At 41.6% G+C, this 122,336-nt stretch overlaps 3 protein-coding genes across 3 annotated transcripts; 1 reads left to right on the top strand and 2 right to left on the bottom strand.

Annotated features, from left to right (window-relative positions):
- Window positions 1-824: 824 nt before the first annotated feature.
- SSR1 (signal sequence receptor subunit 1) lies at window positions 825-19,690 on the bottom strand. The gene is made up of 8 exons (XM_068557091.1): window positions 19,511-19,690; window positions 16,928-17,040; window positions 13,385-13,472; window positions 11,822-12,084; window positions 9,799-9,875; window positions 8,952-9,030; window positions 6,996-7,089; window positions 825-1,217 (listed from the first exon to the last, which is right to left on the bottom strand). The coding sequence occupies exons 1-8, from the start codon at window positions 19,587-19,589 to the stop codon at window positions 1,150-1,152; spliced, it is 861 nt and encodes a 286-aa protein (XP_068413192.1). The 5' UTR covers window positions 19,590-19,690; the 3' UTR covers window positions 825-1,149.
- Window positions 19,691-29,118: 9,428 nt separating this feature from the next.
- CAGE1 (cancer antigen 1) lies at window positions 29,119-78,669 on the bottom strand. Its single transcript, XM_068559450.1, has 10 exons — window positions 77,507-78,669; window positions 70,248-70,691; window positions 58,841-59,889; window positions 56,370-56,519; window positions 54,386-54,496; window positions 52,073-52,180; window positions 34,426-34,496; window positions 33,441-33,509; window positions 30,641-30,670; window positions 29,119-29,161 (listed from the first exon to the last, which is right to left on the bottom strand). The coding sequence occupies exons 1-10, from the start codon at window positions 77,568-77,570 to the stop codon at window positions 29,119-29,121; spliced, it is 2,139 nt and encodes a 712-aa protein (XP_068415551.1). The 5' UTR covers window positions 77,571-78,669.
- On the top strand, window positions 78,512-109,000 carry RIOK1 (RIO kinase 1). The gene is made up of 17 exons (XM_068559449.1): window positions 78,512-78,809; window positions 81,853-82,057; window positions 84,329-84,419; window positions 85,312-85,381; window positions 87,876-87,918; window positions 91,153-91,245; window positions 92,578-92,690; window positions 92,803-92,883; window positions 93,960-94,046; window positions 94,461-94,598; window positions 95,014-95,117; window positions 95,335-95,441; window positions 97,808-97,873; window positions 98,664-98,783; window positions 99,617-99,670; window positions 101,572-101,739; window positions 102,810-109,000. The coding sequence occupies exons 1-17, from the start codon at window positions 78,739-78,741 to the stop codon at window positions 102,918-102,920; spliced, it is 1,722 nt and encodes a 573-aa protein (XP_068415550.1). The 5' UTR covers window positions 78,512-78,738; the 3' UTR covers window positions 102,921-109,000.
- The last annotated feature ends 13,336 nt before the right edge of the window (window positions 109,001-122,336 follow it).

Genomic DNA, 122,336 nt, shown 5'->3' with positions numbered 1-122,336 from the left:
TGTTCATACTGTTTTACTCTGCTGCTTATCCAGCCTGACAATAACGCCAAACTTAATTTACTACCTAGGGCAAGGGCAACTAAGAGGGATTTTATGAAGCCCAATTAATTTTGGTTCTGATACCTTAAGTGCTTAAAATTTTGGAGTTCTTCAGATTAACTTGGAAAAAAAAAAATCAACAACCAAAATACCCCAAAGAAAGATTAGATAAAAAACAATTGGTTAACCATTAAAAATTATCTAACAACTCTTTAACAGGTTAGGATTAGTTGGAATTTTGCTTAGTCTGTAGACCAAGGCAACTTTTTCTTAAGCAAGATGCTTCTATTAAGGAGAGGAAAATGCTCTCTTAAAAAAACAAAACAGAGAGTGGTCTAAAAATCATCCCAGAGCTATCTCTTGGGTCAGAAATAGAACAGTGGACAACTCAGTTTCCACATATGTACCTTTTTTCTTTTAAAAAAAGAGAGTGAAGTTGGTTTTATGTATCAAAACCAGAATTTTCATGTTTCACAATTTTGGTGCTAGAGATCCCCAAATTCCTTGAACTTATTTGGGAAGGTTTCGGAAGGTGCGCATTATAGTAAACAGCAGCAAAATACCAAAACAGTTCTACTGCTAAAAAGCAGCTACGCCTGCTCGTGCCTTTAGAATACTAGTTGTAAAACAGCAACAACGTGTACAAATTTGTGCCATCAAGCGGGATTTGCGCTATTCTAAAGAAGAAACGTTGTTTTCTTTAAGAACAGTCCAAGGCAGGACATCTACAGTCATACCGGGCAAATGCTGAGTTTTGGGGGAAAATGTCAGAAAATGTCCAAAAGGAAGAGACAATAGCATTGTATTTAGTATTCTAAAGGCATGCTTCAGATAGTTCAACAATGATTCCGGTAAGACCAACTGCTCACATACATACACACACACACTCACATAGATTTTAATGGTTTTAAAAAAACCAAATTTGTTACTTTAGAAAAATAAATGCAGTGCATTTTCAGCAATGTTATCGCCACAGACTCTGATTGCTCAGTCCACACATTAAGTAGTAGTTGCCTTCTATGGTGATATGGCTTCTCTGCACTAATTCCCATCAGGCCGAAAAACATTAGGGCGGGTTAAGTAAAGACCGAATTGTTGCACAAAGAACATTTACTCATCAGATCCCACCGATCTCTTCTGTGCCCGTTTCCTGGGCAACCTTCTTGGTGAAGCTTTATCTGGAAGAAAAGAGAAAGTTCTGACTTGCCTGGCTATCGTGTATGTGTTCAATTCAAAAGCATTTTCCTTCAACTTTACCATTAAGTTAAGAAAACGACACACATGCAAGAAGACCATCTAATAATACCTCTTATCTAGCATAGGTTTTTTAACCTTTAAAATAATCCTTCAAGAGGTAACTCAAAATGAAACTCTACATACTTGTAAGTTGCTAAGTAAATCTTAAGAGTTCTCATCACACACAAAAAAATTTTTTTGGTAACTTTGTATGGTGACAGATGATGACTTACCGTGGTGACCACTTTCCAATGTGTACAAGTTATCATTATGTTGTATACCTGGAACTAATATGTCATTCATTATATGTCAATTAAATCTTTTTGCAATTAGGGTGGGAAAAGATCTAATCTTGATCACTGTAATGTTGAAGCTACCATACAAAATCTTGAATTCTACAGCTCAGCATGTTTATACATGATACATGCATAAGTAAACTCTACAAATAGCATAAAAATTTTATATTGGTTACAAATTAAAGACTTAATATTTATAAATGCAGCGCCATGCAGTTTGCATAATTTTTGGTAATTTCATAAATTTACCTGAAATGAGCAGCAGGTTACAGGAAATTATACAGCACATCAATACTAAAAGCATCCTACACACATAAACAGTATCTTTTTACTTTTTTCTCTTATGTTAGAGTCTTAGTGTGGTCTGTTAAGCAAAAAATAAACTGGTGGTGAGTATCTTCCACTTCTATCCAGTAAGGAGTCATCTAGAAGTTTCTTTAAAAAGTGAAAGACTGTCTTCTCTCTGACCATTGTCTTTTTCATATTTTCTAGGAGCACCTAACCTATTAGGAACGTAGTTCTTTGCGGAGTAAGTTACACATTACAATTATTTTTCCAGTTTAAAAAAATATACAGTAAATGTTTACAAAGAGTACTTAGAAGCTAAAAATTCTTTTCAAAAAACTGCTTAAGAATTAATGACTGAAATATCACGTGAGAGCTGGCCTCAGTGCTTTATTGAGTAGGTTGGTAATGATGTGTTTCGGGGGCTCCAGTGCCTAAAGCTGAGCACAGAAACACTTTTCTGACAAAGAAAGCCTACAACTTTCATCAAATTTTCAGAAAGCTTAGACTACGAATTACTGCGTCTTCTACTCCTAAATAATTTTTAAATGTAAGCAGCAGCTGAATAATCTTTTTTTTTTTTCCAAAAAATGCTTCAGAATCTAACAGCCACCTGTGTGGACACAGCTGTTACTATGGATTAAAATGGTCCTTACTGACTCCCAACAATGTCAACCCCCTGCAGCAGGGTTTTAAATGCAGGAATACACAAAAAAGAGCCTCGGAGAACCTGCAAAGCCTGTTCGTCCAACACACATGAATTTCACTCCATCAGTAAGACAGCCGATCCAACTTACCTTAACAGTGAGTCTAAAACCTTCCCCTCCCACATGTCTAGCTCATCAGAATTAAGCAGCAGACAAATGAGACACACACAGAGCAGCCTGGAGGCATCCAGCTTTGGGGAAAATGGCTCCAAATGCCTCAACAGCCTAGAAAGTGGCATTTCATTTCAGCAAAGAACAATGAAATGTGTATAATGGTGCTTCTCAGTCATCAAAGGAAACCACCTCCTTCTTACCCCCCCCAAAACCCTAAAAAACTTTAAAAAAAGAAAACAGAAAACCTTAAACATGATGTCTCATATTGAATAAATGGGGCAGATCCAAAAATGCCTCTCCTGCCCATTTAAAAAAAGACTAAATTGTAGTAAGATGGTAACTCACTCCAACTTTTTTCATTTTAGAAAAGAGAAAGGCAAGATGTTAGCAGAAAGTTAAAATGGTCCCTTTCCTCTTTCTGGGACTGCATAATCTAATTTCCTACCTCACCTGTGGGGAAATACTATATAAATAACTTTCAGATGGATTTTTTTTTTTTATTAATGAGATACATGTCACAGTTTTCTAACAGATCCCTGAGTTAAAGTCACATTACACAGAAGACTTCATAGTTACAGCTTCTGATAAAGGTTTCCCTATGTACACATATGAAATTGCATTTAGCGAAGATCCTATAATTTTTCTATTAAAATCAGCTAACCTGTCACTTACAGTTAAAAGACCTCAGGGAAGTTGAAGCACCCTACTCTGAAATGCAAAACATACAAGAAAAAACTTCTTAGTAATGGGATCAAATTGTTTCAAACCACCCTTCTTCCTTTACAGTCTGAACGAGACTCATCACCTGAGACACGTGATTATTCTCTCCTTCAACAAGACTTCCTTTGACTCTAACTATGATCCCCCTTTCCTAACTTTTAAGTTGTCTACATTATTCATTCTAGCACATAATCACATATTATTTCATATATGTGCTTTATTTTCCTCAAGCAAAAATGTAAACTCCTGAAAAACTGTAATACGTATAATTCTTACCTTCTTTTTAACATACCACTCAGAACCTAGCATATCATAGTGTTATGGCACCGCAGATAATACTTACTGAATGAAAATACAGTTATACGTGATTGGAATTTTGCTCTGTAATTGTAATAATTCTCAGCTTTTAAGTTCATGAATAACAAGTCAGGGAGAAAGATACTATGAAACCAATCTCCCAGTCTACATAAGCAATCCTGCTGCACTACAGAGGCCATGGTCTACACTTCCACCCAATTCCACTTCCTGCTACACTGAATGCCGGATGACATGGGAAATCTGTCCTTAAAGAGACCCTCAGCTGTCTCCTAGGCTCCATGTCCCAACGTCTCCAAGTCTTGATTCGCCTGAGCTCTACACACGCTTTCGCACGCTCACCGGAGTTGCACGGGCTCCTCACACTCACAGATCCAACTCAGACCCATCCCTCCTTGTGCACAGACACTCCTCTTCCTAGAGTCCCCTGCTGTTAATGGGACCATCTTCCATCCAGCTGCCCAAACTCAGAGCACCCTGACTCCTCCCTTCCTGAAACTACCAAAAAGTCACTGAAAGCCCGACCGGCTCCACTTCTGAAATATCCTTCTCTTCCCTTTTATTCCCATTCACTACTGCCTTAGCTTAGGCCCTAATGGTTCCTCGTACGCTTTGCTGAAATCACCTAACTGGTATCCCTGGGTCCAGCAGCTCCCACTTCTTAGCCAGCCTCCACAAAACTATCACATAATTTTCTAAAAAAAAACATGAATTTGTTATTTCTCTGCTTTAAAGTATCTGATGGCTGCCATTTGGCTAGAAGGAAAGTCAGAAGGCCATAGCAGAGCACATAAAAAAGACTCCCCCTCACAGAACTCAAGAATCGGCCAATTGTCAACCCCTTCTGTGAATGATCTCCCTACTCTCCTACCTGGAGAAGGCCCCTCCTATGCTCTTACTAAAGCGCCTACCAGACTGCACTTGCGTTTCAACGTAGAAAGACAAGTCAATTTATAAACCTGGAAAGAACCTGAACAGCCAATTCACAGGAAAAGAAATACTAAGTAGCCAATAAATATGCATAAAGAAGCCAAACCTCATTCTTAACTGTAAATGAAAAATGAGATACCATTTTGTAACATACTGGCAGATTAAAACATTTTATTATACTTAACACTTGAGAATGATTAGTAAGAGGGGAGGAGAAACAGGCAATATTATACATTACTGAGAACATAAATTGGCACCACCTTTCAGGAAGGAAATGGAACACTTTCCATAAAAATTAAAATGTGCATAATCTTAGACCTAGCCATTCTACTTTTAAGAAATTATCCTGGGGACTTCCCTGGTGGCGCAGTGGTTAGGAATCCGCCTGCCAGTGCAGGGGACACGGTTTCCAGCCCTGGTCCGGGAAGGTCCCACATGCCACGGAGCAACTAAGCCCATGCACCACAACTACTGAGCCTGTGCTCTAGAGCCCGTGAGCCACAGCTACTGAGCCTGCGTGCCACAACTACTGAAGTCCGCGCGCCTAGAGCCCGTGCTCCGCAACAAGAGAAGCCACCGCAGTGAGAAGCCCATGCACTGCAACGAAGAGAAGTCCCCGCTCGCCACAACTAGAGAAAGCCCGCGCGCAGCAACGAAGACCCAACGCAGCCAAAAATTAATTAATTAATTAATTAAAAAAAAATTATCCCGGGTAGGAGAGTGGGCAAAATAGGAGTAGGGGGTCAAAAGGTACAAACTTCTAGTTATAAGTCACAAATATTTAATATACAACATGGTGATTATAGTTAACAACACTGTAGTGTATATCTGAAAGTTGCTAAGAGAATAGATCTTAAGAGCTCTCATCGCAAGAAAAATAAAATTTGTAACTGTGTGGGATGGTGTTGACTAGATGATGTGGCGATCATTTCACATTTTATACAAATATCAAATCATTATGTTGTACATGCAAAACTAATGTTATATGTCAATTACATCTTAATTTTTTAAATTATCCCATAATTTTATATATTAAGAATATTCAGTAGAGTATTAATTTTAAGAGCAAAAAACTGGAAATAACAAACATCCTTCAATATAGAACAGGCTTAATTCTGACACATTTATATAAAAGAATTGTAAAAGAATACTATGTAGTTATTAAAAAGAATAAGGTAAATATGTAAGTAATTATCAAAAAAAGACATCCAAGGCACAAGAACTCAGGTTGTAGAACTGTGTGCCACATGATGCCATCTGTGTAAACACACACACAGACACAGCAGACATATAAGCTGGTACACGTGTAGAAAACACTTAGAGTAACACATGAGTACCAATTATTTATGGAAAATGGAACTAGGGGAGCCAGGAGGTTATCTCTGAACTTTTTTTCTTTTCCACCCCCCAAAAAAAGGGCAGGACCTCCTGGTGGCGCAGTGGTTAAGAATGCACCTGCCAATGCAGGGGACATGGGTTCGAGCCCCGATCGGGAAGATCCCACATGCCGCGGAGCAACTATGCCCCTGGGGCAGAACTACTGAGCCCGTGTGCCTAGAGCCCATGCTCCACAACAAGAGAAGCCAACGCAATGAGAAGGCCAAGCACCGCAGCGAAGAGTAGCCCCCGCTCGCCGCAACTAGAGAAAGCCCGCACGCAGCAACAAAGACCCAACGCAGCCAAAAATAAATAGATAAATAAATAAATTTTTAAAAATTGTTATAAAAAAAAAGGCAATGAAGCCATACTGCTTTTATGGCAAATGTTTTTAAAAAGTCCAATTACAATTGGAGAAAAAAAATCTATATTCTTCTATAAAGATTAATATTTAACTAACTGCATATATAATAGAAACTGAAATATACGTTAGGTAGACTATCAGGCAGTACTGTAGGTTTATTCTTTCAAAAATAGCGGGTAGTTGGCAGTTCTTCTAATAAATATGGTGATAGAAAACTGTTCCCTTATTCAGTACACTTACTGTAAAGTATTCACAAACTATACAACAGCTCCCAACACCACATCAAACACCATTAAAAAGATGAATTGCCTCACCTCTCCTACTCTGCACTGAAGCCACAGGAAAGAAGAGAGACAGGAAAAAGGTTAGGAATATAGAGAATTCACACATTTGTATACAAACTGCAGATGTGGAAGCATTTCTAAATTAAAGCATAAAAATAGTGCACAGAGTAAAAATGTGATGCATTCATTGCTCATCATATTAGATTCGTACAAGCCATGAAAAGATGAGTGTTAAGGAGCACTGACCAAGCATTTTTTTGCCAAATCTAAGATACTTAATTTCCATTTAACAGAAAAGTTTCCCAGGCGAGTTTGTAGGAGTACTTACTGATCTGATTCAAAGTTTCCTGAGGAATCCAGCTCATGTCAACATCACTCTGACTCGAGGTACCCGTCTCTACCTTCTGTATGGGTCTCTTGCGCTAAAAGAACATAAAAACATTATTGTAAAGGAGTTCCATTATATTATTTACTATAATTTTAAAACCGCCCATCAAGCTACCCACTTAAATATAATAGATAAACATGTTCTCTTCTAGTCCTAAAACATATTCCTCAAATATTTTTTTAACGAGGCGGGAACATCATGTCTACACCAATATAAAGAATAAGGAATAAATCTGCACAATTACTTATTTTCAGTCTTTAACGACTTTTCCTCTGCTGTAAAGCTTCATATGTTATTACACAATTGGTAGACCAAGTAAGAACTTCTATTTTTACAATGATTTTCTTTCATTTTGGGAATCAAATCTTAAAGAATAAACTTATTTCCACATTAAACAAAAGTTGGGATAATTACTGAAATGTTGCATGCAGGCAGATCCCTGCATTATTAGCTAAATACACTTAAACAGCTGGCATAAATAAAACAAAACAAAAACATATAATCCCATTTAAGCTAACAACCTCAAACTTTGTTCCTTGAGTATTTGCAGCAAAACTGCTAGAAAGTAAGAAAGTGATTCAATTCCACTCTTTGGTCCTATTCTTTAAAAAAAAAAAACAAAAAAAAAAAACCCACCTATTTACATAAGAAACAGAATATTAATTTTACAGTCCAAAAATTGGACTCTGAACACACAGAGATAACTGAAAAACTGGCTTATACCTAATACATAAACTTATAGCAAAAATGCTGACTATTATGAAAACAAGGTAAAGAAAGTTATGAAAATTAACATTCAAGCACTAAGTATTTTTCTTTTAAAAAGTAAGGATTTATTAATAACATTTACTGCTAATTTTACATAGGTTTGATTGCCTGACTTACTGCTTAATAAAGATTAACCAAAATGTCTAGCAATTGTTTAGGGTCTAGTTCATATCAGTGTATTTGACACAAATCATGTTATATACTGAGAGGAACAGTATGGGTTATTTTGTTTTGGGGTTGGTTTTTTTTTTTTGGCAGGGTGAGGGAGAAGAGGGACATGAGGATACAGTGGCAGAATTAGCTACCATGTTCAGAGACAGGAAACCATGATTACACCAGGTGCTTCAATGCTGCCACTCTACTATTCTAACTCGAAACACAATTCTGACTTAAATACAGCCAAATTCATTCGTTCTTTTTCAAATGAAGACTCATTTAATTGCTAATCAGAAGTCAGCCCTATAGTCAAGAGTATTAAAGCAAATATATGAAAGCTGCATTACTTATAGATAAAATACATATCCATGAAAGAGTATGATAAACAGAAGAATGAAATCTTATGTCTGAGTTTTAGGAATACAAATTCTAGCATAATACAGAGTTACGTAACAGTGAGAAGGTAAATATCATCCTGGAGAATGCAGACAAAGGACACCAACTGCACGTGGCAGTAGAGTCTAAACAAATCCAAATCATACACCCAAGGTCTCCTCTTCAGGCTTTATTTTATTTATTTTTATTGTTATCATTATTTTTTTTAAATAGGTCTTCACTGGAGTGCAACCGCTTCACAATAGCGTGCTTGTTTCTGCTGCACAACAAAGAGAATCAGCCACATGCACACACAGCCCTGACCCCCCGGGCCCCCCACCCCCCAGGTCATCGCAAAGCATGGAGCCCATCTCCCTGGGCTATGCTGACGTCCCCCACCAGCCAACCACCCTGCGCTCGGTAGTGTATATATGTCCGTGCTACTCTCACTTCGTTCAGGCTTTATTTTAAAAAGGCACAACAAACCTGTAATCTACAAACCCACAGTGAGAGCAAGAAGCCACAAATAACTAGACTGTACTTAGTACTGTAACGACTTTTGAAGTATGGCTGTAAGAGCTGTTTATCTATATTTACCTTTCTAGATTCTAGGAGTTGATGAAGGCCAACCACCACCAAAAGCCCAAGACCAGCAAGGAACATATACATAAAGATTCTGATATAAAAGGAGAAAATATAAACTGGCTTTAGTTCATAAGAAATACCACAGCTAATTAAAACTATAATTGTGCTTTAACTCCTAAGAGGTATGAGTTAATTACAACAATAATTCTAACAAAATATAATTTTTCCAAATAATTTGTGGGGAAAAGGAACAAAATATTTTAAATTCAACGTAGATCCAGGTAACAGTTTTATAAATTTACCTTTAACAACAGTCAGTCCCCACCCCCCAAAAAAGGCATATGATCTACAATGAATTACTTCATAATTTGTTATAGTCAAAGCTCAGTTAAAACAGCTGCATTAGGTGTTGTCTTCCTCAAATATTAGACTTTGCACAATTTTATTTAAAAGTTACTTTTAGTGAATTATATAAGTACACAGTGAAAAATGATTCATCATTCGCAAAGGACACATTTTTCAAGATAAAATCTTCTGGTTTATGTTTTCAATAGTAATTTTGGAGGCATGAAACTTAAATGAGGCTGATGACCAACTTAAGAGGACGGGGTGGAAAACAATTTAAAGACGGGAAGAACAAAAAGCAAACTATCTTTCTAAAACAGTTTTTTGTTAGCTTTAACTATCTTTCCTAACTTGGTATTAACAGTTCTAAGAATCATCTAAAGTATGAATTTAAGTAGTCAGGATTTCACCCAATCTACACCTAATCTTTCACCATTAAAAATACAGTGACGGAAGCAAGCCTCCCAGTCCTACCTTCTGAGGTCAAGACCTACGCACTGCGACTTTCACTTACGTTTCTCCATCTAGCCCATCTTCTCTCTCAATAATTGTAACTGTTTGATTGAAGACAGCATCTTGGAAAACATTGCCCTGTTAAAAAAAATAAATCACAAAAATCTGAAATGTGTTGAAAGAATGAAAGCTTACAAGATTTCTTCAAACTTACCCTACAGATACCCTACCGATACCCTACCGCTTTCTCATCGCTTAGAAGGTCAGTAAGACTCAACAGAGTCGTACGTAAGTGCACCAATTCAATGTCAGGGACTCAACGTTATGATGTTACTTTCTCCTCAAAAATAAAAAAGGCCTCCAACTTTGCTAAAGTTGTCCCCACTTTCTTTGGCGGGGATGGGAGAAGATGTGAGAAACCAGGGAAGTAAAGTAAAAAACAGGATAACGTGCAGAAAGAAACAGAGCCCACAGAACACTCTTCAGCCAGAAGCCCTGGCTTCTGTTGTAGGTAATCCTCCAAACGAGAAAGGAAGAGCATGAACATGTACAGCAGGAGCTCCAGAAGAACATCATTTTAAGAACTAGCCTTGAACAAAAGTCAAATTCATGTTCTAAATTGACAATGGATTGGAAATCAGTTTATATTAAATGGGTTAATGACTTTCAGTATCAAAATCTTTTTCTGTGGTGGTCTCCAAATAATTCTGTCAGCTCAACACAATTTCCGTTTTCAAATACATGAGAATCACTGGGACAACACACAGCTGTGTTCAGTGTTTTGTGTGAAGCATCGAGGTAGTACTTTTTCAAAACGGTCACTGCTTATTGCTGAACTGTAACGATTTAAGTCTTATCCAAGATCGTCCTATTAGCATTCCTCTAGTGACAATTCCAAGATGAAACAAACATTCAAAATGGAACTGAAGCTACATATATGCTTGTTGGATTAAGTTTAATTCTGGTTGAAAACTTGATGAAATACACAGTCCTTCAAGCTACTAAACTATAAAGTTGAGGAAGCTTAATACATTGTTTTGAAAATAAGGATGGGGAATTCCCTGGTGGTCCAGTGGTTAGGACTCAGCGCTCTCACTGCAGGGGCCTGGGTTCAACCCCTGGTCGGGGAACTAAGATCCCGTAAGCAGTGCAGTATGGCCCCCCACCCCCACCCCCCAAAAAAAGAAAAAAGATGAAAACTCTTTCCCACTTTCCACTAAGTAGTTTTAAAAAAAGACACAAAAGGAAAACTTAACTGCAGCATGAGAAATTTAACTCAGATGTAAATATGTTGACACTAGGGTGATGAAAAGGTTGAATAAGCTTCCAAGAGAGGATGAAATTTCCTTCTCAGAAAACTTTTTCGAAAGGGAATGGTTTAGATGTGCTTTCTATCTGAAGGAGGACGTGACAGTTGTCATCTAGAGGTCAACTCCCAGCAGTAAAATTCTAGTGGGCTTCTCTCATTCATTCATTGGATATATGTATACTATAGAAAGATAGTAAAATATCCTAAGAAAGACAACAGAGCTTATATTAGGCTATTTGGTTCTCATAAACCATAAGCCTTACTAACATCCTAAAAATATTTGGTTACATTTTCTCTATGAGTGTACAAAATGACAGAAAAATAGTCACAGAAAGTCCTTAAAACTTACCAACAGAAGCAGTAAAATGGGCAAAATGCAAGCAACGAAAGGAAGTACAAAAATTACTTAATATATGTTAACATCTCAAGAAGTAGCAGATTCCACTGTGTGGCTTACTGTTCCTTTTCCTTTTAAGATTCAGCTGGAGTCACTTTCACTTTCCTACCCCTACACTTACTTGTCTCTAGTATGTATCACTTTATCATGCTGTGATGTTGTCTGTCTACAACCATCTGCCCCATTGGATTATAGACTTGAAGACAGAGATGTACAATTTATCTTTGCCTCCCTGCTGCCTGTCAGTTTCAACCACAAAATAGGCACCTGAATGAATAAATACAAGAATATTCATTAAACAATGTCAACTGTCCTCATCCATTCTTAACTTAAAAAAAAAAAAAGAAAAGAAGAAGAAGAAGGTTTAGAGGGCCTTACGTTCAAATCTTTGTAGTTCAGATTGATGACTAGACCAAAGGGCCGTCCACCCATGGGCTCTGCAGGAATGAAGGAGTACTCAAAAGTTGCCTGTCTCTGGGGTGGCACTACAGTATTCAGAGGAAGAGCTGTGAAATTCTGGATATAAAACTGGTAGTCCTGAGGATAACGGAATGAGGCGTCTAGAGATTCAACAATAAAATCTTCTGTACCCTTGTTTGTAAAGCCTACCAGGAACTTCACAATGTTATTTGCTGGAAAATCTAAGAAACAAAAAAAGAGACAGGAAGATTAGAAAACATTCAAAGGGTACAAAATAAGTAGACATTACAAATGGATTCTGGCACCCTTTCCTGCTATGTATGGATTTGGTTTCAGAACCCTTTTCAGTAGAGCACTCCAGCCATCCACTAACTAGCAACTTGGAGTTCGTGTGTAAGCTGAAACCCTTGTCTGCGTGGCAGCATTCCAACTTAAGAGTTGAACTGAGCACCTCAATTTAAGACCAGATCACTTCCAAGTTGTATGTCTAAGAAGGAGTTGTATACTTTCAGCAGTAAGATTATCTTGCAGTGGGGCTACATGTCTTGGTGAAGTCACCTTCATCTCCAACTCAGTATCTGCGCTCTGTGCAGATAATGGAGAGAAAAATGACAGAAAGGTAAAGTCTAAGAGGTTCACCTGAAAACTGTAATATCTATTAAAACATAAAAAAAAAAAAATCAATCAGGCAATCCTTATTTGCAGTTAGTCAAAATGCAAACAAATGTGACCCAAGGAGGCAGCTACAAAAATAAATGGGAAAAACCAACAACAACAATAAAAACCCCTCAAATTATACTTTCTGTAGGCACAGAGGTAGAATGTACGTGGGAATAAAACAGAAAGCTTGAGAAGACCAAGAAGATGAATAACCTCAAATAAAAAGTCTTCGATAATTATCCTGTGGTCTACAGAGCTGCTTCATCCATAAAGCACAGGTTCTGGGGTCAGACAGATCTGGGTCTGAATCCTGTCTTCAGAATCTATTTACTAAGTGAGTAACCCTGTTCAAGTCGTAACCTCTCTAAACCTCAGTTCAACAATAACTCTCCTCTTAGGGTTCCTATTAGAATTGAATAACACAGGCAAAATACTGAAAACAGTGCCTGCCACATAGTTCTCAATAAATATAAGCCATTAGTTAATTTTCTTCTAATGCAACATAGGCTCTAGTCAAGGCCTAACTGTAAAGATTTAATATTTCACTAATGTTTACACTCAAAATATGAATGTTATTTTACTGTGGCAGTTTGAAAAAAGTTTAAAAACAGTATCTTTCAAAGGGACATTTGATTTCTAGTTAAAATGGATAGTATTTATTTTTTCCCCGTAGTTTAAATGCCAGAAACGCTACCTTACAGATATGGGTATTCATACATGCAAGTGGGTTTTTCCCCAAAATGTGTCTACACTATACTTGTAAAATAAAGACCTTAATCATTATTAATGCTTCCCCAAAAAGTGAGCTAGCCATTTAAAAAAATTCCTGTATTTGAATTACAACCAACATTCCCCTCTCACCTTCTCCTTTCACAAACAAGATGGTTGTATCTGCACTTGGTGAAGCTTCAGGTTCACCAGATACATCTTCTTCCTCTTTATCTTCAGCCTAAGAAAAATGTTAAAAGCAGATTACTATGGGGGAAAAACAACATCATTTAAGAATAATGACTTCACTAGATTTGGGACAATATATACATTGCTTCTCCAAGGCTGTGTTGGGATTAGTAGTGGAATGAATTTCATTGTAACTTTTCGGTGAAAATAAAACTTCAAGAGCAGCGCATCTCAAACAGTAATGTGCATGCTGATCCCCTGGGGATTCTGCAGCTATGACTCAGGTCAGGGTGAAGCCTGAGATTCTGTATGTATTTCTAACAAGCACCCAGGAAATGCCCATGAAGCTGGTACTTGGATCACACTTTGAACTGCGAGGTTCTAGAGTGTGGGTTGGTAAATCTTCTGTAAAGTTTGAAAGAAGTTTAAAAACAGTATTTTTCAAAGGAACATTTAGTTTCTAGTTAAAACGGGTAGTACTTACTTTTCCCCTTAGTTTAAATGCCAGGAATACTACCTTCCGGGAAAAGAAGAAGTGTCATACACACTCTTCGTGCCACCCCTCCCCCACAAAGGGCGAAGGGAAAGAGACTCCAAAGGAGGCGCTGGCCTGAGGACTCAGGTAGAAAGTGTCTTCCGCTTCGGGGACCACGAGGTCCCTGCTGCAACTATGCAACTGCGGGGGCAGCACGAAAGCAGGCAGGGACAACACGGGGCTGGGCAGAGCTGGCTCTGTCCCGCATTCGCATTCTGCCGACCCGTGCTAGGGCCTGGTTATTGGTCTTTCCATCCCAATTAAGAATTTCCCTGTAAGAAGTCATCACAAAACTTGGAAGAAATGGTTTTTTAAAAAAATGTGACCAGGGAAATACTGGGGTGGAGATGTCCTGAAACTCAAACTTGTACGACTTGGTACATTTACTATTAACCATTGAACTGTATGCTTTAAATGAGCAAGTATCATGATATGTAAATTACATTCCAATAAAATTGTTTAAAAATGTCAACAAATTTTAACTAAAAATTTTAAACCCCAGTGCAGCATTTCTCCAGGCATCAATGAGAATTACAGATACTCATATATTTGAAGTGTCCAGGCCCTTAATAAATCGAGATGCTTAAGGGCACCACTGTTTACTGGCATTTAACTTTTCATTTATGTAAATACTCTCTCTCTCCCAATACAGACCTCTCAAGAGCAAAGCCTGTCTTACATTTTAAAAATTCTCCACACCCACCTCATATGCTTAAGGCACTCAAAACATTTCTTCAATGACTGTTGTACAACTCGTTCAATTGTATTGTAAGTTATATTTTAAGTATCTTTAATGATACCTTCATTTACTAAGACTTAGTGAATTTCTACTTTTGGGAAAAGAGACCCACAAGTAAGAAAAGAGACCAGAAACAGCTGTCAAATAAGGAGAAAAGGATATACTTGAGAAACAAGAGAAATCATCCCTAAGATTTGATTAACAGGTTGTGGAATAAAAAGAAATGAAAGCAACAAGGTAAAAGCTTGAAGCACTGGAACCTTATCAAAACAGAATTAATTTATGGAAGTAAGATGGATGGTAAATGCTGAATTCCATTTTGGACAGATAAAATTTGAGGTACTTATGGAACATCCAGATGTGCTATCCCACAAAGAGCTGGAAACAGAGGAATGGAGCTCGGTAAGGCAGGCGGCTAGAAACGAGATCTGGAAGTCATCCACGTAAGGCAGTGGTCGCTAAAACCACAGGTGTCATCAACATTAAGGGAGTGAGCAGAGGGAGAGAAGGCGGAAGAGACCAGGGAGCAGCCGCTGAACAGAGAAAACCGATGGGGGTGCCACAGAGGTCAACGAGGGAACTCAAGGAAGGGGTGCTCAGGAAATGCTAAAGAGGCCACACAGGGGAGGAACGGAAAACAGGCCAGGAATTTGGCAGTTAGGTCACTGGTGACTTAGCAAGAACAGTTTTACTAGATACATGGGACCAGACCAACCACTGTTAGAGAACAAATGTGAAATGAGCAGAAAAGAAAACGGTACAATTTCCTCTTTCAAGAACTGTGCTGGGGCTTCCCTGGTGGCGCAGTGGTTGAGAATCTGCCTGCCAATGCAGGGGACACGGGTTTGAGCCCTGGTCTGGGAAGATCCCACATGCCGCGGAGCAACTAGGCCCCTGAGCCACAACTACTGAGCCTGCGCGTCTGGAGCCTGTGCTCCGCAACAAGAGAGGCCGCGATAGTGAGAGGCCCGCGCACCGTGATGAAGAGTGGCCCCCGCCTGCCGCAACTAGAGAAAGCCCTCGCACAGAAACGAAGACCGAACACAGCCAAAAATAAATAGATAAATAAATAAATTTATAAAAAAAAAAAAAAAAAAAGAAAGAAAAAAAAAGAACTGTGCTGGTAAAAAGAAAAGAAAACGTGTAAACTTCAGGTGGAGGAACACAAAGCGGAGGATGTGAGCACATCTGTAGCTTAACAGAACTAAGTCACGGAGAAGGATCAATGCGTAAAGTTACAGAAAGAAAGAGGATAATAAACAAGATCTCACAAGACCAGATGGGGAGAAGGTGGTAGGGCCGGCCTTAGAAAAGAGTAAAGACAACTCACTGTTAAAGGAGAGATGTAGAAAACATGAGTGAATAATATATTCAGAAGTAGAATGTAGAAAATTTGACAGAGTCCACACTTGATGGCCTTCACCTTCTAACATCAAAGACAATATTGTTGCTAAGATTTCACAGAGGACTGATTTTGGAGTTCAAAAGTGGTTAAAAACCAGTTCTATGTAGGAGAAATTACAGTAGTCAAAGAGAGAAAATAAAACTAGCTAGAAGCATGCCACAATGATCTTGATTCTAGCCCAATATTCTTACTGTCATACTATAATTTTATAGTAGAAGTTTCAACGTTAGACACCTTCTAAGAGATCTTCTCTAAGCCCTCCTTCTAAGCGGAATCTTCACAGAACATATTTTATATATTGTTTACTGTCTGCTCCTCACCCCCTGCCACCAAAATGCATACACACTGTCCCAAGAACATAAACTCCATGAGAGCAGAGAGAATCTCTGGTCTCTTCACCAGGGGAATCCAAAACAGTGCCTGGCACACAGTCGGAACTCAATAAATACTTGCTTATTGAGTGAAGGAAAGAAAGCAGAAGGAGGAAACTGACCCAGAAAGGTAAGTTGCCCAAGACCAGAAAGCTAAGTAGTATGTATCCCAAACCCAACAACAAATGGTCCAGTGGGCCTACTATAACGTTACCCTCATAGACTCAAGTTCATATCACCTTGAACTGTGCTTTGTTCCACGTCTCCTTCCTTGTGCCAGAAAATACTTACAGATCATCCTCAATGACTGGCCCCATTCTCCCAAATTCAATCCACTTTGATCCCAGTAACGAACCTCTAAAAGCAAGAATTTTAATACCAAATTTGTCTGTATAAGGGCTAAATACATGTATATAGATACACTATATATATGTATTAAATCAAATACAGCACTAACCAAATCTGTGGGTTCATCTTCTTCCACTTCTGCTTCATCATCTTCATCTTCAATTACAGAATCTTCCACCGTTTCTTCATCTTCTGTAAGATCTTGAGCCGCTGCCAATGAGCCTAACAATAAAATAAAGAACAAGCAATTAACCTTTACCCTGGAATACCAATGTTTCCAAATCTCAGGTATATAGGCAATGAAAACTTTCCCTCGGAATAACTCAATCTCCCAGTTCACTCTAGTGATGCCAAATGACGACGCTGTCTAATATTCATATGATTTTATCTTACTGTTAGTCTTACCAACTGCACATTAATTTTAGTGGGAAATGCTGTTTAATTCTAAAAAGCAGCTGGAAAAATGAGCTGCTAAAACTAAAGATGCCTTAAAGCCCAAATAAAGAAATTCAAGCAACTCTGTTAAGCATATTAAAGGAAGTAAGTTTGTTTTAGAAGTAAGAAACTCCAGAATTTAATCTATCATTAACCACATAAAACAAACCCAAAAAATCCAGGTCTAAAGGAAAATAGCAATCTAAATATCTAGGCAAGAAATCCTGTTATTAGAGTTGACTACAGCTCAAAACTCTTAGTACTCGATAGCATGTTAATTCCATGGAACAAGTATCTGTATGACATCCATAGTAAAAACTAGCTCTCATGAAACACATTTGGTTTAGTAAAAACTATATTGGTAATTTCAAGTTTGAGAGCTGAGAAAGAATGCATTTATTTTTGCATACAACTTCAAACATGTTTTAAGATACTTTTTATTTCTCCTACACTTAACATCATAGTGAAAGCAAGCATAACTATAACGCCAAGAAACTATACATCATAACTTTACAGGCAAAAGTACATGTCACATTAAATCTATTTCAGGCAAGACTCTCAAAAGAAATTTCAAAGTTCTAGTGACTCTTCCAACATTTCTCAGAAAGAATGATGATGTGGCAATTAAGTAGAGGGGAAAAAAATATGGGAAAGGAAGCATGTGCACATGCTGTAATACCCAGGAGAAACAGTATATACTAAGAGGACCGCATTTTAAGTCTTTCCCACTTCCTTGAGTTCTTACTGCCCGTTAAGACTTATGCCAAATATTAAAGAACACTGAACCACACTTTATGAACTGAAAATCAGCTTCTACTGCTTGCTGAATAGACTAAACAGTGCATTCATAATTTACAAGTCATTTTGTAAAACCGGTAAGAATACCTACATCTGACATAATTAAGTGGTACTCAAATTTCAAGACTTCTCAATATATACAATGGCTTTCACCCTACATTTATAAAACAATGTTTTAATGCTAACCAGTAACAATTTTGTGCCTAAAAAAAAAACTAACACTTTTACATTGGAAAAATTAAGAGAAAACATCTTTTGAAAGACAGGCCACTCTGCACAAAAAGTGTTCAAAGATACCCAGTTAGATACTGATGTTTCTTAAGAAAAGAAAGCCTGAAAAAATATACTTTAGATTCTAGACAAGTACGATTACCAAATTTTCTTAAAGAAAATGAAAACATCGACCAGCAAGCAACTCCTAAAGGAAAAGCATTCCTATTTAAACCTGCAAATGAATTAACGGTTTTGGTTAATTCTCCCACTTGGTTTTCTATCCGTTAAATAGAAGCCAGTCAGTTCACTTTTCTTTGCAAAAGAACTCGTGGATACCTGTCATTATCGTTCACTTTGCCACACAGCTTGCTTAAAGTTACAGAATAAAAGGAACTCTAGCGATCATTTAGTCAGACTGAATTCCACAGAGGAGAAAATGGAAGTTCACGATAGAACCAGAGTTAAGAAGCCAAGTTTCCACATTTCTGACGTCCTGCTACCTATTCTCACACCAGGTTAACTGCTGGAACAAACCTAGATAAAACACGTACAGCTCGAAGGAGACTACATTTTTTTCAGGACAATGCGATGCTTCCACAAAACAAAACGGGAAAAATAATTACAAAAAAAGGAGAGCAAAAGGAGGGCTCAAGTCCCGGACATGCCCAGGGATCCTTCAGCCCGCCTGGGAGCAGGGCTGGACAGGCGGGTGAGGATGGGGAGTTCTGGGGAAATCAAGACACCTGGGAGCACAGAGGGATGTGCTGATAATCGGGGAGAGGACCAGCAGCACGGCTCAGAGTTCAGGCTAGCAGAAAACAAGGCTTTCAGCAAATGAATGGAGAACTCCTGGCGTGGACGCTAAAGACACGTCAGCCCAGCGCCGAGGGGCGGGGACGGGGTGGAGCGGCGGCCGCTGGAGCGCCAGGGGCCGCCGCGCGCTCGGGCACAGCCTGCCCGCCGCCCCTCGTCCCTCGCTCCGGCCGAGGCCGCGGCTGCAGGCGCGAGCCCGAGCCGCCCGCCGCCCCCGAGCAAGCTCGCCGGCAGCGCCCAGCCCTCGCGTGCAGGAGGCGGGGGTCAGGCAGGCTCTGGCGCACGGGGGGCCGCCCTGCGAGCCGGGGGTCGGGGGCCGCGGAGAGGCCGGTGAGGGGGCCGCCGGACCCAGGAGGAGCCGCCGCCGCCTCCAGCTTCAAACCTGCGGTCGCGGCGTCTCCCACCCACCCGCCACCCACTCCCCTCGCCTCACCTCCAGGGCGGCCTCGGAGCAAGAGAGTGGCGGGGAACACCAGCAGGAGAAGCAGCAGCAGGCGGGGGAGAGACTTCATGGCGCGGCCACTCCGGCGTCCGGTCTCCGTCCGCAAGGGCTCTCGGCGACTCCGGCGGTAATGGCGTTACTCTTCATCCGGGCTCCGGGCGGGGAGGGGCGGGGCACGTACCACGCACGGCCTTCGCCACGCCCACTCCCCTGGCCGAGAAGCGCCGCCAGCGTGGCTGCTGGGCTCGGAGCCTGGGGGAGCGCGGGCGGCCCCGGGAGTCACGTGGCCGGTTGCTAGGGCCTCTGAGATTCCCGCGAGAGTCCGCCTCCCGTTATAGTCGCGGGCTAGTGACCTGCGGTTTGCCGCTCGCCCCGCCCCCCATCACTCCCTTCCAATTAATTAGCGTCATTAGTGGTTATTTTATTTGAATGACGATCCGCCGGGTGACCGGCGCAATAAAGTCTTTGTGTAATTTTAAATAGTGGTCTTATAAGGAGCATGAACTGCCAGCGTGTGGCACTGAAAAGCAAGCATATGTTTTGGAATATATATTATATAACAGTTAAAGAAAAAAAACCCCAAAGCATAAAAAATATACAGTGGAAACTCTTGTCCCCCCTCTGCAGAAACCCTCACCCACAGTTAAACAGTGACAGTTCTTAACTTCTTACCTGACATTCCAGAGCTATAAGTCACCCAGATCAGGGCCTGGAATAGAGTAAGCATTTAGGAAACACATAATGGGGGCGGCAATGGCTGGACACTTTCCTTCTCATCTAGTGTGCACTTAAGGTTGCTGCCAGTAATCTGGTATGTCATGCAATTAAACAATGTGAATTCCAGGTACTGTTGCGCTAGACCAGCGTGAGCTGTCATACGGATGATAAAACAAATAAGCTAACACATGGTGTGCTTACTATTGCCAATTCCTGTCATTTGATCTCTGAAAATCCTTATGAGCTGGGTATTATTTACTGGGAAGAAAACTGAGACACAGAAAGTTTTGTAACTTCCCCAAGGCTTAAAAGCTGGTTAATGGGGGCTTCCCTGGTGGCGCAGTGGTTGATAATCTGCCTGCCAATGCAGGGGACACGGGTTCGAGCCCTGGTCTGGGAGGATCCCACATGCTGCGGAGCAACTAGGCCCGTGAGCCACAGCTACTGAGCCTGCGCGTCTGGAGCCTGTGCTCCGCAACAAGAGAGGCCGCGATAGTGAGAGGCCCGCGCACCGCGATGAAAAGTGGCCCCCCGCTCGCCGCAACTAGAGAAAGCCCTCGCACAGAAACGAAGACCCAACACAGCCATAAATTAAAAAAAAAAAAAAAAAAAAAAGTTAGTCAATGACAGATGCAAGATTTGAACCTGGCAGTCTGATTCCAGACTGCGTGCTCCACTGGCCTAGGACCTCTGCTGCTCTACTCCTGCACTGGCTCTGCTCAAGGCCTCCTTGCCCTGGGGCCCCTGGAAAGGCAGCTTGTGGCTGCTGCAGGCACCATCTAATTCTGTCTGCTAAACCTGACAGCGCTGGGCTGAACCAACTCAGCTCCACTCCATCAGGGCCGCCACCGCTGCTGCTCCTAAGGCACCTGGCAGAAGGGGAGGGGCTCCCTGAGAAGGCTCCTCCCACTTAGCTGCTGCCTCCACGCTTGCGCACGGCTACCAAAGCTGCCACTCTGTGCGAAAGACATCCCGACTGCGACTGCGCACGCCAGTTTGATGTGACTGAACCTTGCTGAGCTCTCTACTGGCGTCGAAGACTCTCCCTCCCCAACTTTGAGGCACTTTCTTTTCCATGAGTTTCAAATCAGACCTGCTCTGAGCTCCTGATGCCTGACAGGTTTTTTTGAAAAACACGTCCTACTATTTAACTTGCTGCTGTCTCCCAGCACCGGGAAGAATCTGCTGTGGACTGCAGTAGGAGATATATACATGTAATCATGCTGTATACTCAGAATCACCTCTTCTCTCTTTCACTGGACCAGGGCTGTCTCCCTGACTCTCTTTTCCCTTCAGAGGGCTGGTTTCTGGCAGAGAAGATTCTCATTCCTTATGTTAAAGAGATTCCTAGTAGGCCTGTCTCTTCAGTTCTCAGAACATGTTTAGATAGAGCCTGAACATATAAGGATAATCCAGTTTAGGCTTAAACTGGGACTTCCACTCCAGTTTTATTATTAAATGATTACTAATAGATTTTATTTGGGACTTGAATTTTAGACAGCCAGCCCCTAAAGGGGCAACAGGGACAAAGTGTGCCTGCTCAGGACGGGACTGATGTGAAAATGAAAACGTACAAACAGAAAACAGAGAGAGACCTGTGTGACTGTCCAATTAGTACAAAAATCAAAAGCAGTAGCCCAGGGAAGTAAAATCCTTGCCCTGATCTTGGTGCCCACAAACTCTGCACTACTGTGATCTCCATTCTCCCTGCAATGAGCAGCGTTCCCTGGGTGCCCATCCAGAGCTCTCCCCTTTGCTGGGTGCCCCTCTCCATGTTTTTTCTTTCTCACCTCTGCACTTATCTCCTTGAAGATCTGTGTTTTCCAGAAATATACTACATCCTGGTTATTCTCATTCTTACAGCTCAGGCAAACCCACACTTGACTCTCCACTTCTGTCATTTTACTTCCTTGGAATTTGTAAGAGCAGAGCTTTCTTTTCCTTTAATTTCTTAAGATTTCCCTCAGCATCATTAGCAAATGTGTCTGCTAAGCCCCAGTTTTTGTTCTGGGTGTTCCCCCAGGTAACCCAGTAGCTAAGGAACTTCCTCATGTCCTTAAACCTTTGCTCAACAGTCACCCCCTCAATGAGGCTCTCCCTCACTCCCGGTTTAAAATTACAATCCCCAGCCCCTCCCTTGTACTCTCAATTTCTTCTCTCTATTCTCTTTTTTTTAATAGCACTTTTTATCTTCTAACACAATATATAGTTTATTACGTCTCCTGTCTGTCACACTTGAGGGATCTTTGTGCCTTTAGTCAATGTTATAGAACAGCGCCTGACACCAGTGGTAACTCAGAAAATATCTGTTGAATTTGTTATATTATAAGTGACATCTTTCCCCACAAATTTGCAATCTAACTTCATTTGTAGACCTAATAAGAAATGAAAAACTGTCAAGCAAAAAAAAAAAGTTGTGTTTATTATATGCCAGCAAAGACTTCTGTGTTCTTTCACCTAGCAAGGGCTAAAAAAAAGTTATGGTTTTTGTACTTTACTTCTGAAAGAAAAACATTCTTTTGTGATCTTTATGTAAAAGGAATACTATGGGGGGGGGGGGAGACTGTCCCCAACCTGGTCCTCTTCCTTCACAACTCACAGACTCCCCTGCCCACGCTTGCTTAGCTCGTATTTCCTGGAAAAGAACAGACAAAATCACATTCACCGCTTTCCTCCAACTGTACACTCATGCTCTGCCCTCCTTTCTGTTCCAAGAAAAAACTTCTATGGGCCTGTCAAAGGTCGGCCATCATTTGTGGATTGGATCTCATCTCCTGCTCAAAACCGTGCGATTTTGAAAATAGCCATCTCTCCTCTACCTCATAATAAATTTCTACTTCTCCAATTCATCGCTCCCATCCACATACAAATATACTATAATATTGCCCATCTTAAAAAACAAAATTCTGGGACTTCCCTGGCGGTCCAACGGTTAAGACTCAGCGCTCCCACTGCAGGGGGCGTGGGTTCAATTTCTGGTTGGGGAACTAAGATCCCACATGCTTCGCGGTGTGGCCAAAAAGTAAAAAAAAAAAAATTCTCCCGTGGCCGCTGGTACCCTCAGCAAGAGCCTCGCTTCTCTGCCTCAGACACAGTAAAACTTCCCTATCTCACCTCTCGATTTTCTTCTCCATTTATTCCACTGGGCTGTTATTTTCACCACTGCACTAACATATCTCATCTTGCTGAATCCGAAAGTCCTCATCTGAGCCCCCCTCGCCGCTTTTAAAAGTTTTGTTTTTTCTTTAATTTTTATTTATTTATTTTGGCTGCATTGGGTCTTAGCTGCAGCATGCAGGATCTTAGTTGCGGTGTGCATGCGGGATCGATCTTAGTTGAGGTATGCGTGCGGGATCTAATTCCCCGACCAGGGATCGAACCTGGGCCCCCTGAAATGGGAGCGCGGAGTCTTACCCCCTGGACCACCAGGGAAGTCCCTCCACCCCCTTTTTTAACACCTGTTTCTCGAGGCTGGAGGATAACATACTCTCCTGGTTTTCCTTCCACCTCACTGCTTGGCTTTGAATTTTCATCCCCACCCTCCATTCTCCAGAGAGGGTAGAGAGGCTGGAAATGAAGTTAATGCTTAATCATGATGATGTCAGGAAGCCTCCGTAGAAATTCTCAAAGTACAGAATTCAGGGAGCTTCTAGGTTGGTGAACAGATCCAAGTACTAGAAGGGGGACACACCCCAACTCCAGGGGGACAGAAGATCCTGTCCTCAGGACCCTCCCAGACCTCGCCTTATGTCTCTCTTTATCTGGCTGTTCATCTGTATCCTTTAATAAACTGTTAAATGTCTGTGTTTCCCTGAGCTCTGTGAGCTGCTCTAGCAAATTAATGGACTCGGAGGAAGGGGTCATGGGAACTTCTGACTTACAGCTGATCTATTAGAGGCACAGGCGACAACTAGGACTTGCCATCAGCATCTGAAGTGGGCGGGAGCAGTCTTGTGGGATCTGATGCTACCTTCAGGTAGTGTCCGGATTGAGTTAAATTGTGGGACCCCCAGCTGGTGTCGCAGAGAATAGCTTGTGGGGGAAAACCCAGCACGCACCCGCGTCAGAGGTGTTGTGAATGTGGTCAGGGAGTGAGAGTAGGGAGGAACACAGGAGGGAGAAAATGGAGTTTCCCGAAACACTATTCTTCCAGCGCCAATTTCTTCAATTAGGGATGTTCAATTCCTCTAGTCCAAACCAAACTGGAACCCATCAGTGGGGTAGCTGTGCTGTGAAATCTTGAAAATTCTCTTCTCGTAACATATTTGACCTTGGCCCTATAGGAATCCCCAACTGTGCTACAGAACGGTCGACTTTTCACCATAGGGTGCTGACTAGGATGTCTTACACGTGTATTCTAGTTGCTGCTGCAAGCTTGGGCTTCTGAAATACGGGACGATCCCTGACCAGTTTCACAGCTTACCTCCCACTCACTCGTCCCAGGAGTTATATTTACACAGGCAAATGTTACAGTCTTTTAACTACAGACATAATGTACAAAATACTGACATTTTGACATTGATTTTTGGCTGCGTTGGGTCTTCGTTGCTGCGCGCGGGCTTTCTCTAGTTGCGGCGAGCGGGGGCTACTCTTCATTGTGGTGCGCAGGCTTCTCATTGCAGTGGCTTCTGTTGCAGAGCACGGGCTCTAGGCGCACGGGCTTCAGTAGTTGTGGCACGTGGGCTTCAGTAGTTGTAGCACGCGGGCTCTAGAGCGCAGGCTCAGTTGTTGTGGTGCATAGGCCCAGTCGCTCCAAGGCATGTGGGATCTTCCCGGACCAGGGCTCACACCCACGTCCCCTGCATTGGCAGGTGGACTCAACCACTGAACCACCAGAGAAGCCCTGGAACCTAAGTCTTATGATTCCATGTCGAGTGCTCTTTGTGCTGCAGCCTGATATCACCCACGAGCTATAATTTAGGGAAGAACGTGCTAAGAACCCTTAGAAAGTCATAGATAGAAGAGATACGTATTACTTTCAGATAAGGAGGAAGGTGACATTTCGATTAAGCCTTGAAAGATGCACATGTTTCAAATATGAGGAGCTGGGTGGTGGAGGTGGAGAAGAGAGTTTACTTAGGGCAGGAAAGGGCATTCTAGGACAAGGAAACCACGTGGGCAAAGGCACACGCACGTAATTTGGGGCCAGAGCATGTAAGGCAGTGAGTTCTGGACTACCAGTAAGAACTGGAAACCCTGTCCACAAACTATAATTCAATAAGTTATTTCAATTATATATAATGAAATATCATGCAGCCTTTAAAAATGAGAGCAGCATGTTGAGACCAGCAATATGGAAAAATATTTATCAGAAACACTATGAATCACAGGACTTCCCTGGCGGTCCAGGGGTTGGGACTCATCTTCCAATGCAGTGGGTGCCGGTTGGATCGCTGGTCGGGGAGCTAAGATCCCACAAGACTCTGGGCCAAAAAACCAAAACTTAAAACAGAAGCGATATTGTAACAAATTCAATAAAGACTTGGTTAAGATAAGACGTGATAGCTTTAGAGGAAAAGAGGGTTGCAGGAAGGATTTTTTTAAGGCTAGGGTAAGAATTCAATAAAGAATTGTAAATTAAAGGTGTGAGAGAGTAAGAATGATCGATGGAGCAAGTCCTCAAGAAGATGCGATAGGTCACAGTCAGGGAAACAAGGAACAAGGGAGGAGGAGAAGAAAGTAGATAAAAATAGAGGAACGGTGAGGTGGAGAGGAAACTGCACCTCCTCCTAGTACCCCGTGGCGAGAGCCCGCGCTCTGCTCCCTGAGAGCAGGGGCTGCGGCTATTTCAGACCCTCGCCTCTCCCGCCAGCTTCCTCCTGCAGGAAGAGGGCCAAGCTTTCCGCCAGGGTCTCCAACACCATGCACAGCTCAGAGTTGCCTTCCTAACCTCCAGTCTCAGAGGGAGGGGTGTCTGAACCTACGCTGTTCTGGGGACCCGAGGCCCTCTTTCCGCCTCTGAGACCTCGGTCGTCAATGACCCTTCTCTCCTCGTTGTCTTCAGAACCTCCTTGACCACTGGATCCTTCTCAGCATATATTTAACTGCTTATTAAATATGTCCCGGGTGTTTCACAGCAACCTCGCCCTCATCCTATCTTTCCCGCAAACTAGTGGTCCCTCCTGTGTTCTCTACCTCTGTGGAGACGACCACCCAGACCTGTGCCAGGCTTCCTAGACCCCTCCCCCTTCACTCCCAGACTCCTCGCCCTTCACTCCCATAGCTAACAATTACCTATCCTTTTCACTTTGCCTTTGAAATCACTTTGCATCCGTAACTTCCTCATTATTTCCTCTGTCACTCTTTGAGTTTCTGGCCTCGGTTTTTCTTGCACGGAGCACTACAGCAGTATCTTATCTGGTACTTTTGATTCTAGCATCACCCACCATCAACCTACCCTTTATATCACTATTAGGGTGATCTTTCAAGACGCATAAATTTTTTTTAAATTTATTTATTTATTTATTTTTGGCTGCATTGAGTCTTCGTTGCTGCACGCAGGCTTTCTCTAGTTGGGGCGAGCGGGGGCTACTCTTCATTGCAGTGCATGGGCTTCTCATCGTGGTGGCTTCTCGTTGTGGAGCACGGGCTCTAGCTGCGCGGGCTTCAGTAGTTGTGGCACGCAGGCTCAGTAGTTGTGGCGCACGGGCTTAATTGCTCCACGGCACGTGGGATCTTCCTGGACCAGGGCTTGAACCCGTGTCCCCTGCATTGGCAGGAAGATTCTCAACCACTGCGCCACCAGGGAAGTCCCATAATTCTTTTTTTTTTTGGCCACGCAGCTTGCAGGATCTCAGTTCTCTGACCAGGGATGGAACCCAGGCCCCCGGCAGTGAAAGCTTGGAATCCTAACCACTGGACTGCCAGGGAATTCCCTCAAAATGCATAATGGACCCCATCATTCCTCCACTTAAAGCCTTCAGAGCTTCTCAGGACAAAGTTCGCGCTTCTTCACAAAGCACATGAGACAATTCACGATCACCTTCCTCTCCTGCCATATGAAGGACATGGGTTTTAGATTTTACTTGTGGTTCAGAGAGTATCACAGGATACCTCAGGCCTCTGTGCTGTGTGGGAAGAGCTTCCTCTTCTATCTACCTGGTGAATACCTAGTCAGTGATGAAGATCTGGCTCAGGTGTCATTATTTCTGTAAAATCTGCCCTGAGGTTTTCTCACCTAGTCCAGGGCCATTTCATCTATGCTTCTAGAGCACCCCTGACAGTTAGACCCATGCACCAATCTAAGAAAGAGTCATTTATCTATCTCCCCCACTAGATTACATGGTCCTTGGTGATCTCTGCCTGGTTTTTCGTTGTACCTTTGGCTTCTAACACAGAGGCTGTCACGTGGTTTATTGCACGTCACTAAATGTTTATTGCAAGAAGCACTGGCTTAGATGCTGCATCCTTGAGCCGTGCGCCAAAGGAGGTACGTTCACTGTGACACAACCTTTTGGTAAAAGGTCATAAATGTCTAATAGCGCACATGGCAAACGTAGCACTTATGCACACAGCCCTGCTGCAGACAAACTGTGTTAATCCTTCCAGTCCAACGATTTCACCATGTTCCACATTCCACACGCTGCACTATCCATCTTTTTGTTTGTTTGTTTTTGGCGGGGGGGCTGTGTCAGGTCTTAGATGCGGCACGCAGGATCTTCACTGAGGTACGTGGGATCCTTCGTTGCGGTGCACGGGCTCTTTGTTGTGGTACGCAGGCTTCTCTCTAGTTGTGGCGCGTAGGCTTAGTTGCCCCGCGGCATGTGGGATCTTAGTTCCCCAACCAGGGATCGAACCCGCGTCCCCTGCATTGGACGGTGGATTTTTAACAACTGGAACACCAGGGAATTCCCCCCGCATTAGCCATCTTAATGTTTGTCTTCCTCCTATCATATCTTAACTTTCCCTAGAGAATTCCATGAAACTAATAATAATGTCTCTTTTTAAAACCTGAATCACTTCCAAAGCTTTCAGGGCTTAATTTTTCAAATGAAACACTAATATAGCTGCAACTTACTGTGCATTTCTCATGGTTTGTCTTAAACCGTATCACAACTTTTTGAATTTGAGAAATTAACAAATTTTGCTTCAAAATTCATAATAAAATGTATCTTATAGAATTCCTCAACAAAAATAACATCAATAGTAATAGCTTTTATTTATTCAGCACTTCCTTTGGGGCCAGCTATAGATTCTCCAATACTTCCCTCTTGCACTTACCTGACTAATTTAAGTGCAAAACTAATTTCAGTGAGATAAAATAATTTCTTCCATTCAAGGTATATCTTGATTCAATAATTATACTTTCATCCTGGCGCTGGGATTTATCAAAAGGATAATATGTTATGTACATTCATTTTTCTGATACATCTTACAAAATTAGCTATCTCTGGTTTCTTTGTTTAAACTCAGAACTAATTCCTCAAAACTATGTTAAGGTGGAAGTTATAAGGGTGAAACCTCCTTTCACCTGGGTTTTAATTCCAAGCGATTTCAGTGTTAGTGTCTTTTTAAATTTGGTTGATAGTAGGAAGAACCTGCCTGCCCAGAGAGGAAAAAAAATTTGGGGTGAGACACAGGAAATTTTCATATGTTACTAAAGGCCTGGCAATACAGGAGTGGTGTTCTGTGAGAATGAAAATTGACAGATATTTGGAAAAGAAGCCACTGTATTCAATTGTTTATGTTATATTAGAATACGTTTGATTGTTCACGGAAGAAATTAGAAGAATAGTAATCACATTTTTTGGAATGTAAAATTTCACCACTTATACAGATTTTAATGTATCACTTGTATCTATGGATCTGGGTGCTATACTTAGTAATGACTCTCCTCCTGGTGTGGTTAACAAAAATGATTAATTGTTAATCTTCAGTCCTGTTTAATCTAAATCATTTCTATTTCCTTCTAAGATATCTGGCATATAAAAATGAAAGGAAAAAATTGTTTCTTCAGTTTTCAGGATAGACATTCAGGGACAGAAGAGCTGACTCTTGATTACATATGGAATTCCTATTCCATAAGCAGCGAGTTCTCGATTACATATGGAAAAGGGGCACAAGGAAAACCTACAGATAGATAAACACCACAGATAATACTAATACTATATTTTAATCCATATTTTTGTTTGTTTCAACCTTTTTCCTATTAAGGAATATGACAAGGAGCAAGGTTGGTTGAGTTTCATCTTCCTTGGTTTGGTTGCCAGCTGGCAGAATGAAGAAAAAGGAACAGAAGCAAGGATCTGAACAATTCATGAAGTGACTCACCAGCAGAGCATAACTAAGAATTGGTAGTATTAAGGTGTCCTCATAACTCAACTATTACAGCAGCTGCGTCTCAGTGGGACAGATAGAGACAGGCCCTTTGACTGTACCCCCTCTTCTGCAAAGCTGTGTCACAAATGGGCCATGGTATTCATGAACCCATACCCATGGCCTGACATGGGACAGGGCGGCAGCAGGTGTATCTTCTACTAGGAATTACTCCAGCAAGTATAGCATTGGGCCTCGGTCCCGAGTCTGTCTAATATTTGACTCCTATTTAGTACCTATTATGGGATAGGTGCTTGGGGCATGCCAAAATGAATATGAGAATTCCTGCACTAGAAGAGCTCTAGTGAGGTCAGGGGATGTGCAAGCAGAGAACTGTAATGACACATCATAGGTGCTATTTTATCAGAGGGTACAATGAGGACACACAGGAGGAAGCAAGTCAGCTCTGCCTTGGGTGGGAAAGGCTTCACGGAGCAGGTGGAGCTCCCGCTGGCAGGTGTCTGTGAGGCGGGAACTGAAGGAACAGGGAGAAAAGGAGTTGGGAGAGAGCATTCCAGGTTGGGGAGCTACCCGGGCAGCAGCCAGAAGGCACAAAGGTAACACGGCATGTGCAAAACATTGCAAGTGTTAGATATGGTTGGGGTGTACGATGAGAAGGAGGAAGCAGTGAACGAGAAGCCTGGATAGGAAGGCGAGGGCTAGACCACAGAGGACCTCTATGCCAGCTAAGGAGCTGGATTTGGTTCTGAATGCACCTGGGAAGCACTGAAGGGTCTCATGTAGGGGAGGAGCATAACCAGGTTTTGCTTCTGCACAGCCACTCTGTCTACTCCGTGGAGGGTGGAGCCAACTGGAGGCAGAGCCACGAGTAAGCAGACGACTGTGACAGGCCAGATGAAAACGATGAGGCCCCAACATGAAGCAGTAGCCGTGGGGATGAAATTAAGGCTTCCAGTTACAGAACCAACTACAATCAGAGGCAAAAGAGGCCCTCATCTGAGGGCAGAGGGGAAAGCTAAGCTGAACATTACTGAAACATAACTTCAGGAACTCATATTTAATTTTGCGTAATTTGACAATTACATGGGAATATAGCATTCTTTATAATTATCATCAGTATGACCTACCACAGTCATGGACTTCGGATGACTTCTCAGTCTGCAGGAAACAGAAAGAGAATAATGTAAAACAAACAAACAAACAAACAAGTGGCGGGTGGTGGTGAGGAGGACTAAAATAGAGAACATAGTGAACAAGGATGCCATTATTGAAAATTTTCTTTTCCTCACTTTTCAAAGAGAAACTGTCATTTGGGATAGAACTATGAGACCCTAAAAGATTAAGATAAAGTTTTTCAGTATGTAACACATGGATCATTCTCAACTGCAATTAAATAAAAATATTGAGCCTCAGTATTGTTATGTTTTAACATTCTCCTAGATTTACTGAGGATAAGATTCTGGCTATGACTTGAAAACCTAATGAATCTCCTTGAAGTGATAAAGAACTAGAGGCCAAAAAAAAGAACTAAAGGCCAAAACAAGACATCTGAGACTATTAAAGTGCTCACTTTTCTCTCCCTATTTCTCACTGTTTCCACTTCTAAAGACAACTGGCAAAAGCAGCACCAGAATTTTGAGACGATGCAGAGGTGGTCTAAAGCGTGTTTGCGTGCTGACTTGACTGAGGGCCATCGGTCAATGGGAGGCTCATGGATGGTGCGTGTTTGCGTGCCGACTTCACTGAGGCCCATCGGTCAAGGGGAGGCTCGTGGATGGTGCGGGGCTGAAGGCTGATGCGAGTCTGAAGTTCTCTAAGAAACAGTCTTCTCAGCTAGAAAGGGCCTGAGAGCTCTTCCACTCCACCTCACACCTTTGCTTCAAGGCCACTCTAAGTCTATATAAATGGGCCTCAAATCTACTGTGAAGATAGGCCAAGTATAAGTACACAAATATCTGAACTAGTGAAATGTGTGAATTTAGAAGCAAATTTTCTTATTGCAAAATAATGCCAGAAAAAAATATTCCACAGTTTCTTTCAGCAACTCAGAGAAGATTCACATTCAGTTCAAACTAGCGATTACTGAGCATCTGTAATATGCCAGGCATCAGATCATATTCTTTCATATTAGGGAGAAAATCATAGTTAAACTATCACTTTGCAAATAATAGTGTAAACCTGCTAAAGGCTTTTGATTTTCAAAACATAGTTGTATTTGCAAATGGTATTCGGAACAAACATGACCCACGATATAATGAAAATGCAACTTTCATGTCTGCTCCCCACTTTAGCCTTTTTTCTATTTTTTGTTTTTTGGGGGTTTTCTTGGCCACACCACATGGCACGTGGGATCCCTGGCATGTGGGATCTTAGTTCCCCAATCAGGGACCAAACCACGTGCCCTGCAGTGGGAGCTCAGAGTCTTAACCTGGACAGCCAGGGAAGTCCCTACTTTAGCCTTTTTTCACTCAGGGGAGCTCTTCCCCGTTGCTGTTGGCTGAATATGCAGCAGGCCCAGTGACTTTTTTTGCTCTAAGGTAACAATCAGCCCTCACTGTGAAGGATTAAGCACAGCTCAGTTCAGTTCGATGCCCAGTGTTAAATATTCATCGGTCCTTTAACCTTCACTCAGGAGAACTTCTCATCCGTCTCCCTCAGCTAAGGTTTGTAGTTGGTGGACACCACCTGCCCCTGAAGGTCAGTCTCTGCGCCCTCCTCACTCCCCACCTCCTCCCTTTGCAGAAGGAGGGTGGACAAGTAAAGCGATAAGACATTTTTACTTGGCTGGGTGGCTTCACAGTCTCTGGGATTGGCTGATTCTTTCTCTTGGAGCTTGCCACTGCCAGGGACCCCTGCCCTACAGTTCCCTGGGCCCAGGCTGAGGCATCTCTCTTCCGGTGGTCACCTGATACTGCTGCACCAGCCCCTAAGAATGTGCTGCTCCCTTTCCACTTCTTGCTGCTGGCATCCCACCAGGCAGCCTTCAGCCGAGCCCAAGATGACTCAGATCTCACCTGCATGGTTCTTAAGAAACTGTCACAGACATTCTTTGTCCTGATGACAAGCTCAGGGAGAACAGGCCACCCAACTCAGCCCCTCTGTCGTGCTGCCTGCCACACCTTGCTTTAATTTTCTCCGTCACTGATCCTCCCTTTCCTAAGTGTGTTTAGGAAACACATTTCAAAGTTCTTTAGGTGATCTCCCAGAGACCCCTCACAAGGCTTTACGTAAAAGAGGTAGAATGACTTGGGGGTGATGGGAGCTCATGACACGACAGAGTCAAAGAAATCTCTTCTGCAATTTTCCCCACACTCCAGACGTTTCATATACTGGATCTGGTCAAGGGATATGAGTCATGAAAAAGGTTCTTTGAAATTTCCCTCAGAACCTCTGCACACCGGGCAAACTCACTCTCGTTTTGGGAATCGGTAAATATTTAATTAGCATCTTAAGAAGTAGGTCAGGAAGAGTCCCATTTTAACATCCTGCTATGGTCTGAATCAACCCCATAGGGTTTGTGCATATACCTTGTAGCATCAAATACTGAGAGTTGAGAGTCTTCTAAAATAATGGATTATAAGATTTCACATTAGTGTAAGAAAATCTGATCATAAGATCTGGTCTGCTATATATTTACATCAGGGTAAGCTGTTTTATTGTAGACAAAATCTTAGCTCATAATCTGTATAGTATTTTTCTTAGAGATAATCATAAGTTCCATGAGAGCAGGTAACCAGGCTTTCCAATTCAGGTCCTACAAAAAACATCTATCAAAGAAACTATTTTGTGCTACGCAAAATACCAAGCACTTTTATATAATTTATATTAAACTGAGATAAGGAAAAGGGTTTTTTTTTAAATGTATAACATTATTATGCATATATTCTAAAGTTAAAGACATTATTATTTAGAAAAAGAAACAACTTACCTTGGTTTTCTGGCTCTCTCTCTGGGCCTTCTAATTAAATCTTCCAAATGTTTATTTCTCTCTTCTAAACTGAAAGAAAAAACAACTGAATATTATGACCAAAATGGACTTTTCTAGGCTAACATTTTGCTAATTTCATTGGAGGATTTGAGTAGATAAATTTCACGGTGGTCTAGTTCTCTATACATCATCCATCCATCTTGCTTTATGGGAATCTGGAATTCTTTCCAAGCAACTCAAATTATTATTATTATTATTATTTTTTTGTCTGCGTTGGGTCTTCGCTGCTGTGCGCGGGCTTTCTCTAGTTGCGGTGAGCGGGGGCTACTCTTCGTTGTGGTGCACGGGCTTCTCATTGCGGTGGCTTTTCTTGTTGCGGAGCATGGGTTCTAGGCGCACGAGCTTCAGTAGTTGCAGCACGCGGGCTCAGTAGCTGTGGCTCACGGGCTCTAGAGCGCAGGCTCAGTAGTTGTGGCACATGGGCTTAGTTGCTCTGTGGCATGTGGGATCTTCCCAGACCAGTGATCGAACCCGTGTCCCCTGCATTGGCAGGCGGATTCTTAACCACTGCGTCACCAGGGCAGTTCCTGAATCTCATTCTAATGAGAAAGTTTATTTGGTACTTGATATGTTTCATTTGGGGTGCGTTCAAAAACTTTTGTGAATAAATTCTAAGCATAGCAATGTTACTTTACTTGAATACCATGGTAATATCCTCTAAAATTCTCGGATGTTTCTCTGTAATTTCTTAACCTCGCTCCCCCGACCCCCAAGTCAAAGGGAGTTCTGAGAAAGGAAGATGAAATTCTGCTTGTTCAAGTAGTCCAGACACTAGGCACACTAAATATATCATTGAAGAACGGTCTTGACTTACAAAACAGCACATTTTCCTCTTTCTAGGAGTCTAAAAAATGAACTTAGCAAGCCAGAGGGCAAAATATCAGCAAACGTTTACAAAATTAAAAATTAAGCTTTTTCAACTTACTGTGCAATCTGGGAGTTCGATATCATGAGCCTTCGGTCAGCACATTCGATAATTTCTTCGTATGATGTAACCTTGAAAAACATTAGCTAAAACAATTATTCTGTGATAAATTCTAGGATATTTATTTAATTTTGCTTTTTAAGAATCTGTACAAGTTGAAGTTCAACTATATGGCTCCCATGAATGAAAGTTTTACAATAGGCAGAACATCTTCCTTACATTTTGAAATCAGGAATATGAATACAAATAGAATTGTAATGTGCCTGTTCATCATCCAGAAAAAGTGAAGTGTCAAAAAGCGGACAACTGTAGCAGCAAGTCAACTGTGATCCCTGCACGTGGTGTGGGTCTCAACCCAGGCTTTCAGTCCACGTGGTTAAAGTTCACGCAGTTTTCAAAAGGTAAACTAGCACGCTATGTTGGCAAGATTTAGAGTGACCCTCAACATGAAGCAGCAATACTAAGACCTGAAAGTGCTGACAGCACAAGGACAGACACACACAATGTTCTTTGCTAGCTTTCAGCTAAAAGGCTAATGGAAGGCCATTATGAAGTGAAAGGAATCAATACAAATGTATTACATCATCCCTCAGATCCTTTTTAGCACCAAAATTCTATTGTTTTAATATTTCACACAGTTTTAAAAAGACAAATATTTATGTAAGAAAATGTGTACCTTATTTATTAAGTTGCCTAAATGTCTTTGATACTTGTCATTTTCTTCAATGAGTCTGTTGCAGTGGTCTTCTTTTAACTCTAGAAGATTTCCCAATTTTGCAATCTATGGAGAAACACCGGTAAAAATACTGACCTGGAAACTTCCATGAAAACCACGTGTGGATGCTAAGAACAAATCAGAACAGTGAGCTATACTTTATTCCAATATTCTCCTAAACTGATTTGTACCGTAGGTGAATCGAGACATGCTATGAACCAGTTCCTAGTTTGATTGCACTTAGAACTGATGAGCAGAAATTAAAACAATATTTCAGCTTTCCTCCAATTTAATACTATGAAACAGCTTTGCAAATAATTAAACACCTGTTAGTGAATACAAATACTTATTAGCCCCAAATCTTCATTACCTTCTTTCCATATATAAACAATGGGTAGACATATTTGATTCTCTCTGAAGTAAAGCACTGATGTTGGGCTTGATGATGCATTTTCAGGTTTGATAAATATTCTCAAATATTCTCAAATATGCATAAATGAGAGTTTTTTTTTTTTAAGGTTCTGCTCAATGTATGTCACATTCTGACTTATGGTCCAATTTTTATTTGCAAAAAAAATTTTAACAATTTAAAAATTGTATTTCTAAAAGTGACATCTAGGATTAATTATCAGGAAAAGGTATTCACAAGTCCCTGAACAAGTTACCTTAATTTTCAAAGCAATTATAGAAAAGGACAGAAATGTTCCCATTAAATAACAATGATAATAATGGCCATCAATATTCTAATGCTTATTTAAATATTCTTATTTACATATGCTTACACGTCTGTAGTGAGATACCCTGGAGGAAGCAATGGCAAAACAAATTTGCTGCAGCCACAGCAGCTTTCTTGTTCTTTCTCTTTACATAAATATATTAATGGAGACAATATCAAATCAGGGGTCCCAGTCCTCTGACTACACACATTATTTAAGGTAGGGAGTATAGATGTCACCTCACTTTAGCAGACCCAAGGTGAAGAGAATTTAAAAGATTTTTTAAAGGACGTGTCTAGAAGTAGAAAAGACTAAAATCTCTACTTATCAACTATTAGCATTGGGCTTTTCCCATTCCATTCCTTTGCATCTCGTCATGGCATCCTGGAGGGTGGGGTTCCTCTCTTAGCCTTACATACCTCATGACAGTTTACTGAAGCAACATGGAATTCCTCCTCACTTCTGTTGTGTTTTTTTGTTTGTTTTTTGTTTGTTTTTTTAATTACAGACTTAATGGCACATCTTGAATTTCTTTACTGGCTTTCAAGATCAAAGTAATAACCCTTTTAAGTCCTCAGATTGATTTTTAAAAATTTGCTAGCCTCAGATTACAGAAAGAAGGGCAAAGGAGTTCTTAAAGATTGTTTATTTTAGCGATAAAAGAATTGCTCTGTAAAAGCCAGTTTTGGGGATTACAGTGAAAGGTAATCCAAAATTTTAAGTTTCTGCTAAAGAGTGTAGGGTTTAACCATTTTAAGAGCATAACTGTCATACAATAAACTGCATATATTTATAAAGTGTACAGTTTGATGTTTTTATCTATGAATACAACTGTGAAACCATCACCGCAATCAACATAATGAACATATCCACCCGCCCCCTGACCAAAGTTTCCTCTTGCTTCTTGATAACCCCTCCCTCCTGTCTGTCCTTCCCTCACTCCCATACTCTATGCCAGCCCGAGGCAAACACCCATCTGCTTTCTGTCATGACTGATTAGTTTGCATTTTCTAGAACTTTATGTAACAGAACCAAGGGGTATTTACTCTTATCTGGCTCCTTTCAGTCAGCATAATTATTTTGAGATCCATCTAGGTTACACGTGTATCAGTAACTCACCCCTTTTTCTTTTTTTTCTTTTTTATTTTTTTATCATTTAAATTTATTTTTTTATACAGCAGGTTCTTATTAGTTGTCTATTTTATACATATTAGTGTATACATGTCAATCCCAATCTCCCAGTTCATCTCTCACCACCACCCCCCCTGCCACTTTTCCCCCTTGCTGTCCCTATGTTTGTTCTCTACATCTGTGTCTCAATTTCTGCCCTGCAAACTGGTTCATCTGTACAATTTTTCTAGGTTCCACATACATGCATTAATATATGATATTTGTTTTTCTCTTTCTGACTTACTTCACTCTGTATGACAGTCTCTAGACTCATCCACGTCTCTACAAATGACCCAATTTCATTCCTTTTTATGGTTGAGTAATATTCCATTCTATATATGTACCACATCTTTATGCATTTGTCTGTTGATGGGCATTTAGGTTGCTTCCATGACCTGGCTATTGTAAACAGTGCTGCAATGAACATTGGGGTGCATGTGTCTTTTTGAATTATGGTTTTCTCTGGGTATATGCCCAGTAGTGGGATTGCTGGGTCATATGGTAATTCTATTTTTAGCTTTTTAACGAACCTCCATTCTGTTCTCCATAGTGGCTGCATCAATTTACATTCCCACCAACAGTGCAAGAGGGTCCCCCTTTTCTCCACACCCTCTCCAGCATTTGTTGTTTGTAGATTTTCTGATGATACCCATTCTAACTGGTGTAAGGTGATACCTCATTGTAGTTTTTTTTTTGTTTTTTTTTTTAATTTATTTTTTGGCTGCACTGTGCAGCAACCAGGGATTGAACCCACACCCCCTGCACTCGGAGCAGAGTCTTTTTTTTTTTTTTTTTTAATTTTATTTATTTATTTATGGCTGTGTTGGGTCTTCGTTTCTGTGCGAGGGCTTTCTCTAGTTGTGGCAAGCGGGGGCCACTCTTCATCGCGGTGCGCGGGCCTCTCACTATCACGGCCTCTCTTGTTGCGGGGCACAGGCTCCAGACGTGCAGGCTCAGTAATTGTGGCTCACGGGCCTAGCTGCTCTGCGGCATGTGGGATCTTCCCAGACCAGGGCTTGAACCTGTGTCCCCTGCATTAGCAGGCAGATTCTCAACCACTGCGCCACCAGGGAAGCCCCTCATTGTAGTTTTGATTTGCATTTCTCTAATAATTAGCGATGTTGAGCAGCTTTTCATGTGCTTCTTGGCCATCTGTACGTTTTCTTTGGAGAAATGTCTATTCAGGTCTTCTGCCCATTTTCTGATTGGGTTTTCTTTTTTTTCTAATATTGAGCTGCATGAGCTGTTTATATATTTTGGAGATTAATCCTTTGTCCATTGATTCATTTGCAAATATTTTCTCCCATTCTGAGGATTGTCTTTTTGTCTTGTTTATAGCTTCCTTTGCTGTGCAAAAGCTTTTAAGTTTCATTAGGTCCCATTTGTTTATTTTTGTTTTTATTTTCATTACTCTGGGAGGTGGATCAAAAAAGATCTTGCTGTGATTTATGTCAAAGAGTGTTCTTCCTATGTTTTCCTCTAAGAGTTTTATAGTGTCCGGTCTTACATTTAGGTCTTTAATCCATTTTGAGTTTATTTTTGTGTATGGTGTTAGGGAGTATTCTAATTTCATTCTTCTACATGTAGCTGTCCAGTTTTCCCAGTACCACTTATTGAAGAGACTGTCTTTTCTCCATTTTATATCCTTGCCTCCTTTATCATAGATTAGTTGACCATAGGTGCGTGGGTTTATCTCTGGGCTTTCTAGCCTGTTCCATTCATCTATATTTCTGTTTTTGTGCCAGTACCATATTGTCTTGATTACTGTAGCTTTGTGGTATAGTCTGAAGTCAGGGTGTCTGATTCCTCCAGTTCCATTTTTTTCCCTGAAGACTGCTTTGGCTATTTGGGGTCTTTTTTGTCTCCATACAAATTTTAAGATTTTTTGTTCTAGTTCTGTAAAAAATGCCACTGGTAATTTGATAGGGATTGCACTGAATCTGTAGATTGCCTTGGGTAGTATAGTCATCTTCACAATATTGATTCTTCCAATCCAAGAACATGGTATATTTCTCCATCTGTTTGTGTCATCTTTGATTTCTTTCATCAGTGTCTTATAGTTTTCTGAGTATAGGTCTTTTACCTCCTTAGGTAGGTTTATTCCTAGGTATTTTATTCTTTTTGTTGCAATGGTGAATGGGATTCTTTCCTTAATTTCTCTTTCTGATCTTTTGTTGTTAGTGTGTAGGAATGAAAGAGATTTCTGAGCATTAATTTTGTATCCTGCTACTTTACCAAATTCATTGATTAGCTCTAGTAGTTTTCTGGTGGCATCTTTAGGATTCTCTATGAATCCTATCATGTCAGCTGCTAACAGTGACAGTTTTACTTCTTCTTTTCTAATTTGTATTCCTTTTATTTCTTTTTCTTCTCTGATTGCCATGGCTAGGACTTCCAAAACTATGCTGAATAAGAGTGGTGAGAGTGGACAACCTTGTCTTGTTCCTGATCTTAGAGGAAATGGTTTCAGTTTTTCACCATTGAGGACGATGTTGCCTGTGGGTTTGTCATATATGGCCTTTATTATGTTGAGGTAAGTTCCCTCTATGCTTACTTTCTGGAGGGTTTTTATCATAAATGAGTGTTAAATTTTCTCGAAAGCTTTTTCTGCATCTACTGAGATGATCATATGGTTTTTCTTCTTCAATTTGTTAATACAGTGTATCACATTGATTGATTTGCATATATTGAAGAATCCTTGCATTCCTGGGATAAACCCCACTTGATCATGGTGTATGATCCTTTTAATGTGTTGTTGAATTTTGTTTGCTAGTATTTTGTTGAGGATTTTTGCATCTATATTCATCAGTGATATTGGTCTGTAATTTTCTTTTTTTGTAGTACCTTTGTCTGGTTTTGGTATCAGGGGGATGGTGGCCTCATAGAATGAGTTTGGGAGTGTTCCTTCCTCTGAAATTTTTTGGAAGAGTTTGAGAAGGATGGGTGTTAGCTCTTCTCTAAATGTTTGATAGAATTCACCTGTGAAGCCATCTGGCCCTGGACTTCTGTTTGTTGGAAGATTTTAATCACAGTTTCAATTTCATTACTTGTGATTGGTCTGTTCATATTTTCTATTTCTTCCTGGTTCAGTCTTGGAATGTTATACCTTTCTAAGAATTTGTCCATTTCTTCCAGGTTGTCCATTTTATTGGCATAGAGTTGCTTGTAGTAGTCTCTTAGGATGCTTTGTATTTCTGCGGTGTCTGTTGTAACTTCTCCTTTTTCATTTCTAATTTTATTGACTTGGGTTCTCTCCCTCTTTTTCTTCATGAGTCTGGATAAAGGTTTATCAGTTTTGTTTATCTTCTCAAAGAATCAGCTTTTAGCTTTATTGATCTTTGCTGTTGTTTTCTTTGTTTCTTTTTCATTTATTTCTGCTCTTTTTATGATTTTTTTCCTTCTACTAACTTTGGGTTTTGTTTGTTCTTCTTTCTCTAGTTCCTTTCTGTGTAAGGTTAGATTCTTTATTTGAGATTTTTCTTGTTTCTTGAGGTAGGCTTGTATTGCTATAAACTTCCCCCTTAGAACTGCTTTTGCTGCATCCCATAGGTTTTGGATAGTCATGTTTTCATTGTAATTTGTCTCTAGGTATTTTTTGATTTCCTCTTTGATTTCTTTTTTTTTTTTTAATTCTCAGGCCCCACCCCAACTTCCTGAATCTGTGTCTCAGAATTGGGTGATTGTGAGGCATGCTCGGGTTTTTTTGTTTGTTTTTGTGGGTTTTTAAAAAATTTTATTTATTTATTTATTTATTTATTTATGGCTGTGTTGGGTCTTCGTTTCTGTGCGAGGGCTTTCTCTAGTTGCGGCAAGTGGGGGCCACTCTTCATCGCGGTGCGCGGGCCTCTCACTATCGCGGCCTCTCTTGTTGCAGACACAGGCTCCAGACGCTCAGGCTCAGTAGTTGTGGCTCACGGGCCTAGTTGCTCCGCGGCATGTGGGATCTTCCCAGACCAGGGCTCGAACCCATGTCTCCTGCATTGGCAGGCAGATTCTCAACCACTGCGCCACCAGGGAAGCCCCTCTTTGATTTCTTCAGTGATATCTTGGTTATTTAGTAATGTATTGTTTACCCTCCACGTGTTTGTGTTTTTTACATTTTTTTCCCTGTAATTGATTTCAAGTCTCATAGCGTCATGGTCGGAAAAGATGCTTGATATGATTTCAATTTTCTTAAGTTTATCAAGGCTTGATTTATGACCCAAGATGTGACCTATCCTGGAGAATGTTCCGTGTGCACTTGAGAAGAAAGTGTAATCTGCTGTTTTTGGATGGAATGTCCTATAAATATCAATTAAATCTATCTGGTCTATTGTGTCATTTAAAGCTTGTGTTTCCTTATTAATTTTCTGTTTGGATGATCTGTCCATTGGTGTAAGTGAGGTGTTAAAGTCCCCCACTATTATTGTGTTACTTTCAACTTCCTCTTTTATAGCTGTTAGCAGTTGCCTTATGTATTAAGGTGCTCCTATGTTGGGTGCATATATACTTCTAACTGTTGTATCTTCTTCTTGGATTGATCCCTTGACCATTATGTAGTGTCCTTCCTTGTCTTTTGTAACATTCTTTATTTTAAAGTCTATTTTATCTGACATGAGTATTGCTACTCCAGCTTTCCTTTGATTTCCATTTGCATGGAATATCTTTTTCCAACCCCTCACTTTCAGTCTGTATCTGTCCCTAGGTCTGAAGTGGGTCTCTTGTAGACAGCATATAGATGGGTCTTGTTTTTGTATCCATTCAGCACACCTGTGTCTTTTGGTTGGAGCATTTAATCCATTCATGTTTAAGGTAATTATTGATATGTATGTTCCTATTACCATTTTCTTAATTGTTATGGGTTTGTTTTTTGTAGGTCTTTTTCTTCTCTTGTGTTTCCCACTTAGAGAAGTTCCTTTAGCATTTGTTGTAGAGCTGGTTTGGTGGTGCTGAATTCTCCTAGCTTTTGCTTGTCTGTAAAGCTTTTGATTTCTCTGTCGAATCTGAATGGGATCCTTGACTGGTAGAGTAATCTTGGTTGTAGGTTCTTCCCTTTCATCACTTTAAATATGTCCTGCCACTTCCTTCTGGCCTGTAGAGTTTCTGCTGAGAAATCAGCTGTTTACCTTATGGGAGTTCCCTTGTATGTGATTTGTCATTTTTCCCTTGTTGCTTTCAGTAATTTTTCTTTGTCTTTAATTTTTGTCAATTTGATTACTATGTGTCTCGGTGTGTCTCTCCTTGGGTTTATCCTGCCTGGGACTCTCTGCACTTCCTGGACTTGGGTGGATATTTCCTTTCCCATGTTAGGGAAGTTTTTGACTATAATCTCTTCAAATATTTTCTTGGGTCCTTTCTATCTCTCCTCTCCTTCTGGGACCCCTATAATGCGAATGTTGTTCTTGTTCATTCTTTTTTCTTTTTTCTGTTTCGCGGCTGTGAATTCCACCATTCTATCTTCCAGGTCACTTATCCGTTCTTCTGCATCAGTTATTCTGCTACTGATTCCTGCTAGTGCATTTTTCATTTCAGTTACTGTATTGTTCATCTCTGTTTGTTCTTTAATTCTTCTAGGTGTTTGTTCTTTAATTCTTCTAGGTCTTTGTTAAACATTTCTTGCATCTCCTCGATCTTTGCCTCCATCTTTTTTCCGGGGTCCTGGATCATCTTCACTATCATTATTTTGAATTCTTTTTCTGGAAGGTTGCCTATCTCCATTTCATTTAGTTGTTTTCCTGGGGTTTTATCTTGTTCCTTCATCTGGTACAAAGTTCTCTGCCTTTTCATTTTGTCTATCTTTCTGTGAATGTGGTTTTTGTTCCACAGGCTGCAGGATTGTAGATCTTCTTGCTTCTGCTGTCTGCCCTCTGGTGGGTGAGGCTATCTAAGAGGCTTGTGCAAGCTTCCTGATGGGAGGGACTGGTGGTGAGTAGAACTGGGTGTTGCTCTGGTGGGCAGAGCTCAGTAAAACTTTAATCTGCTTGTCTGCTGATGGGTGGGGCTGGGTTCCCTCCCTGTTGGTTGTTTGGCCTGAGGTGACCCAGCACTAGAGACTACCCGGCTCTTTGGTGGGGCTAATGGCGGACTCTGGGAGGGCTCATGCCAAGGAGTACTTCCCAGAACTTCTGCTGCCAGTGTCCTTGTCCCCACAGTGAGCCACAGCCACCCCCCGCCTCTGCAGGAGACCCTACAACACTAGCAGGTAGGTCTGGTTCAGTCTCCTATGGGGTCACTGCTCCTTCCCCTGGGTCCTGATGCGTGAACTACTTTTTGTGTGCCCTCCAAGAGTAGAGTCTCTGTTTCCCCCAGTCCTGTCGAAGTCCTGCAATCAAATCCCACTAGCCTTCAAAGTCTGATTCTCTAGGAATTCCTCCTCCTGTTGCTGGACCCCCAGGTTGGGAAGCCTGATGTGGGGCTCAGAACCTTCACTCCAGTGGATGGACTTCTGTGGTATAAGTGTTCTCCAGTTTGTGAGTCATCCACCCAGCAGTTATAGGACTTGATTTTCTTGTGATTGTGCCCCTCCTACCGTCTCATTGCGGCTTCTCCTTTGTCTTTGGATGTCGGTTATCTTTTTTGGTGAGTTCCAGTGTCTTCCTGTCGATGATTGTTCAGCAGTTAGTTGTGATTCCAGTGCTCTCGCAAGAGAGAGTGAGGGCACGTCCTTCTACTCCGCCATCTTGAACCAATCTCCAACTCACCCCTTTTTCATTCCTGAGTAGTATTTCAGTGTATGCATGTACCACAATTTGTTTATCCATTTATCTGTTGATAGAAATTTGAGTTGCCTTCAGCTTTTGGCTATTATAAATAAGACAGCTAGGAACCTTTGTATAAACATAGGCTTTCATTTCTCTTGGGTAAATAAAACACCTAGGAGTAGAATGATGGTAAGTACATGTTTAACTTTTTAAGAAACCACCAAAATGTTTTCCGAAGTGGCTGTACCATTTTACATTCCCACCAGCAGTGGATGAGACCTGTAGTTGCTCTGTATTCTCACCAATACTTGGTATGGCCAGTCTTTTTAACAGACATTCTAACAGGTGTGTAGTGGTATTCACTGTGGTTTTAATTTGCCTCTTAATGATGCTGAGTATCTTTTCATGTGCTCATTTGCCATCCATGTATCTTCTTAGTGAAGTGTCTGTTAAAACCTTTTTGCCCATTTAAAAAATTTGGTTGTTTGTTTTCAAGGATTCTTTATATATTCTACATACAAGTCCTTTATCAGATCTGTGATTTGAAAATATTTTCTCCCAGTCTGTGACTTGTCTTTTCATTAAGAGCTCATTATTTTAAAGTTAAAAAAAAAATTTCAAAATAGAAAAGTTTTGGAAGACAGTCTATTAAAATCAAATCACTGGAAAAGTCTAAAACATTTTTCTGAAAGCCTATCAAAAGGCACTTTTTAATGTAGACATAGAGAATGGACTTGAAGACACGGGGTGGGAGGGGGAAGCTGGGGCAAAGTGAGAGTAGCATTGACATATATACACACTACCGAATGTAAAATAGCTAGTGGGAAGCAGCCGCATAGCACAGTGAGATCAGCTCAGTGCTTTGCGATTGCCTAGAGGGGTGCAATAGGGAGGGTGGGAGGGAGGTTCAAGAGGATATGGGGACATATGTATGCATATGGCTGATTCACTTCGGTGTACAACAGAAACGAACACAGTATTGTGAAGCAATTATACTCCAATAAAGATCTATTAACAAAAAAAGGCACTTTTTAATAAACAAGGTCTAACAAGACCTCCCCTAACCCCGGGGTGCCTGAGGGCTGAGAGCAGGTGTGGCAGCACTCTCTCCCAGCCCCCCTGGTCCCCTTTCCTGAGGGGCCTGCCCGTGAGTGCCAGGGCCGTGGTGCAGATGCAGACCCACAGAAGTTGGGATGGGCCTTGTCAGTCATCTAGGAGAAGCGGGTTCCAAGGGCAGGGTGGAGTTTGGTGGAGGAAGAGCACCGTGCCTGGCCCTGCCCAAAGCAACATGCACTTGACCGTAGTGGAGGAGGAAGTCCTCTTGGAAAGCTGCCCCCCTGCACTGTGAGAACAGCAGGCACTGAGAGGCAGGAGAGCAGTGGCTGCTGGTTTGGGAGGAGGTCCGCTGGGTCCAGGCGGGCTGCTCAGACGTGAATTCCTGTAGAGGAGGAGTTCCTGGGTTGGGTCCCCTCTGTGGTCCCCCGTATTCTAGATTTGTGGACACAGTTCCATGTTGATAATATATGGACTTGCCCCAATATATTATGGGACACTGAAATCCAAAACACTAAAGAAAATGAGGTCAACATATCATGTATTAGTTTCCTGCTGCTGCTATAACAAATGATCACAAACTCAGTGGCTTAAAACAATGCACACTTATTACCTTATAGTTCTGTTGCTTAGAGGTCTGACAGGTGTCTCACTCAGCTAAAGTCAAAGTGTCAGCAGGGCTGGCTCCTTTCTGAGGCTTTAGGGGAGACTTTCCAGCTTCCAAAGGCTGCCCACATTTCCTCAGCTTGGGTCCCTCCCTGTCTTCAAAGCCAGCAATGCTGCGTCTCTGACATCCTTCAGTGGTCACGTCTCTCTACGACATTGCTGGGAAGATTTCTCCACTTTTAAGGATAGTTGTGATTAGACTGGGCACATCCTGATAATCCAGGGTAGTCTATCTTCACACCTAAAGGTCCTTGATTTCATCATGCCTGCAACGTCCCTTTAGCCATAATTGCTAGCTTTCTTGTTTCATTAAGGAATGCAAAGTCCCTTTTGCCATGTTCGCAGAATAGGGCATGGACATCTTGGGAGGCCATCATTGTGCCTATCACACCCCTGAGAGGAGCACTGAGGGCTGCTGTGACCTGAGGTACAACAGCCTGGCCTATACAGTCAGGGTATCTGGCTCTACCTAGTTCATGGTTCCAGGCTTCCTAAGAGGCTTTTGCTTGTCTTACACTCTGCTAGTGTCAACTCACAGAGAAAGTGTGTCAAGGTAGCTAGGGGGAACCTACTGTATAGCACAGGGAGCTCAGCTTGGTGCTCCGTGATGGCCTAGATGGGTGGGATGGGGTGGGGAGGGAAGTCCAAGAGGGAGGGGATATATGTATACATATAGCTGATTCGCTTCACTGTACAGCAGAAACTAACACAACATTGTAAAGCAATTTTACTCTAATTTAAAAAAAAAAAGAAAAGAAAAGAAAGTGTGTCAAGGTAGAAATAATACCATGACAGCGATGCATCAGTCATCATTATGAACAGTCCTGGAGACTGGGATATCTGAAGGCTGGCTGATTGACTGATTCCCCAATTCTTTACACAAAGGTTTTGAGATTGAATATATGCAATAAAATATAAATTAAAAATAAACGATTAGACCAGAATGTACAGAACAGATAGAGAACAACAGGCGGATATGAAGCCAGTTAAGCCCTGAGCTACAGCACCATGCTTTCGGAACTAAACTTCCTGGTAGCCAAAGCAAACAGGAACCTGGTCAGTTACATGATTTTCATTATTCATGCGATGAAAACACACCTGCTTCTAAGAAAAGCTTTTCCTAGTAGGCCTGAAGTCTCAAAGGACGTTCTCATCCAAGTGGCACTAAGGGAAGCAGCAATCTTTTTACAACAAATGGAAAAAGATGTTTCCTAGGATTGTTGAGGGCATAAAACACCAAAACACAACTCAGTAAAAGCAATTCTGTGAGGGCCAAGATAGCGTGTTCCAAGCAGCAACTTTCTGATAACAAACGTGATCCAGGTTGTAACTCAATAAGTATTGAAATGAATATATGAACAACACGCACACAAAAAATGGAATAGAACAGGATAGAATATGAAACTGGTGTTTTTTCTGTGTGTGGGCATATAGGTATCCGATCAAGATGTAAAATGTGTTTTTACTGCGGGTTACTGCTAGAGGAATGATAGGATGGCACACATAACCCTTCAGAGATACAGGAATCCTTACACACGCTCCTCCTAAGAGTTGGTCGGCAGATAGATTGAGGTTATATCCTCTGAAAAGGGTCTGCAGCGCAAATATTGTTTCTTGTGCTGGCTTTAGAATAGGATTTAGGGAAATCAGAACCAGGAAGGTGAGGAATAGGGTCAGAGCATCAGAGGAATGCCCAGGGAGCTTGGGAAAACAAGGAAATAGGTGGTAAGGTTGACATCTTCTCTGGAAAGCGAGGAGCTGGGGTTCCACCTGGTGGCACAGCCCTCCCACCTGTTTGACCTGAATCCTAGTGAACCCAGACCCTTCCTCAGGAGATTGGTCAGTAACACCAATGTAAAGTATACTCAAGGTGATACTGTGCCCAAATGCAGGAGCTGGCAGGTATGGTTCATAGTTCAGAGGGATCATGAGACAAGGGACTACGGTTATTTTCTTTTGGAATACCTAGAAAAATTTTCCTAGAGTAGTAATTTTATGCTTTACATATTTGTTCTTTTCTTATTTTTATGGCTATAGGACATAACATGAAAATAAAAATAACTATATATATATATATGATGCTTCCTTCTGAGTATTTCTTTACAAGTTAACAAACTTCTAATTTTAAAGGCTACCAAAATAATAAATTAGGTAAATGGGTTTTTTGTTTTTTGTTTTTGGCTCTGCTGGGTCTTCGTTGCTGCGTGCGGGCTTTCTCTAGTTGTGGCGAGCAGAGGCTACTCTTTGCTGCGGTGCACAGGCTCTAGGTGCGTGGGCTTCAGTAGTTGTGGCACATGGGCTCAGCAGTTGCAGCTTGTGGGCTACAGAGCACAGGCTCAGTAGTTTTGAGGCACAGGCTTAGTTGCTCTGCGGCATGTGGGATCTTCCCGGACCAGGGCTTGAACCTGTGTCCTTTGCATTGGCAGGTGGATTCTTAACCACTGGACCACCAGGGAAGCCCAAATTAGGTAAATGTTTTATGTAATATATAGAGTGCTAAAGTGAAGTGGTATATTTTAGGACAGTATTTTAGTTTTGTTTTTTTTTTTATATATAAATTTATTTATTTATTTTTGGCTGCATTGGGTCTTCGTTGCTGCGCATGGACTTTCTCTAGTTGCAGTGAGCAGGGGCTACTCTTCATTGCAGTGCGTGGGCTTCTCACTGAGGTGGCTTCTCTTGTCGTGGAGCACGGGCTCTAGGCGCACAGGCTTCAGTAGTTGTGGCTTGCGGGCTCTAGAGTGCAGCCTCAGCAGTTGTGGCACATGGGCTTAGTTGTTCCACGGCATGTGGGATCTTCCCGGACCAGGGCTCGAACCCGTGTCCCCTGCATTGGCAGGCGGATTCTTAACCACTGCACCACCAGGGAAGTCCAGTATTTTAGTTTTTAATCTTCAACTAGTCTACAATAATGGTTAAAGGATATCTTCTATAATACTGGTTAGAGAATATCTTCTTTTTTAAAAATAAATTTATTTATTTATTTATTTGGCTGCGTTGGGTCTTCGTTGCTGTGCGCAGGCTTTCTCTAGTTGTGGCGAGTGGGGGCTTCTCATTGTGGTGGCTTCTCTTGTTGCAGAGCACAGGCTCTAGGTGCACGGGCTCAGTAACTGTGGCACACGGGCTTAGTTGCTCCACAGCACGTGGGATCTTCCCAGGCCAGGGCTTGGACCCGTGTCCCCTGCATTGGCAGGCGGATTCTTAACCACTGGACCACCAAGGAAGTCCAAATTAGGTAAATGTTTTATGTAATATATAGAGTGTTATAGTGAAGTGGTATATTTTAGGATAGTATTTTAGTTTTTAATCTTCAACTATTCTACAATAATGGTTAAAGGATATCTTCTATAATACTGGTTAAAGAATATCTTATTTTTTACATGTATATGTATAACTGAATCACTTTGTTGTTCACCTGAAACTAACACATTGTTAATCAACTATAGTCCAATATAAAATAAAAATTTAAAAAAGAGTATCTTATTTTTATAAAAAGGTTCCTATTTTACAGAAGATGGGATCTAGGAGGAACTTGAGGGGTCAATCTTATTAGCCCCCCTTGAACCCGGAATGTCAGCAGTGTTAACTGGACTCTTGCCTCTTCCCTCTGACCAAATCCCTGACTTTGGTGTACCTTATCAAGGCCTTGTAGGACCAGGAGACAGTTTGCACTTGAAAGTTAAACATCCAGCTGGCTAGAGCCAGCAGGAAGGCAAAGCTGGGGTCCTGTCTCAGGATGGAGGAGGTCAGGAGGCTCCTGGGGCAGCCAATAAGATCAGAATTGTGAAGAAGAACCAAAGGCAAGGGTCAGAAGGACCACAGGAGCAGTACATGAGAAAGCATGAGAGGAGGTGCAAGCCACCAAATTTAACTCTGGCAGACCTAGTCTTCCTGGCCTAGAGTTCCTTGGAGAATGAGGAGTGAGCCTTCTAGAGCACACTTCTGCACTTCAAAACCAAAGAACAAAACTAAAGCCCTTTTCACTTTGGAAAATTCCAAAACATATACAAAAGTAGAGAGAGTAGTATAATGAACCTCCATGTACCCATCACTTAACTTCAACAATTATCAACATTTTTCCAGTATTTTTTCATCTGTCTCCAACTTCCCACCCCCCACTCTCACTCTGCCACCTTTTAAATTTCTTGGAGTATTTTAAAGCAAAGCTAGCCATCATGTTAGTTCACTCATAAACACTTCTCAGTATGTATCACTAACAGACAAGGGCTTTTAAAAACACAATGATACCACTATCACATCTATTAAAATTAACAATAAATTCTCAATAGCATCTAACACCCAGACTGTGTTCGGTTTTCTGCTGCTATCTCACGAATATCTTTGTGAAATGGGTGTGTTCAAGCCAGGATCTACACACGATGCGTTTGCTTGATTTGTCTCAGGTCTCTAATCTCTGAGTCTAGAACAGCTCTTCCTCTCCTCTCCCTCCCCTTCCTTGTGCCAATTGTTTATGGATTAGAATTTCTCACGTTCTGGACTTTTATCATGGTCAACTTAACGTGGTTCTTTATCCTGTCAGCTGGTCATGTGGTCTAGAAGCTTGCTTTCAGAACAGGTGGTTCAGGTGAGAACACCTCATGCACAGTGCCCCGTTCCCTCCTGCATCCCGTCAGGGGCATGTCTCACCTTTTGTGTGGTTGAGGCAGACAAGGGGGCTCTGGTGCTGGTCATTAACAGGTTCCTATGAGCCTTGAACTTAAACATTTTAGCAGCCATTGTAATTGCCTGGATTCCTTATTTCATTCAGGGATGCAAAATGAAATTTTCTGCAGGTGTGTCTTCTCTTGCTTTTAATAGCTTACATTCTTCCATGAAGACCTCTCCCTCATCAATTATTTGGTTTCTCTGAGATACGGTTTGTACAAGAAAGTCTGCAGCACATGTTAAAAGCGACACAGTGTGTCTGAGCACTTCCGTTTGTGTCCTTTTCCTCACTCCAGCTTCCCTCCCGGGGAAGATCAAGGTCCACTCCCATCCTTTTTATGCCTGAAGCACAGAAGCTGGTGATAGAGCCAGAGCTTACCGCGTGCCCTCCTCTCATCCGCCCACTAACAGTCTGGTCACCGTCCTCTGTGCTTCTCCCACCAGGACGCCATCGGTTCCTCCTCTGATCTCCTCTGCCGGATGCTCGTCACTGTATATCTCTTTTTAAAAATGTTCCCTTTAGTCCTCGTAAATAATTATCTATGTATCGCATCTACTTTTCTAGATTCCTTGGAAGCAGGACTCATGTTTTTTTTTTTTTTATAAATTTATTTTATTTATTTTTGGCTGCATTGGGTCTTCTTTGTTGCACGTGGGCTTTCTCCAGTTGCGGCGAGCGGGGGCTACTCTTCATTGAGGTGGCTTCTCTTGTTGCGGAGCACGGGCTCTAGGCGCGTGGGCTTCAGTAGCTGTGGCTCACGGTCTCTAGAGCACAGGCTCAGCAGTTGTGGCGCACGGCATGTGGGATCTTCCCGGACCAGGGCTCGAACCCGTGTCCCCTGCATTGGCAGGTGGATTCCCAACCACTGCGCCACCAGGGAAACCCAGGGCTCATGCTTGATTTATCTTTCTATCTTCATAGCGACTAGCCCTGCTTAACCTTTCGTGGGAAGTGAACAATTACTTATTTAATGAAAAAAATGAACAAATTAGAAAAGAAGAAACCTTTAAGCCCTCACCACGTTGGACTTTTTTTTCTCTCTTAAAGATGAATGGGTGTGTAATGAATTTAGTACAGAATGCCGATTTTAATTAATTTATCATTAATTATTAATTAATTTTAATTAATTAATTATTTAATTTTTTGGCCAGACTGCTCGGCTTGCAGGATTTTAGTTCCCCGACCAGGGATTGAACCCGAGTCCTTGGCAGTGAAAGCACTGAGTCCCAACCACTGGTCTGCCAGGGAATTCCCTGATTTTTAATAAGTTAGAAATATGATGATAGACTTCTCTAGCTATTAAAAAATAAATTATGTTAACCTCTTTTTAATTAAGGTGGGATCCAAATGGGCTGTAACTTTCTAGATACCAAGATATTTTTATGTTCTTCCCATGTATTTTTCCTGTTTTATCTGCCTTTATCTTAAATTTTCCAGCTTTATTGAGATATAATTGATGTAACACTGTGTAAGTGTAAGGTATAAAACGTGTTGATTTGATACACTTATATATTGCAAAATGATTACCACCATAGCTTAGCTAACATCTCCATCCCCTCACATAATTACCATTTCCTTGTGATGCCTTTATCTTTAGATGCCATCTAAAGTATGAGTGCCATTTTCCAAAGTACATCCCTTAATCATGATTGCTGTAGACACCTGTTGCTATAAGAATAGTGGTAGCATATGCAACAATGTGCTCCATCCTCTATGAAAAACTGCACATATTTGAAAATTTCTACATTTTGAAAGAAAAAATCTGATTAAACAGAAATCAGGTGGGACAATATTTAAAATTTCAAAACCTGAAAATGCAAACTTCAATTGTATATTTTTGTGGGTGAATAATGCTGCTACTATGCCAGTGTGTGACCATTTCAATGAGCAAAATTTCTGAAGGTTGATAATTTCCTGAACTTGTTAATAAAATGGTGTTGTATATAAAAATGCTAGCAAAGCAACAAAAGGTGTTTCTTACCAAGAAATCAAGCTCTTCGTTTAGGTTGTGGTACTGATCCAGTTTGGCTCCCAGTAAGACAGGTACGTCTCCGACATTCTTGGCTTCATTTGAATCAAAGTCTGTAACCTGAAATGAAACATATTTGTACTCACTTCCAATATGTTCACACTCCTTGGAACATTTGACAATGAATATGTTATTAGTTTAACCATCAGAGAGATCTCCAGTGGTTTCAATAACAGATGTGTAAAACTTGGAGTCAGAATGATTTCAATGTTAAGTATCTAAAATTGTATTTTTGTATGTTAAAGATAGTACATAGTGAATGTTTAACTCACCTCAGTATCCTGATCTTGAAATGATTTTTCATTAGCAATTAACTCTCTGAAAGCTGTGATTCTGTCTTTATGTTTCAGTAGCTAAGGAAAAAAGCATTTTCTATTTCAGAGGAGAGGAAATAAAACTACATTCCATAACATTTATAATAAAGTCACCAAACTATGCACAGTCCCTGGTCTCCAAAGGTGTCTTGTTTTTAAAGCTCTTGTGTAGCAGAGAGTTCACACAGCAGGCCTGAGACCGCTGTCCTTAGAAAGGCCTGCTCTCCAGACTGCCCTCTGACTGGCATCTAGGAACTTGGATTGTGGGAGGGTTTCCATCATTTCCTGATATGAAGGCTCACTGTGCCTAACCTATTTGTACAAAGAACGTTTATGCTGAATACCCCTTTCCTTCGGGAGGGTCTGGAATTTTGGTACGTGGTAGGCAGAGGGCGCCTACCCAACCAGCCTCCAATCAAAACCCTGGACACTCAGTCTCCAATAAGCATCCCTGGGAACATTTCACGCATGCTGCACAGGTCACTGCTGGCGAAAGGAAGTGCACCCTGTGTGACTCACTGGGAAAGGACTCTTGGAAGCTTGGATCTGGTTTCCTCTGGACTTTGCCCTACGTGCTTCTTCCCTTTACTGATTTTGCTCTGTATCCTCTCACGGTAATAATACATCATAGCTGTGAGAACAACTATGTGCTAAGTCCTGTGAGTCCAGTAAATCATTAAACCTGAGCGTGGGCTTGGGATCTCCAGAGAGCTTATCCTAATATTCAATTGTTTTTACACCCAGGCTATTAAAATTCTTCTTTAAAGAAAAAAAATTAGCCAAATTTTTCTAGATGCAATTTATAGTCCTTTCTCCTTGTTTATTTGTTTGTTCCATGTAATAACAATAAATCTTAACATTCAATATTCTAACTCCTCCAAATATTAGTGAGGGCTGCACAGAATTTTTTTTTTTTTTTACTATGAACACTTTCCAGAAAAGAGGAAAAACTTTAATGAACGCCCAGGTAGCTATTATCCAGTTTCAACTACTAACAGTTAACGGTCAGCCTTGTATCGTTAATACCCCAGCCACTTCCTCTTCCCTGCAACTCCCTTCACTGAATCAAATTACACACATCATATTATTTCATCTGCCAGTATTACAGGAATGACACAGAAATTTACCAAGAGAACATAAATATCTGAAATGGTATTTTTATAACATCCTACTCGAATCCTCAACTGGGCGTATTTCTGAAGACTGGTTTAAGAAGTGGAGGCCAGTAGTTTCTCTGCCTGTCTGTTTATTCCTTAGTCCTTTTCTCTAGAGGTTAGCTAAGAGACAAAGAGATTCCGCAGAATACCTGCAACAAATTTTCTATCCACCTCAGTTCAGAGAAGTCATTTCCTGATAATGCAGCACTGAAATTGAATCCCAGATTTAAATGTTTTTTTTCCTTTAGCCAGATAAATTAGTCACTTCTGTATTCCTTTCAGATTAAAAGCGCACACATTCATGTCCTGTTATCACTTTCTCTATATAACTGACTCTCCTCATTCTCTCTCTCCATCCCTGCACCACTACACCAGGAAAAGAATGATTGAAGAAATTCCAAGAGCCTCTTCCCTTACCCTTGTCCCACTTGAGAAATAAAATTTGTTTTCAATGTATTCATTATTCCAAGTGATAAAGTTTGTAATCACTATAGAAATGTCAAAATACACTCTTCTTCAGGAATCAGTAGTACCATACAAAAGTGAAAAAACAATCATACCAATTTTTTGGTAGATGAATGAGATTTTCTAATACATACTTATGTTATAAAACAAGTCAAATGGACAGTGTATCTCCTTAGTGAGAGCCAAAGTAAAGCTAATCTTGCCCCCCAAAATAATTCTTTAAAAAAATCCAAAATTTTAGGAGCCTCTTTATACTTTTACATGACCTTTTTCTGTCTTTTTTTCACTAAAAATGATACAATTTTTAGAATGAAGAATACATACAGTACCTCTTTATCTAACTTTTTCTTTTTAAGATGAAAACTCTTCAATTTTTGTAGCATGATATCACTAACTTTCTCATTCTCTTTGAAATGTTCGGCATCGGGATTGGTGATGTCCTAAGGGTAACATTTTGAGAAGCTATATTAAAAAGTTTTCAGTAAAGCTAAAAGTAGGAAGGAAAGAACACAAATGAAATAAATCTCCCTTCCAAAATAAGTGGCTAAACCAAAGGAGATAAAATCATATTGAACTCAATTCTTCAATTACTCATCATAAGCCATCTAATAAAGGGTTAATGTGGAAAGAATTCATATAGATTCACACTTGTATATAAATTGTTATTGGGACAAATTAGTATAATCACTGGGAAGTTAATAACTACACATGCTTATATACTCATACATACATCTGCTCTTAGCCTAGTCAGTTTACAAATCCAAATTTTAGACAAATTGTTATACCTGACACCAGAACAATCAGACATCCTCAACAATACTGAAACTCTAGATATTTCAGTGGCACCCACATTCCACAAGAATGAAGATACTTGGACCAATATAACCTAAGGGTCAAAAGTGCATGCATTACAGTCAGACTACTTGGGTTTGTATCTGAGTTCTGTCACTTAACCATCTGAGTTCTGTCACTTAACCACTTGACTTTGGACAAGAAACTCAATGATTCTAAGCCTCAGTTTGTTTTTCCGTGTTAAAAAAAAAAAAGTCTGATAATGTAAAAACTGGTGTAAGAATTGAATGAGATAACCCATGAGAAGCAGGGTCAACTTAAATGCCTCCAAGGACAGGTTGGGAAGTCAGCAAATATTTGTTGAGTGCCTGTTAAGGGCTTACCCTGCATTAGGCAGAGGGCATCTGACATATGGAGTCTCTGATCTTGAAGGCTTAAGCAAACAGATATTTGTTTGGCCTGGGATGAAATCTACTAAGAAGAGGGCTGATGACTCACTCCCTTACTGAGAGGTCTTGTAGAGAAGAAGCAGACAGCAAATAAGACTGAGAAAGAACAGCAGCCTCCAGTGAGACAGGAGAAAGCCAAGCAAATACGGTAAGAAAGCAGACATCTGAAGGGGCGAGGTGGGGTGGAAAAGGTTACAGCAAAGAAGAGTTTGTGCCATATTCAAATTCAAATATTAAAGACCAAACTTCAGGTGGATACAGTCTATGGGCCACCACTTTGTGATCACTGCTAAAAATGCTTAGCTTGGTTTCCAGCATTCAATAAATGCTAGTGTGCAACAAATTTTAGCTAAAAGCAGGAATAAAGGTTGTGTTGGATCCGGAACATTGCAAACTCATGTCCCCAAATTTTGGCTCAGAGGAGTGCACTGAAGCTCAAAGAAATGTACAATGATCAGAGGGAAGAGGAAGAAAGACAGCTTAATAACTGAGAAGCTATCAAGTGTCATGCCCTTAAAATGTTCTCTCATTAAAATGTAGTGTTTGTAACCTCCCAGGGCAGCAGCAAATATCACTTCAGCTAAGGCTGAGAAAGGAAAATTTACTTGGCCAGGTCACACAACAGCAAGGTGGTGGAGCCGTGCCTTGAACTCACCAGACACTAACTTCATTTTTCATTCTACTAATTAATGTACACAGCTCTGCACTGCCCAACCCCTGCCCCAAAGCTGCATTTTAGATCGGGTAAACAGCTCATTTGTGTGAACAATCTCTCATCACAGGCTGCCCTGAAGCACAAGACTATTACTCTGAGGGAGTTTTCCTGAAATGTGGAAAGCACTGAGGGAAGGGTTTTGCCTGAAGTTTTTATTTTTTTAATCTTATTATATTATCTTACTATAGATTTGTGGGAATTAGGTGTTGAAGAAAGAAAGAAGCAGTGGGAAGAAGGAAGGGCTGATTGGTTGGTTTAAGGATCTGTATTTTTACTTCCATTTTTTTCCTTTCACAACTTAATTGTCCAACCTTGATATCTCTTCTCCCAGTAAAAAATATGATTTTTTCTAATTACCTGGCACATGAGAAGTCGTACCATTAGAGCCAGAAGATTGCAAATTTTGGAGGTCAGCTGCGAAGTTCTTTTCATGTCTGGGGGATTCAGGCTCTCTCCTTCACAAGGTGAGTGATTCAGGAACAAATTAGAATGTATCATCTTTGCATCCTACATGTACACAATTCAGATTTGCCACAATAAAGACAAAGAATCCGGATTACTTTTTAGGTAAAATGCTGAATAAAATACCACTCTTAAAAACTCAGAGCAGGGCTTCCCTGGTGGTGCAGTGGTTGAGAATCCGCCTGCCAACGCAGGGGACACGGGTTTGAGCCCTGGTCTGGGAGGATCCCACATGCCGCGGAGCAACTGGGACCGTGAGCCACAACTGCTGGGCCTGCGCGTCTGGAGCCTGTGCTCCGCAACAAGAGAGGCCGCGATAGTGAGAGGTCCGCGCACCGCGATGAAGAGTGGCCCCCACTCGCCGCAACTGGAGAAAGCCCTCGCGCAGAAACAAAGACCCAACACAGCCAAAAATAAATATAAATAAATTAATTAATTAAAAAAAAAAAACAAAACTCAGAGCAGTGGTTCTCAAACTTTTTGATTCTCAGGATGCCTTCACACTCTTAAAAATTATTGAGGATCCCAAAAACTTTTTGTTTATTAGGTTATATCTATCAATATTTATTGTATTGAAATTACAACTGAGAACATTCAAAAATATTTGTTTACTAATTCAAATAACAATAAATCTATTATGTGTCAATGTAAGTAACAATTTAATACAAAGTTAGCACATTTTCCAAAATGAAAAATTAGTGAAAAGAGTGGCAGTGTTTACACTTTTTGCAAATATTTTTAATGCTGGCTTAATAGAAGATAGCTGGATTCTCATAATGTGCTTCCCACATTCCATCAGCCGTGAAAAGCAATTACACCATCACATGTCACATAGATTCCGGAAAACTCCACTGTACACTTGTGAAAGAATGAGAGTGAAAAAGGCAATAATGTCTTCGTATTTATTACCATGAAAATGCTTTTGACCTCAAAGATACTCCCGGAACACACTTTGGGAAAATGGACCTAAAGGTAATGAAAAGCAAAACTAAAAGCAGAGTAAAAAAATTGATTAGTCAAGATAGAACAAGGAACTTCACTGCTTTTTAAAGAAGAAAGCTCAGGAAAAAAATTGTATACTGGATAAACTTCTGCACAGTTACACTAATTTACTCAGTGTTTTCTAATTCAAAACTTGCCATGATTTGGCTACCAGCTAAACTTAAGGTCATCTTTGTTTAGGTCAGTGGTTCTCAAAGTGTGATCCCTGGACCAGAAGCATCAGTGAGATCCAGGATCTTCTTAGAAATGCACATTCTCAGGCCCCACTGCACACCTACTGAATCAGAAAATCTGGGTGGGCCCCAGCAATCTGCATTTTCACAGCTGATGCTGATGAATGCTAAAGTTTGAGAACCACACTGGCTTAGATAGTCCTTCCTTCTTTCTGGAGAAAAGATCACAGAGAGAATTTTTTAATAAGAGAACAATATTTTTCTGAGTCATTAAAAATAATAGAATTATTTACTTGCAAGCAATACTTATACTGATTACAGATTCATGAAAGAGAGTTCTCTAAGGACATCTTCAAGCAACAGATCAGCTCAGCCTAAGTTATTACGACAAATGTAAAAATAAACTCATACATTTTTCTAGATTAGATTAGCCTTCTTTCTAAGTACTCAGAGTTAATAAGATTGTATACTATAAATACTTTAAGGCAGGCCTACAAAACTGAAATAGAACAGATATGCTCTGGCTTGTGAAGATTATCACTACCAGGACATGCTTCCAGGCTGTCTGCCAAAAAAGCCATTTGAACTGCAAATACAAAATTACAGCCTTTCCAAACACATTGATATGAGGCTCTCATGATGTTTTTAATGAATGTTAAGTAGATATATTATGATGATCATTTTGCAATATATACAAATAACAAATCTTTATGTTGTATACCTGAAACTAATACGTTATATGTCAACTACATCTCAATAAAAATGTTTATAACTTTACAAAATTACTATGTGATACAACATAGGTTTGTTTTACCTTGTAGACCAAATATGCAATTGTACTATTTAGTTTGAATAGGCAGATGTGGTATGAAAAGATTGCGATCCCCACTTAGAAAATCTTTTCTCAAAGGATGCTCTGGATGATTGGTCATAGGAACCCACAAAATTCCCACATTAATTTTCACCACTACCAAAATAATCACAAGAGGCCAGGAATGGCTGTTCTTTAACGTGAGTACCCAAGAACCAAAGAAACTTCTCCAAACCTGTGGTGCATTTTCCTTTCTCTCTTTTTTGTTAATGACTCTCTCTGCCAACAAATTTGTGTACGGGCCATGCCCAAATATGCATCAGAAGACTACTAGAAACTCCTGAAATTCTGCATTAGAGATTCTGAATTTGTGATAATACCTTTGCCATATCTGACTCTATTCCTTCCTCTAAGTTCTCCTTGAGTTGAGCTATCTCACATTTAGGGACATAATTTTGCTCCTCACTCCTTGCAACCTGCTGCTGAAGTTTTGAGTTTTCATTTTTTACTTTGTTGATCTGCTGCTGGAGTTCTGTATTCTTAGCCTTTTCATTGTCGGATATGAACTGCAAATTTTGAACTTGAGCGACCAATTTCTCAAGTCTAGATTTCAGTTTCTGTCTTTCACCCAGGTTCTCCTTTTCACGTTTCTGAAATTCCTCCTGTAAAGACAGGAACTCTTGTTCTCGGGTCTCTTTTTCCTTTTTCAACAAGTCCAGAGCAGAAGTGGTGGCCTTTTCCAGTTCTCCTTTGAGTTGCTGCAGCCTCTCTACCTCTTCTTCTTTCTTGCTTAAGGCTCTGTCCATCTCCATGCACTGACTTGCAGCTTTATTTTTTTGTTGCATTTCAGTCATGTATCTTTCCTGTAGACTAACATAATTGCCCTTGATCTTCTTAAACTCTAGCTGTAAGGTTTCCTTTTCATTCCTGGATTCCTGAAGATGTTTTTGGGTGTTAACTAAAATCTCATGCAAATCCTGCAGTGTCTTCTCTGTATCATTCTTCTCTAGCATTACTCTGTATTTGTCTTCAATTAATTCTTCAACATTCTCCTTTAGCTTATTGATGATGTCCACGAACACGTGCTGTTTAGTTGTCTTCATCTGCAGTTCTTCAACCTTCTTCTCTAAATACATGTTACTACGCTGTAGGTCTTGGATCAGAGTTTGCTGTTCTTTGTTAGTACGTTTTAATTTTCGTAGGACTTCGTTTAAAGCCATGTCCTCTTCCAGAGGTTGTGAGCTTTCCAAGCTCTGCTCTGTGTCGGGTGTCATGCAGTCCTCCCGAGCTGCTCCACCACTCCAAGAAATGCCTGTCGGAGACCAAGTTGAGACAATCTCTGGACTCTCCCTCCCCTCCACTGCGACTTCCTTTTGGTGCCTGACTGACATCTCAGGAATATCTGTAGAATTCTGTATTCCTTTTGAAGAACCTGCAATCTGTAAATTACAGTAAATAAAATAAGTATGAAAGAGTAGAAAGATCATGAGCTTTGAGGTCTGGCCTTGAATCCAAGATCCCTAGTTTGGTATTCTCTGTTCTGAAATAACAATGACAACATCTACTTCCAATACTGATGTCTAATTAACAAAAATACTTAAGTATTAATTGCTGAATGTATGTACAGCACCTAATAGCACAGCAGAGCACAAACAGTAGGTATATGATAGAGATATGTATTACACTTACTTTTACAGAGGAAAAATTAAACTTTGATACTCTCACCATTTTCTATGACACAAACTTTTCTGAATACATATAACTTTCTTTGACTTCAAATTAATTAAAACAGATTTGTCCATCACCCTAAGTCTGCAAAGCCTTTTTAAAAAGTTTATTTTCTATTGAGGTAACACTGGTTTATAACATTATGTAAGTTTCATGTGTACAACATTATACTTCTACTTCTGTATACCCTACAGCGTACTCACCACCAAATATTTAGTTTCCATTCATCACCATACAGTTGATCCCCTTTACCCATTTCACTTATTATGTTCATTTGAGTTTTTTCCATGTATGAGGGAAATCATATGATATTTGTCTTTCCCTATCTGACTTATTTCACTTAGCCTAACACCCTCAAGTTCCACCCATCCATGTTGCTGCACATGGCAAGATTTCATCTTGTTTATATAACAGTAGTATTCTATTGTAAACATATAAAACATTCTCTTTATCCATTCATCCATTCACAGGCACTTAGGTTGCTTCCATATCTTGGTTATTGTAAATAATGCTGTGATAAACATAGGGGTGCATATATCTTTTCAAATTAGTGTTTTCGTATTCTTTGGGTAAATACCCAGAAGTGGAATAGCTGGACCATATGGTAGTTTTATTCTTTATTTTTGAGGAATCTTCATGCTGTTTTCCATAGTGGCTGCACAAATTTACATTCCCACCAACAGTATAGGAGGGTTCCCTTTTCTCCACATCCTCTACAGCACTTTTTGAATTTTTGAATTTTATTTATTTTTTTATACAGCAGGTTCTTATTAGTCATCAATTTTATACACATCAGTGTATACATGTCAATCCCAATCTCCCAATTCATCACACCACCACTCCCAACCCCCCGCCGCTTTCCCCCCTTGGTGTCCATGTTTGTTCTCTACATCTGTGTCTCAATTTCTGCCCTGCAAACCAGTTCATCTGTACGATTTTTCTAGGTTCCACATATGTGCATTAATATACGATATTTGTTTTTCTCTTTCTGACTTACTTCACTCCGTATGACAGTCTCTAGATCCATCCACGTCTCTACAAATGACCCAATTTCGTTCCTTTTTATGGCTAATATTCCATTGTATATATGTACCACATCTTCTTTATCCATTCATCTGCCGATGGGCATTTAGGTTGCTTCCATGACCTTGTTATTGTAAATAGTGCTGCAATGACCATTGGGGTGCATGTGTCCTCTTGAATTATGGTTTTCTCTGGGTACATGCCCAGTAGTGGGATTGCTGGGCCATATCTCTCCAGCATTTATTATTTGTAGACTTTCTGATGATGGCCATTCTGACCAGTGTGAGGTGACAACCTCGTTGTGGTTTTGATTTGCATTTCTCTAACAATTAGCAAAGTTGAGCATCTTTTCATGTGCCTGTTGGCCACCTGTACATCTTCTTTGGAAAAATGTCTATTCAGCTTCTCTGCCCATTTTTTAATTGGATTTTGTTGTTGTTGTTGTTGAGTTGTATGAGCTCTGTATATATTTTGCATATTAACCCTTCTTGGATATATGATTTGCAAATATCTTCTCCCATTCGGCAGGTTGTCTTTGTATTTTGTGGATAGTTTCCTTCACTGTGCAAAAGCTTTTTAGTTTCATGAGGTCCCATTTGTTTGTTTTTGCTTTTGTTTCCCTTGCCTGAGGACACATATCCAGAAAGATATTGCTAAGGCCAATGTCAAGGAGTATACAGCCTATGATTTGTTCTACAAGTTTTATGGTTTCAGGTCTAACATTCAAGTCTTTAATCCATTTTGAGTTTTGTGTATGGTGTGACATAGTGTTTTCTTTTTGTTTTTTTTGTTTTTGCATGTGGCTTTTCAGTTTTCCCAACACCATTTATTGAAGAGACTATTGTTTCTCTATTGTATGTTCTTTGCTCCTTTGTTATAAATTAATTGTCCATAAATGTGTGGGATTATTTCTGGGCTCTGGATTCTGTTCCAGTGATCTGTGTAACTGTTTTTCTGCCAATATCATGCTATTTTGATTACTATAGCCTTGTAATATAGTTTGAAATCTGGGTGTGTGATACCTCTACCTTTGTTCTTTTTTCTTAGGATTGCTTTGGTTCTTTGGGGTCTTTTGTGATTCCATATAAATTTTAGAATTGTTTGATCTATTTCCATAAAAATATCCTTGGGATTTAATAGGGACTGAATATTTAATAGGGACTGAATATTTAATAGGGACTGAATAATAGGCATTGAATATGTAGATTGTTCTAGGTAAATGTTAATTTTTCTAACCTATTAGCATGGAGTAGCTTTCCATTTGTGTCTTCTTCAGTCTCTTTCAACAATGTCATAGTTTTCAGTGTACAGATCTTTCACCTCCTTGGTTAAATTTATTACTAGGTAATTAATCTTTTTGTTGCAATTGTAAATGAGATTTTCTTAATTTCCCTTTCTGCTAGCTCATTGTTAGCATATATAGGAACACCACAGATTTTTGTATGTTGATTTTGTACCCTGCAACTGTATTCATTTATTATTTCTGACAGTTTTTTTTTTTGTGAAGTCTTTAGAATTTTCTATCTATAAAATCACGTAATCTGCAAATACTGAGAGTTTTACTTCTTCCTTTTGAATCTGAATGCTTTTTGTTTCTTTTTCTTGCCTAATTGCTCTGGCTAGGATTGCCAATACTATGTTGAATAAGAGTGGCAAGAGTGGGCATTCTTGTCTTGTTCCTGATTTTAGGGGGATAGCTTTCAGGTTTTCAAATTTGAGTATGATGTTAGCTGTGGGTTTATATAGCTTTTGTTATGTTGAGGTATGTTCCTTCTATAGTAATTTTATTGAGGGTTTTTATCATAAATGGGGGTTGAATCTTGTTAAATGCTTTTCTGCATCTATTGAGATGATCATACAGTTTTTATCCTCCATTTTGCTAATATGATGTATCACGTTGATTGATTTGCAGATGTTGAACCATCCTTGCATCCCTGAAATAAATCCCACTTGATCATGGTGTATGATTCTTTTCCTGTATTGTTGTATTTGGTTTGCTAATATTTTGTTGAGGATTTTTGCATCTATGTTCATCAAAAATATTGGCTTGCAATTTCTTTTTCTGTGTTGTCTTTGTCTGACTTTGTTATCAGAGTAATGTTGGCCTCATAGAATGAGTTAGGAAATGTTCTCTCCTCTTCAAGTTTTTGGAAGAGTTTGAGAAGAATAGGTATTAAATCTTCTTTGAATGTTTAATAGAATATACCAGTGAAGCCTCCTGGTCCTGAACTTTTTTTTTTTTGTGAGGTTTTTGATTACTGTTTCAATCTCTTTACTAGTGATTTGTCTATTCAGATTTTCTTTTTCTTTTTTTAAAATTTATTTATTTTTATTATTTTTTGGCTGCATTGGGTCTTCGTTGCTGTGTGCAGGCTTTCTCTAGGGGCGGCGAGCAGGGGCCACTCTTCTCTGCAGTGTGCGGGCCCCACACTGCAGTGGCTTCTCCTGTTGCGAAGCGTGGGCTCTAGGTGTGCAGGCTTCAGTAGTTGTGGCATGCGGGCTCAGCAGTTGTGGCTCACGGGCTCCGGAGTGCAGGCTCAGCACTTGTGGCTCATAGGCTTAGATGCTCCACAGCATGTGGGACCCTCCCAGACCAAGGATCAAACCTGTGTCCCCTGCATTGGCAGGTGGACTCCCAACCACTGCACCACCAGGGAAGTCCTTCTATTTCTTCTTGATTCATCTTCGAAGGTTGTATGATTCTAAGAATTTGTCCATGTCTCCTAGGTTGTTGATGTATAGCTGTTCTTAGTATTCTCTTATAATCATTTGTATTTCTGTGATACCTGCTGTTAATAGTCTCTTTTGTTTCTGATTTTATTTAGCAGAGTGCTCTTTTTTTCTTAGTGAGTCTAGCTAAAGGTTTGTCAATTTTGTTTATCTTTTCAAAGAACCATCTCTTAGTTTCATTGATCTTTTCTAATGTCTTTTTAGTCTATTTCATTTATTTCCACTCTGATCTTTATTATTTTTTTCCTTCTACTGACTTTGGGCTTCGTTTGTTCTTCTTTTTTTGCTCCTTTACGTTTAAGTTTAGATTGTTTGAGGTTTTTTTTTTCTTTTTCTTTTTTTGGCTGCACCGTGCAGCTTGTGGAATCTTAGTTCCCCAACCAGGGATCGAACCCATGCCCTCTGCAGTGAAAGCACAGAGTCCTAACCACTGGACCGCCAGGGAATTCCCTGAGATTTTTCTTTTGTCTTGAGGTAGGCCTGCATTGCTATAAACTTCTTTTAAGAGCTGCATCCCTATATGTAGCATTTTTATCTTCATTTGTCTTCAGGTAACTTTTTATTTCTCCATTGACCCAACAGTTGTTCAGTAGCATGTTGTTCAGTCATGAACATATCTATGGTTTTCCCAGCTTTCTTCTCCTAGTTGATTCCTAGTTTTATACCATTGTGCTCGATATGATTTCAATCTTCTTCCATTTATTGAGACTTTTTTTGTCCCAACATATGGTGTATCCTTGAGAAAATTGCATGTGCACTTGAGAATGTGTACTTTGTTGCATTTGGATAGAATGTTCTGTACAAATTTATCAAATACATCTAGTCTAATGTTTCATTTAAGGCTGATGTTTCTTTGCTGACTTCCTGTCTGATCTATCCATTGGTGTAAGTGGATGTTAAAGTCCCCTACTATTATTGTGTTGCTGTCAATTTCTCCCTTAGGTCCATTAATAATCGCTTTATATATTTTGGTGCTCCTATGTTAGGTGCATACCTATTAATATATGTTACATCTTCTTCATGAATTGTCCCGTTTATTATTTTTATATGTCCATCTTTGTCTCTTATTACCTTTTTTGGCTTGGAGTCTATTTTGTCAGATATGACTATTGATACACTTTCTTTTAGCTCCCATTTGCTTGGAGTATCATCTTCCATCCCTTCATTTTGAGCCTATGTTTATCTTTAAAGCTGAGGTGAGTCTCCTGGAGGGAGTATATAGTTGGGTCTTGTTTTTCATATATATTTTTTTGCAGGGGGAGGGTCTTGTCTTTTAATCCATCCAACCACTCTGTGTCTTTTGATTGGTGAATTAAATCCATTTACTTTTAGGATGATTATTGACAGATGAGGATTTGGTACTGCCATTTTATCTTTTGTTTTCTGATTGCTCTCTATCTCCACTGTTTCTTTTTTCTTGTGTTTCTATTTTTTTTTTTTTTTGGTGGTTTTCTATGATGTTTCTCTTTTTTATGTTTCACGTATTTGCTCTAGATTTATGTTTTGTGGTTACCATGAGGTTTGTGTAAAACATCTCATAGATAAGACAGTCTTTTTTCTGCTGATAGCATCTTATCTTCATTTGCCTATATAGGTTCTGTCCTTTTCCTCTTCCCCTCGTTTTTGTTGTCTCAAATTATCCCTATTTATGTTGTGAGTCTGTCACCAAATTGAAGTAGATATGGTTATTTTTTCTGCTTTTTACTCCCTTGATATTTATGCTGTATTACAGTGTTAACAATCTATTCTGACATAGAGTTGCAATTTTCTGATTCTATTTATCACCTTACTCGAAGTTTTGTGTATTTTGCCTTTCTATTTTTGGCATAAGAGCTCCTTGCAACATCTCTTGTAAGGCATGTCTAGTGTTGATAAACTCCTTCAGCTTTTGTCTGAGAAAGCCTTTATTTCTCCTTTGCTGGATAAAGTATTTTTGGCTGACAGTTTTTAATATTTCAGTATTTTGAGAATGTTATTCCACTCCCTCCTGGCCTATAGAGTTTCAGCTGAAAACTCTGCTGATAGCCTAATGGGGGTTCCTTTGTAGGTAACCATGCTTTTTTCCCTAGTTGCCTTTAAAATTCTTTGCCATTGACTTTTTTTTGCATTTTTAATAAAATTTTTATTAGTTTCCCTTAATGTTAACATCTTATATACCATGGCACATTTGTTAAAATTAAAACAAAACAACACAAATGCACTGCTATTAACTAAACTCTAGATTTTACCATTTTCCCACTAATGTCCTTTTTCTGTTCCAAGATCCAATCCAGGGTATTACATTGTATTTAGTACATCTTTGTCATTGACTTTTGACAGTTTTAATATAATGTGTCTTAGAGAAGATCTTTTTGCAATGAGGTAATTAGATGTTCTCTTGGCTTCATGGATTTGTATATATAGTTCCTTCCTCAGGCTTGGAAAATTCTCAGCTATTATTATTTTTTTAAACCTTAATCTTTTTACATCCCTGATATGCTGTTGGTTTCAGTAATCTTTACTTTTATTTTTTTCTGAAAAAAATCTTTATTCCAACAGGGCTCTTTATAGCAGTTAATTTTAGAATTAAAATGAGCAAAAATTCAAAGAGTCATGTTCCAATTATAAATCTCTGTTGTCATCACAATTCAGTCATGATTAATATTTTGAAAACTGAAAACTCTTTATTTTATCTCCAAGAAAATTAAACCAGGTAAAGAAAATTAACTTGAAGAGTGCTTTGAACTTCCTATTCACTTGAAGACTTCATCTTATTTTTCCACTTCAGTATTTTTGTTTTATTGTGACATATACCTTATATACAGAAGCATGCACAAAACACTGGAGTTTACTTTAAAGAATAGTAATAAAGTAAGTACCTGTGTAGCCACCATCCAGGATAAGAAGTAAAACATTTCTCCCCCTGTGCCTTTTCCCAAAGGGAAAAGGCCCACGGGTATATATATTTTTTTAATTTATTTTTTGACCGCCCTGCACGGTATGTGGGATCTTAGTTCCCTAAGCAGGGATCAAACCCGTGCCCCCTGCAGTGGAAGGTCGGAGTCTTAACCACTGAACCATCAGGGAAGTCCCTCAGCTATTATTTCTTTAGGTAAACCCTCTGCTCCCTTCTTCATCTCTTCTTCTTCTGGGATAACCCATTACCCTACTGTTGTCCCTCCTAAAAGAGTTGTATAGCTCTCATAGAATTTCCTTATTTTTTAAAGACTCACTCTCTTTTTCTATCTGTATCATTTCTAGATTTCTATCCTCAAGCTCGCTAATCCTCTCTTCCATACGGTCTGCTCTACTTCCAAGGCTTTCTAATGCATTCTTCATCTTGTTTATTGAGTCCTTCAGCTCCAGAATTTGTTTGGTTCTTTTTTAGAGTTTCAATATTTTGGTAAAATATTCCTTCTGTTAATTAATTTGATTCCTTAGCTCATTAAACTGCCTGATTTTCTCATAGCTCCCCGAGTTTCTTTATGACAGCTATTTTGAATTCTTTATCAGTTAGATCTCAATATTCCATGACTTTAAGTTTGGTTTCTGGAGAATCATCATTTCCTTTTTGTGATAGTGTTACCGTGGCTCTTCTCTTCCTTGGTGCTTGATGAGTTGTTCCTCTGCCAGTGCATTTGAAGTAGCAAATACCTTTCTTCTTTAGATAAACCTTTTTTCATTTTCCCCTCTCTTGATTCTAATGATTCAATAGGTTAGAAATTAGAGGCCTTTCTTTTGTTTTCCAGCAGGTGGCATACATAGCACAAGTTTTCAGTTTCTCTTACCTGTGCTACCTCTGGTTACATTTGAGAGTTGGCACTTTCCACCCTCCACGGCCTCTGACAGGTGCCCTTGCTATTGCTGCTTGTGCCTGTAGGGTGGTTGGTGCCTTGCTGCTGCTGGCATTGCTGCCTGGGGCACTGGGATGGTGGTGGGCGGTTCTGCCACGTCCAAGATCCCCTGAGTCACAGGCTCTGCCAACACGGGGGGAGGGGAAGAGAGTGGGGATCATGGGCACCCTGTTGTGCCTGGTGGTGTCAGGTTCGTGGGTGCTGCCACTGTGGGCTGGATTGGGGGGGGCAGAGTTATGGGTGCCTCTGCAGGTGGAGAGATGAGGTTGTGGGCCCCACTGCCACTGCTGCCTAGTCACCTATGGTTGGCTACTGCTACTGTGGCCAGGAGGCTTGAGTCACGTGTGCCGCCTCTCCTGCTGCTACTGGGTTCTCTGAGGACGTGGGCTTAGCCGCCATGGCAGGGGGACCAGGATTGCAGGCGCCACCTCCACTGTTCCCCCAGTTCTGCCTCCTCTATGTATTCCAGTGCACCCTCCTTTAGATGTACAGCTGCGTGGAATTCTCCAGCACCCTGGTATGTTCGGCAGATGCACGTTTGTTGAGTTGTGGATGTTTTACTAGTTGTAGATTGAAGGGCTGAGACAGAGAGAGCATCTCAATCCACCATGATGCTAACGACACTCTCGTGAAGCCTCTTTTGAATAAAGACTTTTTTTTCCTCATTAAACCATTACCTCACTATGCTATGATTCCTGTGAACACTGGAAAGTCAGATGAACATACCTCATGATTGACTTTCTGCCCACAATACAGTTTTGGGTGGTTTAAAAAAGGACAGTAAGTTGTAGTAAGAAAACACTAAAATGAATATGACATAACAACCCAGTAAAAGATCTCTGAAGGGGTGGGCTGAATAACTTTCTAGAATTTAGGGATACTGGATTCTTATATTTAGTGCTTTTTTCATTGCTCTGAGATAAAGACAACTATCCTTACTGAGGCCTACAAGGTCCTGATATTGACCTTGATACCTAATCCATGCTACCTTTCCATCCTCATCAGCAACATCCCTCTTCTCCCTCCAACCCAACAACATTAAGCTTCCTTCAGATCCATGAATGAAGGTACCATGCTCCCTGCAGCCACAGGGTTTTTGCACTTGTTGTTACTTCTGCATGGAATGCTCTCCCACCCACTGTTACCTAACTACTCCCACTCATCCTTCAGAGCTGAGCTCAATTACCACTACACTTCAGGGAAGCCTTACTCAAACTCCCCGACCAGGACAGGAAGACTCCCATCTTACTTTTAGTCACAGCACTTATCATAGTTGCAAGTTTATATGTAATTTTATATAACATTATATACAATTTATATGTAACTTTTATTCACAGCACTTACCACAGTTGAAAGTTTACATTTACTTATGTGATTGTTTAAGTCTATCTCCTCTACTAGGGTGTTCTTTTTATGAGGACAAAACCCACATCTTTTTGGTTTTGGTTTTCTTTTTCAGCCATTTTATAACCAACACATAGCACAGGGCCTAGGACATGATAGATGCCTGAAAGTTTTTATTGACTGACTGAATGGCTAGATGCAATGGGAAATAGGAAGGAACAATCTTGAGAAACCCTAATTAAACAACTTTTTAAAATGTTCTTTTCCAGACCTCAAAACAGGTAAATAAAGTTCTCTTGTAAATGCTCCTTCCAAATAAATGAACAAAAAACCTGCTTATACTTGTAAATGGTACATAACAGCCATAGCTTTCTCACCAAACTCACAATGATAAGGCACTATTTATGCTATTCTTGGATTGTTATCTATTTGCCCACACAAATTCTTAAATTTTTTATTTTTTTATTCAGAGAGTACATAGACTTTATACTGTTGGCATCTTCAGTGCTCTTAGGATACTACATACCAAGAATCAACAATTCAAAGGCAAATTAATGTTTTCACTTTGGTAGAAAGATAAACATTTTTTGCTTGTCAGTAGAAATCCCACATGATAGAAAAACCATGAACTTTTCTTGTCAAATAATTAATACCTCTGTACTTCTTCCTCTTCTAACCTTTTCCTTACCATAAACTCTGAGTTCCAATCAATATGATTCACCAAATATAAAAGCTTAGTATATTCAAGGCATCATGCAGATGCCAGGGTGCATAAAAGGATAAGTAAGACAGAGCCCTGACCCTCAAAGAAATTATCATTTGGTAGAACTAATCCCCAAGTATGGACTTGATTTTATTGGAAAAAATTGTTTCTAAATTGAGTAAGATCTCAGAAGGCATTTTCCCCGGAGAAGCAATGTCCCTCATGCTGATCAGACGATTTAGCACTACTTACAAAAGTCTCAGATTACATACAGTGTTTTTTGTTTGTTTTTTAAAAACACATCCTTTAATACCCTACAGGCTGTACTAACCATTAAAAATCTTACCTCCTCTGTTTTATAATTAGCTCTCAGATCAAGCAGGTTAAAGCTATTCTCCTTATAAAGTGGTTGTTCAACATCACTGTGTAAATCTTCCTCACACAAGAAGCCTTGAGGTTGACTAGGGTTGAGGGCAGATTCCATGGCAGTACTATTAGCCAGTGACATTTCCATGAATTTCAGCATCTCTCCACTGCAGTGGATTAGAGGTGGGCTTCTAGGAGGTTGTCTGACACACTCAAGAACAAGTTGATCTTTATTTGTGGAAGTGCTAGTTCCCTTTGGATTTTCTTCCTTAAATGAATCTTCCTGTATATTGGTGTCTTCTGCATAATTATATACATGATGTTGCAATTCTGGCTCCTCTGTATAAGATAAGCCTTCTGTCAGATTTTGAAATGTTATCATTTCATTATTAAATGCTTCTGTCTGATGAAATTTGCAAAGGAGTTCAAATTGTCTGAAGGAAGAAATGCTGGTGTCAACTGGCTGAGTTGGTACATTCTGTGAGTAATTTCCAACGTTGACATCTCATTAGAAAGAGAAAGATGGAAATAAGAATTAGCTGACCTGAAATTTATGACTTAACAGTTACATTTACATTTATGAAATCAACTGTTGGAGGCTTTTATGCATTACATATATTTCAACGTTTTTCATTGAGTGTATTTGTGCTAGCAGACACAACAAAACTTTTTTATGTGGAGGAAAATGTCATCAAGGGACTGCTACAAAAAAGCTTGTTATATATCATTCTTGTCAAATACCATTGCAACAAATTCCAAGACATCTTCAAAATTCTTTCGTTGTACTGTAATTTTAAAATGTTTCAAAACAATACAAACGCACAGCACATAGTGTAATAGCAAACACATATAAACTCATTTAATCTCACAACAATCTCATGAGCTAGGTACTGTTATTATCCCTGTTTTACAGATAAGAAAACTGAAACATAAGAGATGTTAAGTCAGTTGCCTAAGGTCACAGAGCTGGTAGGCAGTGCATCTGGGATTCCAGAATAGTATTTCTAAATGCTATGCTATACTGTTTCTCAATATGACAAATTACTCAGATTTAATACATTTTAAAAAATAAGAAGCAAATAAAAACAAAATGGAAAGAAGTAAAGTGTTACAAAATTAATAAATGACCCTTCCCTTCTACCTAAATTCCCTCCTTTTCCCCTCCCCAGAGAGAACTACTATACTGAAGCTGGTAAGTATTAATTCTTCCCATCCATATTTTTCTAATTTTACTACTCATTTAAGTACCTGAAATAACACATATCAAGTTCCCCGACTTTCTCATTTTGTGACACCTTAAAAGTCTGTAATTTTTTCACAGCACCCCTAGACCAAAAGAAATACTTAACAGTTCCATTTATTAAGTAGTTAAGCTCAAACAACTTAACGATTTTTCCTAACAACTTAGTAGCTGTTTAAAAATACACATAAACAGTAAAAGAAAAATATTTTATTTCATTCTTAAACAACCAAACTTGCCTGCTAGCTGGGTACACGACTGAGCACAGCACAATGTCTCAAACCTTGGAATCAAGCTGGAAGCCAACCCTCACTTCTGACTTCACACTGATTTTCAGGAAGTACTTGCTTTTTATCACAGAAACCTCCAAAAACCCATCTTTGCAAACAAGGCAGCATAGAAAGAATTATAGTATGGTTTTTATACTGAAATAGTGAACTATCTTAAGCTAGTAGTTTGTGGGGTCCAACAGCTGTCCAGTATCACTGTTTTCTTCAAATTTCAAAATATCCTGCAGCACCCTGGGCAAACTGTGGGTACACAGTATTATTTTGTTTTAAATTTTTTATATAAATAACATCATGTTTTATATATATCCATATAAATGTCTATTTCACTTAAATTTTTGCTTTTCAGACTTAGCCATGTAAATACATGTAGATCTAGTTCATTCTAAAGGATTACACTTTATTCCTTTTCTGTTAGATATTTGTTTCTAATTTTGCTATTAAAAACAGCACTGCAGTAAACATCCTTATACACATTTCCTTGTACACTAATTTAATAATTTTGGGGGGCTTCCCTGGTGGCGCAGTGGTTAAGAATCCACCTGCCAATGCAGTAGACACAGGTTCGAGCCCTGGTCCAGAAGATCCCACATGCCGCGGAGCAACTAAGCCCATGCGTCACAACTACTGAGACTGCGCTCTAGAGTCCGCGAGCCACAACTACTGAGCCTGCGTGCCACAACTACTGAAGCCCGCCTGCCTAGAGCCCGTGCTCCGCAACAAGAGAAGCCACCACAATAAGAAAGCCCACGCACAGCAACGAACACCCAATGCAGCCAAAAATAAATTAATTAAATTAAAAAAAAAAATTTTTTTTTGCCTAGGCTCTGCGTATATACCTAGAAGCGGAATTGCTGGATTATAGGAAATATATATCTTCAACTTTACTAGATATTGCAAAGTTACTCTCCAAAATGGTTGTACCAATTTACACTTCTACCTTTGCTTTACATCCCTCCAACCCATGTCAGACTGACACATATGAAATGGTATTTTGTGGTGTTTTTAATGTACATCCTTTCAGGTATTTAATGGTCTTGCAGGTTTCCTTTTCATGATCTGCCTATTAGATACTATGTCTCCCCAAAACTCTTATGTTGAAGGCTTAACCCCCAGTACCTTAGAATGTGATTGTATTCTGAGATAAGGCCTTCAAAGAGGTAATTAAGGTTAAATGAGGTCGTAAGTGTGGGGCCCTGGTGCAATATGACTGGTGTTCTTATCAGAAAAGACACCAGGGAGGCACAGAGAAAATGCCACATGAGGATATAAGAAGACAACTGTCTGAGAAGTCTCAGGAGAAAACTCTGCTGGCACCTTGATCTTGGACTTTCAGCCTCTAGAACTGTGAGAAAATAAATTTCTGTTGAAGGCACCCAGTTTGTGGCATATTTTGTTATGGCAGCTCTACCAAACTAATAATACAATTTGCCTGATTTTCTATTGAGTTATATGCGTCTTTTTCTTATTGGAGTTCTTTATTTTGTATACTAATCCTTTGTGAATTGTATACATTGCACATATTTTCTCTTAGTCTGAGGCTTGTTATCTTACTTTCCTGATTATACTTTGGTCATACAGAATTTTTCTTCATTTTAATGTAGTCAAATGTGTTGATTATGGTTTATATTTCTTGTGTAACTCTCTGAGCCTCACTTTTCTCATCTGTAAAATGAAGGTAAAAACAGCCCTACTTAAAAAGAAAAAAAAAAGCCCGATTTCATAGGATTGTGGATTAAACGTGATAATGTACATAAAGTGCTTAGCACAGTACCTATTATTATAACAGGACATACACACAAAATTTTAGTTTCTCTGTTTGCATATTGCCGACAGAGAGATACTCACCACCTAACAAATTGCCTAGTGTGCTACAGATTTCTTTGGAAAGTGTGAGTTTAGACTCATTTTTCCTTTTTATATACTTTATTTCATTCTGTATGAATAACAAAAAGGCATTAATATTAATACTTCTAACCTCATAAGCTTCTTCTAAAGGTACATTGCTATATAATTTTTCTTTTAGTATTTTTTGTTGCAAGGGTAGAATGTGCTTTCTGGTATCTTTCCCCACTGTATATCTGAACTCCCTTCTAATTAAACCATACTAATAGAGTTACAATATTAAATTGCAATTAAATATCTTGCTATTTCAATATTTCGGGTTTTTCTGGTAAATCAAATCATGTTACTATAAACATTCAAATATATGATAACATATATATCCCTTACTGATAATTCTTTGATGTTTATTAAATCTGGTCTAAACAACTTTAAGGTAGTTTTTATTCGAGTCATTTAACATTGCAGATACACAAAAAAAGGATTCCAGTATAACGTGGAATTTGATTTCACTAAACAGCAGTCCCTAACAATTCATGTAGCTTATTTTCAAAGTTACGTTACTTCTACATAAGATGAAAGGGTTTATTAAGTAAATTAAAAATATAAATAAGATAGTAAGAGAAATATTTTAAACGTTTGAGGAAAACATTGGTTTAATCATGAATAGCGTATCAAGTATGGGGACCTAAATGATGCTCTTAAAAAATTCTTATCTCTTATTAAAGTCAGCTGGTTACAAACCTCTATTCAAAAATGCTTTTTTATAGCATTGTTCTACTTATTGAATGCATTTGAAGTACAAAAAAACCAAAGTATATTTTATAACAATCTGTTTTTTAGACGTGTTGCTGAGACCGTTCCTTCTAATTAGATTTTAAAAGTATCAAGAATAACATACATGAAAAACAAAATATAGCACTATTGACATGTACTGATGTTATATTTATACAAACTTTTTGGAACTCCTACACACTGAATTTTAGAGATCACTTCTAACACTAGTATTCTATGATATTTAACTAAAACATGCCTTTTGTTCCTTTGGTCTATACATTTTCTATAAAGAATAAAATGCTCAGTGAAACCCATGAGGAAGGACCTCCTCATATAATTTAAGACATTCATTCTTTATAATTCAATATATAGTATCTTGGTCCCTGATTAACCCTGTAATACTATGACAAAAATTTTTTTTCAAAATGAAAATAGTTCTTTATAATTATAAAAAATAATTTTGAACGTTGTCTAAAACGAGAAAGTAAAAAACACTCAAAAGCCCACTACCCAGTGAGAAGCAGTGTGACCATTTTTCCATGTCAAGTATATATCTATACTATCAAATTTTAGGTTTACATATCTGCTATACATCTGTACAATAACTAGGCCCCTACTGCTGAAAATTTAGGTTGTTTCCAATGTTTAGTTATTATGGAGAATTCTGCAAATATCTCATTTGTATACTTTCCTAGAGGTAGAATTAAAAGTAAAATGTGCAGTTAAACTCTTCATTTCCTACCACTAAACAGCCCTTTAGAAAGTTATGCCAATTTATGGCCTGAATCACATGAAATTTGTCACTATTTGTCCATTTTCGAACTACAGAAAGGCAATTTCATATGGCACAACCTAACACACTGCTACTATTTCCCTACACTCAAGCTAACAATTATCGAACATTTAGAACATTAATGAAGACCTTGCAATATTACAACCTTTTATTTTGTGAGAAAGGGCACTAGGAATGTTCATATAGATACAAAGGAAGTCATTTACGTGCAGAGCACAGTCAATGTCATTACGAATCATTTGCAAGCTGACATAGTGGAAAATGCTCTAGACCAGATGATGTGATCTGAGTCGTTGTGCCCACGTCCCCTGGCTGCACTCATGGGACTACACCAGGATGCTAGAAAGGATTGGTTTTAACACTCTATTTGTAAGACTCTACCTTTCTTTGTACACTAATGGAACTGGAAAAACCAAGCCCTATATTCCCCTCCTCTACACCTCCACTGGAGATTCTTTTATTATTCCTCATATTTTTTATGAAATTTAATACAGAAGACAATGCGAAGGATGAAGACATTTAAACCTCCCAGAATTTATAAGCAATGCACACCTGAGGCAAGTCTGAAGTGGTACTGCTGGTTTCCATAAAGGGAGAATCTGAGTGAGTTAAGTCTCAAAAAAGGCTGCTGAAATTCATAGCATCTGCTTCTGACATGCTTTCTAATTTTTCATGAGAAGCATCCACTTCAAAAGGTACAGGATCTGAAGGTGATGACCAAACTTTCTGATAGTCCTTGTTCCTGACTGTTGAATGATGAAAGTCCTCTTTAAAAAAACATAATTTTAGGGGCTTCCCTGGTGGTGCAGTGATTAAGAATCCACCTGCCAATTCTGGGGACACAGGTTTGAGCCCTGGTCCGGGAAGATCCCACATGCCGCGGAGCAACTAAGCCCATGTGCCACAACTACTGAGCCTGCGCTCTAGAGCCCACGAGCCACAACTACTGAGCCCATGTGCCACAACTACTGAGCCCGCGCCTAGAGCCCGTGCTCCGCAACAAGAAGCCACCGCAATGAGAAGCCTGCACACCGCAATGAAGAGTAGCCCCTGCTCGCCACAACTAGCGAAAGCCCGCGCACAGCAACAAAGACCCAACGCAGCCAAAAAAACACAAACAAACAAAAACATAATTTTAATGTCTATTAGTATATACAAACAAAAAGCTGTTTTCCGCTTCCCTCCTCACATTAAGAAGGCAGCAAAGTTCACTACCCTAAATTTTAAAATATCATTTGTGAAGTCATTGGAAAAATATAAAATTAGTCTGAGTATGTTACAAAGTCATGGTAACTTTGCATGGTAGTAAATACTAATTTGGACAAAAAGAAGTCAGTATGTGTGGCTACCATCCAGTGATTCCCTAAAAGGTTTGGGACCCAGAAGGTGAAGGGATCTCTCAATTACTTAATCAAAAGATATTTACAAAATATTATCAGAGACCTATTAGGGTCCACAAAACACTGTATTTCTACTTACCTGATACTTTCTATTCTAATAGCGCATTACCAAGTCAAAGCCAACACTGAACATCAGTTTTCCCTCCCTTCCTTATGCCACACTTATTCTCTCAGGCACTTGGGTTTGAAAACCAGGAGACATCTTTGGCATCCTTCTACCTCATCACCCATGGGCTACTCAGTTACCAAGTCCTGTCCGATTCTCCTTTAAAAAATGTTCTTCATAACCCATGCTTTCTTTCCCTCCCTACGGCATCATACTGGCCCATATTCTCATGACCTCCTCAGGTCCGTCAGGGGATGGGAGTAGAAAACAAGTCCAAACACACTGAGTCCAAATTCTTCTGCTTGACTTCCTAGGTCTTCCATAGCCTGAACCCGCATTACAGATCAGGCTTCCTTCCCTGCAAATAGATCACGCTCCTTACCATCTCAGCAGTCTGCCCTGGTAAGTGCTTCTCCCTCCTAAAACTTTATCTACCCGTTCACCCAGTTTTTAAATTCCTTCAACGTCTTTAGTCTAAACTTCCATCTCACAATTCAGCACCTATTGGTTGACTGTTTTAGTCTTCACCATTCTTTCAAGGGTGTTAGTGTCTGCACTCACATACTATACAGACCTCAGGAGGAGCCCATTTACGGTTTTTCAATATCCCCTACAGCAAACCAACCAGTGTTGTTCCGAGAATATATCGAATAAATTCTGCACTTAAATGATTTATTTCTATTAAAACTTTTCAATCTGCAGCCACTTAACCACTCCCCTGGGGTATTTTATTGAATTACCAAATTAATAAATAATTCGCCGAGGTTTAATTTTTTTTCAAACCTGTCATCATTTGGTTAAGGATCAATATAAAAAAAGCCAGGGAGCCAAGCCGGCTGGGCAGGATTGGTGAGAGGCCAGACTTTATGCTCACCTTTTCCTCTGTCTTCCAAATACGTGAATGCTGCCTGGGCTGTGGTGAAGGGGGTCTGAAACATCCTTCTTTTGTTTTCCAAATACAAAAAACCGCCAGGGCCTTATTCCTGCAAAATTTTTTGTTTGCAAACCTAGAACTCCCAATTATAACACTTCTACAACTTTGTTCATATGGCATAATCTACCAATTTCCTTTTTTTTAAGTTAGGCTTCCTTTTTTCATCTTTCATTCTGTCCTTACCCGATTTATGCTAGACTTGAAAACAACAACCAAAAAAAACTTGTTCAAATGTTTGGATAGATATTCCAGAGACACTGCTACGCTGTTTTAGGATGGGTGTTAAAAGAGGTGTCACTGGGGCTACTGGCAAAAATTCTCAAGTGTTTTTTTTTCCTTAAATTTTCAGTCGTATGTCAAATTTCAAACTTCTGAAAAGCAACTGTCTTATTTTCACCTCAAAACAACGCAACAAACTTTTCAGGTCGCACACGTGTGCTCACTTCCAGGCTCCATCGCTGCTCGGCTCCACATTAAGGATTTCGGGCTGCCTCCCTCCGCACTGGGTAACGAGGGAGGGGGAAGAACGCTTTCAACCTTGCCCACGCACGGCTTTTCACGCCTCGCAGCGGGGATGCGGCAGCGCTGGAACGTCCCAGTGTGACGTCCGCCCGGCCGCGCCCGCCCCTCGCGGCCGCAACGGCGCCCGCCCGGCTCCCGCGCCCTCTGACCCTCTCGAAGTTTCCATTCGCAGAGTTGGGAGGTTACGTGGTGTGCGACCCCACGTCCAGCAGCCCCAGCCTAGCTGACGCGCCCTTCCACGGGAGGACACAAAGCGGGGAGCGCACTCGAAAAGCTCCGGAAGGAACAGTCGGCCCAGCCTCGGCAGGGAACGACGGGAACACGAACGCCCCACAGACCTCGGGTACCTCTCGCGCCCTGCGGGACGCGAACTTCCGGCGCTCAGCCCGGCGCGGGGGCGGGGCTTCCGGTGGGAAGACGCTTTCCCTTCGGGGCGGGGCTTCCTGTCTGGGTGGCTCGGGGGCTAGGCTTGGAACTCCGTCCTCCGCACGTGGCGCGCGCTTTGGGCGCGGGGGCTTCTGAGCGGTTTGCGAGGCGGACGTCAGGCGCAGAGGCCGTTGGATCGGCGGGTAGAACCGTCCCTGTGCCGTTCCTGCCCCGGCGCAGGGCGAGCGGCCGCTGGTGGCTCTAAGGCTCGGCGCGCTTCCGTCATGGACTACCGGCGGCTGCTGATGAGTCGGGTGGTCCCGGGGCAGTTTGACGACGCCGACTCCTCGGACAGGTAAGCAGCCGTGAGTACACCGACGCTGTGCGCACGGTGCTCTCTCTTCCGCCGCCGCGGTCCCTTTGGGGAGTTGACGCTTGTTTGTGGTTTGGAGGGAGACTGGTAATTCATCACTCGGGGCCTCTTCACAGCCTCTTGCTGCTTTCTCCATCCCAGCCAGGTCTTTCTGTTCAGTTGCCGGCGGAGTTAATGAAAGCCCCTTTGTCTGTCCGGAGAGTCCGGGGTTCCCAGATTGTTAGCATCGCTGAGAGGCAGAGTTGGAGAGAGCGATTGGGTAACAGGTGTTTGAGCTTTAACTACATTTAACGTTCAAAAAATATTGGAGCACCTATCGTGTGCCTATTTCTGTCCTCGGCGCTAAAGATAGTGATGAACAAGACAAAGCAAGGCCCTGCTGCCATTGAGTTCTGCCTTCTACTTGGGAGGGAGGGCACACCATTAGGTACATAGAGATATATTTTTTTTAAAACCCAGATGACATATTTACTATGCAAACAATTAAAATCAGTTGATAGACCTAAGTAGTGGCTTAGTTGTAAGGGAAGGGTTAAGTCCAAATCTGGGGACCTACTTGGTGGTCCAGCGGTTAAGACTCCGAGCTCCCAATGCAGGGGACCTGGGTTGGATCCCTGGTCAGGGAACTAGATCCTGCATGCCGCAACTAACGATCCTGCGCGCAGCAATGAAGATCCCTTGTGCAGCAACCGAGACCCGGTGCAGCCAAAATGAATGAATGAATAAATAAATAGTCCAGATCTAAAGGACACGAAGGAGCCAACCTCAGGCAGAGCAGCGGGAACAGCAATTCAGGACAGGGGACAGCAGGTGCAGAGGCCCTACGGTGGGATCCCTTTTGGCTGTGAAAGGAAGATCTAGAAGCCACTGTGCCTAGAGCACAGTGCAGGTAGTTGAGGAGATTGGTTGGTAATGATACAGAAGTGAGAAGGGGCCAGAGCATGAAGAGTATTACAAGTGATGGTAAGGTTTTGAGATATTATTTTAGGTCTTATAGAAAGCCACAGGAGGGCTTTTAGCAGGGCAGTGACATCACCTGATGTATGATTTAAAGGAATCATTCTGCTCTGGAGGAGATGGTTTTGGAGGGCAAGGGTGGACACAGTTCAAAAGTACTCAGGTAATTGACTTCAAAGACGATGGGATCAAGCTAGGGATGTTTTGGAGGGTGAAGGGACAGGGTGTAACGGTGGGTTAGATGTGAAGTGAGAGGCAAAAGGAATTAAGGATAACTCCTACTTGAAAGCAAAATGAAACATAGAGTTCATTTTGGAATTCCAAGAAAATGGTTTTTACTTTATAGTAAGGGTTCACTACACATAGATTTTATTAATTTCAGTAAATATAGGTGGATGGCTTTCTGTGTGTCAGATCTCTTGTTAGTTGATCGTGATACATTGGTAAATACTCCCCTGAATGACACAGAGCTTGCACTCTACCAGGGGAAGCATATCGAATAATTAGACAAATTATTTGTATTAGATTTGGGTAAGTAGTACAAAGGAGAAGTGGGTAAAGAACAGGGCAGACTTTCCTGAGCGAAGATAGTAGGTCAATACTGGAAGGATACGTAGGATTTAGCCAGAGAAATGAGAAGGGCATCCAGAACTACGTTTTCAGATGAGCGCACAGAAGGCCTTAGGGACTAAGTTAAGTGGGAAGAAGAAACACAGCCAGTGTGACTGGTGAGTAGTTAATGGTCATGAGTGTACCCTAGACATTGTGAAGATAGAAACCGGCGGATTTTGCCCACTCCTGGGACTTTGGAGACGTTTTTGTTTGTCATAGCGGGGGGGGGGGGGGGGGGGCTGGTGCGCTGGTGGCGTCTGGAAGGCAGGGACCAGAGACGCTGCTGAACATCCTCGAGGCACAGGACAACCGCCCTCAACAAGGGATTGTCCAGCCGAGGTGGTGAAGCCGTGGTACAAATGAAGGTATAGCTTTAACATGACGCTCTAGGTTATTGGCAATTGAAGGATTGATGGATTGTGTTTATGAAATCCTAGTCAACAACAGGGGTTTACTGATTATTTGTTCTCTTCTCACCCATATCCGTGGAGATTTGGAGCCCTCTAAGCCATGGCTAGTTAATGAGTCAGGATTGATAATCTGAATTTACTTAAACCACTGTCTGACTGTGTTTAATCTGGTAGGGCATATCATCATGTGTTTTATGTGGTTTCTGTACTCGTTCTCCACCTGAGGGCTCAAAACTGGTAGTACTGCCTCTAGAATCTGACCTGCAGACATGTTGTGTTTGGTGTGCACAGTGGTTTGTTCAAATTGAATATACCAGGTAAGTGGGAGATTTTACACAAAAACCCAGAGTTGTGGCTTCTTTTGAAAAACTAAGAAGATACAGTAATACTCATCTGAATTCTCACGTGGCATGAAAAGACCCTGTTAGCTGTGCTCCCTTTACTCTGGGCCAGTTCTCTGGGTTTGACAGTCTCCGCTTCTCCTCTTTAATTATACCCAGCCTTCTTCTCTCATTTGTGCTGCTTCTCTTCACCGTCCTTCCCTTCATGAGCAAGGGTGATTTGAAGTTCTTTGTGTAACACAGGTCTTGATATGGCTCCTTTTGTTGCAGAATGATAATTGAGTTCAAGATAAGGCTTGAAATAAGGCTTTAGACTTATGCCCAAGTTTGGTCAGAAAGCTTCCCCCACCCCCTCCTAAAGCAGCTCTGTGAATGTTTTTCCTGAAGTTCAGGTCTGGTGTACTCATCAGAGTTAGTTCATTCAGCAGAGAAGATAGTAATATAAATTCTAACTTCATTAAGGCAGGGGTGGATTTAACAACCTTATGTACTTCTTCCGTGGTAGGACCTGGAGAATAAGTGAACAGCTGGAACAGAACCCTGAGAAACAGGAGAACTTGGTGTTAAGTTTGAGTTTATTGGGAGATGTTGTAAGCGAACCTTTTAGATTTATTGGTGTAGATGTAGCCTACTATATCATAAATAAATACATATGCAATTCCAATTAGAGTATGTGTAAACATGCCAAAACATTGTTATTTCCAGTGAAAACATTGACTTGAAGACTGTCAAAGAGGAAGGTGATATTCTGTTTGAAGACCTTCAGAATAACGTGAATGAGAAGATGGGTGAAGGTGAGATAGAAAGGGAGGAGGAGGAAGATTATGACGACGATGATGATTGGGACTGGGACGATGGATTTGGAAAACTGACCAGGTGTTCAGCCTCAGGTGGAGGGAGTAACCAGCAGGTATCTGATGAACGATCCTGTACATCTTTGCGTTGTTTGCTTATGTCTTCTTTTTTAAAAGGACTTTTTGTGGTTCTAGAATTGAGTAACTGAAAGGTTTTCACCAGGTTATATTGCACCATAGCCCTAGCCTTTACTGGTTTTCATTCTTCATCCTTTCCGTATTTCTGATAATGATGTACATTTGTTCCATAATCAGTAAATTTAAAAAGTTATTTAAATTGTCATAAGATAATAAACCTAAAAATCTGCCTGGGAAAAGACACAAATAGGCAGATTACTACAAATGGTTAGGAAACAGAGAAAAAGTTCAGCTTAATTAGTAATTAAAGAAAAGCAGAGAGTATGTAGAGATTTTTTTTTTCCACTTATGAACTGACAGAGACACAAAATATGTAATAAGTCTGTTGCCATGGGAAACTGTCTTTTAATGACATGGAGAAATGTTCCCGATCTGCCATCTTCTACCAAGTGCAGAATGCAGGTTACCAAGCCACGTAGAGCCTGCCCCTCAAACTGCAAGGACTAAGAGTTGGGAGTGTGCAGAACCAGAGGGTTCAGACGGTGCATCTTCCTGGAACATAAAGGTTCCTAGAGCATGAAGATAGGGAGGAGGGGAAAGCAGCACTATTTCTTTGAAAATTAAAACAGCTATACCGTGGCCTAGAATGCATACGTTCTTGAATAACCAAAGAAATTTCACACTTAACGTGCGGTATTGCTTTGGCAACTCCTTCACTGATTCATTGGTGAGACTGAGCAATTTCAACATAGAGTGGAATTTCTTTTAATAAAGCTGGGAGGAAAAATATATATGCTTAAATGTTAACTGTTAATCTTTGGGCGCTGGGCTTATAGGTCATTAAAATTTTACCTGTGGTTTCTACTGTGAACATGTATTATTTTAAGTTATATTTAATAGAAAACAATTTTTAAGTTCCCTGTAAATAAGAAACTACTCAGCCTCCAAGTTCACGCTTAGATACCAGGATTGAATCAGTCCTTGTGACAGGCCCTTTTAAGCTCTGTTCTCTTATTTATAGGTTCTGGATATTGTCTCCCCTCTCTTCCCTTTTTTTTCCATTACTTCAGTTTGTGCATTGCACCATTCTAAGTGCTAAGCCTTGTACTTAGTCTTTCCCTCTCTTGAGACACTAGGCCCAAAATGAAATTCCTGGAACCAGTTTAACGTTGGTCTTAGCTCTTTATTATACACTTGGGGGTAAATGAACATTCTCACGTTTTAAATCTAGAAACCAGTCAAATTAGAAAAATGCATTTAATTTTAATTTGTTATTTATAATAATGAAGAATATGTTGTAGAGAGGTTAGAAACAAAAGCAAAAATGCAGATTATATAGACTTTATTTTAGCCAGTGACTTTGTCCTATTTCAAATGCCTTTTTTAAAAAAATTAATTTATTTATTTATTTATTTTATTTATTTTTGGCTGCATTGAGTCTTCGTTGCTGCACGCGGTCTTCTCTCTAGTTGCAGCGAGCGGGGGCTACTCTTCGTTGTGGTGTGCGGGCTTATTGCTGGGGCTTCTCGTTGCAGAGCACGGGCTCTAGGCGCATGGGCTTCAGTAGTTGTGACTCGTGGGCTCTAGAGCGCAGGCTCAGTAGTTGTGGCACACGGGCTGAGTTGCTCCGCGGCATGTGGGATCTTCCTGGACCAGGGCTCGAACCCGTGTCTCTCCTGCATTGGCAGGTGGATTCTTAACCACTGCGCCACCAGGGAAGCCCTCAAATGCCTTTTTAAAAAACTTCTTGGGCAAATTTGATTGATCCTTCCCTTCCCTTAGGGTACTCCCCTAAGTACTGATACTTTAATAGTTAACTATGGGACTTCCTTGGTGGCGCAGTGGTTAAGACCCATCTGCCAATGCAGGGGACCTGGGTTTGATCCCTGGTCAGGGAACATCCCACATGCCTCAGAGCAATCCCACATGCCCATGCGCCACAACTACTGAGCCTGCGCTCTAGAGCCCGCAAGCCACAACTACTGAGCTCATGTGCCACAACTACTGAAGCCTGCGTGCCTAGAACCTGTGCTCCGCAACAAGAGAAGCCACCGCAATGAGTCCATGCACTGCAACGAAGAGTAGCCCTGCTCGCCGCAACTAGAGAAAGCCGCCATGCAGCAACAAAGACCCAACGCAGCCATAAATTAATTAATTAATTAATAATTAATACTAAGGGAGAAAACGTTATGAACCTTAGGCTTGTATTTATAATTAGAGCTTTAGTCTCTGGAACTCATTTCTTCCAGGCAAATCGACAGACTCCCAGCTGCAATTCAGCCAAAATGTCTACTCCATCAGACAAGGTCTTACGGAAATTTGAGAATAAAATTAATCTAGGTGAGTTTTTAAGATAACATTTCCTCACTGGGCTATGAGAAAATTCTTCAAAAACCACAAAGTGTTATAAAATTTTATTAGATTAAGCAATGGATATATTCAGTGTTGCTGACTAAATACTAATGCTTAGAGAAAATTAAAAACTTAGTCATTTAAAAACATGGCTTCAAGGAAAGACTTTAGCTTATACTTTTTTAGCTGTGTTTTCTCTCCTGTTGTAGAAATACGAAGTTACAGATACCCATTCAAGTTATTGTCTGTTTTGTGTTAGATTTTGTAGTAGGATTATCTCGTAGTAGAATGTTGAAAACACTAGACTATTGAGTATAATTACGTTTTGTTTTACTCGAAACTTTTTGTGTGGCATTAATCATTTAGTGAGCCATTGAAAGCAAGGAATCAGAATGTGGATTTGAAGCCACTTGGGAAATGCAGGTTCATCTTTCTCTCGTAGACGCTGACCGTTACGGACCTGGTACAGCATCTCTCATATCTCATCATTGCCTATCATGGGCCCATAATTTGAAATGAAACTGACATTTTTAGAATTAACTTGGAATACAGGCAGTTATATTATCTATGTTAGTCGTACAAAATATTTTAAAATGTCTGAAATTCAACATACGCAGGTAAAGTAGTTTTGAGAGATTTCTGGATCTAGATTTTTATGGCTCAGAAATGACATCTGTCGTGATGAAAGTGACAACCCTTGTTAGTAAGGAAGCACAACTTAGCGCTTGCCCTTAAAAACATTAAACACTTTTTTCATTACTACAATAGATACTATGTATAATAAAATATTTAGAAAATGGAGAAGGCGGAAAGTATGCTTAGTCAGAAACTTTTTGTCTTACATGTTCTTTACGTTGTGGGTTTTTTTTGTTTTTTTTAGAGAAACTAAACGTTACTGATTCTGTCATAAACAAAGTCACGGGAAAGTTTAGACAAAAGGAAGCAGATATGTAAGTAATATTTCAAGTATATAAAATAAATAAATAAAACAAAACCTGGCTGGTAGGAACTAATTCTAGACAAATTAGTAGCGTCTTTGTCATAATTCTTTTGCAAAGGATGTTCCTTTGTGTACCTGAACCAATTCTTTTTTTTTTTTTTTTTTAAGTTTAAATGAGGGTATTCTATGCCTTTGTAGGTTGAAAATATTAAATGAGTTTTCTTAAGAAATCTGTGCTAAAACTATAATCTTGTGAAATTCACGTATGTCCTCTCAGGAGGGGAACAGTGTTTGTACGTTACAGTTTAAACTAGAATGTTAGAGTATGAAAATGTTCCCTTTTTAGAACTTATTAAGAATTGTTCCCTTCCATGGAATATTTTTAAAAATTTAAGGGCAGATTTAAAACTAAATAGTGATACAACAGAGAACAGTTTTCATTTACAACTCTGTTCTCAAAGCCAAATGTTTAGGATCTGGCTAACCTCCTATTGCTAATGGCTCTAAGGCATTAACAATATATTATAGAAGGCAGAACACTATGACATAAATCGCAGCAAGATCCTTTTTGACCCAGCTCCTAGAGAAATGGAAATAAAAACACAAATAAACAAATGGGACCTAATGAAACTTAAAAGCTTTTGCACAGCAAAGGAAACCATAAACAAGACCAAAAGACAACCCTCAGAATGGGAGAAAATATTTGCAAATGAAGCAACTGACAAAGGATTAATCTCCAAGATTTACAAGCAGCTCATGCAGCTCAATAACAAAAAAACAAACAACCCAATCCAAAAATGGGCAGAAGACCTAAACAGACATTTCTCCAAAGAAGATATACAGATGGCCAACAGACACATGAAAGAATGCTTAACATCCTTAATCATTAGAGAAATGCAAATCAAAACTACAATGAGGTATCATCTCACACCGGTCAGAATGGCCATCATCAAAAAATCTAGAAACAATAAATGCTGGAGAGGGTGTGGAGAAAAGGGAACACTCTTGCACTGTTGGTGGGAATGTAAATTGATACAGCCACTATGGAGAACAGTATGGAGGTTCCTTAAAAAACTAAAAATAGAACTACCATACGACCCAGCAATCCCACTACTGGGCATATACCCTGAGAAAACCATAGGTCAAAAAGAGTCATGTACCAAAATGTTCATTGCAGCTGTATTTACAATAGCCAGGACATGGAAGCAACCAAAGTGTCCATCATCGGATGAATGGATAAAGAAGATGTGGCACATATATACAGTGGAATATTACTCAGCCATAAAAAGAAATGAAATGGAGGTATTTGTAATGAGGTGGATGGAGTTAGAGTCTGTCATACAGAGTGAAGTAAGTCAGAAAGAGAAAAACAAATACAGTATGCTAACACATATATATGGAATCTAAGGAAAAAAAAAAAAAAGGACATGAAGAACCTAGTGGCAAGATGGGAATAAAGACACAGACCTACTAAAGAATGGACTTGAGGATATGGGGAGGGGGAGGGGTGAGATGTGACAGGGTGAGAGAGTGTCATGGACATATATACACTACCAAATGTAAAATAGATAGCTAGTGGGAAGCAGCCGCGTAGCACAGGGAGATCAGCTCGGTGCTTTGTGACCACCTAGAGGGGTGGGATAGGGAGGGTGGGAGGGAGGGAGACATAAGAGGGAAGAGATATGGGGATAAATGAATATGTATAGCTGATTCACTTTGTTATAAAGCAGAAACTAACACACCATTGTAAAGCAATTATACTTCAATAAAGATGTTAAAAAAAAAAAGAAAAAAGACCTTCTTCCTCATTAAAGTATTTTTACTTTTGGTTCAAAAAAAAAAAAAAATATATTATAGAAAGTGACACTAAGATGATATAAATGGCAGTGTTAGAACTGAACTTAAAAACCAGTTTTCTTCTAGTTTATTGTTATGCCCAAGGGATACCAGCTTTTTGAGAAACAGCATTTCTTATTTAAGTGTCTGTTTGAATCTTTAATAGTTTAGGTTAGTCTGTGAATTGAGTCGCTTAGTGTGAGCCGAAGCCATCAGAGCCTGCGTTTTAATGCACTAACTGTCTTGAAATGATAAAAACTTGTGTCTTTGTAGAAAAGGACTCTAAAGAGAAAGCCTTGTATATGACTTTAATTCTATACTAATATAATCATTAAAGGTCTAAGGACAGTAGTTACAGACTTGATGTTTTCTTTTTTCTGACATAGTTCACTCTATCCCACTGCTCTACTTATTTAATGCTTCTGAAACATGGATGGCATTTTTTTTTTTCTTACTGCAGATATGCTCCTTTTGCCCTAGGGAACTGAATTGCTTATTAAGGGGAAATGAAGTTTCACAAAGTGATGAAACTATGATGAGGTCGTGAAGCGTGTTATTAAAGGAACTACCTGCGTAGGAATTTCATGGAACGATGTACATTTAGAAACTTTTGATTTTGGCTTCTCTGAATTTTGAATGTCACTTCTGTTTTTTTGGTTCTGCCTTAGGTATCGCATCAAAGATAAGGCGGACAGAGCAACTGTAGAACAGGTACAGTTGAAATGTGTTGCAAGCTCTTATTTTAAAGTAGCATTTCTTCTGTCTTTGAGTTGTAATTTGCTTTCATCCTTCTTGCTTAATGCTAATGTCACCTAGAACTGCTTCTATGTAAAACTGCTCCTTCTTTGAGTTTAGAGAGCTACATTTTGCTTTATTTCTAATAGGACTATTAATAGATAAATTAGAATCATGCCCTGCTTCTGTGGCCCTGTGAAACCACCACGCAATGCTTTCATCTTCTAGGGGGAAGCAGAATTGACTATAAGACCAGAAATCTTTTCTTTTGTCTTAAACAAGGTCTGCAGGGATTTTGTGAGCCTTCCCAGGTGGTGAGTCAGGTATCACCCACAAAGCGTGTGTGTGTGTGAGAGAGAGAGAGGTAGACAGATAATGCCTTCAAATTTTCAATTAGAATCCCTTACTTGGTTTAGAAGTTATGCTTGTTTTATTCTTTATTCAAGAATGGGGAAAAATCAGCCCCTGATTTTCCCACATGTAGAGGGTTGTAATTGGGTATTAGGATTGGCCCAGATTTTTGTTGTGAAGAGAGTGATAAAACAGGTCAGAACATTGCTTCTGCTGCCTACCACCCTCCCCGACCGTACACATAAGCACAAACACGTTTCGGATAGTAGCCTCTTCGCCCTACAGGTTCTTGGTTTAAGACACAAGCACCCATTCTATCCACCTCCATCCCAACCTGAGCTCCAACCCATTTGTGCAAATGAAGAATTCCACCTTCAGTCTGGCAGGAGCAGGTCAGGTCTGGGATCTGTGTCTTTGTCATCCTCTAACTTATTTATTTTGTGTATTCTCTTTTGTGATTGAGAGCGAAGTGTGGTCCAACTCAGAGAGTTGAGGCAGCTTTCATTTTTCAAAGACCCTGAAATCCTTTTTCTCTTGGGAAATTAATTTTGAAGAAGAGTGTATATCTTGAGTCTTAAACTGTCTTTTAAAAATATACATTTGTGGGCTTCCCTGGTGGTGCAGTGGTTGAGAATCTGCCTGCTAATGCAGGGGACGCGGGTTCGAGCCCTGGTCTGGGAAGATCCCACATGCCTTGGAGCAACTGGGCCCGTGAGCCACAATTACTGAGCCTGCGCGTCTGGAGCCTGTGCTCCACAACGAGAGGCTGCGACAGTGAGAGGCCCACGCACCGCGTTGAAGAGTGGCCCCCGCTCGCCGCAACTGGAGAAAGCCCTCGCACAGAAACGAAGACCCAACACAGCCAAAAATAAATAAATAAATTTATTTAAAAAAAAAAAAAATATATATATATATATGTATATTTGTAAGTTGACTTGCCTCTCCTATTTCTCTTCCCCTATTTTGTTTTCAGCTGTTTGGGCCCATTTCCCCTTCCTGGGCCTCTCGCTTGGCTCCCCAGCGATCCTGCAGAAGCCCAGGTCTCTACGCAGATTCCTACTCACCCAGCTTACATGCCCTCTGTTTACCTGCACGCGGAGAAGGAGCGGCAGTTCCTGCCTCTTTACTCACTTTCCTTTCATGCTGCTCTACTTGCCCTGGTTGTAGCTCGCTTTCAGTCCTCCAGTCTTACAAGGTTGTTTTGTTTCTGTTAACCTTAGGTTTCTTGTGCGACCACAGCCACCTCGTTGAAGGGTAGGCCCTGAACTATAGTTAGTTCTGGTCACTTTCACTGTCCCCTGCCAGGAGCTGGAGGGCTGCCTGCGCCCAGGGAGCTGCTGGCGCTGGCCCTGGGAATTGCACGTACATGTGCGGCTGCCTCAGTTTCACGTGTGAACAGCCTCAGGCTTTAAATTCGTTGCCTTCTGTTTGTTGAAGAGAATTTGAGGGTCCTCTGTACTCAAGATGGACTGCTCTGACTTTGAAGGAGAGCCTTTCCCTGATCTACTCATCTCTAGCAGGGGTCTGCGAACTCTTTCTTTAAAGGGCTAAATAATAAATACTTTAGGCATTGTGGGCTACAATTTTGTTTAATAATTTTTTTTTTTTTTACTTATTTATTTTTGGCTGCGTTGGGTCTTCGTTGCTGCGCGTGGGCTTTCTCTAGTTGCGGCGAGCAGGGGCCACTCTTCATTGCAGGGGCTTCTCTTTGTTGTGGCGCACGGGCTCCAGGCACCAGGGCTTCAGTAGCTGTGGCACGCGGGCTCAGTAGTTGTGGCTCCCGGGCTTAGATGTGGGATCTTCCCAGACCAGGGCTTGAACCGTGTCCCCTGCATTGGCAAGCGGATTCTTAACCACTGTGCCACCAGGGAAGTCCCTTTAATAAATGGTTTTAAAATTAAAAACCATTTTCAGCTTGCAGGCTATAGAAACACAGGCTGTGGCTGATTTGACTTGTGAACTGTAGGATGCTCGTTGCCGCTTTAAAGCTTCTTATCCAGTGCAGCCGCCACGGAGCTTGTGCGGTGCGGCTAGCGTGACTTGCAACGTGCTAGAAATGCACACGCACACCAGGTTTTGAAGGGTTCGTGTAAAAAACAGTGTTAAATCTCTCCCTAATAACTTTTTTTTTTTTAAAGGAACTCCTTTATTTATTTATTTACTTATTTATTTTCGGCTGTGTTGGGTCTTCGTTCCTGTGCGAGGGCTTTCTCTAGTTGCGGCAAGCGGGGGCCACTCTTCATCGCGGTGCGCGGGCCTCTCACAGTCGCGGCCTCTCGTTGCGGAGCACAGGCTCCAGACGCGCAGGCTCAGTAGTTGTGGCTCACGGGCCCAGTTGCTCCGCGGCATGTGGGATCTTCCCAGACCAGGGCTCGAACCCGTGTCCCCTGCATTGGCAGGCGGATTCTCAACCACTGCACCACCAGGGAAGCCCCCCTAATAACTTTTTATATTGATTACATATTGAAATGATAATGTTTTGGATGTATTGGGTTAGATAAAATCTATTCAGATTAATTTCACCTGTCTACTGATGACTGGAAAAGACAATTTCCTCTGGTTTGATTGTATTTCTGTTAGCTAACATTGGTCTAGAGTCAGTTTCCGCTTCACTTGGACTTGGTAGCCTTTGATTGCCACGACTGAGTGAACTTGCTGGTTTCTTGTCTCTTTGGTTCCTTTGGTCTCACCTCACATTTTATTCACTAAAAATGAGAGTGAACAAAAGCACCGCAGTAGTGACTCTTCTTTCGTCGAGCTGGATTGCATAGGGCCTTTGCTCTTCAGTTTCTTGTCTAACGCTTCAGTGAGAAATATTTGGTACTCTCTGAACTTGGTATTTCTTGCATTTCTTTTTAGGTGTTGGATCCCAGAACACGAATGATATTGTTCAAGATGTTGACGAGAGGAGTCATATCAGAGATCAATGGCTGCATTAGCACAGGAAAAGAAGTGAGCGATTCTTGGGTTGCCTGATGCTTTCATGTTTTCTGATTTCAGAAACCAGATGAAACTAAGGCACTTAGTAAATAAATTGTGCCTTTAAAAAGAAAAGGAAAAACAAAAACCCCATATACAAGCCAGGATAGTTTAATCAGTGCCATTTCTTAAAAATGGCTTTATTACATGCTGTATAAAATAGATAACTAATAAGGACCTGCTGTATAGCACAGGGAACTCTACTCAATACTCTGTAATGACCTATATGGGAAAAGAATCTAAAAAGAGTGAATATATGTATATGTATAACTGAATCACTTTGCTGTACAGTAGAAACTAACACAACATTGTAAATCAACTATACTCCAATAAAAAATTTTTTTAAATGGCTTTATTAATGTTTATGGCCGGGTAGGAAGTTGTGCATGTAAGGACTTTGGTCCTGGGTCATGGAGTCCGTCCAGGTATGCCCAACAGTGAGTTCAGATGGTCAGACGGTTACTGCTGGGACAGGGGGTCATGGTCTAGTTTCTGTTAGCCAACAAATATCCTTCTCATTGTTTTCTTTATATATGGCATGCTGTTTTTCTATTAGCATCTCATTCTGTGGGAAGCAGTAAAATTCACTTTATAAATCATGAGATGTAAGAATGTCTTCAGATATTTTCCACGTACTTGAAATACAAAAATGTTTGAAAACACTTTTCACGTGTGTGTATATATGTATGTGTGTGTATATTTATTTAATTTGAAGACCTATTTTTTCAATTAATTAATTTATTTTTTATTGAAGTATAGTTGATTTTCAATGTTGTCCTAGTTTCAGGTGTACAGCAGAGTGATTCAGTTTTATATATACACACACATATATTTATATATATTTTTATATATATATACTTTTCCAGTTTCTTTTCCCATATAGGTTATTAAAAATATCGAGTAGAGTTCCCTGTGCTCTACAGTAGGTACTTGTTGGTTATCTGTTTTATATATAGTAGTGTGTATCTGTTAATCCCAAATTCCTAATTTATCCCCCTCTTCCCCACCTTTCCCCTTCGGTAACTGTAAGTTTGTTTTCTATGTCTGTCTCACATGTGTTTAAATTGGCCTTTACTATACATGTGAGTTGGAGGTGTATTTACTGTACCTTTTGGTGTGATGTTTTATATTTTAATTCACATATTCAAAAGAGGATGGTGTTACTTATGCACAGAATTTCAGTTCACTTGACTTTTTTTTTTTTTTTTAACCTTTGAGGATAGACTCACATAGATTGCAAAAGTAAAATATTACTTATAGTTATTTAACACAAACTTAATATTCTTTGTTTTTGACTTAAAATAGGCTAATGTATATCATGCTCGCACAACAAATGGAGAGAGCAGAGCAATCAAAATTTATAAAACTTCTATTTTGGTGTTCAAAGACCGGGATAAGTATGTCAGTGGGGAATTCAGGTGAGCTCAGGTGTTTTTTTTTTTTTTCCCCAGGTGGCTTGACTTCTATATCCTAAAAATAAAAGCTAGAATAATGGAACGATCGAAATAGCAAATATTTTTCTCATTCAAGGTTTCGTCATGGCTACTGTAAAGGCAACCCCAGAAAAATGGTGAAAACATGGGCAGAAAAGGAAATGAGGAACTTAATCAGGTGACTGTCTGGGGTGTGTGTGTCTGTGCTACGTCCGCATGTCAGCCTCAGAGCTTTCCTCCCAGCAGGTCCTGGTGTGATTCTGTCCAAAGATAGGGTCTTGCAGAGCTCCGTTAGATCTGCAGAGGTGAGCAGAGGAAACGCATTTCCAAGCAAATAGGAGCTACCTTCTCTCTCCTGTTTTACGAACCCATTACAGGAGAATTTTGCCCCGACTCACATTTATTCTGCAAGGCTGGGTCATGTGAAAAGCCTTGGGAGCCATGTGAAAAGGTTTAGAATTTATACTGAGGATGATAAAGAGCCATTACAGGATTTGAAGCAGGGAAGTGACACAATCAGGTGGTGAGAATAATGTGTCATTTTTTTAATAGGTGTTGGAGTTTTAGGCAATTTTGTTAGGCCCTAAGCTCTTTATCGTAGTTTCCTCTTCTTCAGTCCCATTTTGGACACATTTATATATTCTTTGTTTGCATTGGCACGTTTGTATCAAGTAAAGGCATCTGAGATCAAGTTTCCTCAATTGAAGTTTTAAATTGGAAGGTTTTTTCTCTCTCTTTCAAATATCTTTTAACTTTTTATATACTATACATAGGTGCCATACGTTGGATATTTTAGTAGTATTCAACAAAGTTCACTTGTTTTGAAAGTCCTTCTGAAATCTTATGCTCAGTTTGCGACTGGCTATGAGTCCACTATTTTTATTCATCATTGTTCACACTGATCAACTCAAAAGATAATTGCAAACATATCTGCTGTATTTCATCGGTTCTAAGGCGCCCATTTCTTCACGGTTTGACATCTCTGGCATCGAACTATGCCATGGAGGCTATGGGATGTCATAGTTGAATTGCTGGTGTTTTGCCATTCTTGGTGACGTGTAATGGTGCCGCTTAAAATCACGGGTGCCTTAGAATTTATGAAATAAAATAATACAGTCGAGAGGCCTGGGTGCTGTTTCCTCACAGCACTGCTAGTCTTGTGCACTGCAGCTATTGTAAGTTGTTTTAGATTAGGTGCTTTAGATGATTTGTTTCAGCTTTTCATTTGTCCGTTTATCTGTTTTCATATCACAGGCTAAAGACAGCGGAGATCCCGTGCCCAGAACCTATCCTGCTACGAAGTCATGTTCTCGTCATGGGTTTCATTGGCAAAGACGACATGTGAGTGTGTAGGAGGCCTAATAATTACACGCCCAGAACTGTATTTTTAAGTGCTTTGAATTATCCAACATGTGAATATTTCCCATTTAAATAGCTCCTTGCGTCTTGTAATATTTTTAATGAATCTTTCCCACTCTATTAGTGCATAGAGTTACTCATTTGTTCTGCTGTTTTTAAGTCCCAAGATGCTTCAGAATAACAAAGCTCACCTTGTTTTTTGGGGAATGTCTCATACAGTCAGCTGGGAAAGCATCTGTTTGTGGACAGCTTTTTATTGATAGAACCGTATCTCTGGAGCGAAGCACATTGTTCAGTGATGATTGATAGAAGAAAAGAACGGGTAACAATGTTAGGAAGCAAGAAGACTTGTTCTGGGTCCGTTTATCTGAGCTGTTCACTTTATTTTTGTTCAAGGCCAGCGCCACTCTTGAAAAACGTCCAGTTATCAGAATCCAAGGCTCGGGAGTTGTATGTGCAGGTGATCGAGTACATGAGGAGAATGTACCAGGACGCCAGGCTCGTGCACGCGGATCTCAGTGAATTCAACATGCTGTGAGTGTGTGGCCCACACGCACCTCCCAGTAGCCACCTTTCCTTTGGGGAAATGAACTAAATCCCCGTCCAAGAAGTCCTGCTAAATTCTCCAGTTGTAGAGTTGGCTTCCACAGGGTCACAGGATAGGATGTGTTCCCTGCCTTTGGTGGCCTCAGGCACAGAATTGACCACCCTGATCGTTAGCAGGGGTAAAGGACCTGGGAAATTTTCTCAGTTTTCATCTCTTGTTAGTCAAAGTGGCTCTTCTCCTTACCCACCTCGTTCATTTTATTAGTTCTTTCCGTTGCTACTAAAGTAGAAACGTTTAAACAAGAGTGTGGGCGAGCCGCGGTGCGCCCGGGCCCCGCGTGCCCGGCCCTCATGCCAGCCTGGAGGCAGCGGGCGGCTCACCCCCGGCGCGCCTGGCCCGCAGGTACCAGGGCGGAGGCGTGTGCGTCATTGACGTTTCTCAGTCCGTGGAGCATGACCACCCGCATGCCTTGGAGTTCTTGAGGAAGGACTGCGCCAACGTCAACGGTGAGTGGACGCTGGGATCGTCCCCCAACTTGTTTGCGGCGGTGCTTCTCACTCTGGTAAACCGTGGGTAGAGAATCTTGGCCCTAAATCGTTTGATGCAGTGACACTGACACCAGTGTGGGTCATGGGGTATTTTTATCTCTTTGTTTCTCTATGAAGGGGTTGGATTAACAGCCTCTTCCCTCGCAAAGCTCTCACGAATGTCCTCCTGTGACAGATTTCTTTCTGAAGCACGGGGTCGCCGTGATGACTGTGCGAGAGCTCTTTGAATTCGTCACGGATCCGTCAGTTACACACGAGAACGTGGACGCGTATCTGGCAAAGGTGAGGCGGGGCCGGGACGGGAGGAACAGACAATAGCAGTAGCGAGTGCACTTCTGAGGGACTCAGGGCTAGGCATGACTTTTGTTCATCGTGACAGCTTCCAGAGACTGTCTCCTGATTTCACAGATGGGGAATCAAGCTGTAGTAAAAAGCCAATGGTAAAGCCAGGTTTCTTGACTTTTAACCATCAGCAAGATACACAGGCTGTCAAATTCGTGAATGTATAGTAAGAAACCTGTTAGCTTTGGGTCATTAATTCGTTTCCCTTGTTTCTCAGAGGGCTTTTTGCATCACAGACCTTTTAAAATTGTGGTAAAATATACACAGCATAAAATTTCCCATTTTAACCGTTTTTAAGTGTATGGTTCAGTGGCATTAAGTACACTATTGTGTGTCCGTTACCACCATCCATCCATGGAACTTTCTGCATCTTGTAAAACAAATTGTGTCCCCATTCAACACTAACTCGCGGTCCCTCCCTTTCCCAAGGCCCTTCTGCTTTATGTGTATGACACCTACTCTAGGTACCTCGTATAAGTGGAATCATACAGTATTTGTCTTTCTTTGGCTGACTTATTTCACTGAGCATAATGTCCTGAAGGTTCATCCATGGTGTAGCTTGACACCGGATTTCCTTCCTTTTGAAGGTTGAATAATCTTCCATTGTGTGTATAGACCACATTTTGTTTATCTGTTCATCCCTTGATGGATACTTGGGTTGCTTCTACATGTTGGCTGTTGTGAATAACGCTGCTGTGAACATGGGTGTGCAAATATCTCTTCAAGACCCTGCTTTCAGTTCTTTTGGGTGTATACCCGCAAGTGGGATTGCTGGATAATATGGTCATTCTACCTTTAGTTTTTGAGGAACCGCCCTACCGTTTTCCTTAGTGGCTGCACCATTTTACACTGTCACCAGCAGGCTGCATGGGTTCCAGTTTCTCCACGTTCTTACATCCTCACCAACACTCATTATTTTCTGGTTTTATTTTCTGTTTTGTTTTTTGAGTAGCTGATGGGTGGGAGGTGGGGTCTTGCAATTTTGATTGACATTTTCCTAATGATTAGTGATGTTGAGCATCTTTTCATGTGCTTGGTGGCCATTTGTATGTCTTTGGAGAAATGTCTATTCAGGTGTGCCCATTTTTTAATTAGATTGTTTTTTTGTTGTTGAATTATAGAAGTTCTTTATATATTTAGGAGATTATTAACCCCTTGTCAGATATATGATTTGCAAATGTTTTCTCCCATTCCATGGGCTGCCTTTTCACTCTGTTGACCACACCCTTGGATGCACAGAGGTTTTTAGTTTTGATGTCCAGTTTATCTGTTTTTACTTTTGTTGCCTCTCAATCGTAGAATACTGAACACATGGCCCCTGAACAGGTGTTCAGGTTCATCCCACCTTTTCACACTCTCCCCTTTCCCTGGAATGCCTTCCCGTTTCTACCTTTGCTCGTCTTGCTCTGCCTAGTGAACTTCAAAGCTCAATTCAGAAAGCTCTCGAGGGGAAATCAGGCAGAAATCATTGTTTCCATAGGTATATTTTCTGTATTATCTAACTCTGTAACGGAAGTAGTCACACTGTATCCTTCTTATCACATTAAGTTCTTTTTAATTTTGTCACCCTCTGCTAGACTATGAACTCTTAAGGGACAAGAGTTTTCTGTATCACTGGTAGCTAGTCAGTACCTGGCACGGAGGAAATAATCACGTTAATTGAATAAGTAGATATCCCATCACTTTTATTCTTAAACTCTTTAGCACTAATTTTAGTGTGTGAACTTAAAAAACTCTAGTACCACTGTTGTTTGCTTTCCTCTATGTATTCTAAATAGATTAGAGAACAAATCTTCAGTTTTACAAGCCAAAAGAATCTATAGAATCTTTGTCACCTTCTTAGTGTCAGTCATCGTTTGCTCAAAGAGCTTTCTTTGGGGGTCTGTCGTGCGGCAGCGTGAGAGCCATGGACTCAAGGTGAGAGGACCCTCCTGCTCCTCTGTGATCCCCTTCGTGGACAGCTTAAGAATTGAGGAATGGTTCCTTCATTCTTTCGGTGTCAGTTTTCCTTTAATAAATATTTTTGCTAATCGTTTAAAAATTAGTCCAAGCAGTATTACTCTTGAGGAAGAGTCTAGGGATGCCCTGAGGCTAAACGAGTTTGATTTATTCTGTTGACTTCTGGGTTCAATGGCACCCTTTTTGGTGAGTTCTACCGTGGAGAGCTAACCTGTACCACTGGAGGACACGGAGTGTGAAGGCGTGGTACCCAGAGAGACTAGAACAGCTTTCCACTAAAACTGGGGAATGGATGTGTCTTCTGTGGATTGAACGTAAAGGAAAGTGATTTTTGTTTTCTTTCCAAGGCCATGGAAATAGCATCTCAAAGGACCAAGGAGGAAATGTCCAGCCAAGATCATGTGGATGAAGAGGTAAGATGTATTATCTGTTTACTGACTTAGGAAACACTTGTGTCTTGAAGTCTTTTTTTTTATGTTGCTGGGGCATGATCTTAATTTTAATAGATAAACAGTTTTTTTAAATGATGATATTTCCTTGAGACGTAACATGTTACACGATTCAGCTGCATGAGGTTGTGTAACTTACATCCCATTACATCCTTCCACTCAGTGACCTGTTAGCCCCTTGTCCTGCGTGGAGAACATTTTTACAGAACCCCTTGGAGGACGTGATTCAAGAAGGAAAAGCCTGTTTCAGTTCGCTAATGTGAATTTTTAAGTGATTTAAATGTTGCTTTCAGTAACGCTGTAGATTTTAAAGACTCGTGTTTGGTAAAAAGGAAGACTTTTTTAAAATCTTGGGAGTCAGTGTATATTTTTTTGTGAAGGTGATCCACAGTAGGCTTTTGAAAAATAATAATAATCCTCACAGCTGTCGTGTGCGGTGTGATGGGTGAAGATAAGATACCCCGTACACGTCAGCTGTGGCGCAGGGTAGATGACGCACCCGTGAAGGAACCTCTTCCTTTGTTAGGCATAGGCAGGCAGTGCTTGCTCGCGGCAGCCCCTTTCTCTGCCATCGGAAAGGCTTTATGGAACGCGGACGAGGGGAGAGAAGTGTTATTCTAAGGGTAGCCGTGTATCAGCGCTGAGGGCGACGATGGTGATAAACTCCTCTGTGACTTGACGGGGTGAGGATGGTGAGTGCACGGGAGAAGTATGTGAATAAGTCTCCATTTTACTTTTCCTCTGCGTCTGTTAGGTGTTTAAGCGAGCTTATATTCCTAGAACCTTGAATGAAGTGAAGAATTGCGAGAGGGATATGGATATAATGATGAAATTGAAGGAAGAGGACATGGCCATGAACGCCCAGCAGGACAACGTGAGTCGCTGGTTTGTCTTCAGCAAGTAAGCTCACTGCGGAAGCTGCCGGCCCAGACCTGCGGTCTCGAGTGTTGGCCTCTAAGCTAGTGCGACGGCTCATTCCCTTCACATCAAGCAAACCCTCTGGGCACATTGCTTGTAAAGGGAATCAATCCCCTGGTCTTTGTGAAAGGAAATGACACACTTGAATGAGTCCAACAGTCTATAATTGCAGGAAAAGGAAGATTTGTGTAGAAGTCTAGGCTATCAATGGTTATTATACTAGCTCCACTAACATATATGTTTCAGAGTCTGGAAAATTTTTTTCTGCTAAAGGGCCAGATAGTAAATATTTAAGGCCTCGCAGGCCAAGAAGCAAAATTGAGGCTATTATGTGGGTTGTTATATAACAAGAGAGAAAAAACTTCCCCCAAATTTTTGATGAAATTAAAAATACTTTAATAACAATTGAAAACATACAGCTTTTCATGATGCAGGTCTACTAATGAGAGAAGAATGGAGTTACGTGGGGGGGAGGAGAAAACATTACATTTAGTTGAGATTCAGAGTTAGGGCTTTCTATCATCAAATTGATTGCAACTGTTTATCCTTAAAAACCACCAGGCCACAGGTCAGATTCGGCCTGTGGGCCAGAGTCTGCTGACGCCTGCTGTGCCTGTGGGTGAGAACCACACCCATGCTACACACTCTGTGTCCCATGAGATAAATGTTAGGCACCTTTTTATAATCACACAAGGTATCATTTAGCCCACAGTGTTCTTTCTTAGTATTGCAGGGTACTTCCGTGTCCAGTTTTATGTTAATTCTTGTTTTTTTCTCTTTGGTTTCAAGATTCTATACCAAACTGTCACGGGACTGAAGAAGGATTTGTCAGGAGTTCAGAAGGTATGCAGAACATGTGTTACTGTTCATTTACTTGAAAACTCTTTCAAAGGATATAAAATTTCATGTCAGGTATTATTAAATTAACAGTGGTGTAATGTTACTAGTATAGATGCTTTCAAAGTCCATGGGCATTTTCAGAAATGCCCTTTTTATGTTCATTCTTCTTAACCGTGAGACTGAAATGTGGAAATGGTGGTTTATTCTTCATTCTGCCCCTGAATTGCTCTGTTGTTGTAGCTGAGGCATCGATTCTTTTTGTATCCTGGTCTTCATTTGTGAAGTTATTAACAAATAACCGTGTGCTTGTTGATGTTTCTACAACCAACTTAAAGCAACAGTGAGATCTGGTCTCATCCCAGCGCACAGGCTGTCGAAGGGCTAGTCGTGCTGTCTCGCAGTGCAGATTCCTGTAGTGTTCTTTTCTTAAAGCAACTTTGTTTTGTCTTAACATTTTCAAACGGCAGGGATTGATTCTTATTTAAGCAATAATAAAGGTAGTTCTTCTTTTAATATTCTTTTTTTTTAAAAAATATTGATTGATTTGGCCGCGTCGGTTCTTAGTTGCAGCATGTGGGATCTTTTGTTGTGGCGTGGGCTCCAGGGAGCATGGGCTCTGTAGTTTGCAGCACGTGGGCTCTCTGGTTGAGGCGCGTGAGCTCAGCAGTTGTGGCATGCAGGCTTAGTTGCTCCGCGGCATGTGGGATCTTAGTTCCCCGACCAGGGATTGAACCCACGTCCCCTGCATTGGAAGGCGGATTCTTAATCACTGGGCCACCAGGGAAGTCCCACTTCTTTTAATATTCTTAATGAAAGCCTTGAATATGAAGGATCACGGTTTACATTCTGAAAATTGAGTGTGTTTTTTTTGCGGGAAGAATTGGACTAGGAGAATTCTGGGTTTTATGCAGCAGGTGTGATGGGGTAGGTGTGCTTTGAATTCCAGAGCAGGAAGATTCTGCTGTAACTGGCTGGAAAGCCTTTCTGTACAATCGCCTTTTAAAGACCTGGTTTTTTCTTATGAAGAGAAAACCTCATGGTTTTAAAAATGCTTCCTGCTGCTTTAAAAACTGCTAAATTTGGACTTCTCTGGTGGCGCAGTGGTTAAGAATCCGCCCGCCAATGCAGGGGACACGGGTTTGAGCCCTGGTCCGCGAAGATCCCACATGCCGCAGAGCAGCTAAGCCCGTGTGCCACAACTACTGAGCCTGCGCTCTAGAGCCCGCGAGCCACAACTACTGAGCCCGTGTGCCACAACTACTGAAGCCTGTGCGCCTAGAGCCTGTGCTCTGCAACAAGAGAAGCCACCGCAATAAGAAGTCTGTGCACCACGACAAAGAGTAGCCCCTGCTCACTGCAACTAGAGAAAGCCCGTGCACAGCAACAAAGACCCAACGCGGCCAAAAAATTTAATTAATTAATTAATTAGTTAGTTAATTAAAAAACTGCTAAATTTCAGGGGAAAAAATGAGTGTTTCTCTTGTTTAAATATTGTCTTCCCTCTTGATTGGATCAACAAGTGTTAAATGAAATTTAATTCGTAGGAAATCCACTGTAAAGTTATCCAAATAACTTCACTTTTTACTTCTATGTGTATTTCACATCTTTCCAAATCCCGGCTCAACCCTCCTGATTTCCTGCAGGAGGTAGAACAGTCCTGTTGTTGATCTAGGTCACCCAGTGAAGCCCCAGTCCCTGCGTTTGGGTACGTCCTTGAGCCGTCCTGGAACGGCTACTTCAGGCTTCCTCCCTGACATTGATGCCATCGTTTTGATGTTTCAATACAGGATGTCATTTTTCAAAGTCTGTCTGTAAGGCTGAAATCTGATTTTTGGCATTAACACATTTAATACCAATAGATAACTGACTGGTTTAGAATAACATGGTCCTGTGATATTTTCAAGGTCCCTGCACTCCTAGAAAGTCAAATTAAGGAAAGTCAAGTTAAGGAAAAGACTTGTTCTGATTCAGAAGATGCCAGAAGCTCTCAGTGTTCTGACACAGACTCTGAAGAGCAGGGAGACAACGCCTGCTCCAGGAAGCCCACCGCTGACCTTGAAGTTGATAAAAAGGTTAGCCACGAACTTACATCCCCTTGTTTGTCAATACGACGGCACAGCCCCTCAAGGCTCTCTGCTCAGGTATCTGGATCACAGTTGCTGAACACATTGGTCAGTAAGTCCCTCCACCTGAAGTTTTAGCTCCCAAGCGTGAACTTTGCTTTTTGGTGGTAACATCAGCTAGAGATTGGGCTTCTGCTAGGAGCTCCGAGGGCGCTGCCTCGAGAGAGGGCACACTAGTTTCAGTGCATTGATGGAAAGTGATTGTCATGCACTTGAAGAACAAATGATGCTGGAGTTGCCCCATGGTGAAGTACCAAAGAACCATTTCAGGGGGGTTACAGCCCAGCTCCCTGTTTCCAGAATCTCTGTTGCTACCACTCCTGGCCGTGGACATAGGAGATGCTACTGATGAAACAATCCATGGTGGCTAACTGTTACTCTTTAGTCTTAGCCTGATCCTTTAAACCTTCTAGAGTGAGGGTTCCAAGACTTCTGAGAGGCATACCCAACTCCCTAGCGCACGTTCTCTTTGGCTATCTTCAAATTTCTATTAAGAAATCTTAAAGAAAATTTTCATCCCAAATTCTACCACCAAGCCATTATCATTTTCAGTTTTTTTTTTCTGTGATGCTCACTTTTTATCTTTTTACATATATTTTAAAATTTAGTTGTGGGGCTTCCCTGGTGGCGCAGTGGTTAAGAATCCACCTGCCGATGCTGGGGACACAGGTTCGATCTCTGGTCCGGGAAGATCCCACATGCCGCGGAGCAACTAAGCCCGTGCGCCACAACTACTGAGCCTGCGCTCTAGAGTCCATGTGCCACAACTACTGAAGCCCGTGCGCCCTAGAGCCCGTGCTCTGCAACAAGAGAAGCCACCGCAATGAGAAGCCCGTGCACCACAATGAAGAGTAGCCCCCGCTCGCCGCAACTAGAGAAAGCCCGCGTGCAGCAACGAAGACCCAACGCAGCCAAAAATTAATTAATTAATTAATTTGTTTAAAAATATAGTTGTAATAATAATATGAATACTCAGAATGAATGAAATTCGCAAATTTTTTTACTTTTTGTTTTTACAGGAAAGAAAAAAGATGGTCAAGGAAGCCCAGAGAGAGAAAAGAAAAAACAAAGTTCCTAAACATGTGAAAAAAAGAAAGGAGAAGACAGCCAGGACGAAAAGGGGCAAATAGAACCAGAATTGTATGATGTACAGTGATTTCCCATCACCTGCTCTCTGAGCTGCATCTGGAGGATGGGTTATTGATTTTAACTGAATGGTTATTACTGCAATGTCCATGTGGACAGATTCACATGTTTTCGTGTAATTATGTAAAAAGCTCTAAGCTCTAGTGTCTAGGTCTAGTCCCTAGCTCTGTATGGTATTGATAGAGGATTGTTTAAGCTACTATTTTAATGAAGAACTTCATACAATTTTACTTTTGTATATATTTTCTCCTGCAATGTGGTTTTTGAAGCGTCGTAACTGTTTAAATGTATTGAGCATTCATGTAAAGGCACTTTGGACAAACTTGGGCAAATTGTTTTTGCTTTGTTTGTACGTGCCAAAGACCCATCTGAAATCATTTGATTATAAGGCCACAGTTTCTATAAAAGGGGGTTTCACTGATTTAGAGAATTCAGTTGTTGATATAATCGTTCATCGCAACTTTGTTCTATGTGTATTGATGATTATTTACAATGAATTTACTCTTCATCTTTCATATTCTTTTTTGAGCTAGGACCTCCTAGTTTATAAGCTATTTCACGTTCAACTATGAGACCTGTTCATTCATTCATCAAATATTTGAGTATTTTAGGTGCGAGGGATATAGCAGTAAATCAAAAGCAATTTCCATAGATAAACCTAGTTTCCCTTAAACCGAAGCTTGTACCTGCTTCTTTGAGAATCAGTGGGTTATTGAAGGAGGGGCGGGTCTACTGGATAAAGCAGACAAAAGTCACTACCTTCAGCTGGTTTGCGTTTTAATAGGAAGACAAGGCATTGAAACAAAATAAGTAAAAAATAGTCTATCAGCAGGTAATATATTCCGGGGTGGGGGGGAGAAATAATGTAGAGAAGAGAATGTCTGGGGCGGTGGGAGAGTGCAGGTTTAAAACAGGCCACACTGAGAGGCCATATTTGGGCAAATACTTGAAGGATGTGAGTCATGTGCATATCGGGAGAGAAGAGCATTACAGGCAAAGCAAACAGCAAGTGCAAAGGCTCTGAGGCAGAAGTGTGTCTGAAATGTTCCAGAAACAGGGAGCTAGAGCATCATAACCACGGGGGGGAAGTAGCAGCTTAGATCAGGTGGTGGTATGTGCCTGGAAGGTTTTGAGCAGAGGAATGGTATAATCTGACTTCTGTTTTGAAAGGGTCGCGATCCCTGTGGCTTCCAGGGAGAATTGACTAGGAGATGGATGGGGGCTGGCAGGCGGCTGGGTATGTACCGTGGTAACCCACGCGACAGGTGTCGGAGGCTCGGTCCAGGATGGTAGCAGTGGACATGGAGAGAAGCGGTTGGATTCTAGGTAAAGCAGGCACGGTGAACTGGATGTGCCATGAGAAATGCCGATTTTAGTCCTTGAATCAAAGGCAATTTCCGTAGATAAACCTAGTTTCCCTTAAACTGAAGCTTGCACCTGCTTGTTTGAGAATCTGTGGGTTATTGAAGGAGGGGCGGGGTCAATTGAGCTTTCAAAGTTTTAAGTCAAATTTATTATGTTCATAATAGCCTCTCTTCCTGACTTGAAAAAAGTTCAAAATATGAAGTATAATTTCAGTGAAACACAATTGTATGTCCTCTAAAATATTCTACAGTTAACACAACCAAAGAGAAAACAAAAAAGGAGTCTGAGCAGTCCAGTACACCTTGGGGGATCCATCTTCAGGACCCCCCGGTTCTCTCATGGGGTGGGTCTTACCTCCAGCCAGGCGTGTTGGAATCAGGTGGTCGGGGTCCTCAGTGCCATCTTCGGTGAATCGAATGCAATCACTAGGCTTGGATTCAGTTTCACTGGGCAAAAGCGGTGTCGGCAGGATGGACACTCATTACCTGCTGCCAGGAAGAAGTGGCTTGTGCCGTGCCAAGACTTGGGACTGTAGGGAGATTCTCATTTGAGGCGCCTTTTTCTGACAGCTTGCTGACGTGGCTGTTTCCCTGTCTGGATTCTGGGCTGTAGCTGTGGCTGAGTGGGAACCACTGGTAGCATTCTTGCCAAACTGGTCTGAAACCGTTTCCCTTGTTGGTTTCTTGCCAGGAGGTCTGGAAGAAGGAGCCTCTTTGTAGGCCAACTTAACAGGGCTACTTTCTGGCTTTGACTGCAATAGAATTTTGAGCAGTTGACAGGTTTTAGCGTCCCTGGATTATTGGTTGTGCAGTGACTTTCCATTTGGAGAGATGAGCTTTGGGGTCTCTTGATCCAAAGGCTGGGACATCATTTTGTCAGTTGTTGATGTATCTGATTTTCTGTCCTATTTTGTTGATTTTCTAATCCCTTCAAAAAATGCAGGTGTTTCTAAAAGTTTACTGTGAGGAATCTGGATGAATTCGTTGAAGCACGAAATCACAGCTATTTCCTCTGCGGCTCTACTTATTCTTCCTCTGATGAAGCAGTTTAGGAACAGAACTTCCCCTGGCCCAGGAGCTCCAGCATTTGAGCCTGGCCTTGGAGTGAAGAGGTGGGCAGAGTGGCAGCTGGCTGCCTAGGTCTGATCAAATGCGAATCCACGTTTGGGGCTGACCACGTTTTCTTCAGCTTTCTCTACTCCTTGATGAAGATGGACTCAATCGGTTGAAGAACTTTGTAGTTTGGTACTAAGACTTGTTGGAGAAGAGCTCTCCTTTTCATGGGTTTCTGTTGAATTCTGTGCAAGCAGCTTGTTGTTTCTTGGTTGCAGGCCTGTCCTGTTTTGTGGCTATGATTTCATTAACCTTTTGGCTCAAAATGAAGAGATGAAGAAGTTCTTCTGGAAGCTGGTAGAAATTCACTTGAAGGACATCTCAAATGTCATGGACTCTGAATGTTGACATTTCTAAAAATCCTTTTGGTTTTCAAGAGCTTGACAGATTTTCTAATTTTTAGTTGTTTATACACATACAAGTAAAGACCAGGAACATTCATTCAGAGCTTGACTTTGACTTTCGGGGTTTACTTTTTGATGATGAAAAGGTCACATGAATCAGCAGGTAAAGCAAATCCTGCTCCTCAAGGTATAGTCTCCTGTGAAGATTTCCTGTGACCACATCAGATGGCTAAGATTTTCAACCATTGGTGATCATAAAACAAGAGCTCTCCATGTTCTGTCTCTTGAATTGGATTAGGTTATTACATTCCTAATCCATTTTGGTTGGAGTTTTTAACTTCCATATCCTTTGGGTTTGTGTTGCCTTGGAAATCAGGGCTTTTATTAGTGCTCCAGGGGAAATGATAGTGTTGTGTCTGAAATCATTTAAGCTAGTTTCCGAAGGAAAAGATACCTTTCTCGCGTCTGTGTTCTCCAGAGATCTTAGTCGCGGTTGGTAGTGCTGTGGGAACCTCTGGGCTTGAACTCGGAGAATGAAGACCTGAACTCGTGGAATTTTTGGTTTTCAGCTTTCCTTCATTTTCTGTGTCACTCCACATCCTGCTTTGACTGCTGGCAGGCCGCGGTCATGAGGAGGTGGCCCTCGTACCGCCTGGAATAGCCACACACCCACAAAATCCTTTCTCTCTCTCCTTTTCTCCCAGAATGGCAAGGGCATCATCTGTGTGTGAGCACAGCTATTTCTAGCTCTCTGAGAGCTTTCTACCCCTCTTATCAATGCACCTTGATAATTTTAAGGCCGAGCAACTTAATCATCTCGGGGTGAAATTTTAACCTTTACACATTTTCTGCATAGCTGTCTTGGAGTCATAAACTTGTCAGTGAAAAAGTGGTGGGTCCTTGGGGTCCAAGTGCAGCAGCTGGAGAGACGGGCAGGCAGAGGATGGGCTGTTTAAAATACGCATGGGGGTCGCCCTTGTGGGTAGCATCTGCGCTACAGCCGTGGGCGTGAGTGGCTGCATAGGGGAGCGTCAGAGGCTTAGGTCAAGGAACTGAGGCCAGGGTTTTGGAAGGACCATCTGTGTTAGGACAGGGCCTAGTTTTAGAGTGTCCGTGAGTGACATGCCTGAATCTTCAGTGGGCTGGCAGAGGGGTGACGTGGACTTCTGTAACGTTGTGGGGAGGTGAGGGGTGTCTGACGACGTCAGTGCCCTCTGGAGAGCCAGGGTTTAAATGGGGCAAGGAGAGGGGAACCCTCAGAGGAGATGTTGAGGATACGAGGCTTCTTGCTGGTGTCTGACCCCACGTGGGTTCCAGACGGCACTGGGGGCAGTGTTTCAGGATGGAGAAGAGTAGGAAAAGCCCTGTTGTGGGGTTGGATGTTTCTGGGTCTGAGGCCCTGACCCCATTAAGTAGGCAAATGCCACAAGCACATGGAGATAAAGAGTAGTGCCTGCCTCGTGGAGTTATTGTGAAGGACACTGAGGAGAGCTACGGGGAGCTTGGTAAGGGCTGGATCAGGCTGGTGAACCTGAACTCAGTCATTAAAGATGGAACAGTCAGACCCCTTGGTGTTCCTGCAGTGATGTGAAAAGAGGTTCACAGAACCTAGAAAGTATCTTGCCTCCCCCCAGAAACGTTGAACCTCAACCCATGTAGCCGCCAGCTGTAATCAGCAGTTTACAAAGTATACAGCTCACAGGAACAGGATAAATGATGCTGGGAGGATATAGCCAACCGAATTCAGAATAAGGGGGGAAAAAAAAAGAAGAGGGAGAGCTATGATAAAGAGGTCTAAGAGACATATTTCCCAGTGCTGTGGATTTCACTTGGCTCCTGATTAGATCAAACCAACTGTAAAAAGATTAACTGTTTTGGGGTTTCTTTTTAGACAAATAGGGAAAACTAAAAATGGAGGAGGCGTTAGATGATAGTAAGGGATTGTTAATTTTACTGGGTGTGGTAGTGGTATTGTTTTGAAAAATGGTTCTCTCAGAGCATGGACTGAAGTCTTTATGGGTGAGATGGATAGGATGCCTGTGATTGTTTCAAAATTCTCCATCCTTGACCGACTCCTAAAGGAAAGTGGCGGATGAAGCAGGAATAGCAGGAGGTCAGTAGTTGCTAAAGCAGAGTAATGGGTATGTAGGGATTTATTATACTCTTCTCTCTCTGTAACAGTTTCTGTAAGAAAAAAAGGGTGTTTTTTTTTACTGAGTCAAAGTAAATATATTAAGTACTTAAAACAGGGCTTGTCACATAGTAGTACTTTATTACACAAGTATCTATATTTTTATTTTACTCATTATTCTTAAGTAACTTTTTTTGCCCAGGCATCAAGGTTTAATCATCTGGGCCAAAGGAGTAGGTCTAGGTAGGACTGTGATGGCTTCTGGTACTGGCCCAGCTCGGCAATGTCACTTGAAATGCCCTTTGTGAAGGCAGTTCGAGACCTTGTATGTTGAACAAATGCTGACAGAAGTTTTAGTGCTGCCAAGCCTGACCCTTGTTTTAACATATGTCACCTTCTCAGTGACCTGTCCTAACCACTCTGCCTGGATTTGCAGTCTGCCCCCTTAACTAAGGCCCCTACACACCTTATTACCTTTGCTCTGCATCGTTTTTCTAAAGCTCCTCTAACAAACTTACAGGTAGACCTCGTTTTATTGCGCTTCACAGATAATTGCGGTTTTTACAAACTGAAGGTCTGTGGCAACCCTCTGTTGAGCACGTCTGTCTGTGCCATTTTTCCAACAGCACTTGCTCACTTTGTGACTCTGTGCTACATATTTTGATAGTTCTCACAATCTTTGAAACCCTCTACCAGCAAAAAGATTACATCTCGCTGACAACTCAGATGATGGTTAACTACTTTTTAGCAAGAAAGGATTTTTTAATCACTTTTTTTAGACACAATGCTATTGCACACTTATAGACTGCAGTCTAGTGTAAACATCACTTTTTTATGCACTGGGAAACCAAAAAATCCGTGTGACTTGCTTTATTGCACTACTCACTTTATTTGGTGGTCTGGAGCCGAGCCCGCGGTATGTCCGAGCTCTGCCTGTACTTACGTGCTGAATTTTCTCATACGTATTGTGTGTCTTCCCTCACCTCCCAACCTCTTCCTAGAATGTAAGCTCCACAGGGGCAGGGATTTTTATCTTTGTTCAGTTTTGTATCCCAGCACCTAGAATTGTGTCAAAAATACCGTAAATGCTCAATAAATATGTAAGGGAATAATACGTTGTGTTTCTTAAAGGTGGAGTTGTGACATCAATGGGATACACACACCACCACCCCCCCATGATGATAAAAATGAAGACTAGGGGTTGATGTGCATTGACTTGTGCCCTCTAGCCCTCCCTTCAGTGACCGGGGGCGCCCACTGTAAGGTGACCAACTACGCCTGGGGGCTACAGCGCTGGCTCTGCACAGTCTTCTGTCCTCAGACCCTCGGCATCAGCACAGCTCTCCAGCCAATGGAACGGGTGCACTTTAAACTGGATTGTTGTTTTGACTTTGACCACGTGAGACCGTTTGACTGTTATCCAAAGTGCTTGGGTAACAATGGATCGACTGATGAGTTATTCAATCCCAAATCACCATAATGTAGGAGAATGGGAGACCTGATAGAAGCCTAGGCTTATAGTCACACATTTTGCCAACTCTTCCCAAATATGGACTGAAAGTTTTGAAAATAAATTGATCTTAAGAGATGGTTCTGGTGGTGGTCTGTGAGAACCGTTCCAGATACAGATGTATTTTTTTTTCAGTAAATGATACCAATATTGGCGGTGATGTTGGGAGCCTCCCTCCTGCTGCCGGGCATGTGAACATGGTCAAGGCTAGCCGGGGCAGGGTCGGGGGTGGGGGAGTTGCAGGAATGGATAAGGCACTTTACGTTGGGGGAAGATTTCTTGTCTGTGGATTGCGGGAATTGGACCAGACAGCCATCAAATTTCTCCTTTACAATTCTATTATTTTAAAACGTGTAGCACAGATGACCCTTATTGAAAGGAGTTGCCAATAGGTATTTTGGGGACTTCCCTGGCCATCCAGTGATTGGGACTCGGCGCTTTCACTGCCAGGGCCCGGGTTTAATCCCTGGTCAGGGAGCTAACATCCCACAAGCCGCGATGCGTGGCATGAAAAAACCAAAGAAAACATTTTCGGAGAGAAGGAAAGGGGTCTCAGATGAAGGCTTGAAGAGGAATACGGAATGAAAAAGCACGTGTGAGGGCAAATAAATAACAGCCATTGACTGTTTAAAAAAAAAAAAAAAATTGTTTTTTTTACAGGAGTTCTGGATATGGCTAAACTAAGTGCTGTAGTTTTATCAGGATGACCAAAGGCCTCTCAAATTTCGTGCTCAAAAAAGTCTCATGTTTTTCTCATGGATACTGCACATTGTGTGTTATCTATTTCTGATTATGATTTCTGGCTTTATATAAAATTAATAAAGCAACTGACAAAGTGAAAAAAAAAGTGTAGCATATCAATGATTTAGAAAAAGCCCTTCAGAGACCAAGGGACCAGGTTAGAATTACATCTCTTAAAACAGTTTGTTTATTAAAATACAATAAGTGGGTTTAAGGTGCCAGTTATATCCCACAGGCCAGGTTTGCTTTTCACCTGTATCATAGTCTCATAAGGCAATTTTATTTTTTTTACCGTGTGCCATTTGAATTTAACGATGGGAATTCTGTTCATTGTCCTGCAATAATTTTTGCTCCTCTGGAGGGAGATATTTGCCTAAGTCTTATCATTAATGTCCTGCGAGCTGCAGGAATGGCCCGTGGACTATTGATTGCACAGGAGGCATAAGACTAGTCAAGTTCACGTCTTTACCTTCTCCTTGAAGAAGGATTAAATGAATGGATCCTTATGGCAGCAGGTGCATGTTCGGTGGTTGATGTTTAAATCAATCCTTTGCAAGAGCTCCTGAAGAAAGAGCTCCTCAATAACATTTCCTAGAAGTTGTAATTCGTTTAATCAGGAGTTGTTCGTTTTACTTTAAAATTAGACACATACTTGAAGCAAAGAATATCAACCACACACAAAAAGACTCCTAAAGAGCCTTAGACTGGAAATCTGACCTGTTATTAACTTGTGACGCTCACTTCGTCTTTCTGGGCCTCAGTTTCCTCATCTGTGAAACGACGACATTGGGGAGATGAAGCCTCTGATCGTTCTTGAGCTGCACCTTCCACGTGGTATCCACGGGCCGCATGTGACGGTCAAGTTTTTGCAATGGTGCTAGTCTGGATTGAGAGTGTAAAATACACACCGGATGTTGAAGACTTAGTATGAAAATAATATATATATATATAAAGTAACTTTGTAATTTTTTGATATTGATTACTTGTTGGAATAATAATATTCTGCACGTATTGGGTCAAATAAAATAAATTAGAATTAATTTCACCTATGTTTACTTTTCTTGTGGGGTAGAAAATTTTAAATGACATATGTGAATATGCGGTGTATAGGACAGAGCAACATACAAAGGAAGGAATGAGCAAGATTTTCCCCAGAATCTATCTCAACCCATCTTCTACAAGAGAGTTTTAATATTTCACATTCAAAAATATATTATTTCTGAAGGCAAAATTGCCATTCTAATTGGCTTAAATACAGATCGTATATACGGTGTATGAGGGACAATAGGACTTTTTAAAAATAAACAAGTAAAAGGAGACATTAGGACTTCCCTGGTGGTACAGTGGTTAAGAATCCGCCTGCCAATGCAGGGGACACGGGTTCGAGCCCTGGTCCGGGAAGATCCCACATGCCGCAGAGCAACTAAGCCCGTGCGCCACAACTAAGAAGCCTGAGCTCTAGAGGCTGGGAGCCACAACTACTGAGCCCATGTGCCACAACTACTGAAGCCCGTGCACCTAGAGCCCGTGCTCCGCAACAAGAGAAGCCACTGCAATGAGAAGACCGCGCACCGCATCAAAGAGCAGCCCCCTGCTCACCGCAAGTAGAGAAAGCCCGCGCACAGCAACGAAGACACAACGCAGCCAAAAGTTAATTAATTAATTAATTATTTATTTTTAAAAAGGAGACGTTAAATACTTGTTTTTTCCCCACAGTATTTTGTGCGCTTGTTGGTTTGCTCCTCAAACTTTCCTACCGAAAGGGATTCACCAAGACAGAAGAACATGGCCCCAGGATGCCTTCCACTCTACCTCCAGGCAGGCCTTTTATTTTATTTATTTATTTTTTAAACCAGATTTTATATTTTATTCAAATCACATTTATTTTAAATTTATTTATTTATTTATTTATGGCTGTGTTGGGTCTTCGTTTCTGTGTGAGGGCTTTCTCCAGTTGCGGCAAGCGGGGGCCACTCTTCATCGCGATGCGCGGGCCTCTCACTGTCGCGGCCTCTCTTGTTGCGGAGCACAGGCTCCAGACGCGCAGGCTCAATAGTTGTGGCTCACGGGCCCAGCTGCTCCGCAGCATGTGGGATCTTCCCAGACCAGGGCTCGAACCCGTGTCCCCTGCATTGGCAGGCAGATTCTCAACCACTGCTCCACCAGGGAAGCCCGAGGGCCTTTTATTTTTAATCTCTTGTTTTAGCTTAAAAGACAAAATCCATGTGAGTTTTGCATTCATAATAAATTTCTGTTAAGAACTTTGGGGAAAAGTTGTAAATTACCATCAAGTAATATCGATGCTCCAGGAAGTGGTGCCTCACGTATAACCCGAGGTTTCCCTGGTCCACATCAGGACCATCATAACCGTATTTTATTTTAAAGTCAGTTGCTAGTGAGGATAGTGTAGCAGGATTATTGCTTGTAAATTGCAGAATAACAGTGTCCATTATATTGCAGTAAGGATTAAATGAGATTTAATGCAGACAAGTCATTTAGCACACACTAAATGTTTCTAAAATATAAGTATTGGCTATTATTCTCATTTGGCTCCTAATAGGTGCCATACCACATAAAATGAAGGACAGAGGCTAAAGACTTTTTCTTAGAGAATGCTGACTGTACTGGGATGGCTCACATCAAGTTATAACATTGTATCAGGACTGCCGTTATACCAATGGGATACCGGTTTCATTTACAGTTTTGTTCATATTTATGCAGGTGTTAGTAGGAGCCCATGTGTCCTAACTGAAAAAGTCCCAGATTTGAATTAAGAAACCCTGAAATTTAGTCCAGGATCTGCTACTCCTTTTTATTTATAACGTATACCCTGTCTATGAAGAACTGTTAAATGGTCTTTAGTAAACAGCATATTCAATACTATCGATAAAAAGAACAGAGCCGTTTGGAGGAAGGGAGAAGTGAATACAGCAACAACCTATAGGCTGATATACTTGTTGCCTGGCTGAATTTCCTCATGTGTTGGGCTGGGAAAAGTCATTTGACATAAGCCCTTGTCTCCTCATCTCCTTAACGAGGGTGATTGCTAAGGCCTAAGCACTGAACTTGCAAGTCAGACAGCCTGACTTCAAATTCCACCTGGTTGGCATTTGAAGTCAGCCTAGTTTCAAATTCCACCTCCACTATTTGCTAGTGGGACAAACTGGGGCAAACCAAACTTTCTGAACTCGCTCCTTCATCTGAAGCGAGGATGGTACTCAGTTAATATTGGTTTCCCCTAAGAATTCGAGGAAATGCTAAGGCAAGTTCCCTCGCAGTGTCACTTTCTTGCTCTGTTCCCCTCTTCCGGGAGGAATACGTTTTATTTTACAAACAGGGTAACTGGGAACGTAAAAACGGAGAATTCCAGAGTGAGTGGTCTAAGTCCATGGACAGCCCTCGGAGAAGTGAGGAGAAAATGACCGTCACCACCAACAGGTTGCTTCTGGAATAGGGTTTTAGGAGCAGATGAGGGGTGGGAATTCCCTGGCGGTCCAGTGGTTAGGACTCCGCCCTTCACTGCAGGGGGCAAGGGTTCGATCCCTGGCCAGCCAGAGGGCGGAGGGCGGAGGGCGGGGAATCTAGTTATAAGCAAATTACTGAAAAAGGAGCAGATGAGGACCAAATGTACATGGTGAATTTCCGTGGAAGGAACCTCAACGAGGCGGAGGGCCGGGGACTGCCGGAGGGGTGAGGTGGGAAGGGCAGAGCTGGGTAGAAAGGTGAGGGTGGAGGAGTCCGAAAGCCAAACGCCCAGACTTGGCAGTTTCACTTGCGCCAGCCCCGCCCTAGCTGAAAAGGGTGGGCGGAGTCGGCCTCATCCTGTTGGAAAACCCTCCCTGTTTTGGGGCCTGGGATCTCTGCGTGATGCTTGGCAGGCCCAGGTAGAGCTGGTTTGGCACCCACCCTAACACCTGAGCAGGAGAGGCCTGCCTTCCCAGCCAGGTGGAGGGGTGCGTGCTCACCCCAGGGGGAGGGCTGGGGCTGAGGCTGTGCGATCGGCTGAGCGCTGGACTCCCCGCCCCCGGGGACCCGAGTGTCTCTGGGCAGGCCGGCCATGTTGTAATTAGGATTCTGCAGTAGAGCCGTGGGTTGGTTTGGGGGATGGTCGTTTTTCTGGTTTTGCTTTTTGGCTGCTTTTTGTTTGGTTTGGTTGGTTTTAGGTTCATGGCAGCCTACGGAGCATCTAGTTACCCGGCTTAGTGGAAAGTGGAAAGCCGGTGGCCCTTGCTTTCACCGGGAAGCCCACTCTGGTTAGGATTTCTCTGTCCCCTCCTGCAGGAGCTTCACTCCTTCTTCCCCAGTTTATGAACGAGTCTGCTTTGTTTGCTGCTTTTAGCCTGTGCTCGCCAGGGAAGAAAGTGGCCAGAAAAGCAGTGAGCAGTCTTGGCCATTAGCCGGATTCACTCTCCCAGCATCTCTCTGAAATACCTTTGACCTTGGGGCATGGTTCTGAGGCCCTGGGATGGCCCAGAGGGGGCTGAAATCCTCCTGCCTCTGGAGTCTGGGCTCAGGGAACAGAGAGCAGGTTCTCTGGGGACGGTTCTCCAGGATGAGGCAGTTTCTCAAGGTGTCACAGAGATGGAAGTCTAGCTCTCTTGACTGGAATGGGCTTGTTAGGAGTCCAGGAAAAAAAGCAAAGAATCCTTCAAAGATCTTAACAATGGGAAAACATTTTTGTAACAAAGAAAGGGCAAGCCCCTACGAGAAGGCAAGTGACAGAAAAGGTCTCCGAATGGTTGTGTTTGGGGTTTGAAATTTCAGCTGCTTCTATCTTCAAGCCCGAGGGAGGCCCCACCCAGCCTCAGTGGGCTGTCCTGGTCCAACCACCTTATGCTGGGCACGTGGCCAGCCAGTATCAGCATCCCAGCATGCAGAGGACTCTGTTTTCCAGACCGTGAGGACTGAGGGCGAGAAGAACCCGAGTAGACACATTAGGGGTGCTTTGGATACAGCGGTTGGAGGCTGGGTGTGGGTGAGGCTGCCTGAGGCCGCTGGAGCTGGATGCTGGCCAGAGCTGCATCACATTGAGGCAGCGTGAGCACCGCCTGCACGTGATGCAGACCCACGTGTCCCCAGAAAATAGAGGACAATGAAGAAGGTCACCCAGCGCTTGTGGACGGGGGTGGTGCAGGATCCGTCTGGCCTTGTAGGAACGTGCGAGGCCAGTGTCTGTGGACGTTCCCAGGAGCAGAACCTGCAAGGCAGAGGCCAGCCCGACATAGCTAGGGCCGCCCGCTAGGTGGATGGAGGCGGGTGAGGACCAGGCAGTCTGGGACTTGGTGGTCTGTCCTCTCTGGCTGCTCTTAGTGGAGGTGCTCCCCTTCTTCAGACCATCTCCTTGAAGCAGGCGAGAAAGATGAGGTGGACCAGGCACCGGGAAGAGCTCTGAGGCACCTCCTGGCCGAGGCCCATTTTGTCATCCCCAGCTCAGGGCGGGGCTGTCGTAGACTCTACACCCTGGATGTAGAAACGGGATCCACTTTCCCATGGCCCGTAAGGATCTTTCTTGGAGGGGTTTTAGATGCTCTCTGCCACACACAATTCCAAGAAGACCAGAGGAAGGAGGAAAGTTCTAGATGTGATGGTCAGCCCTGCTCTGGTTCTGAGGACGACAGTCCGGCTGCGGCAGCTTGACTGTCCCTCCCACCTGAGTGTCTGGGCTGCTCTGGGGCTACTTCCCGGCCTCCGCAGGCCACGCAGCTGCTCACAGGCCTCTTAGGCATCCGTGAGTCTGTTCTGGGTTGCGTGGTGTTGGGTTTTTGAAGTAGGAAATGTAAACAGCTGAATGAAGCACCATCCGGAGCCCTCCTTGCTCTGGTTTATGATCTTTCAAGCTCCGTTCTTGGGGAGGCCTGGACCACACAAAGTCCAGTCTGAGGTCCCAACAGAGGTTTGAGAGCGGGCAATACATTTTTACAATAAACAGAGATTTGCGTACCTTGGATTCTCTTTCTGACATCCATGCCCCATGGAACGAATCTCCCTGCAAATAAATAGAAAGTCAGTGAAAATCAGCACTAACCCTATAGTTCATTCTCTCTCTCTCTTTTTTTTTTCCTGAGTTGAATATTATTCTAAACCTACTGATGATATGCTATTGAGAGATATACAAGATTTATACTTTAGCTACTGCCCTTAATGTTACTGCTTTCTTATGGAATAAAACACACACACACACAGACACACACACACTGGCTGCCAGCATCGGGAAGCCTCGCGCAAGGGGGGGAGCTTTGATTGCTTCATTCCTCAGTGTGTGAACGTTCAAGCCATCCTCTGCCCTCAGTACAGTCTCCTGACCCCTAACTGTGCCTGGCGTCCCCCGGTCCAGAGAGCCTCTCCTTTACCTTCCCCTGGCAATAGATCTCCCCGCTGTTGCCATGGGGGAGGAGCAGTCGTGGAGTGGGGGAGGGGATCCGCGGATCTAACTGCTCGTTAAAACAGCTTTCGTCCTCGACCTCCCGGGGAGGAAAGTCGCACCTCCTTTACTGCTGGCTCCTGGGACCCCTCGGGCTGCCATTCCCCGCATCTTTTAAGGATTCTGGGCTGTAAGTCAAGCTGTTCTCGGCTTCCCCCGTTGGTTACACTCAGTCTTTTCAGGTCAGCAAAGTCACTTAGCACTGTCCGTCTGTTTTCCAGCTTCCAAAGTTTTATTTTGTCTCCTCTCTCATTCTCCCTGGCCGTGTGCAGGTTTTGTTTGTTTGGTTTTTAGCATTTCAGGAGGAATGAAATGAGTTGTGTGTGCTCATCATGTATCTTTACCCAGAACTGCATCTCAGATTCTAACAGAACTGTTTGCTTAGTGAAGGATATACAAACAGCAGAGATGGCCCGGAAATCTTTTATTTCGTCGGTGTGAGCCCCTACGAGAAAAGGAAATAAAAAGATTACATTTCGATGAATGCGTAATTCTTTTATCTCTATTTTATCTTAAGAATCTTTTCAGAGCAGGCCAAGGAAGGTCAAGGAGAGGTAGTATTAATTCATCATGGACAGATTTCAGGTCTCTCTCTCTCTCTTTAATTGATAAAACTTTAAAGATCATACATATTTTCACTTATGACAATGGAAAAAAGGGATCACAAGAGGACGGGGTTACTTGGTGGGCAAAGGACCAGCAGAATTTTATCACTCACATTGCTTAGAATTGCCAGCACATGGTGGTAATAAAAAGCAGAGGGAGTTTTAATTGGCTTATTATTGTCGTTAAAATCTTTGCAGGCAAACCCATCCCTTATTGTCTGTACCCTCGATAAGGTCTCCCTCTCCTAGGACACCACCGCTTGGAGGTTCTGGTTGAGGATCCTGGGAAAAGAGACTTGTAGTGACGATGTGGAGATTTGAGACTTCAGGCAGAAAATGGCAAGTTTCTGGGCTTTCAGAAATTTTAAAACTTCAGAAACTAAAAATTGTTGGTGGTTCTTCATATTATTTCATCTCTATAAAATTCTGAACGTGGAAAAACTGTGTTTCCTCGTATTCTTCTTCATTTAGTCATGCATTTAATACATATTTATTGAGAACAAATTGTGTGCCAGCCCTGTGCTGGGACTTGAGGGATGCAAAGCTATTAAAGACTTGTCTCAGGGAGTTACTCTGGAGTCCAGCTGGAGAGAGAGACGTCTTCTTAAAAAATGCACTAGACGGGGCTTCCCTGGTGGCGCAGTGGTTGAGGATCTGCCTGCCGATGCAGGGGACACGGGTTCGAGCCCTGGTCTGGGAAGATCCCACATGCCGCGGAGCAACTGGGCCCGTGAGCCACAACTACTGAGCCTGCGCGACTGGAGCCTGTGCTCCGCAACAAGAGAGGCCGCGAGAGTGAGAGGCCTGCGCACCGCGATGAAGAGTGGCCCCCGCTTGCCGCAACTAGAGAAAGCCCTCACACAGAAACGAAGACCCAACACAGCCATAAATAAATAAATAAATAAAAAGTAAAAGTCACATTGTTCTAAAAAAAAAATATATCAGGTTCATATTAAAAAAAAAAAATGCACTACAGGTACCATGTGATACCTGATATAGTAGGGGTTTCCCCGACTACACAGTCCAGAGGAGGCCCAGAGAAGGATGGTATTGATTTTGCCTGGGGGCACAGGAAGCCTTCGGCTGGAGAGGGTGTCCAGATAGCAGAATAGCTCGGGCAGAGAAGGGGTGTCCCGGCGGGAAATGAAATCATTAAGGATGGCTGAAGAGTAGGGTGAGTTTTGGGACCAAGGTGCTTCAAAAGAATTTAAATTGATTTTTTAGGCAAGTGGATTTCAAAATCAGGTCCATGGCAGGGCTACCCTCTTACCACTCATTGGAGATCCTGACTTGGCCTTTCTTGGGTCCTCTGAGTCTCCATTTTTAAAAAAGCTCTCAGGTCTATTAACCAGGTTTAGGAACCATTGCTTTAGGCAGTGCAGTCCCACTGAAGGAATGTAAGTAGAAAGAGAACATAACAGATTGGCATTTTAGAAATATCCCTTTGGCCACAATGTGGAAGTTGGACTGGGCAAGAGACTGGAGACAGAAAAGCCACTTTGGAGGCTAACGAGAAAGTGGGCCTTTCGGAGGCAGTGGTACTCGGGATGGAGAGGATTCGACTTGACAGCACATGAAGATCCAGCCGTAGGGACGGGAGGAGAGCAACTCACTGACTCCCAGGTTTCCGGCCCTGATGGTGCCAGGGGAGACAGCGGTACAAGCCACCAAGATGGAGAATCAGGATGCGATCAGGTCTGGGGAGACGGAACAAGATATTTTGGGGGAATAATGAGTTTGCAAGTGTGTAAGTCGATGTGGCGACGTGGGAGTTGCCACTTGGGGGAGGGGCGAAGAGGGGGGTTTGACATTATAGGAATAAGTGAGTTGCCCGACAGAGTGTGAGGAGTAGACACGGGAAGAGAACATTGCTTTCAACACTGAAGGCAGGTAGGACTGCGCGTGGGGTGGAAGAAAGTGGAGGACACAGGAACAGTGGCAAGCAGGAGCAGCCAGAGGGGCGGGAAGGAAGATGAAGTGTCCCCCCAACAGACGAGGACAGCCTGGAAGAAGAAGGGTGTGTTCATCCAAGCCCTGCGCTCCCCCAAGGCCCCCTGGGAGCGGGTGGCCACGTGCCCAGAGGGGAAGGGAGGAGAGCAGAGCTGGGGATCTCCCTCAATTACTTTTTAATCTCCTTGCAGATTCTATCAGGACTCAGCAGCATTTTCTCCCAGAGACAAAAGCTGGCAGGTGCTTGGGGTCTGGGTGGAGCTCCCTCAGCCTTTTGCTGAGTGAGAAGCTCCTGCAAAGCTTCGGTGTCCTGGCTTTGAAGGAACCGGGCTTTCCAGCCTCTGGGAAGAGGCCAGCTCTGAGCTGTGCGTTGCCGTATACATTTCTTCTGATTTTGGCAGGATACGCCCAGGGCTCAGTAATCATTCTAGACACTGCGAAAAAGAGAAATGACATTTAAAGGGAAAAAATACATTTTTTCCCCATATCCTATGCTCTCCGCTCTTTGTGCTTTCAGTTTAAATGAGCCTTTATGGTTATTAATGAAGGGTAATCAAGGCCCCCTGTTATGAGATAAAATATATTTTATTTTATTTTATTTTTTTAATTAATTAATTTATTTATTTAATTTTGGCTGTGTTGGGTCTTCGTTTCTGTGCGAGGGCTTTCTCTAGTTGTGGCAAGCGGGCGCCACTCTTCATCGCGGTGGGCAGGCCTCTCACTATCGCGGCCTCTCTTGTTGCGGAGCACAGGCTCCAGACGCGCAGGCTCAGTAGTTGTGGCTCACGGGCCTAGTTGCTCCGCGGCATGTTGGATCTTCCCAGACCAGGGCTCGAACCCGTGTCCCCTGCATCGGCAGGCAGATTCTCAGCCACTGCGCCACCAGGGAAGCCCCTATATTTTATTTTTTAAGCTTTTTTTTCAGCCACCAAGATTTCGTGGGGATTTTTTTCTTAATCATATATATATATATTTATTGAAGTACAGTTGCTGTACAATATTATGTAAGTTACAGGTGTACAATATAGTGATTCACGATTTTCTTAGTGCTTCACAGTTTTAAGGATTTATAGTTATTATAAACTATTGGCTATATTCTCCATGTTGTACAATATATCCTTGTAGCTTATTTTATACCTAATAGTTTGTACCTCTTACACCTCTACCCCTATCTTGCCCCTCCCCGCTTCCTTCTCCCCACTGGTAACCACTAGTTTGTGTTCTATGTCTGTGAGTCTGCTAAAGATTTAGTGTTTTTGCTCTGAAGATTTCAGGCCTCATTAGGGACACAAATGAATTAATCTATTCAGCACTCCCTGTAAAGTAGGGAAGAACAATCCTCTCTGTTTTGTGGAGCTATTTTTTTGGACAGATGATTTTGGATAGATAATCAGGTGCTAGGAGTACATTCACTCACTTATTCATTCAGCAGATATTTATTGGCTGCCTACTCCGTACAAAATCGTGTATATGAAACTCTGCCCTGCCCACAGGGACACAGCCAGCCGGGGAGAGGAGATGTGCCATGCCCACAAAGTTTAAAAACGCTGCCAAGACAAGGCTTAGGCCATTGCTCTCAAAACGAAAGGCAGAAGGTAGGAGCTTCTGTTGTTAGGTCTGTCTGGCCTGGGGCGGCTGGTGGAGGAGACGGCCTGGGAGCCAGATACAGCGGAGTGGCCTCTGCTGTGTGCTAGCCCTCGGCCTCCTCTGCTCTGGAATGGGTGTAACTCTGTCTCCCTAACAGCTGCTGAAAGCACGAGGTTAAGTGTGCCTGATGTTCTTCCCTGCGTCCCCCCCCCCACCTGGTTTCCTCTCCCCCAGAGCCCTGCTCCCCACCCCAAACCCCTGCTCACACTGCGTTTGGAACAGCCTGCATCCTTGCCTGCCGCCCTCACTGGCTGCGTCACCGTGACGTCCCACCACGGCACATCGTGGGGACTTTGTCAATATTTGTTGAATGAGGAAATAAGGAGCATTGTGGATGAAGAGTAGAGTGTGGTCTGAGCAGAGTCTGGAAAGCGTTTGGGGTGCTCAGAGGAGAGGGTGAGCCAACCCGCCTGGCTGGGGGAGAGAACAGGGATGGGCAGATGCGGAGCCCACTGGGGCATGTCCTACATGTCCGCGCATCAGGCTGAGATCGGGATGTTGTCCTGCTCATACCAGGGAGACACGGAACGGTTTAGACGGGGTGGGGGGGTACTGACAGGGAGATGTGGGGCAGAGGTCAGCCTGGGTCGCTGTGTGGGATGAGGGGACAGGGCGAGGGGAGGGGGCAGGCAGCAGTGAGCACTGTGACAGGAGTCCGGGGGGGTAGGGTGCTGGCCGCTCCCACAGGGCGAGTACAGAGGCAAGGATACAGTTTAAAGAGCTGTGTGTCTGTGTTCCCCTAAAGAGCATTTTAGCCACTGAGGGGACAATGACATAATTTAAAAATCCAAACAAGTTTTATTCAGGCTGTACCAGAATGACCTAAGCTTCCGAGCAAGGATTGACCTGAAGCTCTGATCTTTGACCCCCAAGGAACGCCTGTCTGGTAAACAAGGCCTGTCTCCCTAGGAATTCTCTCTGGAGGCCGGATGGACAGAGATGGCGGCGGAAGAGTCTGAGCCCTTATCTTTGGTGTTTACTCTGACTCCCAGGAGAGACTCCAGGCACAGAGGTTGCTCTGGAGGGTGTGTGTGTGTGTGTGTGTGTGTGTGTGTGTGTGTGGAGACCTCCCGCCTGCTTCTCCAGATCTTATCTGCAGCTAAACACTGTCCAGTTGCTGATCCTAATCTCTGTTAAGAGAGTCTCTGGGGCTCGCTAAACCTGGGCTTAAAAAGACCACAGTTCACACTTGTGGGAGCAGGGGAGCAGGGCGGGCTTCAGCAAACCTCTTGGCCTGCAGGTAAAGAGCTAATGGCAAATGTGACTATTGAAAGAAAGCTCCCAGGTGCCAGCGTTTAGATTTTTTTTTTCCAGGTTGAATTAATTTGGAAATGATGATTGTACATGTTGGCAAAGAGGGGGAATGAAAAAACGCCCAGTAAAGGAAGAAAGGTTAGTCATTCGGGAGGGAGAACGGGGAGGGACTGGGAATTCGGAGAGAGAGAGGGTAGCAGCAGACAGACGAGGGAAGGAAAGGACGGAAGAAACAAGGCAGGTGGGTGAGAATGCAAAGGACGGGAAAGGGAAGATTTGACTTAAATGAAATTTTGACCTTTTCACGGTTGCACCAGAAT

The sequence above is a fragment of the Eschrichtius robustus genome, chromosome 12, assembly GCF_028021215.1.
Source record: "Eschrichtius robustus isolate mEscRob2 chromosome 12, mEscRob2.pri, whole genome shotgun sequence".
Taxonomy (NCBI): Eukaryota; Metazoa; Chordata; class Mammalia; order Artiodactyla; family Eschrichtiidae; genus Eschrichtius; species Eschrichtius robustus.
Note: the sequence above shows the minus strand (reverse complement) of the source record. Positions and strands in the feature narration are given on the sequence as shown.

Coding starts and splice junctions, on each gene's coding strand:
- SSR1 (XM_068557091.1), bottom strand. CDS start 19,589: ATGAAGTCTCTCCCCCGCCTGCTGCTGCTTCTCCTGCTGGTGTTCCCC. Junction 7,090..8,951: donor AACTCCTAGAATCTAGAAAG/GTAAATATAGAT, acceptor ATGTTCTTTTAG/CGCAAGAGACCCATACAGAA. Junction 1,218..6,995: donor GGAAACTTTGAATCAGATCA/GTAAGTACTCCT, acceptor CTTTTCTTCCAG/ATAAAGCTTCACCAAGAAGG.
- CAGE1 (XM_068559450.1), bottom strand. CDS start 77,570: ATGTTTCAGACCCCCTTCACCACAGCCCAGGCAGCATTCACGTATTTG. Junction 70,692..77,506: donor TTTGGAAGACAGAGGAAAAG/GTGAGCATAAAG, acceptor CTTTCTAATGAG/ATGTCAACGTTGGAAATTAC. Junction 56,520..58,840: donor TAGAGTCAGATATGGCAAAG/GTATTATCACAA, acceptor GTGTACATGTAG/GATGCAAAGATGATACATTC.
- RIOK1 (XM_068559449.1), top strand. CDS start 78,739: ATGGACTACCGGCGGCTGCTGATGAGTCGGGTGGTCCCGGGGCAGTTT. Junction 97,874..98,663: donor AAGATCATGTGGATGAAGAG/GTAAGATGTATT, acceptor TGCGTCTGTTAG/GTGTTTAAGCGAGCTTATAT. Junction 99,671..101,571: donor ATTTGTCAGGAGTTCAGAAG/GTATGCAGAACA, acceptor GATATTTTCAAG/GTCCCTGCACTCCTAGAAAG.